At 39.4% G+C, this 125,959-nt stretch overlaps 1 protein-coding gene across 1 annotated transcript; it reads right to left on the reverse strand.

Annotated features, from left to right (window-relative positions):
* Positions 1 to 22,861: 22,861 nt before the first annotated feature.
* Positions 22,862 to 109,294, reverse strand: LOC135715434 (protein dissatisfaction-like). The gene is made up of 7 exons (XM_065238712.1): positions 109,062 to 109,294; positions 71,391 to 71,471; positions 65,696 to 65,857; positions 38,973 to 39,736; positions 38,812 to 38,910; positions 38,510 to 38,732; positions 22,862 to 23,729 (listed from the first exon to the last, which is right to left on the reverse strand). The coding sequence occupies exons 1-7, from the start codon at positions 109,069 to 109,071 to the stop codon at positions 23,425 to 23,427; spliced, it is 1,644 nt and encodes a 547-aa protein (XP_065094784.1). The 5' UTR covers positions 109,072 to 109,294; the 3' UTR covers positions 22,862 to 23,424.
* Between the last annotated feature and the right edge of the window lie 16,665 nt (positions 109,295 to 125,959).

Genomic DNA, 125,959 nt, shown 5'->3' on the forward strand with positions numbered 1-125,959 from the left:
CAAAATAACCACTTGACACTGTCCCACAATCAAGGCCTCAAGGATCCTACTACAGTCAGTTTCGAATTTTCCGGTTGATTTTGACTCCTGAAAAAAAATGACGTTTCAGTGAAGAAGAAAACATGCATGTCTACTATGATCAAAACATCAAATTTTCACGATTTACCCCTCCACGCTCATCGACGTCCAGACGTTACTATAGCAACAACATGTTAGCAAAATTTTCACCCTCCAAAGCCTATATAAGGAATGACGCTCCTAATAACCGCTAAGAGGCTTCTGAGATAGTTTCAAGACGGACGTGTATTCAATTGCTCTTCAACCAAACTTTTCAAACGCCACAAAGCCCAAAATGTTTGCTAGGAACGTAACAAATGGCCGTGATGCTGGTCAGACTCGGTCCGGCCGGAGTGCCAAACCGATTGTTTTGCCGGGTTTCATGCGGTCCGACCCTGACGGCCAGCTTGCGACTATGTACCGTCGCATTAAGACGGCTTCTTTAAAGCGCAAGCTGCCAACAGGTCGGGACCATCATGAAAGGGCCAAAACACAACCGGTGACCGATGAGTATTCCAACGTAAGGTCGCCGGTTGCTGACTACATCCGACGGCCGTTTATTACGAAGGCTAGCAAACAGATGGGTGGTGAGAGTTTTTGGAGCCACGTTCCACCGGTGCCAAAACCCAGCTTCGAAACTGCTCAGTATGCCTCAACAGCGAATAATGATAAGGTAATTTTAGATAAAGATTTAAATGAAGTAGATAGTCAGAATAATGATGAATTAGTAGATAGTGTAGATTTTGAAGAAGAATCACAAAATTTTTGTAATGGATTTAGGTGTAGCAAAGCCGAATTAGATTCGGTTTTTTCAGCAGGAATTGCGGAGGTTCAGCGTTGCAAGACAACGTCAGAAGTATTCGAATCATATGCGAAAACATTCCATGATATTTTGGAACGTACGACATATGCAGCGACCACTTCTGACGCTTGTACGCAGACTGCAACTCCCAAATTGCAGCGTACCCAAACGAATCTTGTGTACGCTGGTTTTTGGGAGAGCTGTACCCATCGTCAACATTGCAGTATTCAAACCGAGGAACCAAATTTGACGTTTTCGGTGCAGCCTACTGCGATGCATCTTCAAAATTCCAGTCAACCAAAGTGGGCAAATAAATTGTTTGGCTGGAAATCGTTTATCTCGACCTTTGTCGTTTCGGCCGTGTTCCTCGGGTTGATGGAAATTCCAAATCTGTTCTAGATGTTTGGCATTGATTTTTTTTGTCGAGCTCACTGGTGGTCCAACGAATTTCATCGAAATTATTAGCTTCTCCGAGGACTTCTAAAGAGTATAGATGTTGTAGCCGGGTACGAGCGAATACTTTGTGCTACCATCTTTGCTCCGGCGATTTCCTCGGAACCCATTAACACCGGATAGGGACCTTTTGGTAATCGAAATTCGTTTAGGGACCGTGCTTGGATGGCCCATACATACTATTGGGTGTGCCTTCCAAGCAAACCAATCGATGTGGCAGAATGCTTGCATCGAAGATCTTATTTGCTTATGATTTTCGAAGGACCACTAATGTGAGCTCGATCGTTGCGTTCCGGAATATAAGTGTTAGGTATTGGGTAAAGAATATATTTAGAAAAGGTAGAGTTTACAGGTTCTTCTAGTTAGATAGGTAGCAAGAATCGTTAAATCAGGTAGATTAATAGGAGATAGGGTAGGAGCACATATGTGATTTGCAGGGAATGTGGTGGGAGTTTAAAGGTACTGAAAAGTTACCCCTTTTTATGATTTCGATCGAAACGGGTTGTAATAATCGGTTTTGATCGAAACAAGAAATAGAGGTTACTTTTCAGTACATTTAACGGGGCTTATCACATATGTGCTCCTTTTATCTTGTTAGTTAGCAACTTCCAAATTTGCCGATCTCCAATATTATCTAGTTATCAAGGAGGGTGGTATCACATTTTTCGCAATAGTTTCGTTTTCGAATATTTTAGAAAAGAACTTTAAAATTTTGAATAGAATGGGAATATTTCCTTCTTTGAGTGTTCATTACGTCGTTTTGTTATTATTATTTTGTGTCTGTTTGCTTATTGCTGTTTCTTATTGCTGTTTCTTATTGCTGTTTCTTATTGCTGTTTCTTATTGCTGTTTCTTATTTAATATTTGAATAAAGAAGGCAACATTCCCAGTAGCTAAATTTTTAAAATAGAAGAACACATTTCCGCTTTGTATGCATTTGATTTTAGACATACAGGTAAATGACCCATTTCCGGGAAATTTGATGCCACCGATAGAAGTTTTTTTTTAAATCAGTTAGGAGCTAGGACAGGAGCACATATGTGATTTGCAGGGTATGTGGCGGGAGTTTAAAGGCACTGAATTCCTTGTTCAGTACTTTTAACGGTGCTAATCACATATGTGCTTCATTATTCTTGAAACACAGGATAGTGTTGATCTCAGGTCAGACAAAGTTGGTAGTTTTAGTGAAACTGTATTTAGGCCGGAACAAGAGGTCAATGAGCAAGAAATGTAGTCCCAAATTAGTCAATTAAAATTGCATTTGCGCATTTCATTATAATATTTGCAAGTTAGAAAAATAGCATACTCCCATCCTTTGTTTGCACATGGACAAATTAATCAAAACAAACAGTATAGGAGGCATCGAGTTTAATCGACTTAGCGAGACAGCAATGTTTGTAAAATTTAAGGGACATCATCGAGTTGAGGAATATCGAGGAAGTTGACTGTAGTTTCAACATTATTTTCAGACCAACAATTCTGGGCCAAGTTTGAGTACCATGAGGAGAAAAGAACATACAAATTGGTTTCATTACCAACAACAGTTCACGGGGCTCAATTGATGCCACTGATGAACAGTGATGATTGACAGTAAAATAAAGGTATGAAAATTAACCACATTTTTTATCCCTGGGCTTTGCCAAAACTTTGAGGTAGTTTAATTAGGCTACCAGGTCCCAGGGCTGATCTGGATCTTTATCACATTGGAAAGATGCACACTAGTGTTGCCAGATCAGTGTTGATGCTTACCAAAAGTGCATTTGAACCCGCTTATAAAAGCATATTAACAGATTAATCATCACCGTACATTGTTTATTGCTCTGTACTAATAATAAATGATTAAGCACAGCATTTGATATTTTAGTAAGAATGCTGGATTTAATCACAATAGAAATCATCTCCTTTTTTTTAATAAATCCTTTATTGAATTGGATTTATTTCTATGGGTATGCACGTTTGGAAAGTATCATCACAAAGATTCTGCAGTCGGTCTACAGCTTGTGGGCGGTAAGCGTTGTTTTTGTTTTTGTTCTTGTTCTTATTTTTTTTTATCTATTTATAGAGTCACTTCTTATAAAAACGAAACGAAAGACAAATCAAGAATTAAGCACAAGACCTTCATGAAAACTAACAACACGAAGTCTGGAAATGGCAATTTTTCATTCAAAACGTCAAGTATTTCAAGAATATCGGGTGAGACCAATCTAATTGTATATCATCTTATTTTTGTGTAGTAGGATATTCAATTGAACCACTCCGGGATATTATGATGCTGTATGATCTTTTAAGCATTTTTCCTAAATTTTGGGATACAATTGGGATTTACAGGTATTGCACAACATGGTCCTCTGTACGTTTACTGTCCAACTTTTACTAATACTACTGTTACTCCGACTATCCCCTACTTGAAACACTATTCCTCCCTATCCGGCATCTTAAGCAGGATTCAATTGATCCCTGCGATTATTATTCTGTGGTGCCAAATCTTTACCTCTACCCTTGTGCTGTATTGACAGTGATGTTTTACTGGAGACCTGGCCCTATGACCCCCTTCTGTGCTTAGAAATGAAAATGAAAATGAAAATGAAATGAAAATTAACCACATTTTTTATCATTCCTAGCCATGACCGTTTCGGACCGGAGGCCCAACTGTTCGAAGCCGACAAAAAGATTTTTTTTTTATCATTTCTTCATGTGAGTTTAAAGCTACATAAATTGAGTAATGTTGAATAAATAAATAAATATTTTGCCTAACTGTTTAATCAGAGATTGTTTGATTGTAAATGTTGAGACGACTGTATACATAAACTTTTCAGGTTCCATGTGACAGATGATTTAACAAAGACTTCAGGTAAAACCAGACAGGAGGCTCCCAGTACATTTGAAAATGCGATGATCAACGATGTCTCAATTTCTCCTGGGTTCAGGACATATAGTGGGTCGGCGATGAAGAAGCTCGTTGTGGAGATTTCTCTCATGTATCGTGAGAAACCAAGCCGACCGTTGTTGAGTTTGAAGAAAACTGGAGTGAACATATTTTTAAAAACTGCCTTCCAATTTCTCTGCGTGTCATTGAAGATCGGTGGATCAGGTAATAGAGAAAGGTACTGTTGGTACAAGCCATTAGCCGTCATGTTTTCCTAACGATTGGAAGGGAATTACGATATATCCGGTAATGCCAACCTAGCGTGTTGAAATTCTGCAGACATACTTGGGACGTTCGGTGGATTATCAAATGCTTCCGGTAATTTAGCGAGCAATGCCAGATGATCAAATGACTTCACCAATCGATTCAGTAATAAAGCTTTTGATTTCAATTCTGGAGAGTTTAGACTGCCAAGGGCCCATACATATCCACTTTAGAGTAAAATCAAAAAAGGCGTTTGTTCAGAATGCCAAAATAAGCGTTTTGGCCAAGTTTGGCTCAAATCGGTGACATCGACCACAACTTTTTTAAATTATGTACCCACTTAACCTGGAATGACCCATATCCAAATGCTAGAACTTAACGCTTGATTCCATCCATAAGGTTTTGCACAGTGCACACCGATCGGTTACCTGTTTGGATGCCTTTTTCCAGGTTTTTGCAAAATTCTCATCATTTGACTTTCCCTTCGATTTTGTCAGGTTTTGCTTCATGATTGCCCAATATACCTCAATCGGACGAAGTTCTGGGGTGATTGGAGGGTTGAAGTCCTTTGTCACAATGTTGATATTGTTTTCCTCATTTCGATTCCGATAGCTCTACCGACATGGAATTGAGGTTTCACCAACCTTTATGGCTCCATAGGAATGACGAATTCGTTATCCGGGGCCTGAGAAACCTTTTCAATGAGCACAAACATCGTCGTACATTTAAACACACATTACGCGAAGCACATTTATTAAACGATTAGACTAACATTTATTTACATAATCTTCTTAACTATAGTCAGAAGTGTAAAACTACATAAGGTTCCTCCGATCGAACTGTTTTCACCAGCGAATCGATAGCCAATAGCTACATCCCCCAGCAACGATCAGGTTGACCTGACGTGCGATGAATTTGGGGTTCGTAAGTTCCAGCCCGCTCCAATGAACAGATCGATCTCTCGGCCACGATCCCAATAACAGATAACAGCCAGATTATCCTCTCGCGCAGGCCGATCGTAACTCACCACCACATAATCTATGTGTGTTTGGTAGATCTTGTTGAGATGACCACGCTGTAAACAACGAGCTCCTGCCTATCTGTCCTGTGTAGTACAGTTGTAACCAACGACACAAATAATATATTGATCGCGCACGGGCGGGATCCTACGTTGTGTTTATGATCGTTGTGATAGGTACGGAGATGAAATTGATAAAACACACAGTTTGCTTGACCGTCCTGCCATGGCGGAGGTATTCGAGATACTGATATATTGTTTATTTGTATTCGTTTGTATAGTAGCTACAGTGGGTAGGGTAGTTGTACATGTAGATGACGTTGCACAAACATACTCCCCCCCAAAACGAACTGTTTTCTATTGACTAGTGGCCTACATACAAACAATGATAACACACAAACTCTGATTACATTACGGTAACAATGAAACAAAGCACAATCACTGCAGAAAAATCCGGCATTCGAACTCGCCCTTGAACAATGAATATGCTTCCTGACCAGAACTGTCGGTGGTTCACGGTGAGCCAGGAACGTGCATACTCTGCCAGATGGCTACCTGCGGGCCACACCATCGTAGCGGGAAGTGAAGCGGTATTCTTACAGTGGATGGCGCCATTCAATGCTGCATCTCCATCGTCGTCCTTTTTTTTTTTTTTTTTTTTTTTTTTTTTTTTTTAACTCTTTATTTGTTCCAAATTCAAAATAAATTACATTTCATTTTTAACCTAGGTGCTCCAGTTACTGCAGTAACGTACCAGCCTTAATTGTTATGATATATATCTAAGTGTTTTTACATTGTTCATGTCTTGGCAATTAAGTATTTTAAACAGGTTTTTTAAACCTGCATGTCAGTATAACAATTGATATCTTAAAACTAAAAACTAAAACTAAATCTTATCTAAGTATAAAGGGAATTAATCGTTGCAATTGAGGATTGCAACGATTTTTGCCTGAAATTATTCATTATTTTGTTGGACATTACTTCTAAAGTCTCAACATTCGAAATTCTATGTACCTCGGTAGTACTGTACCAGGGAGGCAACTTCAAAATCATTTTCAGAACTTTGTTCTGAATCCTTTGAAGTGCTTTTTTCCTGGTAGTGCAACAACTAGACCATATTGGCACAGCGTAAAGCATGGCCGGTCTAAAAACTTGTTTAAATATTAGAAGTTTATTCGTCAGGCAAAGTTTGGATTTCCTGTTTATAAGAGGATACAAACATTTAATATATTTGTTACATTTGGCTTGAATGCCCTCAATGTGATCTTTAAAAGTTAATTTTTGGTCAAGTATTAATCCAAGATATTTCACTTGGTTTGACCAGGAAATTGGAACTCCGTTCATAGTGACTATGTGACTACTACTAGGTTTCAAAAACGAAGCTCTAGGCTTGTGTGGAAATATTATAAGTTGAGTTTTGGAAGCGTTGGGAGAAATCTTCCATTTTTGTAAATAAGAAGAGAAAATATCTAAACTTTTCTGCAGTCTGCTGCAAATAACACGAAGACTTCTTCCTTTAGCGGAAATGCCTGTGTCATCAGCGAACAAAGATTTGTGGCAACCCTGAGGCAAATCAGGGAGGTCCGAAGTGAAAATGTTATACAATATAGGCCCAAGAATGCTACCCTGAGGAACTCCTGCTCTAACAGGTAGTCGATTAGATTTGGAATTTTGATAATTTACCTGCAGAGTTCTGTCAGTTAAATAATTTTGAACTAATTTCATAATATAAAGTGGAAAATTAAACTTTTTCAATTTAGCAATCAAACCTTCATGCCAAACACTGTCGAATGCTTTTTCTATGTCTAGAAGAGCAACTCCAGTTGAGTGGCCTTCCGATTTGTTTGAACGAATTAAATTGGTAACTCTTAAGAGTTGATGAGTAGTTGAATGCCCATGGCGAAATCCAAACTGCTCATCTGCAAAAATTGAGTTCGTATTGATGTGAAGCATCATTCTATTCAAAATTATCTTTTCAAAAAGTTTACTTATTGAAGAAAGCAAACTTATTGGGCGGTAGCTAGAAGCTTCAGCTGGATTTTTATCCGGCTTCAAAATTGGAACAACTTTTGCATTTTTCCATTTATCAGGAAAGTATGCCAAATGGAAACATCTGTTAAATAATTTTACCAAGAAAGACAAGGTACTCTCTGGGAGTTTTTTGATAAGGATATAGAAAATTCCATCATCACCTGGAGCTTTCATATTTTGAAACTTTTTAGTTATAGACCTTACTTCGTCCAAATCAGTCCCCCAGGAATCATCAAAAATATTTTCCCGAGAGAAAATATTCAGAAAATCCCGAGCAACCTGATTCTCAATAGGACTAGTAAGACCCAAACTGAAATTATGGGAACTCTCGAATTGCTTAGCAAGTTTCTGAGCTTTTTCCAAATTTGTGATCAAAATTTTACCACCTTCTTTAAGCGCTGGAATAGGCTTTTGAGGTTTTTTCAAAATTTTTGTGAGTTTCCAAAAAGGTTTGGAACTCGGGTCTAATTTAGAAATATTATTTTCAAAAGTTTTGTTCCTCAGGGCAGAGAATCGCTTTTTAATTTGTTTTTGCAAATCCCGCCAGATAACCTTCATGGCAGGATCGCGTGTTCTTTGATATTGTCTCCTACGAACATTTTTAAGACGGATCAAGAGCTGAAGATCGTCGTCTATTATAATTGAATCGAATTTAACCTCGCATTTTGGTACTGAGGCAGCTCTTGCTGCAACTATAGAAGTAGTCAGAGATTCAAGAGCATAATTAATTTCATCTTTGGTTTGCAAAGGAATGTTTGGATCGAAGTTATATTCCATAAATGTTCGATATCCATCGTCGTCCTCGTTGTTGTCACAGTGTGGTGGTTTGCACGTCGGTCGTCAGTGATTTGAAATTTGGTTTGTTGCACTGCTGTAGTTTGCCCGTCAATCGAGTAGATGGTCACGGCACCATATGATCGCGCACGGGCGGGATCCTACGTCCTACGTAAAACACACAGTTTGCTTGACCGTCCTGCCATGGCGGAGGTATTCGAGATACTGATATATTGTTTATTTGTATTCGTTTGTATAGTAGCTACAGTGGGTAGGGTAGTTGTACATGTAGATGACGTTGCACAAACATATATATATATATTTTTTTTTTATATCTTTATTAAGGAGACTTTCAGCCGTTGGCTGGCTCGTCTCCGCCCACACACAAATAATAGTGGACTGTATGCAGAGATGATGACCATTCCAGGGCTGTAGCGCGTTTTGATTGCCATCCTTGATGATCACAAGTTTGCCAGTCGCGATCTCTACTGGCGGGCGCCAGCGTTTCACACCTCCTTGCAGTTGCGACAGATACTCCTTCCTCCATCCGGCCCAAAAGTTTTCTCTGTACGAGTTTCCATTGCTTCAAGCGGTTTGTTGGTATATTCTGGAGGTCAAGGTCGGCCGGAACAACACATCACATCAAGAACAACATGTAAAAAGGGCATACAAGCTTTTTGTAAACAAACCTTCTTATGCCCTTTTATCGCCACCCATACGTCACCAACGCAAATCATAAACATCACCAGTAATTGGAAGCTTTCTCCTTCCCGATGATGTTGTTGGTTTGCGTGGGTAACCCTCGGTTGGCAAGAAAAGGGCCTGCAAAGGTTTGTTTACAAAAAGCTTGTATGCCCTTTTCACATGTGGCTCTTGACATGTGTTTTTTTTTATTGAAAGGCAGTAGCCGTTTCTGTGGACACTCTTCGACGTAAACTTGTTGATTCATCGAGCCTGTAGTTATGAAAATTTTGCTCTTCATCATCGTATGGTCTTCATCATCATGTACTTTTTAGCAAACTTCGATAACTTTTTGGTCTTAAAACGATCGCCGACCTTGCCACGCTGTATTGCGGTATAAAACTCAAGACCAGGAAGCTGATTGAAGTCAGCCTTTACGTTCGTTTCATCTACCACATAGTCACATTTTGTTAGCATTTTGTCATATAGCTTTCGTGTTCATGTTTTTGCACTGGTTTCCTGCACGCTACGAAAAAGTCATGTAAATTTCCGTGTCCTGAGATCGACACATGCAAGCGGCCCAAATGACATAAGAATCAATTGAAAGAAACGAGAAAATCAATTCAATCAAGCGTACTTGTCGTAGAGTTGCGTATTCTTCGGTTTAGGAACACTTAATTTTACATGACATGTTTGTTTACGTTCGATAATTTACGTGAAAGATGGATTACGTCTCGTGTAAAAATAGTTATTTCTAAGTGTGTGCTTCTTGTTCCAGTTGGGGGTTTTCATTACTTTAAACGACTTATATCCTTTTTGAACGAATACGACATTTTGACTGTTTTTGACCACATTTCGAGTGGAAAGGTTCGGATTTTTCTTGATCATCTTGAGCACTGCAATCAAGCGATTTTAAGTTGTTGTTTCGCAAACCACCGGATGTTTATTGTTGTTCTTAAACAAAACCATGGAAAACAATTCTAAATATTAATATAAAAGAACTCAACTGTTTTATTTTCGTGTACGAGCAGAGACGAACCAGCCCACGGCTGAAAGTCGGAAAAAACAAATCGTGTACGGGTATACACCCTTTTAGAAAACTAGTTCGCTAGTTTGGATTAGCGACAACGAAACATTACGGACACGACTTTTTTATGCAGATATTGACATTTGGTTAAAGGATTTTTCGGTAAACTTACCGAATAAGAAAAATGTCGCCATGTTTCACGCATCCAGTATTATTTGCTTATGGGATTTCCCTATAAGAGTAAAGTGTTACAGAAGCTTCGTAGACACGCATTAACTGTACCGTTTCGACCCGTTTTGCCTACGGGATTTTCAGTGAAGTGAAAGGATAAGAAATGATCCACTATGTTTCCTAAATCTGACATTTGCTTATGGAATTTCCCTATAGGTGTAAATAGTTGCAGAGTCACCGTCAACGCAAATGGATTCACCAATACCAATATAAAGTTATCAAATAAATTTCGAAGGCTATAATTAGAAACAAGTATCAAAATGACGTCTCTAATGTTCGGCCCTTAGTAGCCCTTAGCGCAAATAGCGTTCAATCTTCTAAATTACCAATAGTAGTGAAAACTGTGATATTAATTTATTAGGCTAGCATGTTACAAAAAGGTAAGTTCTTTCAATTCTTAAAATTATCAGGTTATTTGATAACCACCGTAGTGTAGATTTTCGTTAGTGCAATAATATGGCAAGATCATGGTGCCTAGAAATCGAAAAATGTGAATATTCCACTCAAATTTTTCTTTAAAAAAAGTAGAAGGGTTTGTGCCTAGGGGCACGAACGGAAGCTTGACGTAGGACCGCTAGTGGACGGAATAAATGTAAAGAGCATTTAGTTCTTTTAATTGATCAATTATCTATTATCTCAACTCTTTTCGGTTTTTGAATTGTAGGCATTGTTGTAATCTTTTACAAAGAGAGAGTTGATTAAGAGAATCAATCAAAATCACTTGCACCCCTGCTTCCAAGTTTAGTTACAAGATTACAACTCTGGAGAGCATTTAGTGTGGTCGTTGGGGGCTTGTGGTTCTGAATATGGACAAACAAGCACCGATAAATTCTATTCCAACTCTTTACTGATGTAAGCTTGATGGCCCTGAAAAGGGCCGTTTTATTGAAGAGGACATCCATGGCCACTTACGCTTGGCGTGTTTAGTGTAGGTGACAGCATCACGGACCTCATTTTCCAGGAACACCTTCAGCACACCTCGTAGATCAGACCGGAGATACGTTTGACACCACCACGGCGAGCCAGACGACCGATGGCGGTTATCTCGAAGAACTTTGCGATAGCGCTTGGCGCCTCCTTTACCAGACCTTGTCCTCCTTTGCCACGACCAGTCAATTGTTGCTTGTTAGGTGTGAATGAGTGGACTACACACTTACAAATAACTACTTTTACACGGGACGTAATCCATCTTCCACATAAAGGATGAGACCGTAAACGAACATGTCATGTAAAATTAAGTGCTCCGAGACTGAAAAGTTCGTTGCTGGACAAAAAGTACGTTTGATTGAGCTGAATTTCTCGTCTATTATGACTAAATTTTATGTCAAAATTGACGCTCGTATATGTCAGTCTCAGAGCACCTAAATTTACATGATTTTTTCTAAGTGTGTAGCCACCACCTTCCTACTGCTGCTATTGCTGTTCACCACGCCGTCCGAAGCCAAACTGAGCTAATGCCATACAGCAGTGCTCTTTTATATCTTTTCAGGTTAAAGCAGAATGATGTGCAACCAAGTGGTATAAAAGCTACAAAGACTCCTCCCATTATGAGTAGTTTGCTATCAAGTAGCGACACTGGTTCCTTTCATTTTGCGTAGGTTTGCCATTGGCAACACTTTGAAAGTTAGCGGCGGTGGTGGTGAAGTGGTAAGCGTGATTACCCCTCATCCCAGCAGACCTGGGTTCAATCTCAGTCGCACCGGCATGTTCTGAGGCATAACTTATCTGATCCCACCTTTCTTCGGGAAGTAAAGCCGTTGGTCCCCTGTTCATGAGTTGATGGGTCGATTGGTAGGGTCCAGGTGTGGGAGCTGCCTCCCTGGCGTCGGTAGCATTGGAGCTCAGTACGGAAAACAAATCTCGCGTCACTTTTCAATAGGTCCTATCTACATTGATCGATTCTCTTCATCGACACTCTCTTTCGTAAATAACTCGGCTTCACAAATGTTTCCTGCCGTCTTCGTCGAAATAATTTGTACCCCTGCTTCCAGTTTGATTCCATGAGCATTTTGTGTGGTCGTTGGTTCTGAATATGGACAAACAGGCCGATGAATTCTATTCCTACTCTTTACTGTAATCCCAAGCAGCACATTTCGATCGAAATAAGCTGCTGCAACTTTTTTTTTTTTTTCCTTTTTGATTTGTTTTCCGTCGATCTTGTTTTCCGTGCTGAGCACCAATGCTACCGACGCCAGAGAGGCAGCTCCCACACCTGGACCCTACCTAGCGACCCATCAACTCATGAACCGGGGACCAACGGCTTTACTTCCCTTCCGAAGGAAGGCGTGATCAGAGATGTTATGCCTCAGAACATCCCGGCGGCGCCGACTGGGATTGAACCCAGGTCTGCTGGGGTGAGAGGTAATCACGCTTACCACTACACCACCGGCGCCGCTAGCTGCTGCAACTTGATTGTGATTAGAATAAATGGCACACAAGTAGCCACAATTGTGCTGCTAGGGATAAGCTTGGTGGCCCTGAACAGAGCCGTTTTTTTTTGCCAAAGTTGGTGATGATTTAACCTCCGAAACCAAACAGAGTGCGTATCTGTCACTTCAAAACGTAGATGACATCCATGGCCGCTTATGCTTGGCGTGTGTAGTGTAGGTGACAGCATCACGGATCTCATTTTTCAGGAACACCTTCAGCACACCTCGTAAATCAGACCGGAGATACGTCAGACTCCGCCACGGCGAGCCAGACGATGGATGGTGGTTATCTCAAAGAATTTGCGTTTGGTTCTGAATATGGCGATGAGTGTGCAAAATATTACGCAATTCCATCCTCCCTATTCGCACGTGCCCGAGGATCGGAGGCGAATGCCACTTCGACTTGTTTCGTCTACTTACTACTCTCTGACGACTGTGCTGGGGAAGCAGCATATGCTTGTAGGTAATTGGTTTTGGACAATGCTGGACATTTACCAGTTTTTCAATAGTTTCTTGTTGAAAATCAACATTCGAAAGCATTGTTATCGTAGCCATATTTCTGATAAATGGTAATTAAATTATTGAAATTGGACCAGGGGCAGCTGAGTTATTAACGTTCAAAATCTTTCTTAATTTGTTACATGTTCCATTTTCGGTTTTCACAAAGTGTACCCCCATATAGAAATCAAAGACGTAGTCCTACGTCAAAAGAGCAACAAATGTACAAAATTTGTCCTTAAAATAGGCAATTCACTTACGGATTACGATGTCACAGCAGATGTGGTATTAGTTCTCCATTACTGTTGTGTATTATTGCTGAATGAATGAGTTATTTGCTTGATAGGCCGAAGTGAGGGGCTAGGCTGACATTACATCCCATAAACCTAGTTACCCAAGTAACCAACAAGCCTGCTAATTCGCCTTTTTGCAATATAAGGCTAATATGCGGCTAATATAAAGCTTAGCATGCCCTATGTTAGCCGTGTATCAGCCTCATATTGCAAAAAGGCGAATTAGCGGGATTGTTGGTTACTTGGGTAGGTTAGGTTATCTTTATTAGCGAGACTTTCAGCCAGAGGCTGGTTCATCTCTTCACCAGGCCCTTTGGGTTGAGAAGACAATTGCTTGTTGTACCAAAAATAACTGGGGTACAATTGTTATGTTTCTAATTCAACATGTTAATTTGAAATATAGCTATTATTGTACATCATGCCTATGTGCCATAAAAGTTTCACGTGGGCCGAATTAGGTTCTAGTTTAAAATTATTGCTTCATAACAGTCAGAGTCGGTACTATTTCATCGACTCCCATTCTGACTCCTTATGCTAAAAAATGCGTTTGATTCTGACTCTGACTCCAACTCCACAGACCTGGATGTATCACTGCTGATATTGACCACTAAAGGGTGTATCATTTAAAATCCGCACACACTTAAATTGCTCTAAATTTGATCCGTTGGGTAAAATTGATTGATATTTTTCCTAGACATAGTTTAATGTGTATTGTTAACACTATGTGAGTTGATTTCATCAGGTGCGGAAAAGTTTTCAAAATGGCGATGAAAGAACAATGCGTGCGCGAAAAAGTTCTGCACGAGTACTTTTAAAATAAGGATCTGTCGCATCGTGCCATCGGAAAAAAAATTGGGAATTGCGAATTCCACGGTGTCTGGTATCATAAAACGGTTCGTAGAACGTCTGACTGTTGATCGGAAGCGAAGATCTGAAAAAAAAGCCGTCAGTTCAACGAGATCGATCACAAACGCGTGGTTGGGGCCTTTAAACCGAAACCGAACGCCTCAGTTCGAGATCTGGCTATTAAGTTGCATGTGAGCAAGAATTTCATGCAGAATACCAAAACTCGAGCTGGACTACGTAAGTTTAAGGTTCAAAAGTCGCCAAACGATGACGAGAAACAGACGGTCGCAAAAAGCCGTGCTCGGAAGTTGTACGACCAGAAGTTAACGAAACCACACTGCTGCCTTAAAGGATGACGAGACATATGTGAAGGCGGACTTCAAGGAGATTCCAGGAAACCTGTATGTGACTGCCAAGGATAAGTGTGATGTTCCTGAGAACCTCCGGACACAGAAGATGTCGAAGTTCGCCAAAAAGTTCTTAATTTGGCAAGCGATTTGTACTTGCGGAAAGCGCAGTACTCCTTTCGTTACCGCAAGCACCACAAATGGAAAGGTGTATTTGGAAGAGTGTCTCCAAAAGCGGCTTCTCCCTCTCTAGAAGGATCACGACGGTCCGACGATCTTCTGGCCGGATTTGGCATCTTGCCACTACACGAAGGACGTGCTAGAGTGGTATAAGGCGAATGATGTCAATTTCGTGCCGAAAGATCTGAACCCCCCAAACACTCCGGAACTGCGCCCATTAAAAAAATACTGGGCCATTATGAAGAAGCACCTTCTAGAATGCCCTAAAGTGCTGAAGATTGTAAAAGAAATGAAGAAAGCATGGGTTAATATGCAAAAAAAAACAACCGGTGGAAACTAAAGATTTTAAATTGACTCACTACTTGACTAGCTTATTGGTCCCAAGCAAATCGTTTAACGTACCCCTCTCTAGCCAAAATTCTAGTACTACACAATGTTTGTTTTGAATCGCTATGAAAGTTTGACAGATAAAATGAGGGGTTCGTGGATTTTCTTATGTTTCGAGGGGTGCATCGATTAGCTTGGGACTAAAGATAGTAGCAGAGCTGAGCCAAAAAGTTGAGCACGTTTCTTCGGGACTGTCTGGTCTTAGAGTTACCTCTATGAAAAAACTGTCGATTTTGAGGTCGTGCAGAACCTTATGGCTGGGGTTATGGTCGAGGTTAGCGCATTCGGATACAAAGGCGAAATAAATTAAATTAATGATGCCAAAACTAAATTTAATTGTTTCTTTTTACTCTTTGATAATTTGGTGATAATCGGATAAAAACTCAAATTTTGTGTGTGCGGATTTTAAACGGTACACCCTTTATATGTTTAAGTAAAATTATATCAAAAGCTTTACTCCAGTTTAAAGTCAAAATTATTACAAAACACATGAAGACCTTTTCTGCACTTCCGGATTGCTTGAAGCCGAATGAATCCCTATTATTTATTGTTTACTTATTCAGTGACAAATGATAAAAAGAAGGGTTCAAAAGCCGTAATAGGATAAAAAGGGAAAAATAAACTGCTCTCCCCGTAGCCTATAGTGTTCCGGAACGTTTATCCGATTTAGCATCATTTTCTCAAGACGGGAACGGATATGGAAGAGGTGGAGCATTTCCCCTTCCTCTGGGCTTTGAGCATGCATATCCAAATGCTACAGCTTGGAGTCTGGGTTTACTCTTTGGGATTGCGTTGCCAACGTGGGGACGATGAGTGTTGTTGTTTTTGCCTTTAGACGGCGTAGAAAAATAGCTATTTTTCTCTCGACAATCGTTTCGAGAAAATTGTTTTGAAAATGTTTATGGATACTTAGTCATGGTTTCTTCTGACAAAAGGATTTAAATATATTTGAATGCTACACCGTCCTCCGTCCACAACGGACTGGCTCGGATTGCTCTGGCAACATCAACAGCACTAAGTTGCACTGGGATGAGACACGATGGAGTAGGTATGGGTCGTAAAGAAAACCAACAGATAAATAACTCCTTTTTAGGTTTTCACACTTCCAGCTAAATGTTATTGTAGCCTGTGGGAAACCGGAGTGTTGCTGGTGGGTCTGACTCTGGGGTTAACTTGACTGTTATTTGCATATGTGAAATAGGAACATTTATCATGGGGATTGAAAATGTTGCATTTATTACTAACGAGAATCTAATACAAAAGTACAACAATTGTTTGTTCTATGACATTGTTACTACTCAATTGAATTAAATCGTATCTATTTCGAAACACAGATCTTAAAATGATTGCCTCAAAGATGTTAGCATCTATTTTTAGTAAATTTAAAGTTGCTTATCTTAAGCAGAGTTGGTAAATGTACATTTTTATTGTAGTGATGTCAATCTCTAATTTGTATTTCATGAAATTTGCCACCTTTGGTGGGTGGTGGGGTGAAATGGATACCTTCAGGAGATTGATGATGTTTATGATGTAAATAAGTATATTCTGAGTATCTAGTTAGACATAATGTTGATTTTACTTATATTTTTGATACCAAAATTCAGAAATATGCTCGCAAAATTCGTAAGTTCGACATTGTAAAAATAAAATCAGAACGCGATTTAAGGATGGTGTCACATTTTTTGTTTATTTTTCCATAATTTTATTTTTTAAGAAAATCACTGAATGTTCCGATTGTCATGAAATAAGATAACAATAACAGGTGCATGATCAAAACATAATCCGACGAAAAAAGTGCCTGTTCATTTCACCCCCACATTCCGTACGATACTTAAATAGCTCAATATAGAGAGAAAACTGCCCAAGTAATCAGGACACATTATAATTTATTTGAGCCACTACATAAATGGGACAAGATGATTCTCCTTGTCGTTGTCAGACCAATTGAGGCAGAAGAACGTCTTCGTTTTTGAATGCCTCCAGTTCCGATCGTATTTAGTTGTTCAAAGGTCCATGACCGCTTAATAGAAACACTAGTATTAAGTAATAGTATACAGAAAATGTTTTGATCATAAAATAGAAATACCTAAAAAAACTTACCGGTATTTTATCAGAGCTCTAACCTCAGGGAAATGGGTAATATCTTTCATCGACGTTTAATATCGCAAAAAATCTTAACATCTACTGTAGAATCTGCCGGGGGTCGGAGGCGGAATTATCACGTTCTTTCCGGAATTTACGAAATCACTTTACACTAAATATTTTAGTTTTAGCTACATAGCTTTAGTTTTATTTGACATTCTTTCGCAAAGGTTCATACGCAACCGTCTAGAACGTGTAACGCGCGCTGCTTGGTCCTGCCGTCTCGGCTGCCGTTCATTCGTCTTTGCTCTCTCTCTCTCGGTCTCTTCAACGATTCTCTCGCAACATGAAGATAAGGGATACTGAGGATAAATGATTAGATCCTGATTCTACAATCTACATCCAATGCAAACTGGTTGTAAAGCTGCCAAATTGATACAGTATCCAAAGCAAACATAGATTTAACTTGTAGGGTAACTACTTTGTTGTAAAAATCTATTTTAAGCTTAAAACGAACGAAGTGCAATCTGCTCCAGCGATGCATGTTACCCCAGGTACCCCTATAGACACTGTATATAGATTGGACCAAGGAGACTACATATAGGTGTTCTAATGTGTCAAATTCATGATTCAGCCATGTTGGATTTTTGTATGGGACAGCGACCGAGTTTGTTTACAATTTGCACTAAAACCGCACTTTTCCCCCCCGCGACCTCCTCGCCTATATAGTGACAAAGCTGTATCACCATTTATATACCCACCATGGATTGGACAACGTTTGTCTTATGCAGCCAAACGAACTGTCAAAAAGTGTAACCAAACGGACTGTCATCCTTTGGTTTGCTTCAAAGGAGCAAGTATTGTGATCTAGTGCTGTTTTGACAAAAAGCAAAATATAAACAGAGGCGAACACCTAGTAAAATTTTGTTTCTCTCAATGTAAGTTTTTCCAACATATTATTTGTACGCGGCAGGATTTGTGATAGTGAAAAGGTTCCTCTCTCTCAACAGGATTACAATTTCAACATCCACTACGGTTTGCGTTTACTCTACCCAGCTAATGTTTTAAAACAGCATCCGACCACTGGCATTTGAATCTCTGCTCTCGATTCATCAATAAGTTTCTTGAATTGTTTTTTTTTCTATTCCCATGGGAAACGTTCCCAACCACCTGGCTAAATGAGGTCCATCTGCCAGAAGCAAACATTTTATGGGAGTGTCAACAGTACGATAGGTATAATTTCAAATTAGTATGAGCCTCTATTTTAACTTTCACAATTTTCCAGCTGATGATGTATGACGACGACTGAATAACGTACGGTAGAGCACGGTAGAGACGACGACTGAAAAACTAGTGGAGGAGACATTACTGTAGTACCGGAAACCCACTGGAAACCGTGGTTGCCCCGTAGTGTTGGATGATTCTTGGATGCAAATTACATTAACATCGAAGCAAGAAGCTGCTGTTGGCACGGTGCTTCGGTAACGGCGATTGACTCGAGAACTTTAGCATTGCCGGGAAGGATGATACGCTTCCGCACTTCAATGAACTGTTTATGGAAGATTTTCCAACTCTCAGAGGCGAAAATTGCACTTTTATTTAACAGCTTCTATGCACGAATGGAATCAAAACAAAAGCAAAGGAAAAACAAAAACAAAAATCTTTTTCTTGGCTTTTTGAGCTGCTCCCTGAAAGTTTGAACAAATTCAAGTGATGCCAGATTTATTTTTCAAATTAATGATATTTATCAGGGCTACCAGATTGCATGATTTTACATTGTCCGGTCTATATACAGTGTCTATAGGTACCCCTACATTTGTTCATCACGATATGCGAAAGCGAGCCCAGTAGGGTGGTCGAAACCGTAGTACCGAAACCGGTAATATTGGTAATTCCGGCTAAATATTCGATACTGAAATACCGGTTGTGGAAAGGCAAAAAACAGTCGTTTCGATATGTTGTCATGGTTCCTAGAAATAATGCATTATTAATATTAACATAAATTGACAACAAGCTCAACGTGAAGCAAATGCTCAACTATGAGTGGGTGGTTTGCCTTGCTTTACACCTGATCAACCCACTTAGACGAATAGCAACAGCAAGTGAAATACAAACCTAGATGGAGCTGGAATAAGGGTGTTTTTGTACACAATGACTTTCGCCGGTTCCCCGATGGTTAATAGGGGCTGTTAATTAACTACGTAGACAGTTTTTTGGGATTCTAGACCCTTCCTCCCCCTGCGTAGACAATTACCCGTACATTTTTTTTTTAATTTGTATGGACCGTTGATAATTGCCAACCCCTCTCCCCCCTAAACTGTCTACCTAGTTTATGGACAGACCCTTAGACTGATACAAAACTTCGTGCGGCGGCGAATTTATCCCTCATCCGCTACAAAATTGCAAACTTTAAATTTTTCGATTCGTCCGTATAATAAATCGCAAAAGGATGAATAGTCCTCGGAATAGTGCACTGTGTTGGCCCAATGTTAAAATGTGTATTGTTAATTTTAAATGTTATTTTGAGTTTAAAATTTTCTGTATAGTCAACAATGACAATTTTTTGACCCTCTCGAAGGTGCACTCTTAACAAATTCACAACGTTTGAGTTAAATCTGATCAATTTTTTTTGCGATAGGTTTTTTTTACGTGGAATTGCGATTATTTATACTTATTAGGGAAAAATTCATAAATTTCCTTTGACATTTTTAACAACAGCAATAATGAACTACAATAACACAACGTATTTGATTTTCAAACGACGTTAGGGGTTGTTCAGCAAACGTGACTGTTCAATACCCAAATATGTTTTAGTTCAATCGCAGCCGAGATCGTTGGGAATTCCTAAGTTGTAAAATTTCCTAATACGTCTATCTTCGGAAGGAAAGTAAGTTGATCAAATGCCACGCGTAGATGAGTTCGATATGTTGGATCCAGCTGAAGTCAGTAATTTGCACAATAAGGGGGGGGGGGAGGAAAGAGATATCGACGACGTGATTCAATCTGAAGACAATCTTTGAGATTCATCAGAAGAATCATAATGCGAGTACACGGTGTATCAGTCAAAAAATATATATACACTCATTAATGGGTAAAAAAAACTTCAAACTTTGCTGCATCCTGCTTTGTTGACGCACGCTATTTGCTATATTTTCAGTGAAGAACAGCAGGAAAATTGAGGAACTACAGTCCAAACTGAACAGTGCTCAACAATGGATATGCTGGAGGGTAGGTAGGTGATTTATACTTTTTTCATAGCTTTTAGTTTTAGCTTAGTTTAAGAAAAAAAAAATCATAATCAATGTCCGGTGTCTCGCTTGCTTGCTTCATATACTGATTTTTGTTTTTCTTCCCTTGATTTGTTTTCCGTGCTGAGCACCAATGCTACCGACGCCAGGGAGGCAGCTCTCATACCTGGACCCTACCTATCGACCCATCGACTCTTGAACCGGGGACCAATGGGGTCACTTCCCTTCCTAAGGAAGGCGTGATCCTCGGCGCGATCAGAGATGTTATGCCTCGGAACATCCCGGCAGCGTCGACTGAGATTGAACCCAGGCCTGCTCTGGTGAGAGATAATCACGCTTACCACTACACCACTGGTGCCGCTACTTCTTTTTGTTGATGGCATTTCTTTTTTTAAATAAAATATTATTTTATTCGAGCAATCTTTTTCATCATTGACACAAATAAGAAAATTCCGAAGTTAATAAAAAAACCATGCGTACCCATTATATTTAAGTTCTAGAAATGATTAATTTATACACATGTTAAAACCGTTCTTGAAAAATGTGTAAAAAATACACTTCTATTGACGTTTGCTGTGTTTACAGACAAATGTGTAAACGCAGTTTACACATGTTATGAGCAGGCCCCTTTTTTCACGAAATGTTTGAAATTTTACACATTAATGTTTTTACGCTGGTTACCGTGTTGGTAAAAATGTCAAGATCCCAGGTATAAAATGAAACTACAATGTGTAGAATCGGAACCTAGTATTTCCTAGTTTTTCTGAACCGGAAGCTGCCATATTGGATTAAAAAAAGCCTTCAGATATGGATTTCCGATGCCTGCACGTCACCCCGATTCCAAAATTACCCATATTGTGGAGTATTTGACATTATTTCCCAGGATTTTTTGAAACCGGAAGCCGCTCTCTTGGATTTCAAAATGGCGTCAGACATCTATTTTCGGTTCATACACGTCACCCCGATTAAAAAATACCCATGGGGTTTTTAACAGTATTTTTACATTCAAAGTGTTTTTATGTTACTTCATACGCGAAGTTTGCGATTTTCAGAGTTGGTTGGAAATGCTATCTAACATGAAGCTTTAGTGTGATAATATATTAGCTAGAGAATGATCATAGAAGAGGGTAGGTGGATAGTTCCGTTATAGTACGGCAGTATGAAAATTGAATAGAAGTTGAATATGAGCGAAGGACCATTAATGCGACAGTACGTCTCTCTGAGATGACCACGTACCACGTTGGTCATGACGAGAGTAGCAACACAATAGTTGAGTGAAGAAGAATTGCATTATAACATACCATCGACAGGAAATGCTCTCGGCAACGTGGGGCTATGGATAGTGATGAAACGTCGCTAGAACTATTCCACAGCCGCAGACAGTAATGAGCAAAGGCGGGCGCACACTTTTTGCCTGTAGATTTGAAGACATACTTCAAATCTCCGCGTACATCGTACGGGTTAGGCAAAAGGTGTGCGTTTGACTTTGTCCTGCGAGAGAACTGCGGAGAACAAACGAGTGAAAACGATGTCCTGAAACTGCATTCCAATAGCCGGTTCAAGTTCGTGGATGATGATTTCTATAAGAAGGGTCTGGAATTATGGAAGGTACACACAGCAAAAAAATAAGAATAATATCACATCAAGGTGGATGCACTTCAATCGTGTCGAAAATATTGTGTATTATTACTGGACAAAAAGGATAAAATTACCATTAATCCAGTGCATGAATGGACATTACGCTGCTTTTACTGCATTTGTTTATTTTGTGGCCATAAAAATTACATGAGATTGAAGTGCATCCTCTTCGATGTAATATGGTGCAACACTTGGGATACAATTGGTTATTATAACCACCATTATTAGAATTTCCGAACGTTTAGAGGAGTGTGATCATTTTCATTGAATGAAGACATTATTTTGTGTAATTTGAATCGTAACTTTTAATTTAGTAATCATTAGGTTTATTTTACAGTGTGCGGTTATATTTTTGATTATGTTCATATAATGACGATTTATGTTTTATTAGTAGCGTGTTTCCATACAAATACATTAAATTTACTACATCTCTTCAACAAATTTCAATATTCTTTTTTATCATTCACGACTTAGGATTTATGGCATTTATTGTTTTCGTCCGTTTGGATCGTTTGACTAGACTATAACATCACTTTAGGGAAGTGTGTGTGTTTCGATTTTTCGAGTACGGGTTTTTAGCGAATTATTGTTTTGTAGAGTACTAATACAAGTCCTCGTGTGTAGGAATTCCATTCAAAATGCTGACTTGGTGCCAGTAATTGTTATTCTACAATCAATTCTTTACTCATTTTTTCTATTTTGAAAGGAAAGAAGATTGCATTTGTTTAACAGATTGAAAAATAATATCAGCAAATGTAAATTGCTATCTTGCCAATTCAGTTAAAAACGTAAAAAAAAATCACTCCTCACAACAGCAGTAAGTCTGACCGTCCCCGTTTATTCCTTAAAAAATGGTGCAACCGCATGACTGCCAGATGCTGCTATGTCTTCGGGACTTGATTTTGAGACTGTTGTAATGTAGTGTGGCAGAGGTGGTTCTGTTTTCCACCCGCAAAGTTACCGACCGAAGAATGAGCGGAAATGGTTCATCGCTTCTGGTGAGTGGAGATTCCGTTTCGCACTGTCAGATAAAACTCAAATATCCCGCAGCGCTTTGGGAAAACATCTTTTTTATGCTGCTTCCGTTGCTCTTTTGAACATGTTGAACTTTTATCTGCTTTCGGCTTTGCGCACTCATGCACGGTCTGAAGCAGCATGCATGTCGTGGGAAGGAAATGGGTGGAAAACATATTTTCTCTAGATGTTTTTTCAAATTAAAAATTTGTATAAGCGGTTCGGTGCGGGACGATCTTTTTTTCCCAGACCGCTTGACTAATGCTTCATTGGAACGGTACCGTTGCTGACTCCAGTCATGCCAGCTTCGAGTTCGGTGTACTTTTCCATCTGATACATATCGATTAGAAGACGAGAGATTGGCACGGTACCTATGGTTTCTTTGAAGAACAGAGTTTCGATGGTTACGGAGCGGATCGTCCGCAGCAACGGCAGCAGAAGCAACAGACGTCCGAATCGGGTTGGCTGACGGGGGTAGCGCACTCGTACGTGGTCCGACAGCACACACTGGGCCTGGTCTTGCAACATCTCTACCGGTTGAACGTCACATAGTTCCGATGTTTCTGCAGAAAAAAAAAATGGAAGGAAGCAATTGAACTGCAGGTTACGAATAAAAATTTGATTTATTTTTGTCGCAACATCTTTCTTCAGTATTAAAAGTTGTTCATCACCATTTCTCCACGATATTCCGTTAATAGACACTTTGAGCAACTTTTATTGCACCTACACGTAGTATTTTGGGGTTAATTGCTATTCTAATCTAATAATTTACTATTTCTGCTCACAAAAACAAAAATATATAAAAATAAAAAAAAAAGTTTATTTGAGTACCTTTCAATGTAGAGGGTCCAGTTTTCCGGGTTTGAAAAAATCCTAGGACACGGAATTTTTTTTTTCATAACCCCGGAAATCCCGGGAAAAATTTCAAGATGCTTAAAACTTACTTATTTCCCCAAAAATGGTGCATTTATGCAATATCGAAGCTTGAGAAAAAGTCATACATAGGACTAAAAATTGGATACATATCAGTCTTAACTAGTAGTCAGTTTTCTTTAAATAAGATTTTAAGAAGTAAATTGAATTTAGCTTTTATCGGAGAGAAATGATGTAATTTTAGAGAAAATGTTTGAGGAATCCGATAAAATAAACTCTTTTACTATCCGTTCACTTTTTCTTCATACCAGTTAATACGATTTTCAAACCGTGCGTCAAGTCTCCAATCAACTCATAAGGAGAAAGCTCTTTTAGGTTAGGTTAAACATAATTTCAGTCGTTGGCAGGTTCTTCCCTGAGAAAGCTCTGTTTGAATAAACATCATCTATCGTTTACATTTAACTAATTCCAGTATTCAAATTGATGTTGTTCTTGTTCATTTTAGCAGCTGTTTAACGGAAGGCAATGCGCAAAACAGATGACAGTTTTTTTTGGGTAAATTAGAACCAGCCAATTGTCCCATCGCTCTAGTCAATCCATCCATTGTTAAATATCAGGTAACTCAGCAAACTTGATATATAGGTTATGAAGTTGTTATGAAGATGAATTTTATCGAAATACAACCAAAAATTCACCAATCTACAATTATTGCGTGCTGTATTTACTCAATAATTCTGTAGATTGATAAATTGCTCCAGCATTTTGTTGTGCTCTTCCAGCTAGTTTTAACAGCTTTCATGGTTATAAATTCTCAATTTTCATGAAATCCAGGATTTTTCTGATCGCGGGATTTTTGTCCCGGGATTTCCCAGTCAGGACTCTTAATGTCTATGTAAGATTTGTTCAACGATTTGTAAGAGTTGTAATAGGCAAAAATAAGAGCATTCCTAACATGGGATATATGAATCAATTTGCTGCATTACCAGCTTCGTGATCTGTTTTGAAAACAGAATGCTTTTCGATCACAAATTATCATTTTTAATGTGCAAAGTTCTGAGTTGAGTTCTCTTTAACAGCCTTTGACGTTTAAATTGCTGTTATGAGTTACGAAAAGCAGGAGCTACAGATAGTGGGAACCTTATAAAAGTGTACTAAATGCAAACTAAACGTATACATTCCGAAATAATAACGTACGGATAGCGCATAAATGTATGCAACCTACATAACATCTAGCAAAAAGCAAAACACTTAAGAGGCAGTGCATATGCATAGAGGCGCATATCCAGCGAAAAATAAAAAAAGCTATTTTGAGAAGATTTTTTGTAAAATCATTTCTCGGTCATGAATGCTTATTGTCACATGATGTTTTCGGTAACATGCGCCCATTGATTGACACATGGTGACTCTTTATCCAAGATTCGCTCCCCAAGCCATTGCTATAAAATACTATCTAAAGTACACACCTATGTAGAATCCTTCGACTGTCACCAAATGAGATTTTAGCATAAGCGCGACAATATAAAAAAAATGTTGTAGCAGTGAATCTAAATCAGTTAGATGAGATCCTTTACAGCTTGCTACAGAAGCGTGAAATGCCAAGAAGATATACGTGCAAATTACTTTGTTAGTGATTCAATTTGACATCATATACGACTTAATATGCATTAAAAAAAAATGACAAGTATTACGACATAACTAGTTGGAGATGCTTAACGTCAAATATCAGTCTTAAATTGGTCATTTTAAACGATATCTGAGGAGATGAAAGTATAGTGTTGATAGTTCCGTAAGCAGCTAATCGATAGGTTTGGAAATTGCAGCTATTGTTGCCTCTACCTCTGTATGTGCTCCTGTCATCAACGATGTCAAGAAAACACGGGTGGAGGTGCTGCTATTGTACATTTCGACCAATGACACTATGATTGATGGTAAGCTAGTAAGCTATGATTGATGGAAAATCAGATGGCGACTTGAGTGTAAATCAATCGAGTTCTATCGTACCTTTCTCAAAATTGTCCTTGGCTCGCTTTCTACTATCTATATAGAATTTTCACACTGCCGTACTCTAACGGAACTATCAACTCTAAACTTTCCTCCTCATATATCGTATAAAATGACCACTTCAAGTTTGATATTTGACGTTAAGCATCTCCAACTATGTAAATCGTTAACTTCACGAATGAAGTAATACAATCAATTTATCCGATTTATTTAATACTCTCGTATTATGCAAAGCAGGTACATCAATTTAAACTCACTGCTATCATTTGTCCTAAAGTATTTCGTCCACTGGTGGTTAATGTTTTTTTACTTCAAAATTATCACTACCTAAATTAGTTGGAGAAAATTCCCCCGCTAACTTTCAAAACTTCATTTGAAATTTTCTATGTCAAATGATGTTTACACATTTTGGGAAGTACATAATTTAGAGTTTAATTTTTTTTCGACCATTGAACGAATGAAACTTCAAGTTGTTCTGGACATATTAGTTGTGAGAACTTATCCAGACTCCTGTTTTTTTTTATAATTCGACTCATTATTAAATATTCAATGCAAAATATCACTCAAAAAAGCATTGCACAATTTTGGCCAGATTTTTTCCCTAGTAACTATGTGCAACGCACTTCATCCAACGTCCTTCAACCTAACGTTCTTCGGCCTAACGTCCATCGTCCTAACGTCCTTCAATCTAAAGTTTTTCAACATAACGTCCATCGTCCTAACGTCCATCGTCCTAACGTCCATCGTCCTAACGACCATCGTCCTAACGTTCATCGTCCCAACGTCCTAAGATTATTGTTTTACTAGGATACTTCTGTCAAAAGATAGTTCTAGCACCAGCTAAGCGGCGTGTCCTTTTTCTATGACTTTCTGAATGCCATATGAAAAGAGCTAATTTATGATTTTCGTGGTGAAATGAAATAAATCCATACAAATTGAACCGAGTTTCATCTTCTTATGCCATCGAATGGCAATAATAATACCAACAATCAATACGAAACTAACGATTTTAAATTGGTTCACTACTTGACTAGCCTATTGGTCCCAAGCAAACGATTAACGTACCCCATTCTAGTCGAAATTCTAGTACTACGCAATGTTTGTTTTGATTCGCTATGAAAGTTTGACAGATAAAATAAGGGGTTATTGGTTTTTCGAGGGGTGAATCGATTACCTTGGAACCGAAGAGAGTATCAGAGCTGAGCCAAAAAGTTGAGCATGTTATTTCGGGACCTTCTAGTCTTAGAGTTACCTCTATGATAATACTATGGTTTCTTCAGTTATTTTTTGCTTTTTAATTTAATTATCCTTCAGATTGTTGCTTTGAGCATAGTTATGGAATGAAGGCTTGTCCTGGGCCCGTAAAATAAAAAAAAATCCCGTTTTTCTCTTACGGGGTAAGTATAATAAACAGCTGGAATTGAAAGTACGCCAAATTGCATGATATATTACATATTTAGCATTAATGCATTTAAGGCCTTCGAAAGAGGCACAAAGTTCACCACTGTACTCTTTGAAGCTAGTACCTCAAATTGTACATTTTGCGGTACTAGCTGCGTATACAGTATCTCCAACAATCAATATGAAACTATCGATTTTAAATTGGCTCACTACTTGACTAGCCGTAAGTAAATCGATTGACGTACCCCATTCTAGTCGAAACTCTAGTAATGCACTATGTTTGTTTTGATTCGCTATGAACGTTTGACAGATAAAATGAGGGGTTCGTGGATTTTCCTATGTTTCGAGGGGTGCATCGATTAGCTTGGGACCGAAGATAGTACCAGAGCTGAGCCAAAAAGTTGAGCACGTTTCTTCGGTACCGATTAGTGTTAGAGTTACCTCTATGGTATCTCCCCACATCGGCTCTCCTTAATCCGACATACTCTTGGCTTGATTCAGTGAAATCTTGAAAAAAAAACTCAAAAAATGCTTTACGGGGAAGTTTTTGCCCTGAAAATATTTTTTTCGGGTCGTTTTTATTTTTCTAAAAATATTGAAAAAAATATCAAAATCGAAGAAAATCAGTTTTTTTCCATAGATCCCTGAGAAAATGTACACGTAAATATATTTTTTATCTCATAATGAACAAAAAAAAAATTGCCGGCGCCGGTGGTGTAGTGGTAAGCGTGGCTGCTTTCTAACACCCCAATAGGTCTGGGTTCAATCCCAGTCGAGGTCTGCGGGATTTTTCTGAGGCATAAAAATCTCTGGTCACGTCTTCCTTCGGAAGGGAAGTAAAGCCGTTGGTCCAGGCCCATGTGTGTTGAATGGGTGCGATATCCTACGCAGGTGTGGATGCTGCCTTCCTACACACTCGATTGCCGTCAATGGATGGCAATCGATGTCCGTCGGTGATTGGCACTAGATTGCGGAACAGAGACCGACGTAAATAAAGGAAAAGAAGATGAACAAAAATTGAACCCTCAGCAAAACCTTAATGTCGATGTTTTATATTGTTTTTTTTTTTTTGTTTTAATTTAGAAAAATGTAATGTTTTTAGATTTATGATATTATTTTCCAATTATTTTGCCATTGGATATCACCGTTTTCATTAGTTCTGTTGTCTCAGCATACCGTAATGTCGATGCTTGATTTAAAATTCATAAATTTTCGGAACTAATATATGACTAAAGGTCGAATGGACAAAAGTTCAAATTAAATTTTAAGGGACAAAAGGTTAAATGGACAAAAAGTTCGAATGTACAAAAGGTCGAATGAAAAATGAATGCTGGAGTGAGAACTAACTTTCGAACAATTTCAGTTGGAGTGTTCTAAATCGGTATTATTTCAAAGAAGATGAAGTTGATTTCAAAAGTGAGAAATAACTTTCGAGCCTTTCGGTTGGATTACTCAAAGTCATGATTTATTTTATTTACGCAGCATATAGCCGCTCTGTCCTTTAATTATATTATTATTTTAAATCTATGATATAACTTTTTGACAATTGTGACTTTATTTTTCATTCGATCATTTGTCCCTTTAATTTTCATTCGACTTTTTATCTTTCTGTTGATTTGACCTTCTGTTGATTTGACCTGCTGTCCGTTTGACCTTTTGACCCTTCGATCTTTTGGACATTGACCATTTGACTTTCAACTTTTTCTGAGGTTTTTCAATCGACCAAACGTCCTTCGTTCAAACGTCCTTCGTTCAAACGTCCTTCGTTCAATCGTCCTTCGTTCGAACGTCCTTCGTTCAAACGTCCTTCTTTCAAACGTCCTTCGTTCAAACGTCATTCGTTCAAACGTCCTTCGTTCAAACGTCCTTCGTTCAAACGTCCTTCGTTCAAACGTCCTTCGTTCAAACGTCCTTCGTTCAAACGTCCTTCGTTCAAACGTCCTTCGTTCGAACGTCCTTCGTTCAAATGTCCTTAGTTCAAACGTCCTTCGTTAAAACGTCCTTCGTTCAAACGCCCTTCGATCTAATTATAGCCTAAAGTTCTTCACCCTATTGTTCTTCGGAACTATATCTAATACCTGAAGCGCACACAGAACATCAGTGCATGAAAAAGTGACAGCTATTTTTTGTTCACGAAGTGATGGTTGTGGATGCCCTTCACACGGGTTTTCTATGGACACTCACACCATCAAAGTATGCTGCCCATGTAAACTGCAGGCAAAGCTTTCCTTCTATCATTAGGTGCGCTAGTGTTCAGAAAAAAAAGCAACCACTTTTGGATTCGAAGTTCCATTTCTGTTATGTGATGCGCAGCAGGGATGGCAAACAATTTCCAAACTTTCACCAACAGTTTTTGACGTCTGACTACGTCTGTGATTTCTATATGGGGTTACACTTTATGAAAACTAATAATGGAACATGTAGCAAAGTTATGAAAGATTTTGTAAGTTAATAACTCAGATGCTTCTGGACGAATTTCAATAATTTTATCCCCAATCGATCAGAAATATGTCTACGCATTTGTTAAATTTAAGACTTTATCATTTTTCAAAATGTCACTATGGGAAATTGCACGAATGTGCAACTGTTGCTATGATAATTAAAATTATCACCTATTGCCTGCGAAAAGCGATTTCCCTAACACAGACTTTAAAGTTGAATTCCTTCAAGGCTGTCCACAACCGCTGATCGGATTCAGTTCCAATCACCGTGTGTGGTGGTGTCCGGTCGTCAGCATCAGCAGCAGCAGCAGTGCTTTCGGCGCGTGACGTAGAACATTGTTCTCCAGCACGCAACGAAAGGCTGTCTGCAATCAGCGAGCTGGAGCCCACATGACCATCCATAGAAGGAGGAATAAGCCGCACCGCTATTGATCAAAATCAGTAGCTCTTCGTGAGTCGCTGTGGGCCATCTATGTTTAGCGTGTCATACTAAAGAGTATAAACAGAGAGGATCCCGCTCAAATTCCTATTCCTACACAAAACACAAGCTACTGCTGCAGTTAACAAAGAACATTTATTATATAAGACCACGTAGTCCTACGTCACCATTGCATACAACCTCATAGGGCTGTCCCTTGTTAGTTTTTTGGTCATTTGAAAGCTGCTTTGGGACTTTTGAGACACCTCACGACTTTTATTAGTCTAAGAGTAACCTACACAGTGTTGCCGGTGGTGTAGTGGTAAGCGTGATTACCTCTCACCCCAGCAGGCCTGGGTTCAATCCCAGTCGGCGCCGCCTTGATGTTCTCAGGCATAACATCTCTGATCAAGCCGTTGGTCCCCGGTTCATGAGTTGGTGGGTCGATAGGTAGGGTCCAGGTGTGGGAGCTGCCTTCCTGGCGTCGGTAGCAATGGTGCTCAGCACGAAAAACAAGATCGACGGAAAACAAACCGAAGGAGTAACCTACAGCGAGTATAAGCAACTTGCCCCCATGTAACTTAACATCCTTCGGCCTAACATTCTGCGACCAAACGTCCCTCAGCTTAAAGTTCACTTTACTTTGATGCATTTTTTAAAAATTCAAATGCAGTTTTATTCGACGTATTATTTTAGATTGTAAAAAGCTCGCGTCATTTTGTGTAAAATATCAAAAGGGATCGAATAGTGCGAGCTTTTTGCAATCTGAAATAATGCGTCGGAAAAAACTGCTTTTGAAATTTTCCAAAAACCATCAAAGTAAATTGAACCTTATCGTTATTTGGCCCAGCGTGCTTCGGTCTGGCGTAAATCAGCCTAATACCCCGTACAGACTATGGCTTATATCATGTAATATAGACTGTCTTGCAATGAGCACTCACATATAGAATTTCCAGTGAAAACTAGATGTATGAGTGCTCATTGCAAGACAGCCTATATTACATAATATAGGCCATAGTCTGTACGGGGCATAATACCCTGGACAGACTATGGCTTATATCATGTAATATAGACTGTCTTGCAATGAGCACTCATACATAGGATTTCCAGTGAAAACTAGATGTATGACTGCTCATTGCAAGACAGCCTATATTACATGATATAAGCCATAGTCTGTACGGGGTATACCGTTCTTTCTGGTTGGAAATTTTCGTATCTTTCCTGGACATGTAGAGTATCATATATCATTGGGCTTGCCATACGATATACAAAACAATGCTCAATTGATAAACATCACACTTAATACAGATCACCAAAGTCAGTAGAGTTTCACCGGGTTTTTGAACAAGAAGATCAAGTCGGTAAAATTTTCAAATGACCGTTAAACGTGATAAATCAATAAAATTGACAAATTTTATTTCTTATAGCTAAATGGGGTAGCTTAACAAAGTCTGTACAAGTTCGGAATACATTTACTAATTATTGGATTTTTAAAAGATTTTCAAACTTTTTACGAACAGTACTGTAGTTCTAAATTTACCGATCGGCAGAGACCTGGATTAGTGTGAAAACTCTCAGTTAATATCTGTGGAAGTGCTTCAAAAATGCTAAGTTGAGAGCAGGAGAGAGAGAGAGAGAGAGATGAGATTGTAAGGTACAAAAAAAAATAAGTTGATAGCAGGAAAAATCCCCACGTAAGAAGTGTCACAATCCAAGAAGCAGAAGGTCACCACCGCGTCCTAGCAAGAAGTACGGTCGACTTGTTTCGCGCTCCGTTAATTTGGAAGTTTTCTCGCTATTATCTGACGTAAATAATCAGTTTTTCTCGCTTAGTGATTCCTGGCATAATTCCGGATAAATTTATCAAAAAGTGAGTTTTTTTCTGAGAAGAAAGTGTGTTTTCGGAATCATCGAAAATTGTTTTTGCGATTGGCAATTCGCCAATCATTTTGCGCACCATCGGTGCGTGGTCACGCATACCTGTGCACATGGATCATCGTCATCGAGTGTCAGCATCTGCCTCCACATTCAAACCGCTCATCCATCATCGTGTGTTCAGCTGAGTGCCGAGCTTCATACTAGCACACACCAACGAAGACCGCCCGCACACGCGGATCGAAGATCATCAAAGCTGCGCGTCGCTCCGCTGCTGCTGTGTAAACGCTCGGTGATAGTAGTATAGGATTATCAGATAAGTTTTTGTTCTTGTTTCTTTCTTTCTCCCATCTGTTAAATTTTAAGTTTGTGTTTCTGTGTTAATATTTTTTTTTCTTCGTGTATTGTGTCCGAGTAATTTTGATTATCGTTGCAGTGGTAGAGCGTTTTTCGCTCCCACTAGTACGGCAAAATGGACATTTTGTCGGAAGACGAAATGGACGTTTTGTCGGAAGACGCCACTTTGCCACGCGATAGCAAGAAGGGTCGAAAACGTCTGTTATCCCAGAAATTAGATGATGCCATCGCTGCTTCGTCATCTCAGTCTGGTAATGTACAGGGACAGATAAGCCCCCGATCGCGAGCCTACCCAGAAGACTCGACTGGCCCATGGGTTGTTTACTTTCAGCCCAAAAAGAAACCTTTGAATGTAATGCAAATTACTAATGATCTGACGAAGCGGTTCTCGGCCGTGACCGAAATCTCGAAGGTGAGGTACAATAAACTTCGCGTTGTCGTCTCTAACCTGAAACAAGCTAACGAGATTGCTGCCTCCCAGCTCTTTTCACTCGAGTATAGAGTGTACATCCCAGCTCGTAATGTGGAGATCGAAGGTGTGGTCACCGAAGCGAGTCTGACCCCCCGAGATCTTGGCGAAGCAAGCGGTTGGCCGTTTCAAGAACGCCTTGCTTCCCACGGTTGAGATACTGGAAGTCCAGAAGCTGAACTCAGTATCTTTCAGCGAGGGTAAAAAGAGCTTTACCCCCACAGACTCGTTTCGGGTGACCTTTTCTGGTTCAGCCCTTCCTCACTACATCGAGTTGGGAAAACTTCGGCTACCTGTGCGTTTGTTTGTTCCTCGGGTCATGAACTGCCAAAATTGCAAACAGTTGGGACATACGGCCTCTCACTGTGGCAGCAAGGCACGCTGTTCCAAATGCGGGGAGAAGCACGAGGATGGCGCCTGCACAGTCACTGCACCAAAATGCGTGTACTGTAAGAGAACTCCTCATGGTCTCTCATCGTGCCCGGCGTACAAACAACGCGGGGAGAAACTAGAACGCTCTCTTAAGGAGCGTTCCAGGCAGTCTTTTGCAGCAATGCTAAAAACAGCCACACCATCAACCAACGACAAAAACCCCTTTGCTGTTTTGTCTGATGACGAGTCTGACTCTGACTTGGCTGAGGAGGGAGTTTCTTTCAGTTTTCCGGAAGGTTCTGCACGGAAACGAAAACGCATCCGTTCGCGGAAAGTTGCAGATAAGGAACCCCAAATCAGCTTGCCCAAATCAAGGAGTGATGGAAAAAAGGAAGTTTCAACTCCTCCTGGTTTCCGCAGAACTGATTATAACCAGAATTTTCCATCTCTCCCGGGGACATCAAAAACCCCTGATGGCCCATTTTTAAGAACAGAAGCCCCTTCTTCATCCGGGTTGTTCTCATTTGATAAAATTGTGGACGATATTCTCAAGTACCTCAATATTTCTGATCCTCTCAAAAGCATTGTTCTGGCAATGCTTCCTTCTGTGAAGACCCTCTTGAAGCAATTGACATTGAAGTTGCCCCTCATTGCAGCAATCATTTCCTTCGATGGATAATTTTCCAAACGAGGTCGGGGATTTGATCACTGTTCTACAGTGGAATTGTCGAAGTCTCATGCCTAAATTAGATTCTTTTAAGTTTTTAATTCACAATAATGATTGTGATGCATTTGCTGTTTGTGAAACTTGGCTCTCTTCAGATATCGATCTTCCTTTTTATGATTTTAACATTATTCGACTGGATCGTGAGGATTCGCGTGGAGGAGGGGTACTTTTGGGGATCAAAAAGTGCCATTCCTTCTATAGAGTGAATCTTCCACAATTTCCAGGTATTGAAGTTGTTGCATGTCAGGCTATTATTAAAGGTAAGAGCCTTTGTATTGCTTCTGTTTATATTCCTCCTAGAGCCGTTGTTAATCGCAAACAACTTTCAGATATCTGTTCGGTACTTCCTGCTCCACGGTTGATTATGGGAGATTTGAATTCCCACGGTACAGGCTGGGGGGAACTGTATGATGACAACCGTTCTACTTTGATATATGACCTCTGCGACAGCTTTATTATGACAATTCTTAACAATGGAGAAGTAACACGTTTGGCTGGCCCATCCTCGAATGGAAGTAGATTAGACCTCACACTTTGCTCTAACTCATTATCGTTGGATTGCACGTGGAATGTGATCCAAGATCCCCACGGTAGTGATCACTTGCCGATCAAAGTTTCAGTTACCAGTGGGTTCAATCCGTCGGAACCCGTTAACGTCGCGTACGATCTTACCCGTAATATCGATTGGACAAAGTTCAAGAATGTGATAGAAGATGCCCTAACGTCGGTAGAAGGGCTTCCACCGTTGGAGGAATATAACTTCCTCTCCAATCTGATCTTGGACAGCGCGCTTCAAGCTCAAACTCGGCCGGTTCCAGGAACGTCTTTCCGTAGGAAACCTCCTTCCCCTTGGTGGGACCAGCAATGCACTGAGGTTTATCGTAAAAAGTCCGACGCGTTTAAGCTTTTCCGGAAACGTGGAACACCCGTACATTTCGAAGCGTACTCGGCTCTTGAACGCGAACTCAAGAGCCTCATCAAAGCCAAGAAACGCGGATACTGGCGGCAATTCGTGGACGGATTATCGCGCGAAACGTCGATGAATACGCTTTGGAATGCGGCGCGAAGGATGCGTAACCGGTCTTCAAGTTGGATTCTCAAGTTCGCGCGAAAAGTATGTCCTGATTCTGTGCCGGCATAGATGATTCCTCGCGAAACGACGAATTCGGTAGACCAGCCAGCCTTTTTCAATGCTGGAGCTCTCACTCGCGCTCCTTTCGTGTGGCGATTCGGCTCCGGGGGCTGATAGAATCAAGTTCAACTTGTTGAAGAACCTCCCAGACGTCGCTAAGAGGCGCATGTTGAACTTGTTTGGTCAGTTCCTGGAGCTTAATATTGTTCCGGATGATTGGAGGCGGGTGAGAGTTATAGCCATTAAAAAGCCTGGAAAACCCGCGTCAGATCACAACTCGTATCGTCCCATTGCGATGTTATCGTGTGTTCGAAAATTGTTGGAGAAAATGATCCTTTTTCGCCTGGACAAATGGGTTGAGTTGAACCACCTACTCTCAGATACTCAATTTGGTTTCCGTAGGGGAAAGGGAACGAACGACTGTCTCGCGTTGCTTTCCACTGAAATTCAGTTGGCTTTTGCTAATAAAGAGCAAATGGCTTCTGTCTTCTTGGATTAGGATAAGGGGGCTTTTGATTCAGTATCGGTTGAAGTTCTTTCAGAGAAACTCCACGCTTGTGGCCTTTCTCCATTAATTAATAACTTTTTGTACAATTTGCTGTCAGAGAAACATATGAGCTTTTCTCATGGAAACTCTACAGCTTCACGATTTAGCTACATGGGTCTCCCCCAGGGCTCATGTTTAAGCCCCCTTCTGTATAATTTCTACGTCAGAGAAATTGACAATTGTCTAAGGGACAACTGCACGTTGAGACAACTTGCAGATGACGGAGTAGTGTCTATGACAGGACCCAGAGAGGCCGACCTGCAAGGACCCTTACAGGATACCTTAGACAATTTGTCTACTTGGGCTATCCAGCTAGGTATCGAATTCTCTACGGAGAAAACTGAGTTGGTCGTTTTTTCTAGGAAGCATAGCCCAGCACAACCAAAGCTTCAACTTTTGGGTAAACCGATCACTCATTCTATGTCTTTCAAATATCTTGGGGTCTGGTTCGATTCAAAATGCACCTGGAGATCCCACATTGAGTATCTGAAGCGGAAATGCCAACAAAGGATCAATTTTCTCCGAACAATTACCGGAACGTGGTGGGGAGCCCATCCGCAAGATCTTCTAACGTTGTACCGGACAACGATTTTATCGGTTTTAGAGTACGGTAGTTTTTGCTTCCAGTCGGCGGCTAAAACGCACATCATCAAACTGGAACGTATCCAGTATCGTTGTCTTCGTATCGCGTTAGGATGCATGCACTCGACTCATACGATGAGTCTAGAAGTGTTGGCGGGCATGTTGCCACTATCGGATCGGTTTTCGGAATTATCCCTCAGGCTCCTCACCCGTTGCGAAGTTATGAACCCACTGGTGATTGCAAACTTTGAGAAGCTTCTTGAGCTAAACCCTCAAACTCGTTTTATGTCATTGTACTACGTGTACATAACACAGGATGTCAGCCCTTCGCAGCATAATCCCTATCGTGTTTGCTTCTCCGACTTCGACAATTCAGTGAATTTTGATTTATCAATGACGCAAGAGATTCGCGAAATCCCAGAGCATCATCGTTCCATGATTGCTCCGTCAATTTTCGCTGCAAAGTTTGGCCAAGTTGATTCCGCAAGATCGTTCTTCACAGATGGATCACTAATAGAGGCGTCCGCTGGTTTTGGTATTTATAACGAATTTCATAGCGCCTCTCGAATGCTTCATGCTCCTTGTTCCGTATATGTTGCGGAACTGGCGGCAATACATTATACGCTAGAAACGATCGCCTCACTTGCACCAGATCATTATTTTATTTTTACGGATAGTCTCAGTTCTGTCGAGGCTATTCGCTCCATGAGGCCGGTAAAGCACTCCTCGTATTTTCTCATGAAAATACGAGAGCTTCTAAGCGCTTTATCTTTAAGATCTTTTGGGTCCCATCTCATTGCTCGATTCCGGGCAATGAGAAGGCGGACTCGCTTGCAAAGGTGGGCGCTATGGAAGGCGATATTTACGATCGACAAATCGCCTACGACGAATTTTTCTTCATTTATCGTCAACAGTCCCTCGCCAGCTGGCAAAATAAATGGAGTGAAGGGAGTTTGGGACGATGGTTATATTCAATCATCCCTAAGGTGTCGAAGTGTCCTTGGTTCAAGGGGTTGGATGTGGGTCGAGACTTCATTCGTATGATGTCTCGCCTCATGTCCAATCACTACTCGTTAAACGCTCACTTGTTCCGTGTTGAGCTGGGGGACAGTAATCTCTGTGAATGTGGACAAGGTTACCAGGACGCAGATTACATTATTTGGTCATGTGCTGAGCACCGTGGAGTCAGATCCGATGTACGATTCTCTTCGGGCTCGAGGTAGACAACCTAATGTTCCAGTTCGGGATATTTTGGCTAGACGCGATCTGGAGTTTATGCAACTCATATATTTTTTCTTGAAGAATATTAACCATAGATTGTAAGTTTGATTAACCTTGTGTTTAGTTTGTGTTTTGTATGTGTGTGTGTATTTTTTTTTTGTAGATTTGTTTCTGCAATAATTGTATAATTACAGAGTTGATATAACGTCAATAGGATTAAGTATATGTTTTAGAAATAGTGAAATTTTTGAATTATAAATCATATTCCAAATCTCCTTTTCCCTCTCCCGATCCAAACAATTGTCATCCACTAACCTCGAGAAGACCGCGAGTAATCGGTTCCAATCCTTTAATTTTAGATTTAAGACATTTATAATGTATAAGGAAAATGATAACTTGGCTCTGTAAAGTTTATTCGATTGAGCCTGTACAAATAAAGTAATTAACAAAAAAAAAAAAAAAAGAAGCAGAAGGAGTTTTTGAGAGACATTTTTGCTCTACACTCTTTAAAATATCATGTAAATTTAGGTGCCCTTAGACTGACATATTCGAGCGTCAATTTTAACATAAAATTGAGTCATTAAAGACGCAAAATTCAGCTCAATCAAACGTACTTTTCGTCGAGTACCGAACTTTTCAGTCTCGGAGCACTTAATTTCACATGACATGTTTGTTTAGGTCTCATCCTTTATGTCAAAGATGGATTCCGTCACGTGTTAAATTAGGTATTTCTAAGTGTGTACGTAAAATAGTAGGGTCAATTGTATGCGTTTCACTAGAGTAAACGCTCCTATAGTTGCGGTACGCTAGAAGTGTTAGGCTCCTATAGTTGTGTATTGAGTCTCCATGCACAACTATAGGAACCTCACGCTTCTAATGTACCGTAACTATAGGAGTGTTTCCCCTACAGTTTAAATAATTACTCACCAGGAGAAAACAATATAACCGCCTTCATGCATCCCAGTTCGCTGAGATCCGGTGAGATCTGTCGAAAGCGACACAGTATTTCCTGCATCGTCTTCATCTCCATCTGCGTGGCTGGATCTTGCGGTAATCGATCGCGTACTTGAGGACTCTCGAGCAGGGCACTGAGATCCCAAGGAACACTCCATTGTGCGAAATTCAGTAGAAATAGTTCCTTCCACGATTCCTGTAGTTAATGGTAAGATAGAGGAAGAGACTTATTTATACACTGACTTAGATAACACGTAGTTCAAATTAGTGCGTACCTGTAGCAAAAGATGCTGATCACTTTTGGACAATGTTTGGAAAGGAATCAAGCAGCGGACCCACCTCACAGACATGAAGAGCAGTCGAGCGGTAGTTTCCTGTAATTCAAATATTGTTGATAACATCGTCTCGATGATGGAATGTGATGACTCGAAAGTACCTGTAGAATTTCCCACGTTGGTAATCGTAGTCCAGGGCTGTCGGCGGGTAAGGGTGTTGGATGTGGAATCAGCGGAGGTGGAGGAGGAGGTGGTTGTTGAACTGTTCCACCGGCTTCCGGTGAATTAAAGCCAGGAAACATTAGGTTATTGTTATGCATTTGATACTGGATAAATTCTTGGCATTTATCGGAACTCATAATGATATCTAGGACACCAGTTTGGGACAGCGGGGAGGGAAGACTAAGATTGCTGGCATTGATTGGGGTTGGACTAAGGACACTGGACCCACAGTCTACAGTCGAAGGTTGCGGACTGGTGAGGCTTTCTGAGGGAGAGTCAACGCTTATGGAGCTTTTTGAGTTGGTAGGTGATGGGGGAAGCTGCTCCAATGGTTTGTAGAATCGTTGACTTGATGGGGAGAAGTCGAATGAGGATAGTTTGGTTTGTTCCATTTTGACAGATGACAACAATGATGAGGATAGTTGGCCATTGCTCGTAGGAGGGAATTCGAATTTCTGCTCTAATTTCACTGGCGGTAAAAGTGAAGGAGGCATATGGTGTCCTAAAGGGGCAAATGATAGAGGCTGTGGATGATGCAGGATCGAATTTTGCTGCATAGCTGAATGATGAAGGTTGGCAAAGTGCGGGACATGACCGTAGGACGATGCGTTCAAAAAGTGTCCTCCCAGGTGATGAGGATGTGCTCCGTTTTGCTGCAGGTGTTGCAACTTCGGTTTGCGTGGACCTCGTTCATGTTGAACAGCTGGAACGGAAAAGAATCGCAAAAAAAGCACTGTAACCAAAGCAATGAAAAATTAATTACACTCGCGCCACGAAATGAGAATATTAGGAGAGCAAATGAGAAAAATCTACCCAGAAGCCATTATTCGATAAATCCGCCACCACCTCTATCAAATAGTGGATGGTGAATTAAAATTGAACTTTTTTTTATATCCGGTGAGAGTAAAAAGTATACCCTGGGGGTTGGATAACGATGCATTTACGACTAGCGGGACCCATCGAACGAACGCGTCAGACACGTCAGCTGGAGGAGAAAATTCGAATCTGTTTTAATGGCGAAGGGTTGATGAGGAAATCAACCGTTGCGTTTGGAGTCTATTAAAGAAGCATGATGATGATGTCTGGATGCTGACATGCCGTGGGCGATTTGAAACTGAAACAGGGGATGGAGTGACAACCACCGAAAACAGTTCCATTAATTGTGATGTGTGAAACTTTGCAGCTTTTATATTATGTGGTGCATGTAGGAAATTCCTGGTTTCCGAGAAATTGTATATGAAATTATTGAGCAGGAATGAATATCGTAAGAATGAATGTGAATCGCGAAGAGTCAACTTATCTAGGATCTAAACGTCATATGTGATACTAATTCAAAATAAAGATCTCAGATAGCATGGACAGTTAAGACACGTTTATAGTAGGCTGGAAGTGGTGGGTTCGATTCCCGGTCCGGTCTAGAAAATTTAGATTTCACTGTGGCACAGAAAACTCTGAAATAACTGGAATCTGTCATGTCTTAAAACCCATTATGTGTGATACATATATATTAGACCTGTTCATTTTAACAGAAATGTTCGGGATGCACCGGGTCAACCGTCATTACTGTTCGTCATGTTAATTTGAACTTCTGTGCAAATTTTCAGCTAAATCGGTGGTGATTTAGAGGTGCTTCAAGTGAATTTTATGTTTTTAAGGTAACTTACGGCTTATAATATTTGTATCTCGAGACTGAAACAACGAAAACGGCTGTAACTTTTTTAGCAAAGCTTAATGTGTTATCTACCAACTTTGTGACCAAAGGTTGATTATTCAAAGTGATTTTATTGAAGTTTGACTTAGTTTCATACTCGAAGATATCTTAAAAAGTGAAGAATTTTATAGTATTTGTTCAACGAACTTTACACCCATATGATATAAAATGTGTAGTCTAATGGATAATTTTTCTTATACTGTTCTAGAAATTTGTTCTAACATAGTTTTCGTGTGGATTCCATAGATAGACGGGTAAAAATCAGAAAGAGGCCGTTATACCTAAAATTCACAAGACAACAGAGACAATAAAAGTTTCAATTAGATTGACAGAACATAGTTGCATTGCTTTTCAATGACGACCGATGACTGGTTCATTGATAGATGATATTTTTAGAAATATGAATGCTCAGTAGACGTGTTTTTTTTTTTCTCAAAGGCAAGTGTCACTCGAGCCATCCATTCGTTATTTTACAAAGTTGCTGCCTCCGGCGAAGTTTTCATTGGATCAAGACCTAATGGTTGGTGGACAGAAGTTCGGAGTTTTCTCACTACGCGGCGCTAGTGTGCTTGAATTTATGATTTCCTTGTTTGTGTTATATCTTGAAATCACTACCATCTTCTTCTTCTTCTTCTTCTTCTTCTTCTTCTTCTTCTTCTTCTTCTTCTTCTTCTTCTTCTTCTTCTTCTTCTTCTTCTTCTACTTCTTCTTCTTCTTCTTCTTCTTCTTCTTCTTCTTCTTCTTTTCCATTATTTAACGTCGGTCTCTGTTCCGCAATAAAGAAGCCAATCACCGACGGATATCGATTGCCATCCGTTGACGGCAACCGAATGTGCAGGAAGGCAGCTTCCACATCTGCGTAGGAAATCGCACACAAGGTTGCAAATACTCATTTCAGCAAAAACAATGTTTTTTAACATTCAAAGTGTTTTTATGTTACTTCATACGCGAAGTTAGCGATTTTCAGAGTTGGTTGGAAATGCTAACATGAAGCTTTAGTGTGATAATTTATTATCTAGAGAATGATCTTTAGAAGAGAGTAGGTGGATAGTTCCGTTAGAGTACGGCAGTATGAAAATTGAATAGAAGTTGAAAATGAGCGAAGGGCCATTAATGCGACAGTTTTTAAAGATAGACGCACATCTTTGCCTATCCCGTACAATGTACGCGAAAACTTGAAGTATGTCTCCAAGTCTACAGGCAAAAATGTGCCTACCCTTTTCTTGTAAGTTACAAGTAAACATGCCATCTTTTGGTTTTATTATTCCGAAAAACATTATTTTAGCTGAAATGAGTATTTGCAACCTTGCATTCACATACACACATGGGCCGGGACCAACGGCTTTACTTCCCGTGAGAGGTGACCAGAGATTTTAATGCCTCAGAAAAATCCCATCGACCTCGGCTGGGATTGAACCCAGACCCATTGGGCGCCGGCTGACTGCCACCTAGAAAGTTGCTGTCTTGAGCGAAGTTATTCAGTGGATCAAAACCTAATGATTGGTGGACAGAAGTTCGGAATTTTCTTACTATGTGGCGCTAGTGTGCTTGAATTTGCGATTTCTTTGTTCGTGTTATATCTTGAAATCCTTGCCACCTAGAAACTTGCTGTCTTGAGCGAAGTTGTTCAGTGGAACAAGACCTTATGATTGGTATACAGAAGTGTTTGTGTGATATCTTGAAACCCTTGCCATCTAGGAAGCTGCAGAATAAGACAGTGTGCCAAATACCATCATTCGTTCCACCTTCCACTAGAGCTTGACTATCATGAGACCTTATGTCGAATTTTGTAAAGCTGATTCTGACCATCTGATAGCTGTGAGAAGACTGTGTATTGAGGTTAAACATGATACACCAGTCCTAGCCAGAAATTTGATTTCCCAATGTGGTAGTTCGGAGCATATCTATGCAGAATGTCTCCAAGGGAAATCAAATAACGAACGAGTGCAGCTCACTTGGTTTTCAAGCAACATTGGTGCTTCTAGCATGGCGAGGGTATTCACTCGATTTGAAAACCAACAAAATGGAGAACTTTAATTCAGCAAACATACACCAGCATCAGTAAAAACAGTAGTGGAGGCACCATTAATGACCACATCATCAGCAAACATATCAGCAGAAAACAATCAAGTCACTTCATTGGCAAGCTTGGTCACGATAATGAAAGTTGATTTCTGATAAAAAAAAATCGAGTTAACACTAGATCTCGACGTTTCATGCATTAAGTCATTAAGTCATTTCTATTACGTCCCAGAAAGTTAATTTTTGAAAAAAAAAATTAAATTACGACTTAACACTGGATCTTGACGTTTCATGAATTTTCAAGTTATTTGGCATCAACCAAATTTTCGATTTCCGAAATTTCATGTATTGTGTATGTCTTGTGTAATATGTGATGTATTTCTTATCAATAACTATTCTCTTATTTGAAATTTTCTTATGTTCCACTGATGAAAATTTTAGCGTTGCATCTCTAACCGTTTTTGAGTATGAGAGATGAGGGTAAAATGCCATGCTTAGGAAGATCCCCATTTAATCCACAAAGTGAATCGATATTTAAGTGCAATACCATCTATTTGTACGAATAAGCAATTGACTAGATATTAAAATTGATATGCTTAACGAAAATTGATAAATTATTGTTGAAACTGGTCAAATTGAAAAGGCCTACAAAAACCGGTTTCCACTGAGGGATAAAACGCGCGTCTGATTTCATGCCACAGAAGCATACCGTTCCGATTCAAATTTCGGACGATTCAAATTTCGGACACTTTCATTTTTAATTAAATATTACATCCAGTTAGAAACAAAGTAATAATGTTAGATGATCGTGGAGGGCACTAGTCAAAAAAATTTAAAATTTACAAGACATGTGGATCATATTCGACCGAGATAATCAACTTTTAAAAGTGTCCGAAATTCGAGTTTAAGTGTCCGAAATTTGAATCGGCACGGTACATTTAGGCTTTATCTTTGTTCTTTCTCCATTGTATATCAAAGGTTCACGCCTGATGGTTATTAGGGTGTCCCAAAATTGCACAATGTCTGGAAATCTGAGGGCTCACCCTCCAAATGATAGCTAAAGGCAGGCTTGTAATTGCTCATTACAGCTAAAATGCTATTTTTCGTAATTATGAAACAATGAGATACTATAATGATAATTTTTATTTGTAAGATGCAAGAAGAGGTGGTAAAGTTTGTGTATGAAATATAAAATTTTTCAATTTTGCTTTCAGAAGGTCACACCTAGCGATTTTATGATCGCTGATTGCTCGCTCATCGCGTTGCTCATCGTTACAGCTAATCACTAGTTGTGAACTTCTGAAAGCAAAATTGACAAATTTTATGTGTCATACACAAACTTTACCACCTCTTCTTGCATCTTACAAATAAAAATTATCATTATAGTATCTCATTGTTTCATAATTACGAAAAATAGCATTTTAGCTGTAATGTGCAATTGCAAGCCTGGCTAAAGGTGTTACAAACAAACTTTTGTATGGCGGCAACTCTGGGAAATGTTGTTTAGAGGTTGCCCCGACGAGATTTTTGAAAAAGTCCATTTTTCATAGCAATTACCCAATAAATATTTTTAGTTCTTTAAATTTCAGTGAAACCTTACCCTTTTATATTTTTTACAGACTCCCAAGGGTCAAAACTATAAGAGAAAAAATTGCTACGGCATATTCTGTGTCCAATTTGTTAGTTACAATTTTTCAAATTCTCTAAAATGATGTTTTTTTTTGTACATCACTGCATTCAATCATCAAAAGTGGTTATCAAACATAGCGCTATTATCATTCAAATGCAGCAGAAGATGGGACATTTTATGGACAAAAACTTTGCCGAAGACACTTTAACCTCATTTAGAGCCGTTAAAAAGTTATTCGTGATTTACTGTGGAAAGAAAAGTTTAGAATTTCAATACTTTCAGTATGTCCACCATCACATCAAACTATCATTGAAATCGTCCAATACAAATCTCCTACTTTGTTGCAAATCACTTGATAACATTTGTTTCGAAGTTTCTAGAATTGGTTATCCTTTCCACACAAAATTGGAGTAACAAATTGTAACGTTGAAAATAACTGCTATTTTTCGAATAAATATTGGTTTTGTGTAGATAAAAACCTCCTTTATCAAACTATGTGGTAGAATTAGCGCGAAACCTGTTTGCATAGCAGTGGTTATGAAAAGAGAAAGTCGATGAAGAGAATCGATCAAAGCAGATAGGACCATTTGAAATGTTCATCGAGAAATGCTGCAATTCGCCTGATGTCAGCATCAGTTCACACAGTTTGAATATTAATGTCAGTGCGCAAATCGCCAGCTAATCGAGTGTCGATCTTTAGAAAACTCATCAGTATTATTAAATCAATGCAACGGTAGAACAAAAAAGATGATTTATGAGGATAAAATAAAGATTTTTAACTTTTCCCTAGTGGTATGCATAAGGATAGTAATATCAAAGCCATACCTCCTGATATTATGCTTACTACAAATATCAGTGTCGGAAGTAAAATTCAGTGCTAAATATACCAATATTTTACGTCAATTGATATTATTGATAAGCGTGCGTGTTTTTGTACCAAAATTGTTTTTCCATTTTATCAATTTCAAGTTATTTTCTTCTAAAAGTTTTTTGCATCCATTCATATATAAGGTGTCCCAGAGAGTATAAGCACAGTTTATTATTATAATAAACAACGTTATGTTAATGAACTCAAATTTTTATTTCATATATATATATATATGTGTTATCTATAGTATTCTCTTTCAATTGGATGAAAATAATATGCAGTTCCTTTAATCGTATGCCAAGGAGCGAACTTGTGATCTGACGCTGTCCATGATTAAAATTCTTCGATTGAATTCGCTGCTACAACTTTGCTGAAGGCCACTTTTTGATTAAATGCAAGGATCGAAAGTTATCAATGGTTCAATGCACTGATGTCTTATGATCATGCTCAATCAACTGATCAGCAGGCAACATTGGTGTTTCTGGGGCGTTGAATAGGACACAAAAATCATGGCTACTATGTCACACTGCAAAATACAGTGTTGCCTACAGAGCAGCTGCTTGATCATGTCATAAGTTTACCAATCTCTTAAATAATTAATAACTTTTTCCTGTCTCGTTTTACATAGAAACGATCTTCAGCAAAGTTGTAGCTGAAATTTTTTTCTATAAGAATAGCTATCGAACTGTCTCAATATGGAAAAAGATTAGAAGGCAATGAACAAAAAGTTTAGGTTTCCCATAGCAATTTACATGTAAACTTCAAATGGCTTGTGCGAAGTCTGTTTCTAGCCAAATGAGTTGTAACTTTGGGAGACTAATCAGGACCCGATTTGAAACCATTTAAGCACTGTGGAGCGAAAAAGTTAAAATTTGCATCAGTCTATTGCACACGCTTATTGACAAGTTCCAAGCCAATGTCAAAATTCTCAAGCAATTGGGGGAGCAAACTGAACACTGGGATGTGCTACTAATTCACTTGCTCAGTACTCGGTTGGATGCTGTTACGAGACGCGATTGGGAAGAGTATGCAGAGGCAAACGAGACGACCAAGTTTCAGCAGTTGATAGAGTTTCTTCAACGTCAAGTCAATGTGTTGGAAACGGTTAGCGGCAAGTCAGCGGAGATGGCAACACTAGCGAAGAAACATAATCCACCTCGTTCAGCAAATCACGGAGCTTCACAGCAAGCATCGCGCCAGTGTCCAGCGTGTTCTAGCCAGCATTCTCTCTACCAGTGTGGAGAATTTTCAAAAATGTCGGTTGACGAGAAGGAGCGTGTAATCCGACGCAATCAGCTTTGCCGAAACTGCCTACGACGAGGCCACTTGGCAAAGGAGTGTTCATCTGAAAGCAGCTGTCGCAAGTGTAGAGGGCGGCACCATACGCAGTTGTGCTATGCCTCAAGATCAGAGGGCAGCAGTCGACCCGCATCCCTCATCCAGCCAAGTCAGCAAAGCAGCAACAACGAACAACTTTCTTCCACCCCAGCGGCACATACTGGCATCACGAGTTGCACTTCCTTGGACAGATCTAGAACGAAGGTGCTGCTAGCTACAGCCATCGTCATCATGGTGGACAACAACGGGATAGAGCATCCGGTACGAGCCTTACTGGATTCAGGCAGCGAATGTTGTTTCGCAACGGAGCGGCTACTCCAGCGAATGAAGGTTCGTCGGTGCAAGGTGAATCTGCCTATTGCAGGGATTGCTGAAGCTGCTACAGAAGTTCACTGCAAGTTCCAGTCCACCATAAAGTCCAGAATCTCCAACTATGTTGCCACAATCCAAGCCTTCGTCCTACCGAGGATCACCGTAGACCTTCCATCAATTTCCGTTGACGCCTCTAGATGGTCGCTTCCAACGGGAATTCAGTTAGCAGATCCATCTTTCTATCAATCCGGAGTTATTGATGTTGTGCTGGGAGCGGAGGTGTTTTTCGATCTCTTCAGCGTAGCAGGTCGCATTCCTTTGGGCGAGTCTCTTCCGTGCCTCGTGAATTCAGTCTTCGGTTGGGTGATTAGCGGCAAAACTTCTCAAGAACATTCAAGATCACCCATTGTCTGCAACGTAGCTACTACTGCCGAAATACAACGCAACATGGAGCGGTTTTGGGCCATCGAGGATGATTCGGGAGTTGTACACTCCCCGGCTGAAGCCTACTGCGAGAAATTCTTTTCTGACACGGTCTTTCGCTGCGAAGATGGACGGTATATGATGCGCATACCGTTCAAAGAAGAGGTTTTGAAGAAGTTGGAGAACAATAAACGCACTGCACTTCACCGCTTCCGTTTGCTCGAGAATCGCCTGGGACGAGATCCAAAGCTAGCTATAGAATACAAGAAATGCATCTGGGCTTGCATACTTTCTACCTCACCATCCAGTCATTCGCGAAGACAGCAGCACCACCAAGGTCCGCGTCGTATTTGATGCCTCGTGCAAGAGTGTTAGTGGAGTTTCCTTAAACGATGCCATGCTGGTTGGTCCAATCGTTCAGGAGGACTTGAGAGCTATCACGATGCGATCTCGCATGCATCCAATAATGCTTATCGCCGACATCGCCAAAATGTATCGGCAAATTCTGCTGTTTCTTGAAGACTGTCGATTTCATTTGATTTTCTGGCCAATCACCAGAAGAACCGATCCAAATCTATAAATTGAAGACTGTGACCTACGGCACTGCTTCAGCACCGTATTTAGCCACTAGAGTGTTGAAGCAGATCGCACAGGATGAAAGCTCAAATTTCCCGCTCGCAGCAAGCGCAGCCAGCGAAGATTTTTACGTAGATGACTTCTTTTCCGGAGCAAGTACTGTCGCCGAAGCCATTGAACTGCGAAAGCAGATGGACGCCATGTTGAATTCAGCTGGGATGCAACTTCGGAAATGGGCGAGTAACTGTCCGGAAGTGCTTGATGGAATTCCTCCAGAGAATCGAGCGTTAAAACCTCTGGTGAACTTCGATAAAAATCAGTCAATAAAAACTCTTGGCCTGCATTGGGAGCCGTGCTCCGACCAGTTAAAATACATTGTTCCCGAAGCTGCCGTCGACGCTGATACAATAATTACGAAGCGCAGTTCTCTTTCCTGCATAGCCAAGTTGTTTGACCCACTCGGTTTGGTAGGACCTGTTGTAGTCGTTGCCAAAGTTTTTATGCAATCGTTATGGGGTCTTAAGGATGACAACGACAAGCCGTACGACTGGGACAAGGAATTGCCAGAAGATATGAAACGCCGTTGGATCGAATACTGCTCCGAACTGCCTCGTTTGAATGACTTGCGTATCAATCGATTCATTTTGCTCCCTGATTCTATCTCTGCCGAACTCCATTTCTTCTCGGACGCCTCTCTAGCTGCGTATGGAACATGTGCGTACATCAGATCAACGAACGCTTTGGGGGAAGTAAAGGTTGCTCTGCTCACGTCTCGATCGAAGGTGGCACCACTCAAGCAACAAAGCATTCCACGTTTGGAGCTGTGTGGTGCATTGTTAGCTGCTGAACTCTATCGTAAGGTATCCGCTGCACTGCGAATCACATCCAAAGCGTACTTCTGGGTTGATTCAACAACTGTTCTATGTTGGCTCAAGGCAACACCGTCAACCTGGTCCACTTTCGTTGGCAATCGCGTTTCAAAAATCCAGCAAATGACAGAAAACTGTGAATGGAACCATGTCGCTGGTTGTGAGAATCCTGCTGACATCATTTCCTGAGGAATAGCAGCAGGAGATTTGCTCCAGTGTAAACAGTGGTGGGAAGGTCTTCCATGGCTTCAAAACGACAAAGAATCGTGGAAAGTTCAAGTTAATGAAGCCATAGATTCAGAAGCCGAAAAGGAAGCAAGGAAAACATCACTCGCTACCGCATCTCCTTCGATTACTTTCGTCGAAGAGTACGTCGGTCGGTTCTCCAACTATCAGCACATGCTACGGATTACTGCCTACTGGAGGCGGTACTTCAGAAATCTACATCTGGCAAAATTTGAACGAGTCGTCTCATCACCGCTTTCTACTTCGGAGATTCGTAGTGCCGAATTAGCTCTTGTGCGACTGGTGCAGAAGGACGCTTTTCCGGCAGAATTGAAAGCTGTGAAAGCAAATCAAACAGTTCCAACTCATTCTCGGCTCCGTTGGTTCCATCCGATGATCGATTCCGACGACATTTTACGAATAGGTGGACGAATAGATCGTTCTTCCCAACCTTTCGATTCGCGACATCAAATTCTGCTCCCAGGATCACATCCGTTTACAACGCTTCTTGTTCGATGTCTGCACGAACGTCTTCTTCACGCAGCAGTGCAGCTTCTTACCAACACCATCCGACTACGATTCTGGATCTTAGGAGGCAGAAATACTACCCGTCGCATTGTTCACAACTGCGTTACATGCGTACGAGCAAAGCCCAAAGCCATCGAGCAGTTCATGGCCGAACTTCCCTCGCAGCGTGTCACTGCTTCACGGCCATTCTCCGTCGTTGGTATCGACTTTTGGGGGCCGATCTATCTCAAACCTCGTCACCGTAGAGACGCACCAACAAAAGCCTACGTTTCAGTGTTCGTGTGCTTCAGCACAAAGGCCGTTCACTTAGAACTTGTTGGTGATCTGAGTACGGCGAAATTTCTCCAAGCTTTCCGTCGTTTCGTTTCTCGTCGTGGTCTGTGCGCAGATGTATACACTGACAACGGCAAGAATTTCGTCGGTGCCGCTAACGAGCTTCGAAGACTGTTGCGCTCCGAAGACTTTCGCCACTCCATCGCCAGTGAATGTTCGACTTCAGGAATCCGCTGGCATTTCAATCCTCCTCGTGGATCTCATTTTGGAGGTCTATGGGAAGCAGCGATCAAGTCAGCGCAAAAACACTTTGTCCGTGTGCTTGGTGACCGAAAACTAGCCTTTGACGATATGGAGACACTTCTCGTACAAATCGAAGGCTGCCTCAACTCTCGCCCGTTGACCAAACTCTCCGACGACCCATCGGATTTGCAGGCTCTAACGCCGGGTCATTTCATCGTCGGATCCTCGCTACAGTCTGTTCCAGACATCGACTACGAGTCTATTCCGATGAATCGCCTTCACCAATGGCAGCAGATCCAGAAAATGCTTCAGGATGTCTGGAAACGCTGGCACGTAGAATATCTGCAAGCACTGCAACCTCGCAGCAAATGGATAAAACCACCAATAGAGCTAAAGAAGAATCAAGTCGTCGTCATCGTGGACGAGAATCAACCACCAATGCGTTGGCCTATCGCTCGAATCCACGAGCTCCACCCAGGTCAAGATGGCGTTGTCCGCGTCGTCACACTGCAGACTGGCTCCAGTTTGCTTACACGCCCAACTTCAAAGATCTGTGTTCTACCCATACCACCACCCAACGACGATCAAACGACCACATCAGAAGAGCCGCCCGCGCGGTCTAGCTAGAGGTTTCCTTTTTGGATCAACCTGGCAACGTCGGTTTCAGCAAGCTGATCAACCTTACACCGATACTCAATAGCCGCATTCAAATCAATACAAGGCTCTCATACCGGAGGGTCCAGGTGAGGATCTGTCCATATCTTTTACTTCAGTAGAAAAGGCCTACCGGATCTCTTATTTCTTTGCATGTCTACGATTATCTGATAATCAACATCCCGTCGAAGTCCAGAAATAGTTATTTCTGCAGAGGGCAGGATGTTCGACACCATCAATACGTCTGTCCTCGAATCTGTGACCAATGAACGCTCCACCACCAACTTAGCAACACAACGCAATGGACAATCACCGATCGATATCCCACACATCGACTGTACGGAACATACCACTGTTCGCGATGTCATCTCTCTACAGCATCCGCACCGAAGGGAAAAACAATACACCATAGGACGAGTCAGTGCACATCAATCCACCGTCGCAGCTGGGTGCGTAGCCCACAAATTCATCGCGCCGACAATCTATGTCGCCATCTTCGGCAAACGATGAAGATAATTAATTATTTGTTTAGTGTTTAGTTAAGTTACAAAAATAAAGTTTGATTAAATGAGTGTAGTGTAATTTAAGAAAAATAAACTGTGTTTTGTGCATGCAATATTGTTAGTTGTGAAACTTTAACCCGAAGAACACTCGGTCGCTGGATATGTTTTCGGCAATGAGCCTAGCAAAACAATTATTCCTCTGAAAAAGGAACAATACCAAAGATTTAAGTAAACTAAAGGAGAAAAATCTATACAACTCTCTAATAATGAAAATCCCAAAGGCTTGGTAGCCATCATAATGAAGTAATTAAATTGGGTTGTTTTTTTTTTTTTTTATATTAATTTATTTGTACAGGCTCAATCGAATAAACTTTACAGAGCCGAGTTATCATTTGCATTATACATGAATAATGTCTTAAATCTAGAGTTAAAGGAATTGAACCGATTACTCGCGGTCGTCTCGAGGTTAGTGGAGATTTACAATTTTTTGGATGGGGAAAGGGAGAAGGAGGTTTGAAATATGATTTATTATACAAATAATCCTAAAACATGAACTTATTTCTATTCATCTTGAAAACAAACATTAAAAAAAAAAACTACACGCACAATACACAAACTAAACACAAGGTTAATCCAACTTACAATCTAAGGTTAGTATTCTTAAAGTAAACATATATGAGTTTCATAAACTCCAGATCACGTCTAGCCAAAATATCCCGAACTGGAACATTAGGTTGTCTACCTCGAGCCCGAAGGGAATCGCACAGCTCAGATCTGACTCCACGATGCTCAGCACAAGACCAAAGGATGTGATCGGCGTCTTGGTAACCTTGTCCACATTCACAGAGATTGCTGTCTCCCAGCCCAACACGAAACAAGTGAGCGTTTAACGAATAGTGATTGGACATGAGGCGAGACATCAGACGAATGAAGTCTCGACCCACATCCAACCCCTTGAACCAAGGACTCTTCGACACCTTAGGGATGATCGAGAATAGCCATCGTCCCAAACTTCCTTCACTCCATTTATTTTGCCAGCTGGCGAGCGACTGTTGACGATAAATGAAGAAAAATTCATTGTAGGCGATTTGTCGATCGTAAATATCGCCTTGCATAGCGCCCACCTTAGCAAGTGTGTCCGCCTTCTCATTGCCCGGAATCGAGCAATGAGATGGGACCCATGCAAAGGTGATGACAAAAGATCTTAAAGATAAAGCACTCAGAAGCTCTCGTATTTTCTTGAGAAAATACGAGGAGTGCTTTACCGGCCTCATGGATCTAATAGCCTCGACAGAACTGAGACTATCCGTAAAAATAAAATAGTGATCTGGTGCAAGTGAGGCGATCGTTTCTAGCGTATAATGTATTGCCGCCAGTTCAGCAACATATACGGAACAAGGAGCTTGAAGCATTCGAGAGGCGCTATGAAATTCGTTAAAAATACCAAAACCAGCGGACGACTCTATAAGTGATCCATCTGTGAAGAACGATCTTGCGGAATCAACTTGGCCAAACTTTGCAGCGTAAATTGACGGAACAATCATGGAACGATGATGTTCTGGGATTCCACGAATCTCCCGTGTCATAGATAAATCAAAACTAACTGAATTGCCGAAGTCGGAGAAGCATACACGATGGGGATTATGCTGTGAAGGGCTGACATCCTGTGTTATGTACACGTAGTACAATGACATAAAACGAGTTTGAGGGTTTAGCTCAAGAAGCTTCTCAAAGTTTTCGATTACCAGTGGGTTCATAACTTCACAACGGGTGAGGAGCCTGAGGGACAATTCCGAAAACCGATCCGATAGTGGCAACATGCCCGCCAACACTTCGAGACTCATCGTATGAGTCGAGTGCATGCATCCTAACGCGATACGAAGACAACGATACTGGATACGTTCCAGTTTGATGATGTGAGTTTTAGCCGCCGACTGGAAGCAAAAACTACCGTACTCTAAAACCGATAAAATCGTTGTCCGGTACAACGTTAGAAGATCTTGCGGATGAGCTCCCCACCACGTTCCGGTAATTGTTCGGAGAAAATTGATCCTTTGTTGGCATTTTCGTCTCAGATACTCAATGTGGGATCTCCAGGTGCATTTGGAATCGAACCAGACCCCAAGATATTTGAAAGACATGGAATGAGTGATCGGCTTACCCAAAAGTTGAAGCTTCGGTTGTGCTGGGCTATGCTTCCTAGAAAAAACGACCAACTCAGTTTTCTCCGTGGAGAATTCGATACCTAGCTGGATAGCCCAAGTAGACAAATTGTCTAAGGTATCCTGTAAGGGTCCTTGCAGGTTGACCCCTTTGGGCCCTGTCATAGACACTACGCCATCATCTGCAAGTTGTCTCAACGTGCAGTTGTCACTTAGGCAATTGTCAATTTCTCTGACATAGAAATTGTACAAAAGGGGGCTTAAAAAATTGGGTTGTTAGCGGAATGCTTAAATAAAACAGCAAAAAAGGTTAGGGGGGGTTAGAGGGGGTTAGATTTTGATAAGTTCTTTAGTGGGAATGACACTGATGAAGACTGCACATTGTAGTCGAAATACGTATCTGTCATGGATACCAAAATTAATTAAGTGGAATTAAATGGAAGATAACCTTGTTTGCTGTTTTATTTAAGCATTCCGCTAACAACCCAATTTAATTACTTCGGTTTAAGATAGATATCGATAGAACTGATTTAAATATAGGGTTGCTTTTATTTTGAATAAATGAAAACTTATTGATAACATTTTTCGATTATGAATCTTGATATCAACTATAAGGTTTCAAAGCATTCAGATTACTAAATTTGTGATCAAAAATATATCAAAATCAAATGATATCACAATAATAACTAATTTGGTTTTTATTTTTATTTTTTGTTTTCCTACCATAGTTGTAACATATTGATTACTTATTGGCGGTGATATGAAAGTGTGCTTATACTTTCTGGGACACCCTATAGTGCGGCTTAGGTTTAAAGCATGGTAGAAATTTTTTGCCATCATATTTTAACTAGCAGTTGCGATCAGTGATGCAAAATATCATGACACTCACGTGACACTCGTCTTCGCATCAACCGACTATCGCTGACAGATCGTTTTGTCACGCAGTGAGAGTTAGAGCCATGGCAAACAACAATCACCAGTAATGGTCGCTGCTCACAAGCAAAACATTACACTCGCTGCTGATAATGTAAAGCACAACGAAAACAGTGAAGACTTCTGCAGTACGATCATGAGAAAAAGCGAAACGACAGAAGAAAATGAAAACAATGCCTGCGCATTCCAAGTTCGTCTCGGCAGGCGCGAGTGTGTGAGTTACAAACAGAGCAGGCAACATTAAACGGAAGTTATTGGGCTCACTCACCAACACACTCACATAAGCAAGCAAAGCAGCAACTGCTTCAAAACGAGCACAGATGAGTGTCGTGATTGTCAGGAATGACCAGATCGGTGATGGTTCACAACAGAAGACGACATTCACCAGTTGCTTTTTACTTCTTTCGTCAACTTGATGGATGGTCATGGAGAGAGCATCGACGAGCACATTGATAGGAATGTACAAAGCGTTACTACCATCAGCTGTTTGATGATGGTGATTGTGATAGGTCGCAACTCTGGTTGAGATAGAAAAGGGGCGCATTTTGCCCGCTATTGGTATTTACCACCATTTCCCACATTTTCCGAAAACCGGCTGCACACTATGCTAAGAAAATCATTTAACAAACATTTGTCATTTCATACCTTTCCTATGACTGGACGCTGCCATTGTTTAAGTGCCGGTGTGTCCTTCAAACCTGCTAGTGTACTGATCCGATCCAGTGATGCAGCTACACATTATTATTTTTACACGAGACGTAATTCCGCTTTGACGTAAATCATGGAACGTAAACAAACATGGCATGTAAAATTAAGTGTCCTGAAACTGAAACATATGCACCTCGACGAAAAGTGCGTTTGATTGAATTGATTTTTTCGTCCTTTTCAATTGATTCTTATGTCAAAAGGGCCGCTTGCATGTGTCGGTATCAGGGCACTGAAATTTACATGTCTTTATCGTAGTGTGTAGTGAACGCCTCCAGTGGGTCGCTTGTACCTTATTCCCGGCTGGTGATCGAACCCCGTCACCTGAATCGCTTTGTGAAGGCCACCGAGTTTTGAAGCACGCCACGAGGAAGGAAGAACCTTCTGGTAAAACCACAACGCTAGGTCAGCCAAACGACGCATCAAATCGGTTATGTGCCATGTAACCTTTGATTCCTTAATTTTCCCTATTTGATTTCCCAAAATTGAACGCATTAAGCATGAAAAACACGAATACACTATATTAAACTAAGCTATTTCTGTATTATCGAATTATTTAACCACGCTATTCCCTATTTCCTCCATCTCTTTTGTTGGTTGATCCACCTTGCATTTTTTTAAAGGGAAGTATTTCCACCAATTTCGTCCTGGAGCCCTTCAAATTACCCTGAATCTCCAGAAAAAGCCTGGAGAGGGACAAAAAGTAGTCCCCAGAGAAAACTAAGTAACATTCTACAATACTTTTTTTTTCGTTCATATAACCATAAACTGTACCGTACCTGTGGAAAAAATTCATAAAATTCTGAGACTCATCGGCCCTTTTTTACGATAGTCAAAAAATGCCCTTTACTCAGTACAGCTATATTAACACTGCGGATAATCGAGCACGACCTGTACCAAGAGCAATTATTTCCAGATGTCCCCTAATGTCGGTCTAAGGCCAGGCGCCCATTGGTGTGGCGGTGTTGTTGCATCATTCGATCTACATGCCCGGTGCCTTGTTCTCAATATTTGACCCATGCATAAATCCAGCAACTATAATGAAATTTTAGTACATTTCTCATTAGCAATAAAAAATTGCTAATTAACACTATGAAAACGATTCGTCCGATAAAATGTGTAAAGACAAACTTGCAATGTTTGAAAAATCACAGCTCAGCCAAATCAATTGAAACCTTTTGAAACTACATACTTTGAAAATGTATTCGGTATCAATAGATTTCAAATCGATCGATAAATTGCCGAGCAATAATTTTTCATTTGCCTTTTTGCCGTAACACATATTACCGGAGGCATCGTGTTCAAGGTGTTATAAAAAACCGATTACCAAAATATAGTTTTATTGATGGATTACTCAATGTTTAGATCCATTTGGTTTTTTTTCTTGAAATTTTCATTGATACTTTCCACTTTTATATACCGGTTTTTGTTTTTCATTCAAATAAATACATCAGAAAATAAAAACGTGAAAACACATTTCTACTAGATCTAAACTACAGCTTCACGTTCCGTGCCTCCCCACTGAGGTTAAATTAATTTTAAATTAACTAATTTCGTGTTTCAAGTACGCTACTCATGATGATTTTCCGGTTTTTCCTACCCCGTCGGCACGGTTCGACGGCTATGGTGGGATGCTGCAACACGGCCGTCGGTTGCCAGAGAGGGATGTGGCAGAGTATCATCAACGTCATGTGTGAAAAGGTAAATAACTGTATGATGCTGCTGCTGCCGCCGGGATGTTCTGCCAGTGCCAAAGGTGTCTGTTGTGGATAGCATGTGTAAGTAAATATTTATGCTCTGGTGTGGGAGGATGGGGTGAATATTGTCGGCTGGCAAGTGTTTTGGTTCCCACGCGCTTTTGATGGTCGGCTTTTGGTTTGATGCCACCGACCGAGCATATAACTATTTCGAGCAATACCTATAACGTCGACGATCTGCGACGACCCCCGAATGACGAAAGATGGGCTTCACGGTGTTTGGAATTGCTTTCGATATGCGCTATAATTTTAGATGAACTCTACCGTTGTAGATGCATTAATGTTGTGGTTGATTTGGTGATTCTTTTTTTTTTTGCTGAATTTGGTTAGGGTGGGTTGTACAGGAGATTGAAGTTACCCAGGTAGTACATATTCAATAGAAGTGTGATATATATTATTCCGAATCATTCTGTTGCTAAATGTAATTGTTTGCTACAAATCCAGCCAGTCGGTATGATTAACGATTCATCTTTGTATGATATGGCATTTTGGAATAAAAGGTAGTTTTGTTTGCAAATAAAGAAACGATAATTTCGAATTTATCTCACCGTTCAATGATTGAGAATTTACCAAAGCTTGATGCTAAATCAAGTTGTAATGACTTTGAGATTTCTTTCCAGATATACACTTGTTAGGCGGTATAACATTATAACAATTGTATTGAGACTTGTTGATTTCGACGCAGTGCTTCAGCAAAGTTACAAAGCCTTGTGGAAACCCCAATTAGTCGTAAGCCTAAAGCGACTGGTCATGATGCATATCATTTCCGGAGTAGTCTAAGATCCTTAAATAAAAGTTCCGGTAGGAAGGTTGAATCCCATAATGAAAAATAATACAATTGGACATTTTTAAAAATTATTAATTAAAAGTTATGAACAAATGCGTTTCATTGTGGTACAAAGAAACTAAGAGATAATTTTACTAATAAACTTAATACGAACCCATTTTTAATGCAGGAGTAGGGTAAATGAACCAGTTTTGGCCCAAGAAGTTCCTTAAATGGTCCTATCATAGTTTTCAATTTGTATCACTCTTTACCAAATCTATTTTCATGCAGGGTAGAACATAGATTACGTGATATGTCTACGCAAATAAACTCATGAAAATTTATTTAAAATTTGAGTCACACCCTAGGGCCAAAACTGGAGCACTAGTGCCATAACTTGCTCATTTACCCTACTTCTTTGTAGATTATACTAGTATGTAAATAACAAAATCAAATTGATTGTTATTCGGGTGTTTGAAGTTTTTAAAATGTGTTTATTTTCATTAATATGGCCATTATCGAGATTTTACATGTGTTTTATATTTTTTTAATCGCATTTATGTTAGTAAATAAGGGCAAAATCACGATATTAGGGGTGTTTATGAGATCAAAATTTTAAAATCCATGTATGTCCGTATCAGTGCTGAAATTGGTCATTGTCATTGAAAGATTTCACGGGATATTGAAAATTATGTTTGACATCGCCACTGGAAAAAAAGACTCTCCTTTGTTAAATCTCATTCATTTTTTCGTCAATGACAAAGATTCACCTGGTGTAATTGCGAGCATTCTTTTCCACATTGCAGTTCACTCTCCATATCTCGATATTGAAGGGACCGTTAGGATATGGAGAAATTCAAGACCAACTATTGGAAAGGCCTCAACTTCATTTTGTAAACAAACCTTACAAAGGCCATTTTCTCGCGAACCAAAACTTACATTCGCAAACCTAAAACACAATCGGGTAGAAGAAAATTTCCCTTACCTGTCCATTTTGCTGGTTTGCTACGGCGGTTTATTGTTATATACTGGTGTCGATTTTCACGCGGTTTTTTTACACATTTTTTACGTGGTTTTTTACGCGATTTTTTTTACGTGGATTACTGAATTTACGCGGTTTTTTTACGTGGATTCCGGAATTTACGCGGTTTTTTTTTACGCGGGACGTATCACCCGCGTAAAAAGCGACTCCAGTGTATTTCTGTTAAAAATGCATAAAAACCTGAAATGCTGCTGTTGAAATTATTTCGGAGGTCTTCAAAGCAACTCGTCTGTGTTCCCGATCAAGATAGCTCAAAGCTGTAAATTTATTTAAGGTTAGGATAGCAACAATATAAATTCATGTTTTCTTACATTTAGTCTCCTTACACAATGTACCAATGAATGTAACAAATAAAGAATTCAATTTTCTCTTATCCAGTCTAGAAACAAGAATATAAATCAAAAAAAGGTACTAATTTACTGTAGTATAATATTTACGTAATAATATATAATGTTGCACTCGATTCACCAGATAATGACAAAGCAATTCTACATTTGACATTTGTATCGTCTGACAATTCGACTGACATGTATCCTATATATTCTTCTCGTTCACGAATACTCTCACGCTGAAACAAGGGACCGCCCGGTGACTGCATTAACCACAACAGCTGCATTTGGAAGTTGAGCAAGAGGAGCAGCGTGTCAATATTTTGCTCGCGCAACATGAGACGTTCTCTCACCCCAAGTTGGCAAAATTGATGGATGTGGTCAAATCGACCGTGACAAACGTTTTAAAAGTGTTCGGGGAGCGTCTGTCGATCGCCAGGAAGCCTGGAAGCGGTGGCAATCGTAATTCGGACGTGGCAGCAACGACGAAGAAGGTGGTGGTTAAATATAAGCGGAATCCTAACCTCTCCATGTGGGACGTCGCTGGCAAGCTCAATGTCTCCCATACTACTGTGCAGCGGCCAAGAAACGAGCCGAGTTGTCGACGTTTACGAAAGTGAAGGTGGCGAACCGAGATTACAAACAAAACACGTCGGCAAAGCAGTGGTCCTGAAAGCTGTAAACGAATCTGCTCACAAAGTTCGACTGTGTCGTCATGGACGACGAAACTTATGTGAAGGCGGATTTCAAGCAGCTTCCGGGACAGGAGTTTTATACCGGAAGGAGGCTGAAATTTTCGAAACCATCAAACTATCGAAGTTCCCGAAAACATATCTCGTCTGGCAGGCCATATGCACGTGTGGTCTAAAAAGCGGCATTTTCATTACTACGGGAACCATCAATCAAGAGATCTACGTCCAGGAGTTCCTGGAAAAGCGGCTGCTACCATTCCTAAAGGAACATAATAGATCTGTGCTGTTCTGGCCGGACTTGGCGAGCTGCCACTATGGGAAAAAGGCAATCGAGTGGTACGATGCGAACAACGTGGTTGTGGTACCCAAAGACCACAACCCTCCCAACAGCCCAGAACTCCGCCCTATCGAACGGTATCGGGCCTTGGTCAAACGGAATCTAAAAAAAAACTAATAAATTCATGGAAAACGAACAGCAGTTTAAAGAATTTCGTTCGGTGGAGAATAAGGTCGATGAGACCACTGTGTAAAATTTAATGGAAGGGGTTAAGCGGAAGGCACGGCCGTTCGGATTTGGCAAACCAAAAGAATAAACGAACATTTTTTCCTTTAAATAGGGGAAATGACGGCTTCGGCATGACAGACTATGTTCGGCAACACAAATTGAAACACTATTTTCACTGGATTTTCTTACGAAAACACTTCGCTGAATGCATGCAAACGATTCTTTATGCTTTCAGCTTCAATTTGACTATATTTTTACCACTGAGAAAAAGCAATCTAGCAAGGTTTTCTTGAAATGCAACACACGCACTACAAATTGTAGCTGATTTCGAGTTGCCGATAATAGAACAGCAGATTTACATGCAGTTCAAATGGAACGGTTGCCGAAGAAAAACTTGTTGCCGACAATACTCGCTCTCACTAGAGAAGATTGGAGCTTTGTAAAAGCGTTTCAAAACAGTTTTTGACAATTCTTTCGACTGAAATTGTTAGAGCAGCTGGCAGCAAAAGATTGTAAACAAACCAATACTGCATATGTGTGCGTTCCTTAGAGAAAAAGGCTATAGAAAGAAGGTCGCTGCTTAGGTTGCCGAGAATACGTAAATTCCCCTATATGAATTGAACTACCAAAACAATAATAAGAAGATTTTTGTGATATGAATTTTGACTGAAAGAAACGATTTTTTGTGGACCAATTTTTGCGTGTTCCAGTCTTTAGAACAAGAAAAGTCTAATAGATCAGTTAAGGACGTAGATGCTTGTTCGTTTTAATTTTTTTTATCTTTATTAAGGAGATTTTCAGCCCTTTCGCTTTGATGACTCCATGGATTTATTTTGATTAATTCATTTCATTCCGTTACAAGTTTATAAAAAAAATTGCACATGTTCGACAATTGGCATGGTTACCATTGAAGATCATTTTAGCTCGAGTAAGTGACGAAAGCTGATTCGACAATATCGCCGTGTATGGTCGAGATTTTGCAACACTACTCCTTAGGGAAAACTGGACACGCTTGATCCCTCCGCTCCATGTTTTCTCGAAATCCACAAGGGATTTTTTCGGGAAAGTTGCCAAAATGCCTCGTCTAAAGGGTGATACGGTCAAAATTTGGTCAAGGGAAAACGCGTGTAAATCGGTGAAATCGTTTATTTAAAAAATCAAATTAAATTTCTTTTTCAAGTTCAATTAGTATAAAATTCAGGAAAAATATTCAGTTAGGCTTCCGCTTTTCCAAATCCGAATTGCCGGGCCTTACGCTTGACCCCTGCCATCAGATTTTGTACAGCCACCTTGTCCACCTTCTTCGCCGCAGAAAGCCAGTTTGCCTTGAACTGCTGCTCGCCCTTAGCAGTTTTTTTGGTCTTCTTTAGGTTCCGCTTGACAATAGCCCAGTATTTCTCAATTGGGCGGAGCTCTGGCGTGTTGGGAGGGTTCTTGTCCTTGGGAACCACCTGCACGTTGTTGGCGGCGTACCACTCCATGGCCTTTTTACCGTAATGGCAAGATGCCAAATCCGGCCAAAACAGCACGGAACAACCGTGTTTCTTCAGGAAAGGCAGCAGACGTTTATTCAAACACTCTTTAACGTAAATTTCTTGGTTGACAGTCCCGGAAGCTATGAAAATGCTGCTTTTCAAGCCACAGGTACAGATGGCTTGCCAAACCAGATATTTCTTTGCGAACTTTGACAGTTTCATGTGCTTGAAAACATCTGCTACCTTTCCCCTTCCTTTTGCCGTATAAAACTCCTGTCCCGGAAGCTGCTTGTAGTCGGCTTTGACGTAGGTTTCGTCGTCCATTACCACGCAGTCAAACTTCGTCAGAATCGTCGTGTACAGCCTCCGGGATCGCGCTTTGGCCGTCGTATTTTGTTTATCATCGCGATTTGGAGTCACTACCTTCTTGTAAGTCGATAGTCCGGCTCGTTTTTTGGCTCGATGCACGGTTGTAGACGATACACCCAGCTTATTTGCGGCATCTTGGAGAGAGAGGTTAGGGTTTCGCTTGAAACTACCGGCAACTCTCTTTGTCGTCTCAGCGGCTTCCGGTTTTCGATTTCCCCCCGATCCAGACTTCCTGGCTGTCGACAAACGTTCCCCAAACACTTTAATTACATTTGTAACGGTTGATTTGGCAACTTTTAGCGATTTTGCCAACTTTGCGTGCGAGTAGCTCGGATTTTCGCGATGCGCGAGTAAAATTTTGATACGCTGCTCTTCTTGCTTGGACGGCATTTTGACAACTGAAGAGTGAATTCCAAAATCAAAATAGGAGCAACATTTTACACACACACACCTTCAAAATGAGGGGTGTTCAGGTTTTTTAAATGCAAAATTGAAAGAAATACGTCAAGTTGATATTGACCAAATTTTGACCGTATAACCCTTTAGAGACGGAAGGCAATGTTATACCGATATTTGCGTCAGTTTCACGGTGTCTCAAAAAAAAAATTACCAACGATAGAACGTTCTTTTTTTTAGCCAGCATACAATTTTTAATAACCTCTTGGATATTCTATTGAAAAGCATCAAGTTTTCACAGCTCAAAGCGAAAAGCTGAACCGACTAGCTCGGGGCTATCCTTTCAGGGTCGGCGCCAATTGCTTGGGGAAGACTGACAACCATAACCAACAAACGAAACAACAGGCGTTTAATAAGTAAGATCAATCATTGAATTGGTGCTGTTTCTATTGATCTTTTGTTCAGTTAGATTTGAAGCTGAAAACTCAATTCCCCCTGACTTGACTTGATCCCTCAAGGATAAGACACACTCATTCATTTACCTCTACCTTTTTACATTAACAAAATTCCGTATGATGTATTAAGATTTTGTAGGTTTTAATATTAGCTACAACTTATGTCAGGAACTCAAATCTGTATCACTTATGCGTGATGAACCAAGGCAAATAGAACCCACCATTTTTTTTTACAGAGAATGTAAAATACATTTTTTGAAAAACAATAACAAGTACATCCCGTTCTGGTTCGTCATGCATATGCGATACAGTTTTGAGCTACTGATAAAAGTTGTAGATAATAGTAAAGCCTATAAAATCTTCATGCATCATTTTACAGAATTCTGTTAATGACAATAGTTAGAGGTAAATGGTAAATGGTAAATGGTAAATGAATGCACGAAATGAATGTAAATGATTTTCCATACCTTAACACGCTTAATATTGTTATATAACGGTAAAATAATAAACCTCTGTTTGGGGATACTTGAACCCCCGGAATTTTGACACATTCCATCCCGGAATTTGTGTGAAATTTGTGAAATGGAATCAACTGGGGGACCTCAGTTTGTAAAACTTTTCTGGCTAATTTTATAAAAATTTACTTTTAGGAAATATATCATGTTAGAAACTCGAGAGCAAGGTAAATAACGTCTGCGTTAACGTCTGCCCCGTATCGTGGGTAGATCGCCTTTTCGTGGTACGTTACGGGATGTAAGATCTATCACCGATTCCTAGTCCTGACTTCTTCAAACTAGGGGAACAGTCCTTGTTACTTTTTATGCCTTGTTGACAGGGACAAGACTCGGCTTTGTCCACCGAGGATGATCTTGAAACAAGGAAAAATTGAGTTAGTTAGTCTTCATCTATGTGATTCCTAATCTTCCATTCGTTGTTCCTTAGTTTGAAGTGGTTAAGACTAGGGTTCTGATGCATGCGGTGTCATTCCTAAATTTTGTTGCTAAGGAATCCAATTTTGACTCACAAAGGTTCGCGCCTTTGGAGGGTGTATCAACACTCCGAAGGGTATAAATAGCGGGACCTTTCAATTAGAGTCGGATCCTTGCGATAAATGCAAGAATGACAACTGTAAAAAACGAATACTTCATAATTTCTCAATAGTGATGGAGTAATACGACATGCACTAAACTAAGGACACGGGATATACTACAATAGATCAAATTACTGGTCGCAGTGGTGTTAAGTCCCGAACAGAGGAAAAAAAATATATACGCCTTTATTCACTGGGTATTGTATCAATTCAAACTTTGTGATAGGGATGGATCAACATCAAAGCAGAAAAAGTGAAAAGTAAAATTCCAACTTCACTCAGTTTTCAATAACATGCGCTCTTCTCTAAGATGGCCTCTTAAATATGCAAAGAACTGTGGCTTTGAATGTGCGAAAATGATGTGAAAATACAAAAAGAGTCATGTAGTCTCAAAACGACAAAATAGTATAATAGACTCCGGGCCAACTTGTAACGCCAAAATGACCTAAAAAATGCAAAAAATTGCCTCAGAACGCATAATGATTTTTTTTCCAATTTGATAAATGCTTACAATACTTTAAACAAAGAAAATGCCGATTTATGTTGATGATTACAGTCATTACCTGACGTCTTCAGACTGGCAGAACCATTATCGCATCACTTTTCAATAGGTTCAATCTATACACGCAAAATAAATTTCTCTTACATCCAATGTAAGGTTGGATGTATTACATTATCTGTATATGTTTCCTATAACATCTTTGTCCGAAATAATAAGCTAACATAAAAATATCTAAATTATTTTAAAAATCTTCCGGCGACCACATTACAGATCTGTTCATGTTGCGATTTTAGTTTTGGGTGCTAGGTAATACCTTCTTAAATAGCACGAAATGTGTTAGCATGGTAGTGGAAAGTCACTGAAAAGAATGATCATTTTGGATAGTACCTATTGAAAAGTGACGCGAGTAATCGGTATTCTTAGCCAACGGTCTTCCCAAACGTTTAATTTTTTGTAGTCATTTTTTATTCATTCCATCACCAAACGATCAACCTCCAACAGCCAAGAGGATAAAACTTTCCCGTTGTGTGACATCAAGCGTCTTAGAAGCGAAAAAGCGAAAAAGTACAACGAGAGTGAAAATAGCGTTAAAAGGGGATTATTGAACTCAAATTTTTGGTTTCTGACGAAAGCCTCTTTTCGGGCGGTTTGTCATTTTTCAACTCACGCATTGCACGCACTCCCCGTTTGCTCCCTTGCTTTCCTAGTCTGCGGTGGGGAAAACGAAAGACGTTTCGCTCTGCTAGAAGCAGCTGCCGATGGCTTAGTTGTGAATTATGTTCTTTCCCAGCCCCGGTTTCGAGTGCGAGTGGGAGTTGGGTGCAGCACAATGCGAGCAAAGCCGAGGGTGCAAATTGACTACCCAAGCATTTCGGAGAACCGTAGCTCAAAGATCAAAAGCAGTGGTTTTGACTCGCTTCTGGAACGGTTCTCTGCGAAAGAAAGTAAGTTAACGCTTCATTTGAGATTGTTTGTAGAAATATTTCAACTGTGCATGTAATCGCCAAAGTGAAAATGAACTGTGAAATCGCTGGAATTGAGAAGGTTTTCCCAGACACGGTGGAAGCTTCGTCAGCTGTGTTTGCTTGCCATAATGTGATTTCGTTTGCACATCTCGGCTTCCGTAGAACCGCAGCCAAGGATTGATTAGTATTCAAAATCGCGACACTCTGTCTTAATGAGAGCGCATTAACCGTGAACACGCTTTTGGGTGAGTAAATGGTTGGTAAATATTTTACAATCCACCCGAAGGTTAACCTCAGGCAAAAGCTGGATTGTATGTGTCTATGTATTAATTTTGATCTCTTACCGTCTTTATTCATCGCCGACTGGAAGCACTTGGATAACCGACAAGCTCGACACTGATTGCGATGGGTTTTGTCTACAGGACACCGACCCTTCAGTTCACCGGCTGCCTTGCAGGTGTATACTCGATTACGATGGATGCTGCGTTTGAAGAAACCAGAGCAGCCTGTGGAAAGAGAGACAAAAATACAGAACTGGTGAGACATTAGGAAAAAACTGGTATTCAGGCAACTGGATCGCTCAACAAGTTAGTAAGTAAAGGGTGTCCACGATGAAATTGCCACACACAAAATTGATTCGCAAAATTCGAGTTTTGATCCGATTGCCATCAAATTTTCAGGGATTGAGAAATAACTATTAAACTTCATTTTACCATTTTACTCGTATTTTATTTACAGTCCATACGCAAATGCCCGCACCTTGGCCTTAACCCCGGCCATAAGATTCTGCACAACCTGTGAATCAACCGTTTTTTGCATGTAAACCCATACTTTCTTCAGTTCCTCGACTGTCTTCACTACCTTAGGTCGTTTAAGAAGGTGCTGCTTCATAATCGCCCAGTACTTCTCGATGGGGCGGAGCTCCGGAGTGTTGGGAGGGTTGAACATTTTCGGCACGAAATTGACCTTATTGTCCGCATACCACTTCAGCACGTCCTTGGAGTAGTGGCATGAGGCCAAATCCGGCCAGAAGATTGTTGGGACGTTGTGGGCCTTCAGGAGAGGAAGCAGCCGCTTCTGGAGGCACTCTTTTATGTACACCTGTCCGTTCATCGTGTCCTGGGTCACGAAAGGTGCACTCCGCTTCCCGCACGTGCAGATGGCTTGCCAAACTAGGAATTTCTTCGCAAATTTGGACATCTTCTGAGTGCGGACATGCTCCGGAACGCTGAACTTATCCTTGGCCGTGAAAAACAGGTTGCCGGGGATCTGTTTGAAGTCGGCCTTCACATATGTTTCGTCGTCCATGATGCAGCATTCAACTTTCGTCAGCATGTTGAGGTACAACTTCCTGGCACGGGTTTTGGCGGACTTGTTCTGCTTCTCGTCGCGATTAGGGGCCTTTTGTACCTTGAACGTTCGAAGCCCAGCCTTAGTTTTGGCCTTCTGGACAAAACTTCGGCTTAGGTGCAGCTTCTTAGCCACATCCCTAACGGAGGCGTTCGGATTTCGATTGAAGGCCCCAACTACGCGGTTGTGATTTTTGGTGTTGTACGGAATATTTTTTCCTTCACTTCTGGGCTTCCGATCGGTGGTCAACCGTTCCTCGAACCGCTTAATCACTCGCGACACCGTGGAATTCGCGATTCCCAACGTTTTAGCGATGGAACGATGCGAGAGATCCTTGTTCTCGTGATGAATGCGCAAGATTTTATCACGCACGAGCTGTTCTTTCGACTCCATTTCCGCGAGTTTTGATCACAGGACTTTAAAACTTGCAGGATGTAAATAATGCACTATGAACTAAATCCACCCAAATTTTCATTAAATTCTACCCAACGGTTAAAAAGTTAGAGCAATTTCATAGTGTGGCAATTTCATCGTGGACACCCTTTATTATCTTTGAATTCTCAGCTTGTTTGGACCTCTTGTGGTGATAATGATGATGGTGGTTTCAGCAGTCACCACTAGCTCATACAATGGTTGGAACTAGAAGATTTTTCTATAAGATAAAATTAATGAAAACATAAAAATTAGGTTTGCAGAAAACAATAGCTGATTTCTCCTGCACATATAAATCGCCTCAAAAGTTGTAAATTGCTTAACGCTACTACTAATGCAGAGTACATAGATGTTTCAAATATAAGTTGGTTTAATTTTGTTTTTATCTTTAGTGAGTTTCGACAATGATGAATTCGACCAGAACGTAATAACAATATTATATCACGATTGTATCAAGTTCTGTTATAAATAACAACTGTTGATATAATCTTGTTTTAAGTGCTCTGTGCTGAAAGGAGGAAAAATTGCCACATAATTTGTTAGAATTAACATTTAACACAACATTTTAACAAAGTTAGTTACAATTAACAGCAACAAAATTATACGTATTTTTAATAGATTTTCGTTTTGTGTTAGTCTTGAGCAGGTAGTAGAATTTAAAATGATTTAAGGGCTAAGGATAAGTTTTGTATAAGGAATTGGGCTAATAGGGTTAATGTCCCTTATTTCAGCCTAAGTGTCTAATATTGGGCCCATAAATAAATTTCGAAGAAAAGCAGTTTTTGACAATTATAAACTAGAAATCAAAAATATCCATTTGTGTTATCCAGATGACGCATTTTTCAGTTTCTACCCTTTTTAGGATTTACCCTATTGAGCTATTTCGCAACAGGGTGTGTTTGAAATATGATATAACCCTAATAACAGATGTTAAATTCTTGATAATACGTTATTTTTACTACTTCTAACAGACCATGTTACGGAGAATGACAAATCCAAGTAACACAGTGTGTAATAATTCAGATACACGCAAAACATTGCATTGCAGTTATGAAAGTTAGTAGAAAATTATTATTAAATTATTAGCCTAAATTATAGCGGTGCTGGTGATGTAGTGGTAAGTGTGATTACCTCTCACCACAGCAGGCCTGGGTTCAATCCCAGTCGGCGCCGCCGGTATGTTCTGAGGCATAACATGTTGGTCCCCGGTTCATGAGTTGATGGGTGGATAGGTTCAGGTGTGGAAAAGCTGCCTCCCTGGCGTCGGTAGCATTGGTGCTCAGAACGGAAAAAAGATCGACGGAAAAAAATCAAAGAAGAAAAGCCTAAATTAGTTGGCCTCACACAGCTATCTTGAAACCCATCATAATGAAGCAGATTTCAAAATTTTGCATGGGAGTGAAACCTTCAATAAACATATTACATTAAATATTCTTAATGTTTTTTTTTATATATTGACTGAAAGACTTGGTAAATTTTGACTTATCACCCATAAATAGATACAAAAAAAAAATTTATTAAATATACGTACCGAAAAGTTACCATAATTTCAAGCACAGTCACACTCACTCATGTAACCTACACACCACTACCCAAGCAGCCCAAAGCTATGACAGAAAGTTACAGTAACTTGATTGAAACTGAAATAAGTCACATAAACATTGCCTCAACCGTTTAACAACAAGTGTGGGGCTAGGGTAGTTGTGCATAGAACTAACGTGAAAGATGTCCATCCTTGGGTGGCTGCTCGCTTTCTATTTGACCTGGTCCCAAGACAGACTTCGTTTGTGAACCAGCCTATGGCTGAAAATCTCTTTAATAAAGACAACCAAACAAACGTTATTAACTTTTTGGGGCTCCACCACCCTGGGTCCACCTCTGCTGCTATTTACGGCCGGGTTCCAATCCAGCACTTGCTTGCAGATTTCGATTCCGCTTCTTCGTCGTGTGTGGCCGACTCACCCCCATCTCCTTTTCAAGTTCTCGAATTTCTGTTGATTTCAGCTTCTTATGACATCGAGGATTGAGTTCAGCATTTGAGATCCAGTTGTGAGGCCACCAGATAAAAATTATATACTGCAGGCATCGGTTGAAGAAAACCTGCAGTTTTTTAGTGTTCTCTGCTGACATACACCACATCTCGCTGGCGTATAAAGCAACACAGATTTCACGTTTGAATTTTTCCAATTGGTATTCTAGGTGTAGTGTGCTGTCTATTGCCTGGTTTTAAGTGTTCAGTCTGGCCTTTTTTTTTTTTAGTTCGGTGCGTTGACTTATCTGGTTAAATTTCCATTAGTGTGCTTCATTAAAAAAAGCCAATAATTTGAAATTTGTACTGTAATAACTATAGAAGAATTTTAAAAATCACTTATATCGCTCTGACTTTGCTTCTACTTGTCTACTTTGTCCAAATGTTGAAATTTTTGAATATATCGAACTGGAGGGTGGTCTGTCAGAAATTCATCAGTTTTTTTTAATGATGCACCCTAATCTCCATATGTTTTGTAAACTTGCAAAAGCAGAGCTAGCCTTTTTGATTCTTGCACCTATATCGCTCTTATATTGATATTTAAAAATATTGAAAACATTCAACTTTCTCCACTGCTGGCCCGCAACCGTTAAGTTGGAAAGGTTGAAACTCCAATAATTTCGCGCAGTTTAAATAAAATCTAAATTGATTGATGAGCACTAATTATACAATAACTGTTGTTTTCCGTCGATCTTGTTTTCCTTACTGAGTATCAATGCTATCGACGCCAAGGAGGCAGCTCCCACACCTGGAACCTACCTATCGACCCATCAACTCATGGACCGGGGCTTTACTTCCCGATCAGAGATGTTATGCCTCAGAAAATCCCAACGGCCCTTTGGAGTGAGAGGCAGTCACGCTTACCACTGCACCACGCCGCTCAGAATAATTGTTTGCCTTATTACGTTATTTTTCCTTTTAATTGTACTTCTATTGTATCAGTTTCACTTTCACTAATTCACTTTCACTATTTACTTTCACTATCACTTAAAACAAAACTATATCAGATACTTATTTCGTTTACTACTTGCAAGCTTCTTCAGTGTCTAATCATGGAAAAGACTAAACACTGAAGAATTTATTTTTTAAAGTGATAGTGAAAGTAAATAGTGAAAGTGAACTAGTGGAAGTAAAAGTGATACAATAGTAGTAGAATTAAAAGGAAAAACAACGTAAAATGGTTAATTAAAAAAATCATAATTGACTATAAAAATTAAAATTTATAAAATGTTACAATACATATTATCCAAAATTATCCACGTGAAATGTTGGCACTTCACAGTAGCTCGAAAAAAGAAGTGTTTTAAATTTTCGCTCTTATACCTCGCCGTATTAAATTTTATAATCAGCATCATTATTATAGCTTTCAAGATAGCCGGAAGAGGTAAAATATTGCATACCTATTGATCTTGATTAAAATCAATGAATTTTATTCGAGTCTCTATAGGTAGGTGATTCTGACAAATATTTACGTGTCATACGTTAAGAAAATCGTTAAATTTAAAAATAATTCCGAGATTAGGAATTTCTGGGAAATAATACATTCCGGGAAACAGTTTTCGAGGGAATGGTTCATTCTGGCCAATGGTCTTTCAGGAAATGGTAAATAGTTTTCCAAGAAATTTCAAACAATAACTTGGAACAATCATCAGAAGCGGAGTTCGCCTTAGCATTCCTTTAAAATTTTGTTTAGATTCAGATTCCCTTTGAATTATTATCAGAACTCACTTGGAATTCTTCTTAGAATTACTTTTGAATACTCATCAGATTTTCTTTGGAGTTATAATTATTTCAAGAATTTCCTTTGAATTGTAACCATAATTATAATGGATTTATTTTTTAAATTTCATTGAAAATTTTTCTCAAAATCCCCATGGAAGTATGAAGCAAAATTGCCATGGAAGTGGAATAATTACATATAATATTTTTATGGGATTTTCCTCAGCATTTCCTTAGAAAGTTCCCGTTGGAATGCGGTCAAAAAATTCATATCCTTCTTAGAAATAATATGGAACTGCAGTACCGGACAAAAGGATATAAAATGGTGATTTTTTTTTTCGAAAAAGATTTAAAAAGCTGTAATTTTTCAGTATGTGCATCATAATTTCTCAAATGTTGGCTGCCTCCCTCACTACGGTAATGAGTTCATGTCATTGTTTCCACCTTAAAGTTAATTGTGTCACCAGCTTTAGCCATACATCTTAATCATGATTTGTTTAATCTCTTACCGTCACAGCTGTAGATGCCATAGTGCTTTCCTGAGCTACGATCACCGCATACCTTGCATGGGATGTCAAGTAATCTGTCACCTCAATAATAGATAAAAGAGATAGAAAGAAAGCGAATTAACGAATTGTCTGTATCTACAAACATAATGTGATCGAATGTTTAAAAAATAATCTATTATCTCTGGTTTGAAGCCTTTCAGATTTTGTCTGGATATTTAGGACCTAATCTCTGCTAATTTGGTTTCGAATACCTCCCTCTTGGCTATTTTTGTTTCCCTTTGCGACGCTGGAGAAAAATTAAACAAAAATAAAGCACTTATTTAGATCTGACAACCCCTTTCAATTAAAAATGTACACATCCTCAACAGTGGGTAATTTTTCCATCACTTAAACATGAACCTATTGTATATGAGGCGGCTGTCAGCCGGTCGAGCTTTCTTGACTACTCGACACTGAGCAGACCCTTTTCTCCGCCGGGCGCGTTGTTGCTGTGTTAGTACGTGAATTCTGCGAATGTAATCCTTCGCCGTCGGTGGGTTTTCGAACTGATACAGTTTTTTCCCTCATTATTTTTGGTACAGTTTCCGCTAGCGCAGCACGCAGCAGGGAAATGTTTTCCCATGGTCGAAATAGAGGCATTAGCACCCAAAAGGGTATAGGAGGGTGGAAAATGGCAAATGCAGGAAGCGTTAAAGCGAAAAAGTGAGAAAAGGGATTGTTGATCTTTTCTTGCTTTGTTGCTTTTTAGCGTTGAACGGTTGAACAACGCTGTCGTCTTCTATCCACAGGATTTTGTTCAACTTTTATTTTTCAAAACCTATTATTATAATTCTAAGATGAATAATATTTGCTCTATATCTAGATGAAAAACGTAACGATACCACCGTCATGTGAATAATACAACTCATGTAATTTAATCACATTGATGCCTCTGTTATATAAGGTTTATTAAAAATCTTTTGGATGTCCTCTCCAGTTCACATTGAAATGCTTACATAAGCATCAATACGCATCAGTTTCTTATTTTTCATCAAACTCTGGGTGATGCATTATGCAGCTGTAATGCATGTCAAGTCAATTACTGCTACAATCAGGAGCTTGGTACATTGCTCTTCAGTAAGCATTTCGCATTAAAATATTGTAAATCCTACAAAATATTTTAAATAAATAAATTTTTCCTAGGAAATCAGCACCAAACTTGGGAATTTGATAAACTATTATCGGGCATTCAGCCTTAGTTAGTCACTTACAAATTTATTTTATTTGAAAATCGGAATGATTTAGCGGTAAATAAGATCGCCAAATCAGCGGCTGATCTCTGGGGGAGGATCAACGCCCTCAGGTGAAAGAGAAAGAATCGAGGTATTGCACTACGCCGACCCAGATCCTGCTGCAGGACTACATTGAAGTAGTTGGCGCTGACTTTGCCTCGCTATCTGCGATTTCAGGCTATGACAAACGTTTTCGACGACAAAAGGCAGCGTCGTCCACCTCTCTGGTTGAAATCCAAATACCGGTAGAGGAATCTGCATTGAAGCTCAACAGGCCTTTTCGGGTGGATGAGCATGAACTGGTTCTTTCAAAAGTCAGGGGTAAAGCTTCCGGTCCGGTGGGCTACCCTCTGTTGTGAAACTTTTGAAGGTGAGGTGTGATTACTTGAATTGATAAATCGTGAATGGGGGAACGACTCAAATCAGGGATTCTCCGGTCGGGCAGCCAAGGACTTCCAGCCCATCTATCTCACATGTTGTGCGCAAAGATCACAGAGTGAATTTTCCGCCCGGAACACGGATATATATACCCTTAGCTCAGTCGGTAAAGGCATAGCTACAAAGCAAGACCATGGGTGGCTGGGTTCGATTCCCGCCCCGGTCTAGGAATTTTTCGGGTAGAAACATTTCTCGACTTACCTGGGCATAGAGTATGATTGTACTTGCCGTTCTTGAAATGGGCTATTGTAGCTGCGGTAGAGCTGTCACCTTCTAACTCCCGGGTTCAAGCTTCTTACATTCATGAGAAATGATTGCAGGCAGATTTTATCCATAATGCCACTGCCAGTTAGTGGGAGTTAGGCCAAGGGCGAATCTTCATTTTAATCTACTATTCCACATACTAGTAATAACCTTTTACACATGAGAACCTCCTATCGATCAGAATGAATTGTGCATAAGTTTAGGATCAACAAACATTTTCAGGCGCAAAGGAGCAACAGGATCGAGCTGATAACGTTTCTTAATTCCAAAATCTGAAGACTGTTTTGAATAATATGTTTAGGTAATGGACAGCAACAACGGACAGATAAACTACTTACAGCTTCTTTTTATTAAATGCTTGATATAACGATTGCCAGCAACGCCGGCTGGGCGTATCCTTTGGCTTACCCTCCCTACTAACAAAAATCCACCCCTCCCGTGACACTTACGAGGGGTCGTAGAGTTCTCTGCATCTCTCTTAAGTAAGTGTCGGACTAACTTTCCCCCCTTTTCCCCACCAGATGCAAGGACGTGGCCAGGACAGCTCTGGTCTGTTGGAGGGAGACACATCCTTTATCTAAGAGGTAGTAATTAATCACAAATTACTATCTAACAGCAACGGATGAAGGTGGGTCTCCTTCTTAACAACAGTTTGGAGCTCGTACCACCTACGAAATTGTGCAACCTGGTTTATGCTATGCTATGCATGTCATAAATGATGGTTTGAGTGCTTTTTCAAACAGGCGAAAAACAATAAAATTGGTTTTTAGTATGTTTGAAAAATGTGTAACGCAGACTACACGCTACAATATGGAACCAATGTTTCAAATTCGGAATAAGTGCAGAGAGTAAATGTAATCATTATATTTTACTATCAAAGACCCCCGCATTATCAAAGATACCCCGTTTTACGGTACTCCATTTCGTAAAGAACTTCCAACTTAATCGCACCTTACAAGTCATTCTGGGCAACCATAGATCCTAGACATTCCGGCAGGAGACCGGAGGAACAACATCTACAGTGGTCTTAGATAGCCTAGTCAGTAAAGGTACGGTATTATCAAGTCGGAAGAGGCGGGTTCGAATCCCGATCTGGTCGAGCAAATCTTTCGGGTAGGATTTTTTTTGACTTCCCTAGGCATAGAGTATCATTGTGCTTGCCATACAATGTACAAATTCATGCATAGGTTGTCATAGAAAGCTCTCAATCAATAACTGGGGAAGTGTATCTAGAACACTAAGTTAAGAGTCACCAAAACGCTTACTACAAAAGCGTAAAAAACCTTAATGAAAAAGAAAATATCTACAGTGGAGGAGGATCATACATTTTTGTATACTAGGGTGGCCCATCATGATAATTTTTTCAGAACAATATTTTTTTGGTTCCATTTGGGGTTCCAAGCAACTGTGAAAAATTTGAGGACGGTTGGTAAATGTTTTTGAATAACTCATCCGAACATACCCACTCGAGAAGATGGGAAACTCTGAAATCTGTAACTTCACTTTCATTGATATAAGTGAGAGCCCAGATAACCAGAATGCACGTAGTTTTAAAGTTTCTGTGATATACAAACAAACAAATCGTATAAAATTCAAAAAAGGGCCTATACCTACAAAAGTGGAGGCCATATACGTGCAAATTTAAATTTCTTTTTAAACGAGTAGATTTGACATTATATACGATTTAATCTGTAATAACAAATTCAATTTGAAAAGCCTTACGGTGTAATCCGATTTAATTTGTGAAACAGTACGATCGAAAAATGATTCAACGCATCCCAACAAACAATTCAAAGTCACAAATAAGCATACACATTGAATAAATGCTGTATAACAGTGTACAATGTTGAATAAAACAGGATGTCGAATTATGTGCTGAAAAAACCTCATTGAGATCGATAGATATGCCTTCATTCCACTGTTTGCTCTGATATGATAAATTTACTTATTATAAGCTTTATAAACGTTGACTGTCTTCCTGATTCAGCACCAAAAGTTTGATCTAAAAACAAACTGAATAAGTGTAATTTGCACATACATTGTCACTTTAATTCGACTCTTTTCAATTGATTGAATAAAATGTTTTATTAAACATCTTATAAATGTTTTCTAGCTCCATTATTAGATTTCATTGCATTGCTTTACAATATTGCTGTATAAAGGTGAATACACTCAGCAAAATAGCTCTTATACCACCCAACAAACAATTTAGAGTCACAAATAAGCATATATATTGAATATATAACAGTGTATAATGCTGAATAAAAAGAGTGATCGAATTTTGTGCTGAAAAAGCTCATTGAGATCGATAGATGCACATTTATTCCACTGTTTGCTTTGATCTGATTAATTTACTTATTAAAAGCTGTAAAAGTATTAAATATCTTCCCAATTCAACGCCAGAAGTTTGATCTAATAACAAACTGAATAAGTGTAATTTGTACGTACATTGACACTTTAATTCGACTGTTTTCAATTGATTTAATAACATGCTTTATTAGACGTTCAATAAATGTTGTTCAGCTCCATTATTAGATTTCATTGCATTACTTTACAATATTGCTGAATAAAGGTGAATACAGTCAGCATAATAGCTATTATACCACTATGCGTCCATGTTGTAATCACATGATTTGTAAATGCTTTATAAACGACGTATTAGATTCATTATTCGACAACACTGATTCAGTCTAACAACAAGGCGAAATCAGTAGAGACGTGGTTCCCGTTTCCGCTTTCTAATTAGAAGGTCATGAGTTCAATCCCAAGCTTAACCCTTTTTTTTATTTGTGTTCTACATCTAATTAATTTAAATAGTAATCATCGATCACATGACTCACGATAATGAATGCATTTATCTTGTTCAAAAAATAATCGAGCATTCCTTCCTTGGGATTGGAGTGGTGAAGAGGAAACATTGGTCTCATGTTAAACAACGATGAATGAATTAATCATTCCCACATGGCCTTGAAGAAGCTAGAGTTGCGATCGGGAGTGCTGATAGGTATTTATTTTCATGCAAGCTTTTATTGATTATTGAGTTGTCCATATGATGAGTTCTAGGATAGCTCAGATGACAAGGCAAGCGGCTGGTGATCGGAAGGTACATGGTTCGAATCCCATACAACGACATGTATAAGTATTTAATAAATTTTCTAATATCTGTGTGGTGCGAGTCACGTCAGAAATAATGGATACAATTACACTTAAGAAACACACCCTTCCCTGTCTCCGTCCCTCTTATTTTCGGGTTCATTTTCCCACAGTTGAATAATCGTTTAATTAAATGTATAATAATGTCTAATTAAACCTTACTTCACATGAGAATCAATCACTGTTTTCAGAAAGCTCTAATAAACGCTGAATAATCAAAAAAATTATCGGTATGAACTCTGTTACAACTCATATAAGTCGAATAAAAGCTTCTCGACATACCTTATACAACACCTAATGTTGTGGTTGAATAAATTCTCCAGATTTGTGTGAACAAAGCCTGAACAGAAGTTATTATTAAAAGTAGTACAAGTACTATTAAGCATGCAGTTGAATAAAATGGCCAAGAACTCGTTTCTTCAATAGACGATTGTTTGTTGGGATATAAGTTGGAAATTTACATTCTATACGATTTAACTTAACCATAATACGATGTATGTCATACTTTTATGCGATGTTGACTTAAACTTTAGTTATTTTCGATACTGTCTGTACATTATTATGTGACTTCTGGTTGTCTGGGAGGGTGGAGGGGATACACTAAGCTCCCCCTATCCAACTACGCCTATTAGATTGAGAAAATATTTTTGAATAACACATCTGAATATCCAACATGAGCTTGAGCTTGAGCTTGATTGACCGCCCACGGTTGCTACTCTGTTACTGCCAGATCAGCTGTAATTACACAGAGAACCAATAGACGATGCTTGGGACTAGCAATCATCCTCAATGTGTAAAAACTGGTGATCTTAAATTAGGCAATACCAGCGCCGGCCGCGCCCGAACACAGGTCAAGAAAGGAATGGGAAGGATTGTGTTGACATGACACTCGCTTTGATGGAAGCCGAGAACACCTCTGCACTTCCACGAGGAAGCACTGGGATGTTGGATAAGAGGGTTGGGTTTGCAGCAGGGTTCGTTTTGGTAAACGATAAGCTGAATTGATGTCCTAACGATCATATAACGCGAAGGAGCTTGGGACTAAACCCACGGTCTTCTGCTCAGTAAGCAAAACCGTTTGCCACTAGGCAGACGAGCACCTTTTTAATCACCGAGTTGCTGTTATTACCATGTAGTCATATTAACAAATAAAACGATTGACGAATCTTGAATGTGGATGGGCCTGAGATTAGGCTCATGATTTTCTGCTCAGTAAGCAAAAACGGTTGCTCTAAGGCCACCGAGCCCCTCATATCACATAATACCGTTGCTCAAATTTGTGTATCCATTCAAACCCGGAACCAACGACAACAACTAGTTTCGCAAAATACACGATACACAAGCGATTTTACCATAAATCTCTTTGATATGTAAGGACCTGGGACCGCGTTTTTCTGCTCAGTAAGCAGGCCACTGTAACCGACGATCTTTCAAATCCGAAAACTAAAAACTACGAAAAAGTACTTAGGCCTTCATTAAGTTCCACTTTCACGCGACGTTCAATGACAGGGTCCTATCCAGGATTACATCTGAAAAATCCAAATCTGGCCAACGCCCACCTTAAACCTAAACCTGTTCTAATCCACCTGAAATGACTACACGGCGAATGAGAACGACTCAAATCTGAGTCCAGTTCACCCACAACCGCCAAAAGTGCAGGAACTCAGCGATGAGTAAAATTTGTCTCATGGTTTCCTGTGGAAAACCTAAAAAATCTGCCGGAAAATGAGGAAATTGACGAAAATTTTATTCAGTCTCGGAGTAGTACCAATAGACTGAGTGAATCCAATCTTTACTTTTCTCAAATTCGGGAATTTTTCCCTGGAAAATCCTGGAAAAACCTGGGAAAACATGAGGCAAATTAACCCATCGCTGAGCTCCCGCACTCCCGGCGACTATGAGTGAACCAAACTCAAACCCGAGTCGCTCTCATTCGCCGTGTAACGAATGGAAGACTTTTACTACCCAGCCATGCAATAGTCTCATTCCGTGCCTTATGGCAACTTGATGATTATATTGCGCTCATCTTTTGGCACCACCCAGGGGAGACTTGGTCCTGTACCCAATGCTTAACTTATCTCCATTCCACTCAGCTACTCGCAATTTCTTGTGATATAGTGAGCGGAATATTATTATATGAGACAATTCAATGCAGACGTCTTTCCAAATTTGGCAGATCGACAGGTAATCGGTGAGTTACCACGATAGTTGCTATTCAACAACTCGACAACGTCCCATCGTCAACGCCTGCTATGAGAATTCCCCATTGCAGACGCCAACGAAATGACGTCATCGAGCTATCGACCAACTACCCTGGTTATCGCCTGGTACCTTATAGCACGATGCTAGGAGGCGAACCGGAAGAATCGATGAGCTACCTCTCCCCCACATCTGAATATCCAACATGACAAGATGAGAAACACTAAAGTTATTTCCCCTCCTCTCTATCTGCGCTTATGAGATTGAGCTATTGTTTAATTCATTTGATAATCCCAAATCATTCATAATTAATTTGATAATACCAATTCGATAAGATAAGAAACTCCGAAAATATTTCAGTTTGGAATCTGACTTTCATTTGTACGCCGGCAGTGTAGGCAGGAAATATCATTTATAAGTCGATGACATCATTCTCGTTACCATCTGTTACATAGTTAAGGCGCTTCATAGGAAGAGAGGTGCTGCAACCAGTGCAATTTAATTGTTAATTGGGCATCGTCTACCGGATTTAGGCTTTCAGTTGATAAAAAAACTCCTTTATTCACATTTATACCCACCATCACTGTCCTCTGAGCACCCCCATTTACATCGACGGGATCATTATACTATGGTTCAAAGCCACCCAAATAATAATTTTGGTTTGATCATACTCTTTAAGACCATGATTAAGGCTTGAAGAATGATTTAAAATCTCGATAAAACTTGTAATGATACTTGGACGGCCCCAAAAAAGTAATGTGATTATTTCCTTATGTTTATAATTTTCTGGGCTTAACTTTTGTTCGTAGGTGTATAAATCGTACCTGTAGGGATTTGAAAATTCCGAATAATTATTAGATAATGATGTAGGGGAATTTACGTATTCTCGTCAATCTAAGCAGCTTCCGCACTTCTATTAGCATTTTCTCAGTGTCACGCACACATATGATGTGTCTGTTTGTTTACATTCATCTGCTGCTAGCTATTCTATCCATTCCAATCAACAAAACTGTCCAAAACGGTTTGAAAACGTTTTTAAGGCGCTACAAACTTCTCAGGTGAGTGTGACTATTGTCGGCAGCCTCTTTTACTTCGGCAACCTTTCCGTTTAAACTGCGTGTAAACCAGCTGTTCTATTATCGGCAACTCGAAATCAGCCGTATTTTGATGTGCTTATGTTTCTTTTGCAGAAACACCTGGCATAACAGGTTTGCTCAGTCGTAAAAATGTATTAGGATTGAAGCTGAAAAACTAAGGAATCGTTTAAATACATTCAGCGAAGTGTTTTAGTGAGAAAATACATCGAAATTAACGTTTAAATTGTGGTTGCCGAAAACAGTCGATGGCTGCCGAAGCCATCATTTACCCTACTGCATAAGAAGGTAGCCAAAACATCATAAAAAATGTTTTTTTTTTTATCTATTTAGTTCGTTTAGCCTTCCAATTCATTATTCATTCTTTTTAACAAAATTCATTTATTTCTATGTCAAGTAGGAGTTGGACCGAATACTCGCTGCTTACCCGATGTTAGAAGGGTACATTGTCGAAGAATAGGATAAGGGGAGGAGCTTGGGGGTGGGGTTTCGTTGTCTCATCAGAGCGTTGTCGCCAGTATGAACGGTAGTGTGGTTCTAGATTCGTCTGGAGTCAGACCGGCTATGGTGACCAGTGGTTGACAATGAGACAAACAAAAACTAATAAAGAGAGACAAAAGGCAAAGGAATACAGTGCTTTCTTGATTTCAGCTCCCGATTTTATGTACCTCCGATTTTGTCTACATCCGATTTTGTCAACTTTTTTTTCCCGATTTTGTCAGCCTACACATTTCACTAAATTGTTCAGTTTTTAAACAGGAATCCTCAAACTGTTCGATCTGAACGATTTTTATTCCTACCCTTCGCTAAAATGTGAATGTTAGGGGAAGTAGGGTAAAGTGGGTACCTGGGGTAAAATGTACAATTTACTATTTTCTATTGCTTATTTATTTAAATATTAATCAATTCAACGCACAGGTCTTTCATCCAATTAGATTTAATAAATTTTCATGCATATAATTTTAATGATTTCACTGTTGTTTCAATTGTTCATTTTACTCCCTGTGTCCTTACTATGAATTAAAAGTTTTGATTTGCTGTTTGCTGGAAAAAATAATTTTTTTCCACGGAAACCTATGTTACCGTTTAGTGTGCATAGAATCACACTGATGACATCTAGACATATTCAGTGTTCACTCGGCTGTCGACAGAAGCAAACCACTCTCAATGTGTGTCACGCGATCGTCTGTTTACTAGGCAGAAACCATTGTTTGGTCCTCCTTATTGTTCTTCATCAGCAGTTCTTTCAGTCGATGTGTCGTCGACTTTCGAAAGCAACCGTTTTGTGATGAATGTGTCAGTGCTGACCACGTTTTGCGTCCATTGCTGCAAGGGATGCGCTCTGACCCCCGTTAGCGAATCTGCCATATAATGAAACCACTGGAAGCGGCTCCCGTTCTGGTGGAGGAAACTTACTGGATAGCGGAAGATAAAGCGTTTAGGTTAGGTGTTCCAGTAATAGTGGTGTACCTATAGTTGCGGTATGGAGGTTGTGCCGGAATAGTGAGGAGGACCCGGATAAGATTATTTTGTATCGGTAGCTGTCCTAAAATAAAGCATATTTGCATATTTCAAACTTGAAATTAGCCCTTTGCACCTATAGTTGCGGTAGTGTTCCTATAATAGTGGAACCCATAAGAAACCAACGCATTCCACTATTATAGGAACCAAAGTTAGCAGCTACCACAACTACTGGAACAGTGTTCCTATTAATGGAGGATGAGTTTTCTAAAATTGTATGCAATTTTATTACAGTGTAATATTTTTCTTACGAAATAGAGGTTGGAAAGAGACGAGATTAACGTATAACAATTGTGTGTACATCGTATATTTATTGTTTAATTAATAAAATGGCTTAGTACCTCCACTACTGGCTCACCCACCCTATTGTGTTGTACCTTTTGCCTATAGTTTTAAGATTTTTGTATAGTGAACAAGAATCCTCGGCTCTGTAAAGTTAATTCGGTTGAAATAAATCAATAAACAAACAAAATCGAGACATATTCAAGGCATGTGGTTATTTTCAGCTTAGGGTCAAAATCCAACATTCGATACCTTAAATCATATGAGAATTCATCTATCACTTCACATCATATGAGCACTTTTGTCGGAATTTCTATTAATAAAAAGGAATTTCTATTAGTAAAGGTCTGACCCTTTTTACTAATGGGGAAATTAATTCAGGTTAATAAATAATTACTTCAGCAAAGTTGTAGCTTATAAATATGAACATAAGAGCAAATAGCAAACTATTCCATAAATCATTATGGCGAAGTTCTAGGACGATGAGAACATAAAGTTCACTAATTCCCATATAAACTTCAAAGGGCCAGTGTAGTATGAGTTCCCATTTTATATGACTTCAAGGTAATTAGTTATTTATTTATTTCGAAGCCGATAACATTCTGATATGGTTGATCAACTGCTTTCAAGGCAACACTGCATATTGAACTTATGACATAATAACCTGGATTTTTTGCCCTTACCTTCGCGCCATGTACGCCAATGCACAGTGGTCCAGAAATTCAATCTAGGGGAACGAAATTAATAACTCCAAAACGAGTAATTTTAGTCATTTTGTATCTTGGGCAATGTGTTTTGGAATGAAAAGCGCCACCTTTTGGTATAAAAAAGAAATGTACTTAACTTGTACTGAACTCCAATTCAAAGTGTAGTTTTTTAATAGTTCAATTTGGAGAGTTGGTTTTTTTTTGACTAAGTCAACAATATAATACTCTTACCAAGGCGTCAAAATTGCAGCGGTCTTAGTTTTCAAGATATTGATTTTTTTTAAATTAATTATTCGGTTATTTTCACTGAAAACTTGAAACTTTGCCCCATGTATGTACCACTCTTTTTTAACGCTTCGTTTTAAAGATGTTGAACCAAATTCATTAAATTGGACATAATTTAAAAAAATTAAATCTACGTAATCGCACAAAACTCCACCCTAGAATTTTCAGGGCTAATAGCATTTAATATTAAATGTATGTAGTAAAAATTTTAGATAGGAACTTTTTGGAACTTTTGATCCGTAAATTTTTTTGTGAAACACAAGTTCTTTTAGAACTGATGTAATTTTTATATACAGCTTCGACCACGTTTCCCATACATTTCTAAAATTTACCTCCAAGACTCGATGTTTTACCTAGCTCGATGATCCCTGAAATAGCGAGTTAGGAGGAGTTGACTATGTAACCTTTGAAATGAAGTATTATTAAATAATTTTGGAATTTCTTGGGGTCAGTACGGTTTATACAAATAGTTCTGAATTCAAACTTGTTTATATTTTATTAATTATGAGAAAAAAACGCGCTTCTTCGTTAAAAAAAATATAAGCAAGAAACAATTCCTGACCGGTTTGAAGTTGTTACATAAAAATTAATCAAAAAATTACGAATTGAGAGCAAATTAAATTTTTCAAAATTGAAGAGGGGTTAGAGAATCGATCAAAGTCACTAACACCCCTGCAAATATTAACATCGAAGATGTTTCTAAACGTTGGTCGGACCTTATGCACCTAGCAAAATCATAAAGTTATAATGCATTGTCATACAATAACACAATGCGTTACCTTCAGCACTGCAACTAGTACATACACAAATTAAATCAGTTCTAAAATAAACTAGAATTTCACAAAATTGTCCTCGGATGAAAAGCTCCAAGGACCTAACCCTGAAAATTCTGGAGTACGATTTTCTGCGATTATGTAGATATTATTTTTGAAAGATACATTGGTTTTTGTTCAATAGTTTTAAAACGATATTTGAAAAAGTTTTAAGATTTTATGAATCACTTTACCAACATCTAAAAAAATTACTACTTTTTATGATAAACAAAAACATAGTAAAGTGTAAATAAACGTTTTTTTTATCTTATAAACCAAAAAATCAATAGCTTGAAAACCAAGCCTACAGTAATTTTAAGTCTTCGTAAGAGCTTTATATTGTTGACTAATAAACAACGTTTTAGAAGACACCAACCCTCCATAATAATTAGTACAAGTTTAGAATAGTTTTTTTTCTCCAAAAGATGGTGCTTGCCCACAACAAAGAATCATTAAAATGACTTGTTTTGGAGTTATTAATTTCGGTCCGTCAATTTGCATTCCTGTACCACTGTGCAATGTTGCATGCTGAGTAGTTTATGGAGCATATCAGAATAATATAATATTCCTTGTACATTAATAAGGTATTATCCTGACGGTCAATTCAAATGGCCAATGCAGTATGAATTCACAACTAAATGAGCTCAAATTTTGGGGAAATTAACAGGACCTGATTTGAAATCGATTAAGCTTGGTGGAGCAACATCAAAATTTTGAATCAGCTAACCATTTTGAATCAACACACCATTTCTCTGCTTTGAAAGTTTTTTTTTCGTTAACTAGTTTGTTTATTTACTAGGCTCAGTCGTGTGTGACACTTTGCGGAGCCAAAATCAGTAATGTTTGATTTACATTTTAAATAGCAGTATCTCTAGGTTAGTATTGGGTACCATTTACTCGTGGCGGGCTCGAGGTTAATGGGTAACAATTTCGATTGGAAGGATCTAGGTAGGAAACTGGTTTCTGAAGCCTCCTTCAGATACTACTCTCAGACACTCAGTTGATCAAATCCTGGCTGGGCAGGGGCAAGTAGCACAGGAACAGGAGGATAATAAGACTGGGACACAATGGCGGGAAATTGTTTGGAAAGGAGGGGATAGTCACATCAAACTCTAACATCAGACAAACGAAGGAATTCGTAGATGGCTTGCATGTAGGGAAGATCACGTGTTCCCAATACATCTCTTACTTCACGGAAGGGTTGTCTACCTCGGGCCACTAGGGTATCCAATAGTCGTGCTATGGAGACGTAATTACCTGGGTAATACCAAACTGCGTGATCGATGTCATCATAACCGGTTCTGCACCTACATATATTGCTGTTAACGAGGTTTATTCTATAGAGATGTGCGTCTAGCGAGTAGTGGTTGGACATTAGTCTTGACATCACTCGAATGAATCCCCGACTTACATCCAGACCTTTGAGCAACGCTCTCGAAGAAACATTTGAAATAATTGAATGTAACCACCGCCCAAGAGAATAACTTGTCCAATCGTTTTGCCAAGAGAACTTTAACGTACTAATGGGAAAAATTCATCATGTGAAATTCTTCTATCATAAATCTCGCCTTGTTGTGCGCCCACCTTTGCGAGAGAGTCTGCCTTCTCATTGCCTGGGATTGAGCAATGTGAGGGGACCCATACATAGGTAATCATATATGATCTTTCGACCAGCAAACTCATCTGCTCCCTTATCTTTGAAAGGAAATAAGATGAGTGCCTACCTTGTTTCATCGACCAAATAGCCTCAATCGAACTGAGACTATCCGAGAAGATGAAGTAATGGTCTATGGGCTTGTCGGAAATCATCCCCAATGCGAAGTTGATTGCTACTAGCTCAGCAACATAAACGGAACAAGGTTCCTGAAGTTTCCAAAAGGCGGTTGAAGACGCCGAAGCCAGTGGATCCATCAATGCGTGATCCATCAGTGAAAAATCTTCTATTGCAATTGACGTGTTGGTACTTTTCAGCAAAAATGCGGGGAATTGAGATAGGTCGAAGTTGATCTGGAACTCCTTGAATAGCCTGTTTCATGGAGAGATCGTAGTCAATGGGGGAACTGTTAGTAAAGCACACACGAGAGGGGTTATAGCAAGGAAGGCTAATATCCGATGACATATAATTAAGATAGATTCGCACGAATCTAGACTGTATGCTCAATTCGAGCATTTCTTCGAAGTTTTCAATCACAAGATTGTTACTGACACTACATTTAATGAATATTCTTAATGAGAGCTCCCAGAAACGGTTCTGCAGGGGTTTTACGCCCGCTAGGACCTCTAGGCTCATATTGTGTGTTGAATGCATACAGCCAAGGGCAATACGAAAACAACGATATTGAATACGTTCCAATTTGATTAGGTGGCTTTTTCTTGGAAGAGAGGAAGCAAAAAGAGCCATACTCAAGAACTGAAAGAATAGTCGTTTTATATAGTTTAATGAGGTCTTCCGGTGAGCACCCCACCATGTCCCGGAAATTGATCGTAGAAAGTTGATCCTTTGTTTACACTTTTGTTTCAAATACGTAATGTGGTACCCCAAGTGCATTTTGAATCAAACCAGACTCAATGTATTTGAAGGTTAAAGATTGGGTAATGTCTCTGCCCAAAATATTAAGACGCAGTTGGGTTGGAAACCGCATCCTTGTAAACACTACCAATTCAGTTTTTTGCGGTGAAAACTCGATTCCTAAATTTCTTGCCCAGAGAGACAGATTATTTAGGGAATTTTGCAATGGTCTTTGCAAGATTTCTGCACGTGGACCTCTCATGGAAACCACGGCATCGTCTTCAAGCTGTCTAAGCGTGAATATATTATCTAAGCAGTTATCAATATCTTTGAAATAGAAATTCTAAAGTAAGGGACTTAAACATGAACCTTGGGGTAAGCCCATGTAGCTAATTCTAGAAGTTGTCAGTTGACCTAGATTGAAGGTGATTTGTTTTTCTGACAGCAAATTATGCAAGAAATTATTCAAAATACCGGGTAATCCACTGCTGCACAATTGTCTGACAGTATGTCTATGGAAACCGAATCAAATGCGCCCTTAATATCCAAAAAGACTGAAGCCAATTGCTCCTTGTGCTTTGAAAGTTGGCACATAGTTCTTTATCGCTAAGAAAAAAAAAATGATTCAATAATTCTAATTATTTTATGGTTTCGAAAATTTTTCACAAGTAATAGTCATAAGTATAACAATTTCATTATTCTGTTGTAATTTTGATCGCAAAAATAATGCGAGATTTTTTTTCCTGATTTTGTCAGCCTAAAATTTTAGAAGGGTCTGACAAAATCGGGAAAGCACTGTACTAGACATTTGCAGAAGCACTTAAATTGACTACATATAGCAGAGATCACGGGTTTCCAACACGTCTCTGATAGGGATATAGGGTTGTATTCCATGGGCCTCTCGAAGGAATAGGATGGAACCTGCCCAGAGCAGTCATTTACTTGAAAATTAACAAGAATTTTTAGGCAGACTCCAACTCCCCGCACTAGTGAAACGGTAGCTGAACATCAACAGACCGTAGACATAGGCAATTCAATCCAATATTCTGATGGGAATAAGGGTTTCTCAAACGTATATATGCCACCGGCTACTGGACCAGTACTCCGTCTTTTCGGCGGACACTGCGGTGTCCGCAGAAATGTAATGTTCGTACTGTTTTGAGAAAATATATAATTTAAATTAAATATTGTATCCTAAATCACATTTCAAACCTCCTACTCCTTTTTCCCATCCAAATTATTGTAAATCTCCACTAACCTCGAGACAACCGCGAGTATTCGGTCCAGTTTCTTTAACGTTAAATATAAGACAGTAATAATGTTTAACAAAAATGATATCTCGGCTCTGTAAAGTTTATTCGATTGAGCCTGCACAAATAAAGTAATTATTAAAAAAAAACAAGCTGAACATTAGGTCCTAAAATACATTAAACAGATTCTCTTCGTCGACTTTCTCTTTGCATCCTCATGGCCATGTAAAGACATTCCCAGCTACTTTTAGCACACAGATCGATGAAAGAAGCTATTAACTAGCTTCTAATACGACAAACATGTCAAGAGACGGTTCTGTACTCAAGTTATTAACGAAAGAGAAATACGACGAAGAGAATCGATCAATGTTACTTAGGACCTAATGCATCTTGATAGTTGTAGTTAGAAGGAGAAGGTTTCCACTCATTTTATCATAAAAGAACCAAGTTACAGCATATCAAAGTTGACGTTTTTGTACGAAAAACGGCATGTGCTGTTATTATATCGAACATAACTTTATACTGCTCGGAAAATAATTGTCAAATCTCATTCATTGAACCTCCCTGAGAGAATAAACCCGTGTAGAAATCTGGCGCTCAAACGTCAATTGATGATAGCATGCTCTGACCCACCCTACTGCTCATCTTGCGATCGCCACGTTTATCACTATAACGGATTGATTTATCATTATATATTCCTCCCTGAAAGCTTATAAAAATATCTAATATGATGCTACATAACGGGTGTTCAATAAAAAATGAGAATTTTTTCAGTCATATAGCTAGTAAAAAAAAAATTTTATTCCAACGGATGCAGTATTTTTTATTAAAAACATAATGTTTATTCTTAAAAAAACGTCAATGAATATTGGAGAAGGGACCTGGTCAACCGTACGACGCAACCTAGTCGCGATGCTCTCACAAGAGCACTGGACGGCACTGAAATCATTCTCATTTTTTATTGAACACCCGATAGCCGATTTTTAATTGAACTACTGAAAGAGTGCTGGCCTATGAAAAATATCTAAACAAAATAGTAATCAGGATTTTACGGTGACAATATCAACATTAGAACACGGATAAAAAAATCCACGATAAATCATTGATTATAAACTTAATAACAATTACAATAAGACAAAAGTGTCGAGTTCATTTTCAGTGTGGTGCTCGAAGAGTTAACCATGCAATTTTTATTTATTTGATTGATCATTTAAAATAAAGTGTAAACGTAAAAAGACTAACGAGAAAAGTTACTATGTACAACAATAAAAAATACTTTCGACAATTTTCATCGATGTTATATTATATTCAAAATTTAAAAACAATGCTGTTTTTATCGTAGCATATAAGCTTTGATTTGATCAGAGCGATTAATTGTGAATTCACAAAAAATGGGTGTTTTTTATCTTGGGAATTTTTTTTCGAAGATAATGGTTACTTGATAGCTTATCGTTATATTCCTAGATGCTGGGAATACACAATATATTCATGGATAAAAGTGCTAATTGTGCACCGGATTACGTTAAGTTTTTTTGGCACACCATCCTGACACCTTTGAACGCATCTAACCTTCTAAGTAGCAATATAAATCACAAATCTCACTCAGCAACTTTATCACCCTTTTTTGCCACTCATAAACGGACGTGCGAAATGTGAAGTACAAGCTAATCTGCCGAAAGCCGATTTTAAAGAATAAACACTTGAGCTTGCTATTTTAACCACGGCGTGGCGTCAACGTGAAAATTGGTTGCACGTGTCAACCCGTTCGACATTGTTGATTTTGATTGGAGAATTTTCACACTTCAATAGCGTAGGGATTCCAAAGTTCACTTTTGAATGCGGAACGAGAGCGAGTGTTTTTATTCTAAAACAGCCGAGTTCGCCTCGGAACCCCTTTTTTCGATTGTTGGTTTTGCGCGTGCCTGAAAACTGGTACCGTAGGTAGGTACGTGGTACAATATGCTTTCTGTATACAAAATAAACACAAGAAAGCCATTTTAAAACGATTTGAATAGTATACCGAAAGCAAAAGATAAATAAAAATTTTGATTAATTTTTGTTGATTTTAACACTTTCCATCGCGCCTAGTTCACCGACGGATGGGTGGGATGTATTCGGGGTGAAACCTCTCTCGAAGGCCGGATGGATCTAGGCATTTCCTATATTTACACAAACTGGACGACAGAGGGATGAAGTCACGATCTAAAATCATTGAATTGACAAATTCGGCTTTTTGCTATGAGGGAACGATTGTAGTTAGTGGGGTGGATGGGTTTATATACCGATTGGCTATCGCTATACGGATGGAGGCACACCAATACGCTTCACATACAACTGATATTGTCTGTATGTGTTTTCCTTCCAGTTGCATCGCAGTTGTGCACGTACTCGACAAATCGATAGGCAGATGCATCCATCCTTCGAGGGCATACATCACACGCATGTGGATGCACCAAGAGCTTTCAGACTTTCATTGCAATACAGTTTCCAGTTCGTAGAACTTTGCTTTTCAATGTTTGTCGTGAGCGTCGCCATAAAACCAAACCGAACTGGATCAGATTCGGTGTTTCAAGATGTATGCAAATATGTCAATCCACAGAAGCCGAAAAGTTTATGACGAACACGAACTATGGACAAACTGATTATTTCGAATAGAGAAGCTACTGAACTAGTTGGGCAGCTTTTCTTAAAATATTATTTTGATATTCGTTGAGCAAAACAAACGAAAAAAACAATCAATAAATTTTGCATGTTCCAGACGAGACGAAGAAGACGAGAGTAGTGAATTAATCTTGCATATCCACGCACAGTGGGGCATCCAAGCCTATGTGGTCAAGACCTCTTGCGCAGTGAATATGCTTCCTACAGGTTTGAAATCTTCGGTAAAGAGGCTCAGTCTACAAAGGGCCAGCTTTCTCAGTCAGCTGACGGTTTCTGATTAGTTTAGTTCTTGCGCCGCATAGATGGTACTCGTTTCTTCGGCAAAGTTATACATTTCATATCATACATCATTGATAAAAAAGCTATCTTATATCCTATCATATCCAGTGGCATTTTGAGATATTGAATTAAATAACTTACATTGCAAAAAAAAAAAAAAATCCCAATGTGCAACCCCATATTCACTTCAGCATTTGGACAATTTCAACCAAAGTTAAATTTTCTATAGTAATTCGCAAATATTTGCATCAAACCTTTTGCGTGAGCCCTTAAACATCATCAAGATTAACCATTATGTTGGGATTATCAGTCGAACTCCATCCTGGGTGGCTGCCATGTTTGCAAACATTTGTTTCCCTAGTATCCACTATACACATCGAACAAAGGCTATGCAAACTTCAATACACTTTTTTTTCAAAAATTACATGTTAAAACCTTCATATTTTTGATTTTCAAGATGAATACCAATAAATATAAAAATATATAAAAAACAGAGGTTCATTCCATTTTGAAGTGAGATACATTCCACGTAAGTTACTGTCTCCAGACATAGCATGTATCGGCCAACATAGAAATTATCACAAAGATTCCGCTGTTTTGGACATATATAGGACAAAAGTATAAGCTTTTTGCGTAGTAGGTATATGAAACATATTCAAATCATGTGAAACAAAAATCTCAGCTGTTCCCTGTTGCGCTAGGTTCTTTTAAAATTCTTATAAGTCTACACTAGGGTGCAAAAAAAAAACCTTTTTTTTCGAACTGTTATCAAAACATTCTATGTAGATTAATTTATGCGAAAACAAGATTTTCCCGCTATAGTTCTATAAGTCGATATCGAGTTAGCGGATATCGAGTGTTTACACAGGGAAGAGGAAATTCCGTCACAGTTCTTCCGAGATTGATTTTTGTTGTAAACACTTTAGAGGACCGCTATTCAAAAGATTGATGAGATTATTTTATTCTATTTTGAATAGTCTGCTGCCCGTTCGTTCTTTAAAATTGATGTCATCAAAATTTAAAAAAATATATTTCGAAATTGTTCCTTCTTCTTAACATGCGCAGTTCTTTCTAGCTTTATAATTTTTGTAAACACTTTAGAGAATTGGGATTCAAAAATTATGTTTCCCTCTATTAGAACATAACATACAAATATTATAATTATAACGGGTAGCAACTAAAATTTTGAAATTTCTTTCTCAAGCTGTCAAAAAAAGACAAACATACTTGAAGAAGATCTGATTTATTGAAATTAAAGATACATTGTCCATTGTTGAAAAAAAAATTAGTGAACATTTGAAAACGGTCCGTAATCGGATGTTCGGCGAAGCTTCCGTTTGATGTCGGAACAGGAGCGTTGTACGGCATTCATGTCAACTTTGCGAATGCATCTCTTGATTCTACCAATCAACTGTTTGCAATTCGTGGCTCTCCAGTTATTTTTGTACACCAAGGAGCTCAAAACCCCGAAGAAATCTTCGATTGGGCGACACTGAGGCAGATTTGTCGGGTTGTGGTTTTTGGGTACAAATGGGATCGAATGGGTATTCAGGAACGATTGTGTTTTTTTGGTGTAATGCGATGACGCTTTATCCGGCCAAAACACGTATTGTCCATCAGCATGATGTTTTTGTAGAAACGGGATCAAAATTTTCTTCAAACATTCGTTCTGGTACACATATTGATTGATTGCCAAATCAGAGGGCTTGAACCATGGCACGAGAAAGAGAACGAAGTCCTTTTGCGTCCATAATTTTGGCTGGTCTTCCACTACCTTGCTTGCGGGCAGTTTTTGGGGATCTTAGGATATGGTAAACAGTCGAAGCCGCAACATTTTCGCTTTTAAAATGTTGTACCGTATACTTTTTGCCGAGATTTCTGTGCAGTTCGTAGAACTGTACAACGCGCTCGTGAAATACTTCTTGTTTCGACGGCATTTTGAGCAAAACTGAGCAAGCATAAACAAAACAGAAAATACTAGCAGAAAGAGGAGAGAGAGAGAGCTAACACATACACACTCTTATTTCTCTCTGAGCTCGTTTGTTGTTGAGCATAGAGGCCTCGAACAAATTCCAAAATTTTAGTTGCCACCCGTTAGAAGATTTTTCTATTTTTAAAATGTGTTTCCGTATTTCAAAAAATGTTTTTGTTATTTTTGGTCTTGTGGATGGAAACATTTGCTAGGCTCACATGTCCAAAAGGACCCCATGGAGCCGAGAACCATTCAATAATTTCAAAATTTCAATAAGGTGCTAATGAGGGACATTGTGTATGAGTTCTTTTTATTCTTCTTTTGAGGCGACTATCGTGTATCGACTATCCGTGCTCTCAACAACCAACCAACTCGATATGGTCCACTATTTATTTATTTGTCAACATCAACAGACTCGATATGGTCCCAATGATGGTTAAGCTTAAAATTAAAATTAAAGTCGTAAATTAGAACTACAAAACATTAAAACATGATCATTAACGATTTACATTTCTAGAGAAGAATGAAGAGAAACGTCTCCGAAGAGTTTGTCGTGGCATGTCAAAATCGAATACTGATGAAACTCGGTTAAATACACGCTGCAGTCCCCCTATTGCACTGTTGATTGCATAGTTTGTCCGACGTAGTGGCATTCTCAGCATAACATTGTCACGAAACATTCGGGGTTGGACGTTAATGTTTACTTGCTCCAAGATTGCAATCAATTCTGCCATGTAACGTGTCCGCGACAAGCAGGGCTTTTGAAGTATCTCTTCTGGTGCGAAGAGGCTAAACACCCAATCAGCTGGTAGCAACTTTCATAGCTGGGCAAATGAAACGGATCTCTCCATGGTAACATTCTCAAAGCGTATCGCAGAATGCGGCGGAGTTCGGAATCCAAAATGAAATGTACCAGGGAGCAATACAATGACTTGAGGCAATGGATGTCGGATAAATTCTTAGCTATTCTGAAGATAAAGCCCAATGTCCTTCACGACTTTTCTACGATGTACGAGATGTGTTGCTTGTATGCAAGTTGAGAGTACAGGATGACACCTAGATCTTTTACATGGCTCACACCTTAAATAGTGGTGTCCTGGAGAGCATAGTGAAAACAGAACTGGTTCTTTCTTTCGAGTAAAGGTGATGCACCAGCACCAGCTGGCAAATGCTTCAAACTGACGTTGAAGGAATTGACAATCATCGATCGAGCAGATCCGTGAGAAGATTTTGAGATCGTCTGCAAACGATAGTCGTGGACCTTCGATAACTAAATTCACGTCATTGAAGTAAAGTAAGAAGATCAAGTATGTAATTCCACAACGATGTAATTCCACGATAATTATTCCCGTCCCGTTTACTACCCTTTTTATAAACAGGGAAGTAATGCTCAAATTTCCTGTTTGATGGGAGACACGAGATGGAAAATCGAAACAGATGTTGTAGCGGTGTCAGCAAGATAGCGATATGCTTCTTCAGAAAGACTGAAGGAACACCATCCGGTTCAGGATTGAAAGAAGGCATACGTTTTAGTACAGTAGTCGTTATCAGTTCAGCGTTGACAACAAATCCACCCAGAGCTTGACCGGAAACTGGAACGTTGCTTGCTGTTTGGGGAACAAGCGGCAGACCTCCTGTGGAGTGGAAGCGACTTCGCCGTAGATGAAGGTAGACCAGACTCTGCGCTGCTTCTTCACGTACTTCCAGAACAGAAAGACTTCGGGTGGGACTTGAATTTCATTCGAATCCCTCATAGATAATGCAATTAATATCGACGGCTGACTCGCTTGAACTAATAATTTGGCTTAATGTAGTGACATTTCAGCAACATCGTGCGATAGTTAATGAATTTCCTCAACGTGGCTCTCTTGATCGATTTCAGATTCTTCAATTCATTCTTTTGCTAAGGAAGGGGCAAAGCAATCTGGTGAACGATTTTAGGGACGTGTCTGTCAATGACATAAGCCAAGACATGTGAAAAAGTTTGAGCAGCGGTTTCGGCGTTATTAGAATCGAGTATGTTTTCCCAATCAATTCTTGACAACATATCGACAATGCTACGATGATCAGCTTTCCGTCTTCAACAGTAATAACCAAAGGAGGATGAGGTGGAACTTCCATTATGAGTGGAGAAAGAGCCAACGAGACTAATGGAGCCGTGTCCTGAGCGTTTACGAAACAGCGGTCTAAGCTACGATTGTTCCCTGGAGATCGTCAAGTCGACGATGACAGGAGCACATATTGTGGTAGGGGTAAACAATAGTTGCAATTTCCAAACCTACGACTGGATGCCTTCCTTCAAATAACAACTGAAGTGCGGTAAAAATCGGTAGAACTGTTTCAAACACATCGTTGGTACTTGAGCGGTTGGCTTTCATCTCTTTTTGCCAGTGGTGGCGGGGGGGGGGGGGCGGACACCCCTCACCATTCCTCTCCAAATGAGGAGCTTGGTAGAGATGAAAAAACCGATTTGTACCTTCCTTAAAAGTTGTCCTAGCTCGCTATTCTACTATCTATATGCAATTTTCACACTGCCATACTCTAACGGAACTATCAACTCTATATTTTCATTTACTCCATCTATCGTGTAAAAATTACTACTACAGTCTGTTATTTGAAATTAGCATCTTCAACTATGATTGTTCTCGTTAATCTCGAATTTGTAGTAGTAATACGCATCATTTTTATACTTGGAAACAGGTGGCTGCTGTTTCTCAGCAGCGCTTGCTTCCGCTCGGCTGTTTCTTGGGGTCCGGGGACGTCAGATCCATAACCAACACCTCTTCTTCCAGGACCTTAAACGCTTCCTCGTTTGGCAATGCACCTCCAGTCACTACATCAGCGTACCCCAACAAACAATTGAGAGCTCTTATAAAACACCTGAGTTGATCAAACGTTGAATAATAGCTTCCAGAGTTGAACAAGAATATAGTTGTAATGCCATTTGGTTAAAAGCTTCAAAACCTGCTTGGAGCACTCTTAAATGATTGTTTACGTTCGGTTTACCTATATGCTTTATAGGACCTACGATAACTTTTATAGCACCTTAGTTAAACCGATTGACTGATAACTTTTATAGCACCTTTGTTAAACTGATTGACAAGAGCTATATAGTACGTGGAATAAACGCATCAAAACAAACCATTGGGAGCTCTTATACAACACCTGAGTTGATCAAACTTTGAATAATAGCTTCCAAAGTTGTACAAGAATGTAGTTGTATTGCCTTTTTGGTTAAACGCTTCAAAACCTGCTTGGAGCACTCTTAAATGATTGTTTACGTTCGGTTTACCTATATGCTTTATAAGACCTACACACTGAGAAATAACTAACTTTACCCGTGATGGAATCAATCTATGACATAAAAGATGAGACGTAAACAAACATGTCATGTAATATTAAGTGCTTCGAGACTGAAAAGTTCGTTGCTCGACGAAAAGTACGTTTGATTGAGCTATATTTCGCGTCTGTTATGACTCAAATTTATGTCAAAATTGACGCTCGTATATGTCACTTTCAGAGCACCTAAATTTACATGAATTTTTCTAAGTGTGTACGATAACTTTTATAGCACCTTAGTTAAACCGACTGACTGATAACTTTTATAGCACCTTTGTTAAACTGATTGACAAGAGCTATATAGTACGTGGAATAAACGCATAAAAACAAACCATTGGGAGCTCTTATACACCACCTGAGTTGATCAAACTTTGAATAATAGCTTCCAAAGTTGTACAAGAATGTAGTTGTATTGCCATTTGGTTAAAAGCTTCAAAAACTGCTTGGAGCACTCTTAAATGATTGTTTACGTTCGGTTAAACTGTTTGACAGGAGCCATATAGGATGTGGAATAAACGCATCAAAACAAACCATTGAGAGCTCTTATAAAACACCTGAGTTGATCAAACTTTGAATAATAGCTTCCAAAGTTGTACAAGAATGTAGTTGTATTGCCATTTGGTTAAAAGCTTCAAAAACTGCTTGGAGCACTCTTAAATGATTGTTTACGTTCGGTTAAACTGTTTGACAGGAGCCATATAGGATGTGGAATAAACGCATCAAAACAAACCATTGAGAGCTCTTATAAAACACCTGAGTTGATCAAACTTTGAATAATAGCTTCCAAAGTTGTACAAGAATGTAGTTGTATTGCCTTTTTGGTTAGCAGCTTCAAAAGCTGCTTGGAGCACTCTTAAATGATTGTTTACGTTCGACCAACCACCAACCACAATTTTGTTGCTAAACATAGCACAAGTGACAGGCACGTTTATATGACCATAAGGCAATGATTATTCGACTGCAAGAGAAGTCACTCAAGATGAGCTTCATATACTTCTCTCATATGATCAAAATATGTATTCAAGAATAGAGCAGATGGAAACAGAAGCGGCTGGCAATCCGGGATCATGAGTTCGAATCTTGCTTCGAGAAACCCTCGGTGGAATAGAGGTAAATTATATATATAGGTTTTATTAATAAATGCAAATATTAATTCGAGACATATATCATATAATCAACGATAACATTTCTAGATAAATTCTCTCAATTAATGATTAGAGAGATTAATTGAAAGAATATCAATCTAAGATTAAACAGATGCTTGTTACTACTTCCTCCATGATCACAGAATGTGAATTATGGCATAATTACATATTTTTTTAATGTGCAAAAATAAATTAAATTAATAAAAACTGTACAAGCAATTATTTTGGCGTACCACGACAATTGTTAAACTAATTTTAATCTGTGAATATTGTGAGTACTTACACAACGGTTATTAAGGAGTCATTAAAAAGTGCTATAAACGCTTTTCACCGCTTGCTGTATAGTGATTATTTAGGAGTCATAAAAGAGTGTAACAAACGCCTCTCAGGTTCAATCTCTAATACATTTCGAAGCAGCTGTTAGAAGGTGCCTACAAACGTTGTATTAGAGCTTTCATCAAAATAATAAAGCTTGAGTTTAAATATGCATCTATAAACGTTGTATAAAAGTTGCTTCTATCCGGTTATTAAGGAGTCATTGAAAAGTGCTATAAACGCTTTTCACCACTTGCTGTATAGTGATTATTTAGGAGTCATAAAAGAGTGCAACAAACGCCTTTCAGGTTTACTCTCTACTAAATTTTAAAGCAGCTGTCAAGAAGTGTCTACAAACGTTGTATAAGAGCATTCACCAAATAATAAAGCTTGAGTTTAAATATGTATCTATAAACGTTGTATAAAAGTTGCTTCTACTCCTATACCGCGTATACATATAATGCTGTAGTTGAACAGGTTCTTCAAACCAGTGTAAACAAGAGTTTTACAGAAGTTGTAATAAACAAATTGTACAGTTATTATTCAGCATGCAGTTTAATAAAATCACAATGGAAGCGTTTCTTCAACAAGAAATTGATTTTGGGTAAACGTTTTACTGAATACGTTAGACAACACCTTTGTGTTGCAGTTGTATAGGTTCTCCAAACCAGTGTAAACAAGGGTTTTATAAAAGTGGTGGTGAACACATTGTGCAATTATTATTGCAGCTGAACAAAATCAAAATGAAAGCGTTTCTTCAACTGGAAATTGTTACTTGGGACGTACTACGTCTTCCTCATTCCTTTCTTGGCTTTCTTCTTCCATTCGTTGTTGTGCTATGTTCCCTTGATAGAATATGTTCCCCCTTTCTGATTGAGGAAATGCATCTCCTTTGTTACATCCATATATTGCCCTCGCACATGTATAAGCATATCGAGGCACAAGGTGGCTGAAAATTTCTCCTGAACTACATGCTTCACATCACTATATTTCCCTAGCACTAATGCTACATCGCTATCCGGGACTTCTGGTTGGAGGTCGTACACTCTCAAGTATTCAACCCCCAGCAGCCGACATGCGTACCTCGACTGACTTCCCATCGGCATAATGGAAAATTAATTGTTAACGATTGTGTAGCAAAGAATAAAGCATCAAATCCTCTGATTTGAACTTGAACATACTTGTTTCCTCCGTTATGTGATATGTATCGATCATTTGAGTGGGATCCACGTCCACCGATTTCACAAAATTAGCAATTTCTTCCATAGATGGTTACTCTGAGCCATGTGGGAAGCTGAATATTATCGTCAGTTTTATTTCCACCAACTTCTACACTAGTTGTTTGCTTCCAACGGGGTAACAGCAAAAGCGAACGAGCTTCAAACAATGAGCAAGCGCCGCAACAATGAGTTTCTATCGAAAAACAGATTATCGCGTGATTAGCACCGAAAAAATACACAGCTGCTTGTGTCGACAGCTAAGAGCGAACTGTTGCACAAAAATTAAATCATATTTGAAATTAATAGAAATTATCCTTCTGCAAAATGACCTCTTAGGTGAAGTGACTTTTGGTTAAACGTACTAGTTCGATAACTTTCCCATAAATTGTTTTTATTATTTACCTTCATAATTCGATATCCTCCTTAGCTCGATGGCCCCTTCATATCTTTATGTGAATGTGCTTATTTTAAAAGATACTAGATTATATTACTTTATTAGAAAGATTTTCAGCAAACTAATAAAATTAAATAATTGAGATATCATTTTTGACCAAAATACACATATTTTAAACTTTCCTACACATTCTAATCCATTCTCTACAACTTCTTCTCAGAATCAATTTCGCTACAATCAACGGTTTACGAGTAATGGTTTATTTAAACCGTCTCTTGACTTGTGAAAAATACATGATCTTGATCGGAGAGGGTAAAGGAGCTGGGTCGTTTGTTCATTTGCTCAAAATTTAAAACAAAATCCGCAGGATTCTACTTTTTCTCAAAATTAATATATCACGGTCCAGTAAGCAGATGGATAAGGAAAAATTAATCTACTTTCAATTAGTTAAACTAATAAACTAGTCTTTTTCATGCGCCTTTATGTTATTTTTTGTTGAAAATTTGATTTTACTTGGTCATAAAAATACTTCTAAATAATTAAGTTTCGTTTACGTAGATTACTCATAGACTGAGTAAAATTCTTCTTGATTTTCCAGGAAAACCTTTTCGAATAGGAAGGAGGAAATTCGACAGTCTATTAGTATTAAGAGCAGATTAATAAAAAAAAAGTGTGGAACATTCCACTCAACATTCCCCTACGTTTTTGCGATTTTGAGAGAAAAACCACTCAATTTTGAGCAGATCATCGGCCGTGAAGATCATCCTCGGTGGAAGATCACTATCAACAATGCGTAAAACGTAAGAAGGACTCAGATGTGTTTCTAAGATTACTGAAGAAAATCCTGTCACCCTAGTTTAAACTAGTCAGGAGTATGGTTCGGTTACAGAACTGAAACTGTAACCGCGTTGCGGTAAAACAGGATACTATTGACGGAATCCATTTTCCATGTATTACATTGAATGTTAGTTGCATTTAATATCATCCTCTGCCGTGAATACCGCAGGGAACGATATAAGTTCACCTTGCAGACGATGGAATGATTTTTTTTTATCTTTTTATTTCGTGTTCTCTTTAACATTAACTCTTGATTGCTTGTAATACTTATGAATATTTTAGGTGGACTGTGTGACTGTGAAGCAACTGTAAACTCTAGAGGGAATTTATATCTGTAACTGTAACCAGTTCGGCTTTGTTTGCTAACATGGTTAAAATGTCATATTTAATTATCTTAAAGATAAATCGTCCAGCTCAAACCTTTGTAGGGGTAAGAGGTGGGACCATCATCATCATTTTCTGTCTACGCTTTCGACTATAGCAGCAAGCTTTTTAATTATATAATTGTAGAAAGACGGTGTGCGTCGATTCTTTCCAATTCCCCTTCAGCAGGAAAAGCATACGAAATCAAATTATCGTACTATGAGTTCTTCTTATTTGCTTTTAGCCTATCCATGTTACGAAGCATGGTCAGAAAGCACAGGTCTAATAATGGCATCGTTTGTGGTTCGAGTCCAGCCGGCTACCTTTTTTCTATTTTTTCGACATGAATTACACTACACTCCACATTTTTAGGTCTCAAATTTTCTTGCATTAAACCGCTCCTAGGTAAATCTCATCCTCTGTTCATGCGGTCTTCACTAACATCCTGCGATGATGACATCCGACGATTGGATGTAGAGTTATTTTTCCTAATGTCGGCCGAAGTGTTCCTTATATTGCACCATTTGTTTTGTCATTGTTCTAAGAAAAATTTAAAAACAGGAGATTTTTTTGCTGAGCTGATTTTCTCACTTTCGGATTCTAGCTGGCCCACTCTTCATACATCATTTTTGCGTAGTCCATCATTGCGCAGTCGTACCAAAGTTGCCTACCATAATTTACAATGTATATTTGATCTGAGAAGGTTATTTACTTTCCAAAACCTTTGTCCATGACAGACATCATCTCGATTAGAAGTGACATTTTTAAAACATGTGGTGAAAGTCAAAATGACCTAAATTTAGCAGCAATATGAATGATTGTCCATACACGCAAACCAAAAATTTATTACAATGAATGTTAGTTCCATTTCCTATCATCCTCTGTTCATGAACATCGCAGCGAATGCTAAAAGTTGATCTTGCAGACGATGTAATGATTTTTAATATCTTTTTATTCCGTGTACTCATTCGTAGCAATAGCTGTTCGTGGCAATGGCTTTCGAAAATTACATTCGGGGTAATGTATCCCAGCTGTTAAAATCTTGATATCTCAATTATTAGATCTTTCTTCATGAATTCTTCGGAAAATCAGTAGAGTTTTCGTACAAAATTTACCAGCTTTTCTTCATCGGATCGACTTGATAAAGATTGTTTGGTTGAATTACTTCAAAGGCGAATAACTTTCATCAACCAACACCTTTCCATGAGTTTCAGTCTGAACACCTTTTCATGAGTTTCAGTCTGATGTACCCCTAAAAGCTTCACACCCATGAAACCACATTCCGTCATCCATCTGCACTGTAGATGGTACGCAACACCTTCCGTTGAAAAACACAACGGTCTTCGTGGCCGTAGAGGACTGAAGTCTGATTAGCGTTTTATAAATAGTCAACTTCATGCGGAAGCTAGTGTCTCTAAATTTCTCTCTTCGAACCACCTCTTCGCTGTCAATCCGACCTCATGCTTTCAGACTAACATTCTCTGTTTAGAGGCTCTTCCTCTCAAGTATTTCGTCTTCGATCATGTCAATGACAAGTCCAATCCGCTTGACATCAGCCTTCAGTCTGATGTACGCTTTTCCACCATGGTCTCAAAGTTCCGTGCCGTGAGGTCGATGTTATCTCCGAAAGCAAGAAGCTGGACGGACACGCACCATTTTTTTCGCATTCCAGTCTTTATTACACTATACTTCTGATGGATATAAAACTACACAATTTTAAGAAATTAACATGGACATAGCAAAAAAGGATGCATCTGAAAGTTTTCCTACTTCTTTTTCATGCCAAGAAAAAGATAAGATAAGAGTGGGCGATACAAAAATTGTACAGAAGCGAATACAAAAGTTGTGATTTTTCAGCAAATAAAGTATTATTTTTGGAATGTTCAACCACAAGTAAAATTGTAAACTCATAATTTAAAGTAATCCGTATAATCTGTGATCTGTGAATACAGATTCTTGTTTCTAAAAACTCTAAAAAATACAGATTATTCTGTACATTTGACAACCATGCCACTCGTGTCTAGTCCCCCTCTGCTGTTTACACCTGCTTTAGCAACAGACATGAAAGCCCATCACCTTACTGTAACCTCGAGGGACTCAAAAGTGGCTCCGAATCTCGGACAATGCTCATCACTCGATCCATCGTTGCCTTGACCAATCGCATTAGTTTATCTAGAAACCCGTACTCGTGCATAATCTGACAATACTGATTTGAAATCAGTCCGCATCGTGCTCTCTTGCCGTGCGGATCTATTTGCTTTTTGCTGAAGGAAGTGTTACTACTACCTAAAGCTACAACAAATTTAAACAGCACTTTTCAGTGCTCAACCTGTAAAAATTTTCTACCTTGTTCAACTCTTATTCCTCTTCGATCCTTGTTTGGACCCTACCCGAGGTAATCCTTCTTGGATATCGATTTGGAAAATTCCTCTTCGATCCTTCAGATTCTTATAGTAATCTGCTTGGAAGTCGATTTGGATAAAAATTTACTGCCGCCATGGCGCCTAAACGCAAAAGAAAGGGGCAAACTCTTGACCCCCCTTCTGATGAAATTAATTTGAGTAATCAATTTGATTTGCTCACGGATGATGAGAATGATCCATCATCCAAGAAAAATTCTAGTAAACTTTCCCGGCTTAATGCCAAGAAGGAAAAGATTCCCCCTATTGTGATAACCACTACCGATTTCCATGCTCTTCGCATGGAACTTTTGAATTTCATGAAAGTTAAGTTTTCACTACAAATTGGACGTCGGGGTGAATGCCGTGTATTGGCTGAAACCTTAGACGGATTTAAATGTCTTCTCAAGTATCTTACTGAGAAGAAGCACAAATTTTTTACTTACGACACCAAAACTGAACGTGTGTTCAAGGTTGTCATGAAAGGACTGCCCAGTGGTGAATCCCTGGATCAGATCAAAGATGAACTGGCAAAATTACTTGGAGTTGTGCCACTCCAAGTAATCAAAATGAAAATGAAATCCCGTCCTGGCGATTCGCGCAACGGGATTTCTAATGATTTTTATTTAGTTCACTTCAAGTCTAGTGAACTAAACAACCTTAAGGCCTTAGAAAAAGCTAGCCTTATGCTCCATGTCCGAGTGAAGTGGGAACACTTCAGGAAGACTGGAGGAAATTTCCAAAACCTCACCCAGTGCCGTAAGTGCCAGGGATGGGGTCACGGAACTAAAAATTGCTACATGCCAGCTAAATGCATGAATTGTGGTGATTCCTCTCACGCAAAGGACGACTGTCCTGTGAAGGAAGATCCTAAGAAATTTAAATGTTCAAATTGTGGTGAAAACCACAAATCCAATTTTTGGGAATGTAAGACTCGCAAAGCGATCCTACAATTTCGTTCTAACCGTCAGGTAGGAAACGCTCCACGTTTCCGACCAGGTACAAATTCCTCTGCTGTTAACAACGGTCAGCGAGGAACAAATTCTACATTCTTACCCGTAGGTACAAATATCTCCCCTGTTTCAAATGTTTCATCTGTACCTACTCCCCTCGCTGCTAACAATGTTCAGCGAGTTAATGGAGCTACCTATGCTGCTATTGCAGCGGGTAGAAATCAAAATACTAACCAACGTTCTAATGGAAATTTTGACAATTTTGACTTAGGAAGCATTACTGCCCCCAAAATGGAATTTTTACAGAATTCATTAATTGACATGATTTCTGATATGCTTAAATCTAACTCCATGTTTGATGCTATTCAAACTGGAGTAAAATTTGCAAATAATATTGTCATGACTTTAAAATTCAGTAATGGATTTTAAAGCATTAAATATTGTAAATTGGAATGCTCGATCTCTTAAAGATAATGAAGACGAGCTATTTAACTTTTTAAGAGTTCATAACGTGCATATTGCCGTTATAACTGAAACGTTCCTTAAACCTGCCCATAAGGTTAAGAAGGACGCAAATTACTTGATTTATAGAAATGATCGTCTTGATGGACCCTGTGGTGGCGTTGCCATCATTATTCATAGACGAATCAAACATAAAATTCTTTCTTCATTTGAAACCAAAGTTTTTGAAACTTTGGGGGTTTCTGTTGAAACAAAATTTGGACAACTTACGTTTATAGCTGCCTATTTGCCATTCCAATGCGTAGGCCAGCAAAAGAATTTTCTCAAGGGTGACCTCCAGAAACTTACCCGTCATAGGTCTAAATTCTTCATTATTGGTGATTTTAATGCAAAACACCGCTCATGGAATAATGCTCAAAGCAATTCCAATGGTAATATTCTGTTTGATGATTGTTCTGCAGGTTATTACACTATTCAATATCCAAACAGCCCAACATGCTTTTCTTCTGCAAGAAATCCCTCCACTATTGATTTGGTCTTAACTGATTCATGTCAACTTTGTAGCCAATTGGTTACCCATGCTGACTTCGGTTCTGATCACCTTCCAGTAACTTTTGAAATATCCCAAGAAATAATTTGTAATCCCAACAGCTCTACTTTCAATTACCATAGAGCTGATTGGGAGCAATATCGAACATTTATGGAATATAACTTCGATCCAAACATTCATTTGCAAACCAAAGATGAAATTAATTATGCTCTTGAATCTCTGACTACTTGTATAGTTGAAGCAAGAGCTGCCTCAGTACCAAAATGCGAGGTTAAATTCGATTCAATTATAATAGACGATGATCTTCAGCTCTTGATCCGTCTTAAAAATGTCCGTAGGAGACAATATCAAAGAACACGCGATCCTGCCATGAAGGTTATCTGGCGGGATTTGCAAAAACAAATTAAAAAGCGATTCTCTGCCCTGAGGAACAAAACTTTTGAAAATAATATTTCTAAATTAGACCCGAGTTCCAAACCCTTTTGGAAACTCACAAAAATTTTGAAAAAACCTCAAAAGCCTATTCCAGCGCTTAAAGAAGGTGGTAAAATTTTGATCACAAATTTGGAAAAAGCTCAGAAACTTGCTAAGCAATTCGAGAGTTCCCATAATTTCAGTTTGGGTCTTACTAGTCCTATTGAGAATCAGGTTGCTCGGGATTTTCTGAATATTTTCTCTCGGGAAAATATTTTTGATGATTCCTGGGGGACTGATTTGGACGAAGTAAGGTCTATAACTAAAAATTTTCAAAATATGAAAGCTCCAGGTGATGATGGAATTTTCTATATCCTCATCAAAAAACTCCCAGAGAGTACCTTGTCTTTCTTGGTAAAATTATTTAACAGATGTTTCCATTTGGCATACTTTCCTGATAAATGGAAAAATGCAAAAGTTGTTCCAATTTTGAAGCCGGATAAAAATCCAGCTGAAGCTTCTAGCTACCGTCCAATAAGTTTGCTTTCTTCAATAAGTAAACTTTTTGAAAAGATAATTTTGAATAGAATGATGCTTCACATCAATACGAACTCAATTTTTGCAGATGAGCAGTTTGGATTTCGCCATGGGCATTCAACTACTCATCAACTCTTAAGAGTTAACAATTTAATTCGTTCAAACAAATCTGAAGGCCACTCAACTGGAGTTGCTCTTCTAGACATAGAAAAAGCATTCGACAGTGTTTGGCATGAAGGTTTGATTGCTAAATTGAAAAAGTTTAATTTTCCACTTTATATTATGAAATTAGTTCAAAATTATTTAACTGACAGAACTCTTCAAGTAAATTATCAAAATTCCAAATCTAATCGACTACCTGTTAGGGCAGGAGTTCCTCAGGGTAGCATTCTTGGGCCTATATTGTATAACATTTTCACTTCGGACCTCCCTGATTTGCCTCAGGGTTGCCACAAATCTTTGTTCGCTGATGACACAGGCATTTCCGCTAAAGGAAGAAGTCTTCGTGTTATTTGCAGCAGACTTCAGAAAAGTTTAGATATTTTCTCTTCTTATTTACAAAAATGGAAGATTTCTCCCAACGCTTCCAAAACTCAACTTATAATATTTCCACATAAGCCTAGAGCTTCGTTTTTAAAACCTAGTAGTAGTCACATAGTCACTATGAACGGAGTTCCAATTTCCTGGTCAAACCAAGTGAAATATCTTGGATTAATACTTGACCAAAAATTAACTTTTAAAGATCACATTGAGGGCATTCAAGCCAAATGTAACAAATATATTAAATGTTTGTATCCTCTTATAAACAGGAAATCCAAACTTTGCCTGACGAATAAACTTCTAATATTTAAACAAGTTTTTAGACCGGCCATGCTTTACGCTGTGCCAATATGGTCTAGTTGTTGCACTACCAGGAAAAAAGCACTTCAAAGGATTCAGAACAAAATTCTGAAGATGATTTTGAAGTTGCCTCCCTGGTTCAGTACAACCGAAGTACATAGAATTTCGAATGTTGAGACTTTAGCACAAATGTCCAACAAAATAATTAATAATTTCAGGCAAAAATCGTTGCAATCCTCAATTGCAACGATTAATTCCCTTTATACTTAGATAAGATTTAGTTTTAGTTTTTAGTTTTAAGATATCAATTGTTATACTGACATGCAGGTTAAAAAACCTGTTTAAAATACTGAATTGCCAAGACATGAACAATGTAAAAACACTTAGATATATATCATAACAATTAAGGCTGGTACGTTACTGCAGTAACTGGAGCACCTAGGTTAAAATGAAATGTAATTTATTTTGAATTTGGAACAAATAAAGAGTTAAAAAAAAAAAAAAAAAAAAAAAAAAAAAGAAAAAAAAACTGATTTGAAATCGACTGGGCACATTGTGTTCGCGGCATTTCTGCAGAACCTACCGTTTCGCGAAAATCAGGCCCGTCGTAGCGCGGGTACTCATGAGGCCCCCACGAACTCTTTCGCTATCGGTAATGCAGAGCGGCATAGTATTCGGGAGAGAACCTGAGGTACGCAGTGCTCATCAGTACGATAATGCGCTAGTTGCAGCCATCCAACTTGTCGGCTTTTTTGTTGATAGAACTTACGATATGGTCCATTTCATCCACTCTTCCGATAATATAACCTCCTCTCAAATCGGGGTAATAACTCATTTACCTCCTCTGACGATAATATGTAAGGCGCTGTCCATATACCACGTGGATAATTTAGGTGGAGGGGAGGTTGGTTGACGGATGTCCGCGGTCTATACATTTTTTAAATAAAATTGTATGAAAGAATATCCACGCAGGTTAAATAACTCTTAAAATCTGTCAACTTGTAATGTGGACAATCCTTAAACGTATTACCGAAGCCGACATTTAACCTAGTTGATCAACGTTAGCAGCTATATTATTTTTCTCCATTTAACCTAACCTATTAAGTTTCAATCTCCCAAAAACTGACCACGTTGTTAATGGACAGCCCCTATCCTAACCTATTAAGTTGCAAGTACATAGATATCCAAGTAACTGAAAACAGTCCCGATCCGAAAGGATCCTTGAAACCTCCGCTTTTAGCTGGTATGTTATAGAGCTTACCCGCAACACATTAGATTTTATTGAAAATTATCTGCTTTCTGTTCACAGCAAAAAATTAATTTTAAAATCTCATCAAAGTGGTGTAATATTACTTGCCAAAAAGGAAAAAAAAAATATCATTAGTACAGTGCTTGAACTGACATTACGCTGCTTTTACTACATTTGTTTATTTTTTTGTCTTTAAAAATTACATGAGATTTTCGACATGATTTAAGTGCATCCTCTTGGATGTAATATTAATTTTTTTTTTTTTTTGCTATGTTGAGAATATTATTGTTATTGTCAATGAATAGTCACATCAATCATTTTTTTAAATTTCCTTCGGCATCACTTAGGTGGCCCAACTTTTGATGAGAAGTTCTCTGTGCTTTAAATCACTAAACCTGTGAGTTCAGTTTAAGGACACGGCTAACGGAAGCCTCCACTCATACTATTTGATTGTCCAGTCCACTACGCTTTTTATCGCGCACATAACTAATGATCTACACAATATACGAAACTGAACATGCTATTCTTGGTTTACTCTAAGGAAGCAAGCATTTAGTTGAATTATAGGATCTGCACGGCTTCTAAATTATTATTGAATATATATACCCACAAATCTGTAGTGGGCAGATGAGGCTACACTGTATTTTTCCTCAAACAGAGGTAAGTAACCAAGCGTCTCCATTGGAAGCATATCACAATGTAGCGCTAGGTATGTCTTCACTCTCTGCATAGACCGCTCTATACGATTCGTTTCGGAGTTCAACTCACTTGAATTGCGCATTTTTGCAGTAAGATTTTGTCGTTAGCGGCGCCGGTGGTGTAGTGGTAGCGTGATTGCCTCTCACCCCAAAAGGCCTGATTGCAATTCTAGTCGGCGCCGCCGGGATTTTCTGAGGCATAAAATCATATCATACTCATGCCTTCCTTGGGACGTGAAGTAAAGTCGTTGGTCCCTGGTTCATGAGTTGATGGGTCGATAGGTAGAGTCCAGGTGAGGGAGCTGCCTCCCTGGCGTCGGTAGCATTGGTACTCAGTACGGAAAACAAGATCGACGGAAAACAAATCAAGGAAAAAAAAGTTTTTATCGTTGCTTATGTATCATTTCACGATACAGTTTGCGTCCATTTTTGGTACCTAACACATTCCAACGTTTTCAATTTGTTCTTTTTTTTTCAATACCATAGCGACTTTCATCCACTGGTTGGTTCAACATTTATCATTCTCTTCTTCTGAGATTTTTACGCTTCTTTTGCGAGCGTTCTGTTGGGTCTCAACTAGTGTTTGAGATGCAGTTTCACAGTTATTAATTGGTAGCTTTCTAAGCCAATCAATGCATGAATTTGTATATTGTGTGGCAAGCACAATGATATTATATGACCAGGGAAGTCAAGAAAATGTCCAACCCACCGTACCGGGAATCGAACCCGCCGCCTCCGGCTTGGTAATACCGTGTCTTTACTTAATACTCGTCTGTTTCTAGATAAAGATGAGAAAAGGCAGGAATAGTTAAATATAAACGATTTTCTTGGATCAAAATACACTCAAGATAGATCAAACTTCCTTTACCGTACCAAATGCTTTGTGATTGTTGTTGATGGTTTTCCGTTTACCGTTTAAAGTCCAATTTGTATTTGGTGGTTCTTCCCCGTTCTCATGTAAGTCTACATTTAATAATCTTTCATTAGAATACCTAGTTATTCAGAAATTCAAACTCGAAACTGTTCATATTTTTAGAAAGCAGAGACGTGTGAATTTTGAACGTTATAAAAAGTAGGTGATTGAACGCAATTAATATCTTAACATGTTTTGCTCTACGCGATGCTAATGACTCTATAGTAGGAATCATGGCACGATTATCAACAAAACCGAATAATTTGTAAGTCCAGAGGATTGAAAAGTAAGATGATTACTTCACTCTTATATATAGTAAAATAAAAATTGCAACTTAATATGCTACCTGTTCCCATTCTTCGTGGTTGCCAAACGAATTTGAAATCCAACGTGGAAAATTTCTATTCACGATCTGTAATGTTAATCATCAACTGATCCGGAGATTGCTGATTTCCACAAACGTAGGTATTTTAATAATCTGCAGTTATTTACTAGAACACTGTTTATAAAAAAAACACTGTCATACAAAAGCACCAATTATTCCACTTGAAGCAAACACTGGGCACAGAATCCTATCAAAGGTTATATCCCACCAAACACACTCTATTCCACAATTATTCCGACGCAACCGTTTCACTAGCAGCTCAAGGTAGAACCGATTGGTGTCACTTGCCCGATTGTTCCTGATCAACTGACTCCGGCTGTCCAGATTTCCCGCAATGGCACAGCCAGAAACTGTAGAAGCTGATTACCGACTGATGCTGTATTGACTTCATCACAATTCACATTTGCTACAGTTACCACTGGCATCAGCATCTCACTTCACCCGGAACGCCATGCTCTCTTCTCACCCCACCCACAAACAGTTTCCACCTCACGACGACGACTTTGCTGCTAGAGCAAGCATTCTCCCTCTGCTGTAGGTATATCCTTGCTCTCGAATCCTTATGTTCATGCTCACATCCCGCGTCACCGCTTTGGCTCTGACTGGCGCATCTACACAAAATCCAACACCAGTCAGTCATTTTCCTTTTACCTCCCGTACCCTCCACCGAACCGGCGCGGCATCACTTTTCCCTTTCCACGCTATCGGTGAGGCAAAAGTCCTTATGACAACGAGCGTGGTGGCTCACACCGACACTGTTCAAGCCAACCGCAGCATCCAACCAGCCAACCTCGGCAACCCATGATGAAGCACTGTTTCCAACTTCTTCTTTTTTACAACTCAATGTTGCAACTTTGCAACATACATAAAATAAAACATGTGACATTTATGTTGTACATACAGACGGAAGGCGTGGTCACGTGAGTTGAAATTCTCCATGCTGTGATTTTCACCGGGAAAGGATACAGCATACTGGAACTGCTCTCTCGAAGGGGCGGAGCGTTTCTCTTAAGTTTTACGTTACTACGCTCATTCATTCATTCATTCATAGAATTGATTTCAAGGACTCACGAACACAGGACCAATTTATGAGCTGCAACAAATACCACTGAACCGAAGAATGTGTACTACCAACATGGTGCTGCAAGGATATTTCTACTCAATATGCCACGGATGTACGAGAAGAACGAAAACAATCTGGTCAATTTTTTGGCTTTAGGTACTCCATTGTGTAGCTTTCGGTTGCCTTTTCAAGGGTACACGATTGAAGGATCATAGCGGGGTTGCTGATGAAAAAGAAATGCAATCCAGTTTATAGAAAGGTTAGTAGGTATGAACTGTACGTACTTTGCATACGTGCACAGTTGATTGGCACAAAACAGTTAAACATTGCAGCGTGACACATTTAGAAGCCATTGGAGCCGTATAGGGTACAGCACTATTTCGGCTTACCGTGAAGTGACACACCTCCGTTAGGTCAGTTTTTTGACAGCCTCGTAGACTTTTTTTACAGCATTCGTAATGTAATTCGTGAGCAAAGAATTTGTTGCATGAATGTTGGATATAGTAAGTATGTTTTAATTGTTTTTGACGCGTATGACGGAAATGGGTCCGATATGCTGAAATAGTGCTACACCTTACATCACTTTTTTTTTTTTGTTAATTACTTTATTTGTACAGGCTCAATCGAATAAACTTTACAGAGCCAAGTTATCATTTTCTTTATACATTATAAATGTCTTAAATCTAAAATTAAAGGATTGGAACCGATTACTCGCGGTCTTCTCGAGGTTAGTGGATGACAATTGTTTGGATCGGGAGAGGGAAAAGGAGATTTGGAATATGATTTATGATTCAAAAATTTCACTATTTCTAAAACAAATACTTAATCCTATCGACGTTATATCAACTCTGTAATTATACAATTATTACAGAAACAAATCAACAAAAAAAAATACACACACACATACAAAACACAAACTAAACACAAGGTTAATCAAACTTACAATCTATGGTTAATATTCTTCAAGAAAACATATATGAGTTGCATAAACTCCAGATCGCGTCTAGCCAAAATATCCCGAACTGGAACATTAGGTTGTCTACCTCGAGCCCGAAGAGAATCGTACAACTCGGATCTGACTCCACGGTGCTCAGCACATGACCAAATAATGTGATCTGCGTCCTGGTAACCTTGTCCACATTCACAGAGATTACTGTCCCCCAGCTCAACACGGAACAAGTGAGCGTTTAACGAGTAGTGATTGGACATGAGGCGAGACATCATACGAATGAAGTCTCGACCCACATCCAACCCCTTGAACCAAGGACACTTCGACACCTTAGGGATGATTGAATATAACCATCGTCCCAAACTCCCTTCACTCCATTTATTTTGCCAGCTGGCGAGGGACTGTTGACGATAAATGAATAAAAATTCGTCGTAGGCGATTTGTCGATCGTAAATATCGCCTTCCATAGCGCCCACCTTTGCAAGCGAGTCCGCCTTCTCATTGCCCGGAATCGAGCAATGAGATGGGACCCATGCAAATGTGATGACAAAAGATCTTAAAGATAAAGCACTCAGAAGCTCTCGTATTTTCATGAGAAAATACGAGGAGTGCTTTACCGGCCTCATGGAGCGAATAGCCTCGACAGAACTGAGACTATCCGTAAAAATAAAATAATGATCTGGTGCAAGTGAGGCGATCGTTTCTAGCGTATAATGTTTTGCCGCCAGTTCAGCAACATATACGGAACAAGGAGCATGAAGCATTCGAGAGGCGCTATGAAATTCGTTATAAATACCAAAACCTGCGGACGCCTCTATTAGTGATCCATCTGTGAAGAACGATCTTGCGGAATCAAGTTGGCCAAACTTTGCAGCGTAAATTGACGGAGCAATCATGGAACGATGATGCTCTGGGATTCCGCGAATCTCTTGCGTCATTGATAAATCAAAATGAACAGAACTGTCGAAGTCGGAGAAGCAAACACGATAGGGATTATGCTGCGAAGGGCTGACATCCTGTGTTATGTACACGTAGTACAATGACATAAAACGAGTTTGAGGGTTTAGCTCAAGAAGCTTCTCAAAGTTTGCAATCACCAGTGGGTTCATAATTTCACAACGGGTGAAGCCTGAGGGATAATTCCGAAAATCGATCAGAGAGTGGCAACATGCCCGCCAACACTTCTAGACTCATCGTATGAGTCGAGTGCATGCATCCTAACGCGATACGAAGACAGCGATACTGGATCCGTTCCAGTTTGATGATGTGCGTTTTAGCCGCCGACTGGAAGCAAAAACTACCGTACTCTAAAACCGATAAAATCGTTGTCCGGTACAACGTTAGAAGATCTTGCGGATGGGCTCCCCACCACGTTCCGGTAATTGTTCGGAGAAAATTGATCCTTTGTTGGCATTTCCGCTTCAGATACTCAATGTGGGATCTCCAGGTGCATTTTGAATCGAACCAGACCCCAAGATATTTGAAGGACATAGAATGAGTGATCGGTTTACCCAAAAGTTGAAGCTTTGGTTGTGCTGGGCTATGCTTCCTAGAAAAAACGACCAACTCAGTTTTCTCCGTGGAGCTGGATAGCCCAAGTAGACAAATTGTCTAAGGTATCCTGTAAGGGTCCTTGCAGGTCGGCCTCTCTGGGCCCTGTCATAGACACTACTCCGTCATCTGAAAGTTGTCTCAACGTGCAGTTGTCACTTAGACAATTGTCAATTTCTCGGACGTAGAAATTATACAAAGGGGGCTTAAACATGAGCCCTGGGGGGGACCCTTGTAACTAAATCTCGAAGCTCTAGAGTTTCCATGAGAAAAGCTCATATGTTTCTCTGACAGCAAATTGTACAAAAAGTTATTAATTAATGGAGAAAGGCCAGAACCGTGGAGTTTGTCTGAAAGGACTTCAACCGATACTGAATCAAAAGCCCCCTTAATATCCAAGAAGACAGAAGCCATTTGCTCTTTTTTAGCAAAAGTCGACTGAATTTCAGTGGAAAGCAACGCGAGACAGTCGTTCGTTCCCTTGCCCCTACGGAAACCAAATTGAGTATCTGAGAGTAGGTGGTTCGCTTAACCCATTTGTCCAGTCGAAAAAGGATCATTTTCTCCAACTATTTTCGAATACACGATAACATCGCAATGGGACGATACGAATTGTGATCTGACGCGGGTTTTCCAGGCTTTTTAATGGCTATAACTCTCACCCGCCTCCAATCATCTGGAACAATATTAAGCTCCAGGAACTGACCAAACAAGTTCAACATGCGCCTCTTAGCGACGTCTGGGAGGTTCTTCAATAAGTTGAACTTGATTCTATCAGCCCCCGGAGCCGAATCGCCACACAAAAGGAGCGCGAGTGAGAGCTCCAGCATTGAAAAAGGCTGGCTGATCTCGTCTACCGAATTCGTAGTTTCGCGAGGAATCATCTATGCCGGCACAGAATCAGGACATACTTTTCGCGCGAACTTGAGAATCCAACTATCGGAGTACTCCTCGCTCTCGTTGTTTGAAGACCGGTTACGCATCCTTCGCGCCGCATTCCAAAGCGTATTCATCAACGTTTCGCGCGATAATCCGTCCACGAATTCCCGCCAGTATCCGCGTTTCTTGGCTTTGATGAGGCTCTTGAGTTCGCGTTCAAGAGCCGAGTACGCTTCGAAATGTACGGGTGTTCCACGTTTCCGGAAAAGCTTAAACGCATCGGACGTTTTACGATAAACCTCAGTGCATTGCTGGTCCCACCAAGGGGAAGGAGGTTTCCTACGGAAAGACGTTCCTGGAACCGGCCGAGTTTGAGCTTGAAACGCGCTGTCCAAGATCAGATTGGAGAGGAAGTTATATTCCTCCAACGGTGGAAGCCCTTCTACCGACGTTAGGGCATCTTCTATCACATTCTTGAACTTTGTGCAATCGATATTACGAGTAAGATCGTACGCGACGTTAACGGGTTCTGACGGATTGATTCCCACTGGCAACTGAAACTTTGATCGGCAAGTGATCACTACCGTGGGGATCTTGGATCACATTCCCCGTGCAATCCAACGATAATGAGTTAGAGCAAAGTGTGAGGTCTAATCTACTGCCATTCGAGGATGGGCCAGTCAAACGTGTTACTTCTCCATTGTTAAGAATTGTCATATTAAAGTTGTCGCAGAGGTTATATATCAAAGTAGAACGGTTGTCATCATACAGTTCCCCCCAGCCTGTACCGTGGGAATTCAAATCTCCCATAATCAACCGTGGAGCAGGAAGTACCGAACAGATATCTGAAAGTTGTTTGCGATTAACAACGGCTCTAGGAGGAATATAAACAGAAGCAATACAAAGGCTCTTACCTTTAATAATAGCCTGACATGCGACAACTTCAATACCTGGCAATTGTGGCAGATTCACTCTATAGAAGGAATGGCACTTTTTGATCCCCAAAAGTACACCTCCTCCACGCGAATCCTCACGATCCAGTCGAATAATGTTAAAAATCATAAAAAGGAAGATCGATATCTGAAGAGAGCCAAGTTTCACAAACAGCAAATGCATCACAATCATTATTGTGAACTAAAAACTTAAAAAAATTGTAACCAGTGGTGTGTCTGTTTGTCTGAGATTAGTGAGATTGTCGCGATTAGTGTTTCGTATTTTATGTATAACAATATGCCAAGGAAAGGTTTGAATACTAGCTACCAACACAACCCATCGCCCACAAAATCACCCACTGGACAGTACACAGCCACACCACTAAACGACAGGAAGATCCGCTACCTACCACCAGATGGCACTGTTTACTGGATTTGGAGACCATTAGGAGGTGGCATAATGGGGCCATGATGAGGCGAAATAGGGCGGAAGGACGATGGCTCAGCGAGGAGGAGAGAGGATAGGTCAGCCGCCATCGTCGAGAATTATTTTGATTGGCGATACTCAACAGCGATACTTCGTAAAGCTAGTTCAAGCAAGTTCGAAAACCAGTAAAAAACCGTGAGGACGTGAAAAAAAAAGTAAAGAAGGAAAGTGAGGTGCAGAACCATCCAGGACCCCGTAGTTTACCGCTGGCAATTCATCCACGGCGTGGTCAGATCCCGTAGTGTCCGTCATTCGGCATACGGCGCGGTTAGACACGGAGCATCTTCCGATACGAAGGTATCCGGGAATACTAACCAACGTCCCATCGCCACGCCACGAGTATAGTGAGGAGAGAGAGAGAGAGAGAGAGAGATCGAAGAGCCGTCGCGGAAAGTACCGAAGTACGCGACCGGCTTGCGAACCAAGTCGAGGAAAGGAACCGACTGGCCTGTGAAAAGTACCCAGAAGGAAGCTGAGGAAGGTGAAAGAGTGGCTGTGGAAGGACCAACAGCGGGCCCGCGCTGAAGAATTAGAAGAAACGTCAGGCGAAACGAGGTAGGAGATAGCGAATAAGAAAGTGGGACGAAAGTGGGAACAATAAAGGTGCCTATAGCTAAACAAGTGTTGTGTGTGTTAGATATTCGAGTGTTTCCTTGGCCGTGATATTCGAGCGCGCATGCCGACCCTGAGGTAGTGTAGAGGGGGGTCTCATTAGTGCTGGGCAGGGAGTACCCCAACTGTTACAGAATCTAATTTAGGAATGAGACTTCGACAATTCCACTGTAGAACAGTGATCAAATCCCCGATCTCGTTTGGAAAATTATCCATCGAAAGAAATGCTTGCTGCAATGAGGGGCCACTTCAATGTCAATTGCTTCAAGAGGGTCTTCACAGAAGGAAGCATTGCCAGAACAATGCTTTTGAGAGGATCAGAAATATTGAGGTACTTGAGAATATCGTCCACAATTTTATCAAATGAGAACAACTCGGATGAAGAAGGGGCTTCTGTTCTTAAAAATGGGCCATCAGGGGTTTTTGATGTCCCCGGGAGAGGTGCAGAACCTTCCGGAAAACTGAAAGAAACTCCCTCTTCAGCCAAGTCAGAGTCAGACTCGTCATCAGACAAAACAGCAAAGGGATTTTTGTCGTTGGTTGATGGTGTGGCTGTTTTTAGCATTGCTGCAAAAGACTGCCTGGAACGCTCGTTAAGAGAGCGTTCTAGTTTCTCCCCGCGTTGTTTGTACGCCGGGCACGATGAGAGACCATGAGGAGTTCCCTTACAGTATACGCATGTTGGTGCAGTGACTGTGCAGGCGCCATCCTCGTGCTTCTCCCCGCATTTGGAACAGCGTGCCTTGCTGCCACAGTGAGAGGCCGTATGTCCCAACTGTTTGCAGTTTTGGCAGTTCATGACCCGAGGAACAAACAAACGCACAGGTAGCTGAAGTTTTCCCAACTCGATGTAGTGAGGAAGGGCTGAACCAGAAAAGGTCACCCGAAACGAGTCTGTGGGGGTAAAGCTCTTTTTACCCTCGCTGAAAGATACTGAGTTCAGTTTCTGGACTTCCAGTATCTCAACCGTGGGAAGCAAGGGGTTCTTGAAACGGCCAACCGCTTGCTTCGCCAAGATCTCGGGGGTCAGACTCGCTTCGGTGACCACACCTTCGATCTCCACATTACGAGCTGGGATGTACACTCTATACTCGAGTGTAAAGAGCTGGGAGTCAGCAATCTCGTTAGCTTGTTTCAGGTTAGAGACAACAACGCGAAGTTTATTGTACCTCACCTTCGAGATTTCGGTCATTTGTTTGCTGAGATTCAGCTAAGCATTATCCGAGACTTAGCAATCAAATGTCACTTTTGCTGAGATCTCAGTGAAACTTTTTTTTTGTCGAGATTTGCACAGCCGAGCTCGGTAGAAAAAACTAAGTGTGTACTTTCATAAAGTTTTCAATTGTTTTCATTAAAGTTCTCGCGTTTCCTGAACGTTTTTCTTGGAACATCTAAAAAGTTCATGTATTTTTTTAGGTCAATCGAACGGCCTTAAGTTTTTTTTAAATGTTCCTGAAGTTTTCGGAACTTATCTAAGGGTTGCAATTTTCTGGATGTTTATGAAACTATCCTGAAGTTCTCAGAAATTTTCCGAAGCTTTTCGGAAATTTAAAAAAAAAAAAAAAACAACAACGGAGAACCCACATTTATAAGCATTTCCCATGGCAATGCATCTTGGATAGATCTAACGGTGGTTTCAAGAAATCTTGCGAGCAAACTGAATTTGTCGATCGCAAAGGATACATAGGCAGCGACCAATTTCCTACCAACGTATACTCCCAAGACAGAGTCTCCGAAACAGGACACCGCAGACGCTGGCTATACAAGAACGCCCATAAGGCCCGATTCGAGAATACCATTCTTGATTCCTTGAAATCAGACACAGACATCTCAATTGAGCAGATAAGTGATGTTATCATTAAAGGCGCTGAAGCTTCTATCCCAAAAAACATCTAGCCGACCCTCCAGGAAAGCAGAAATCTGGTGGACTGACGAAGTAAAAGTTGCAGTCAACTTAAATTATGGAATGCCTTTTGCCAAAGTTTCAACCCACATAAGACAGTCGACATCCCTTGGAACAACTATGCGGTAAAAGAAAAACAGGACAAAGAGGCTTGGTGATAGACGATAAACACGAACAGGATCCTACAGTCATCGATGAACAATTCGCAAATTACTTCCGGGAAGAATCAACAACAACAACTCCTGATTCGGATGGTACACCAGACGACGAGGACACGGATTCAGGTTTAGAGACCGAGGAAGATGTCGAAAAAGAAGCTGCAAAAAAGACATGGTGGTTTTCTGGCTGCCTGATCACTCAGACGATAACGGACTGCTAGAACGTTTTCCCGATCGGTTCGTGCATCTGATGTTTCGCAATGGATCCAATGACTTTTCCGTCGAAGGTTTTCAGAACAATGGACCACTCATCGGACCACCTTCCTTCAGAAATGTAAGCCATCGGTTGAAAAATGGACGAACAGGGACGACCGACGAGAACAACGAATTTTAACCCGCCTTCGCATAGGACATATGTACATGGCTCACGAAGAAATATCTATTCGATAGAATTAGCTCCCCCAATTGTGAAGTATGTAACTCTGAACTCACCTTTGAGCATATACTGCTTGATTGAATCAAATTTGATCATATCCGGGAAGAACAAGGATTAAGTAACAACCTCCATATTATTCTAAGCAAAACGAAAGAAAATGAGACAACATTACTAAAATTCATAAGAAAATGTAAACTGTTCATTGCACTATAAAAATTATAAACTATAGTATTAATCAGAGGCGTATAATAATAAAAAAAAATACAAAAATCAATATTGCTGAAACACCTACCAAACGAAAGCTTAGGGTGACACATGTATAGAAATGAATTAACTCTCTCACCATTGAAGCCCAAAAAATGTATGAAAAAATGACGCCTGATAGAACATTTTGAAACTAGCCTCAACCACAAGAGGGGCACCTAAAGGCTTTGTTTGGTGGATGCCGAGTTAAAATAACTGCGTGTTCTGCATTACCGACATGGAATGAAGCAATTAAAACACAAATATTGTTTGTTATTATTTCATCTCATTCACATTTTTTATGATCTTGATTTCAAGACTCAAACAGAGAACCAGGATCTGTTGATAAATTCTGCACACCTTAGCTAAATAGCCTGTATGAGTCCGCTATATATGATCAAACTAACGAAGTCTTCTTAAACCCCCGATGACATGGTTTTTTTTTTCCTTGGATTTGTTTTTCGTCGATCTTGTTTTCCGTGCTGATCACCAATGCTACCGACGCCAGGAAGGCAGCTCCCACACTTGAACCCTACCTATCGACCCATCAACTCATGAACCGGGGACCAACGGCTTTACTTCCCATCCGAAGGAAGGCGTGATCAGAGATGTTATGCCTCAGAACATCCCGGCGGCGCCGACTGGGATTGAACCCAGACCTGCTGGGGTGAGAGGTAATCACGCTTACTACTACACCACCGGCGCCGCTAAACCCCGATGACAAGTTGGAAACTGTTGGAATTTCTTCAGAAGACATGAGAGAAAAACATGCTTGGAATTGAGAAAAAACGTGTCAAATTCACAACAACAACAACCATCGAAATGCTTTGTTGTGTTGCGCTCTGCTTTAATTCTGGCGTAAAAAGTCGGAATTAGGTTAAAAAATATGATGTGCACTAAATTTTTATTCCATCCAATCGCAATACTTCTTCGCCTATCGTTGTCGAACGATAATTTTGATCCTCCAGTTCCTAAAACATCATGCATTTCTATACTAATCCTGAAGAACTTCCTGCCGTCAAGCTATTCGCTTTCTTTAACATCCGAGAGGAGGGTTTGTTTCGTCGTAATCTTTACCATCCGTTGAAAACAAATTTTTATTTTCAATCTGGAGTCACTTTGTTTTTTTATTCTCTGCACAGCTCACACATGACTTTCAAGCCTGAAGCACTAGCGTTATATATGATCATAGGGCCAGAAAAACTGCTTCACAGCACTTGATGATTCAAATGCTAGTCGGCATTTAATGTTCATTGCTGAACTTTGATTTCAGGGTATAATGAATGTTGTGTTGAAGTGAAGATACAGCTTATCATTAATGCTTTTGGTTACTTGGGTAGTAGGTTGAATATTAAAAAAAATTGTTATGAATTTGTAACATTTAATTTCCACATTTAAAGGTGCGGATTGAATCTATTTTCTGTTAGGTATGTTTGCAGTGGAAATTTAATCAGCGGTCAATTAGACCTGTGCGACGATCAAAATATGTTCGGCGGCGGCGTGATATGTTATTTTCTGCCGGCGGCGGCGGTGTGGCGACGCCACGCCGTTCGCTTTCGGTGGCGGCAGCGTGGTGGCGTGGTTCGGCGTGAGTTTATGTTTAATGATTTAGAAAAAAAATACTTTCCAATCCAACCGCACATGGACTAAAAAAGAGAGTTGCTCATTTTTGAGTTCAGGTTACTCAAATTCACGAATAGAATGAGTAAATTTTCCGACACTTTCTGAAGTGTTAGAAGTGTACTAGTAGACATATTAAACCCACAATCAGTATTCCTCATATTTGAGAATTTTTCCTCGGAAAAGCGCCGGAAAATTTACTCATTCTATGAGAGACCTACATTTTCGTGAATTTGAGTAAGCTGAACCTAAATATAAGCAACTCTTACTCAATCTGGAGTCGTTCTCATTGGTCGTGCATGCGGAACTCGTTTAGCAAAGTATGTCAAGTGCTTGTTAAAATGGCAGGGGGTGTAGTCGTATGGCAAAGTGTTACAACCCTTTTTATTAAGTATAAGAAAAGTACGATAAGGAGGGGTGGATAGTATTAAAAAGTAATCTGTTGAATTACGTAACGTTTGAATGGGCCCTAGGAATTATTTCATTTATTGAGCATTACACGTTATTAATATGTTAATAGCGATAAATGATATGATTGTATTACTCTGTTACAAATTTGAATGTACACGCATTGTAGTCATATACCTTTTTGTTTATGTATTTGAAGTTGATGTATTTCGGATATACGTAGAATCCCGCACAACTTGGACCTGTAAGATATTCAAAAAAAAAGGTCAAATATCAACGTGTTGTTAATAATAGCCACTTATTCACCTTTATGTAAATCCGATCCGAATGATTCAATTATGTATGCTAGATCGAGAAAGTGTGAACACAAGTTCTAGCTTTCAAGATGCATTTGACCGAAAAGGTGCTACGGATTTTTCATCGGAGTAGCATAAATTTATTCAGCGGCCTGAAATATTTTAATGCGGCGGCGCGCCAGCTAAGTTCCATCGGCGGCGGCATATGAAAATCGGCGCACAGGTCTAGTTCAATAATTGATGGGCGTCCAAAAATTCCCGTATGATATTTGGAGCACAGGCCGGCGCCGGTGGTGTAGTGGTAAGCGTGACTGCTTTCTAACACCCCGATGGGTCTGGGTTCAATCCCAGCCGAGGTCGGTGGGATTTTTCTGAGGCATAAAAATCTCTGGTCACGTCTTCCTTCGGAAGGGAAGTAAAGCCGTTGGTCCCGGCCCATGTGTATTGAATGGGTGCGATATCCTACGCAGGTGTGGAAGCTGCCTTCCTGCACATTCGATTGCCGTCAATGGATGGCATTCGATGTCCGTCGGTGATTGGCACTAGATTGCGGAACAGAGACCGACGTTAAATAAAGGAAAGGAAAATATTTGGAGCACAGCTTACATAAGAGAAGCACAGGTAGTTCAATATTTCAGCGCCCAGTTAGTTTTGATTAAAACAAAGGTTGGAGGCCTGGAGTTCTTATCCCTATGATTCATCAAAAATAACGGGCTTTTCAAGGAATATACATTTTTATAAGTTCGATGGTTTTTCATTTATCAGGATAATTTAAAATATGGGATATCCTGAGAACTTAACACATTTAGCAAGGCTAACATTATCTAGTTTAACACAAGTTTTACTATAAAATCTATAAAAAAAAGGTAGAAAGACAAAAGGTTGAAAGGACAGAAGGTTAAAAGGAACTTAATTTCGAGTGGACAAAAAGTTGAAATCCAAAAACTTATTCATTCGTTAGAACGTCTTTCTATGATTGAAGTATTACTTTAGTCAACATTATTGTAAAAATAATGTTCTACATCAGTGGTTTTCAACCGTTTTCGTTCCATGCCCCCCCCCCCCCTTTACAAAAAATTGCTCTAAACCGTTCCCCCTCGAGCAAAAGCGGTTTTTAGTTAAATACAAGGCAAATTAAACTAACATATGTACACTGTCGTAAAAGTACTAGATTCAATATAATTTTCATACGTTTCCGATGCATTTCCGATTTTTAAATTTAAAGCCAATGAGAAACCTATGCCTAACATTGCCTGAACACTTCCAGATAGCGTTTTTACCTTTGGAGCTGTGGTAAAACAGTATAAAACTATATTTCACTTTTAAGAATTAGATTGATGTGTCATAAAAAAATCAGAATTTAGCAGCTTTCGACTTTTCAACCTTTCGTCTATTCGAACAAACTGAATTCAGATCACCAATTTAATCAATTTTACTTTTTATAATTGAATGGGGTTAACTGAACAAATTCTGTACAAGTTCGGAATCAATTTTCTATTTTTTTTTATTTTTCACAGATATTTTAAACTTTACCAAACAGCTCCGTTCAAACATTACCGAACAGCGGAGGCCTGGATTAGTGTGATATTTTGTCTTTTTCGACCATTTGTATTTCAAATTTTTGTCTGTTGACCTTTTGTTCTTTCAACTTCTTGTTCTTTCAAATAAGAAGAAGAAGAAGAGAAGAAGAAGGAGAATAAGAAGAATAATAACAATAAGAATACAAGACGAAGAAGCAGAACCAAATAGAGTGATGGTTAGTTGCCTCTTAACCATAGAAATAATCAATTATTCATCAATGATAACACGGCTAATAAACTTTTCAAGCGACGTTTTGTAGGCTGTTAGTCTAGTCGAATGCAACATGAAATCACATTTGAAATCGTTCTAACACACCCAAAATTTGAAGTTATTGTAAAAAAAAAAAACAATTTTGGGTAGATGAATCATTTTCCAAGCAACTGGAGATGCAGAGCGTTCCAATATATATATACTCATGTATGGTGATTTTCTTGAAATTCGATGAGTTTTTTCAAAATTGTATATGATGTTTTTTCAATCAAAATCGCGTTTTTCGTACTTTAGATGCCATCAAGCCGATCAAACCATTACCCCCTCCCTCCACCCCTCGTCACTTATTCTCTATGCAATTTTGAGGCTTTGGTCAAAATTTGAGCCAAATCAGTCAACATTTAGAAGCCATTTTTCCGTGTTGAAGTTTGTATGGGAAAATGTCACCAAATGAAACACAATTTTTAAAATTTTGTCGCTAGGTGGTGTTGCAAACGTCCCAAACATCACCAATATTCTTATAATAACTCATATGCTCAACAACTTTGTCAAAGACTAGAAGACGACCCAAATTGATCCTGAAAAATGATTAGCATTTTATTAGAACGATTTCTGACTGATGTTAATTTTTATTCTTTCTTGAGTCTCGTTAATAAAAATAAAAATCAGTCAGACATCGCTTCAATAAAATGCTAGTCACTTTTAAAGATCAACTTGGATCGTCTGCCGGTATTTGACAAAGTGATTGAGTATATAATTCCCTATACGAATATAGGATTAGGAGATGTTTGGGACGTTTGCTATGCCACCTACCGGCAAAGATTTAAAAATTGTTACCCAACATCGGTTTAAAAAAATAATGTTGAATTTTGGGGATGTTAACACAATTTCAAATGTGATTTGATGTTGTACTCGACTAGACTTATAACCTGAAAAGGTCATTGATTATTTTTTTATTTATTTGTAACACTGTGTAATCATTAATTACTGTGAAAATTGGTTTATTTATTAATCATATCAAATTTTAATCATAGAAAAAATAATCAGTCATTGGGAGTCTTTAATCCTTAACGCTCTGCTTTAAACATAAACTGCGTGAATTTGTTTTGATTATCGAGAAATTTACGTTTAAAAACATTTTTTTACGTTTTGTTGTACTATTTGCTTGTCTATTTCATTTATTGATTTACAAATAAAATTGAAAACGAAAGTTAAGTAGTGTTGGATGGTCTAAAATGCACCCATGGAGTTAAATGGCGTTGCACTGGTTTTCACAGCTTTCCGATTGTCAATTAGAGAATTAATCGAGCAGCATTGCTAGTACACATACACACACCTACACCTAAAATCCCATAATTAGTAATGGGAAAGCAACTAAAAACTACACGGGGCCAGCTGTTCAAATCGAGCAAAGCGCGCATTTTGACGGTTCGATTGGAACAACTTTTGATAGACGTCCATACTTTTACTGTAGAGCTTTACATTTTACCCCAGGAGTTCATTATGGACTGTTCTCTCCTACGATACGAATAGCTTTTGGATGGAGGGAATAGCTTTTCAAAGAAGGGACTAGAGTTCGAGCATACGCTTTTGCGAAACATTTTCCTGATGAAAACTAATCACTGACACAATCGCACTTTTGCAATCTCTATTCAAGTTTAAAGCAAAACTCAAATACAAAAATGCCAAAAACGATGATAACAATAAGGAATAGTTTGTGAGTCCTAGTGATATTTTTCGTGAACTTTTCCAAATATGAACAATTTATTTTTAATCCTTCGTTTGTGGTAAAAACAGCTTATGTTACCTGGGTTCAATTTGAACCAAATTGAAATGGTCATATGTTATCGATGTTTTAATAGATTTTTTAAACTCCCCATGTACAAAGTAAATTATCTGATGCCTAAGTGAAAATTATCAAAGTTTTTCCACTCTGAGATCTGCACATGAAACGGGATATTTCAAAATTAGAGATGTTTATACCACGAGATATTTACACTTTAAATTACAAAGTTTCCCTTAATCTAGCGTGACATAATTGACCCTCTATTAAGAAGTTTAAAATATATAGGTGCTAAGAGCAACAGGTCTTCAAAAAAAAGAATAGTATGTTTCAAATTTTACCTGTCTGATGGCGCTAATTCGAAAATGAATAATTGCTTCTATTCTAGTCCAGTATCCCGAATCGAGATGTTTTTATGACAGGTGGGCATGAACTCACGGTCTCCCAGTGTTGGTGAGTTCTTTGCCGTTAATGTTCACGAAAAGTTCACTATTTTGCCATACAGAAATTCAAAACAAAAATTTTTATGGGCGTATTTGGACAGTTTTGACCTGTTTCATACGACCGGAAGGTGTATGCTGGTCACAAATGCCAAGCCAAACTGATTTCCTACGCAATTAATAAATCTTTGATGTGAATTTCGCTAAATAGCAAAACTTGCCATAACAAAATGGGCATAGTTCATTTTAGTTAGCAAACTAACACTTCTTTCTACTGTGTCACCTATGTATTAGGCGCCTAGATCCCGGATATATAGAGGTATAGATATAGATTGATGGTTTCTGTTCAAACTTATTCAGAAGGTATACAGTCAGGAATCCTTATTGCCGGATTCTTTATTGCCGGTATCTCTTATTGCCGGATCCTTATTGCCGGGCTATCCGCGAATTAGGATACCCACAGCTTATGGGATTTTCACTAATAAGGGCTGTAGTGGATTATCTCATTTGTTTCAATACATAAAGCTATACTGTCTTCGACAAAGTTGCTGTACTGGGTTAGACCAACAAGCCTGTGCCATTGGATTCAGGTTAAATTGCGAACTACGCCGCTAGAGGCGCTTCACTTTTATGTTACTTATGCCGGGCGCTATAATATATGGATCATATTTCCAACATAGAATATTTCGTGATCCTGACCATATAGAAAGTTACTGTCTTCAGCAAAGTTGTTCAGGTGACCAAGTCCTTTCGGATGGTGGCCATATTAGTTCAGAACTCTCTCACTACGCAGCGCTAGTGTGCATGTGCAATTCTTATATAAACTGTATCTCGAGAGCCTGGCCATATAGAAAGTTGCTGTTTTCAGCAAAGTTGTGCAGGTGATCAAGTCCTTTCGGATGGTGGCCATATTAGTTCAGAACTCTCTCACTACGCAGCGCTAGTGTGCATGTGCAATTCTTATATAAACTGTATCTCGAGAGCCTGGCCATATAGAAAGTTGCTGTTTTCAGCAAAGTTGTGCAGGTGAGCCAGTCCTTTCGGATGATGGTCATATTAGTTCAGAACACGCTCACTACGCGGTGCTAGTGAGCAAGTAAATTTCCTGTATAAGCTGTATCTCGAGAACCTGGCCATAGAGAAGGTTACTGTCTTCAGCAAAGTTGTTCAGATGACTAAGTCCTTTCGGATGATGGTCATATTATTTCAGAACTCTCACACTACGCGGCGGTAGTGTACACATGAACTTCCTTAATATGTTATTTCTCCAAAGCTTGTTCATATAAGATGTTGCTGTGCAATGTGAGA

This window comes from Ochlerotatus camptorhynchus, unplaced genomic scaffold (genome assembly GCF_037179485.1).
Source record: "Ochlerotatus camptorhynchus isolate MF236.1 unplaced genomic scaffold, CSIRO-AGI_Acam_v1.1 ptg000904l, whole genome shotgun sequence".
NCBI classification, from domain to species: domain Eukaryota; kingdom Metazoa; phylum Arthropoda; class Insecta; order Diptera; family Culicidae; genus Ochlerotatus; species Ochlerotatus camptorhynchus.

Excerpts from the sequence above, each read along its gene's own strand:
- LOC135715434 (XM_065238712.1), bottom strand. Across the intron at positions 38,911-38,972 it reads CAACGTGGGAAATTCTACAG|GAAACTACCGCTCGACTGCT; the intron begins GTACTTTCGAGT and ends TTTGAATTACAG. Across the intron at positions 23,730-38,509 it reads GGTTATATTGTTTTCTCCTG|AAACATCGGAACTATGTGAC; the intron begins GTGAGTAATTAT and ends TTTTTTCTGCAG.